Source organism: Cuculus canorus, chromosome 6 (assembly GCF_017976375.1).
Source record: "Cuculus canorus isolate bCucCan1 chromosome 6, bCucCan1.pri, whole genome shotgun sequence".
NCBI lineage: Eukaryota > Metazoa > Chordata > Aves > Cuculiformes > Cuculidae > Cuculus > Cuculus canorus.
This window is the reverse complement of record NC_071406.1, coordinates 34,809,597-34,953,775: the sequence shown is the minus strand read 5'-3', so window position 1 is coordinate 34,953,775 and position 144,179 is coordinate 34,809,597. Positions and strand designations below refer to the sequence as shown.

The 144,179-nt window shown below is 38.2% G+C and overlaps 1 protein-coding gene across 1 annotated transcript; it reads left to right on the top strand.

The window, feature by feature from the left end:
- The first annotated feature begins 26,308 nt into the window (after window positions 1–26,308).
- Window positions 26,309–137,283, top strand: COL5A2 (collagen type V alpha 2 chain). Its single transcript, XM_054069716.1, has 54 exons — window positions 26,309–26,613; window positions 81,079–81,303; window positions 82,777–82,790; window positions 84,076–84,108; window positions 84,749–84,781; window positions 85,431–85,484; window positions 88,515–88,625; window positions 89,623–89,700; window positions 91,745–91,789; window positions 92,352–92,405; window positions 93,027–93,080; window positions 94,423–94,476; window positions 97,110–97,163; window positions 97,855–97,908; window positions 99,071–99,115; window positions 100,353–100,406; window positions 101,268–101,312; window positions 104,955–105,008; window positions 106,719–106,817; window positions 107,263–107,307; window positions 107,409–107,507; window positions 107,746–107,799; window positions 108,861–108,968; window positions 109,331–109,384; window positions 109,732–109,830; window positions 110,532–110,585; window positions 111,044–111,142; window positions 111,251–111,304; window positions 111,411–111,464; window positions 111,918–111,971; window positions 112,529–112,582; window positions 112,903–112,947; window positions 113,409–113,507; window positions 114,403–114,510; window positions 114,634–114,687; window positions 119,798–119,851; window positions 119,978–120,031; window positions 121,064–121,117; window positions 121,949–122,056; window positions 122,164–122,217; window positions 122,406–122,459; window positions 123,333–123,494; window positions 123,614–123,721; window positions 124,688–124,795; window positions 124,949–125,002; window positions 125,323–125,430; window positions 125,528–125,581; window positions 126,909–127,016; window positions 128,184–128,237; window positions 128,941–129,048; window positions 130,521–130,812; window positions 131,452–131,639; window positions 134,301–134,525; window positions 135,432–137,283. The coding sequence occupies exons 1-54, from the start codon at window positions 26,511–26,513 to the stop codon at window positions 135,576–135,578; spliced, it is 4,491 nt and encodes a 1,496-aa protein (XP_053925691.1). The 5' UTR covers window positions 26,309–26,510; the 3' UTR covers window positions 135,579–137,283.
- The last annotated feature ends 6,896 nt before the right edge of the window (window positions 137,284–144,179 follow it).

Sequence of the window (144,179 nt, the reverse complement as noted above, 5' to 3'; positions counted from 1 at the left end):
ACATTCTGTTGAGTCATATCCGGACACTTTCTGAATGGAAATGAACATGAGAAATGTTAGATTTTATGCCAGCAATTGTATGTTTAATGTGAAACATTTGGCCCTAACAGAACTCATTTTCTTGCTTGTGCTGATTTTGCAGAGGGGTAACTCCGCTTATTTCAGTGACATTAGTGGTATTTCATCTTGGAGAGAAAAACTGTGTTCCTAGAGGGTAAAATACAATGTTCCAAATCCAGTAACAATGTGTTTGGGGAAAAACAAGAGTTTCTCATTCTTTACCCTAGATGAAGATATCTGTAATTTCTGCTCTAAGAAATTACGGCTCACTCACCAGCTGTGTGAGGAAGTTGTCTTCTACACACTCCAGGAACCTCCTAGACCCCTGGCGGAGCTTCAGGCAATTCCCCCTTGTCCTGTCCTCAGTCACTTGGGAGAAGAGGCCAGCTCCCTCCTCTCCACAACCTCCTTTCAAGTCGTTGTAGAGAGCAACAAAGTCTCCCCTCAGCCTCCTCTTCCCCAGGCTAAACAACCTCAGCTCTCTCAGACGCTCCTCATAAGACTTGTTCTCCAGCCCCTTCACCAGCTTCGTTGCTCTTCTCTGGACACACTCCAGACTTGTGGGCGTCTAGCTGGGCAAGCAAGTCTCTAACCGCCTCCTCTTGGATCATGGGAGCCTCATTCTGCTCCTCTAACTCCTGGGTTTGTACACAGAGGGAACAACTTTCCTTGCTATTAAAGACTGAGGCAAAGAAGGCATTAAGTACCTCAGCCTTGTCCTTATCCCCTGTCACTGTTGTTCCTTCTGCATCCAATAGGGACTGAATATTCTCCCTAGTCCTTCTTTTCTTGTTGATGTATTTGTAGAAAGATTTTTTATTATCTTTCACAGACTTAGCCAATTTGACTTCTAGTTGGGCCTTAGCCCTCCTGATTTTTTCCCTGCACGATCTCACTTCCTCTCTGTAGTCCACCCAAGACGCCTGCCCCTTCCTCCAAAGCTCATAGACCTTCTTCTTCTTTTTGATAAGTCTCAAGATCTCCCTGCTCAACCAAGCTGGCTTTTTCCCCCGCTGGCTCCTTTTCTGGAACATAGGGAAGGCTTGCTCCTGAGCTGCTAGGATTTCATTTTTTAAGAGCGCCCAGCCCTCATGGGCTCTCTTGCCCTGAAGGACTGTCTCCATGGGACTTTGCCAACCAACCTTCTGAACACTCCAAAGTCTGCCCTCTCGAAGTTTAATGTGACTGTTTTGCTAATTCCCTTCTTTATCCCACCTAGAACTGAAAACCCTATCATCTCATGATCGCTTAGTCCCAGGCGTCCCCCAACTGTCACATCCGCCACAAGACCTTAGAGACTATCCCCAGCCGTTTATAGAAGAGCTCATCAGCTGCTTCTTCTTGGCTGGGTGGTGTGTACCAGACTCCCATCACAATGTCTGCCTTCTTGTGGGCACCTCTGATTTTAACTCACAGGCACTCAGTCCCTTCCTCACCGTAATAGAGCTCTAGGGTATCAAAGCACTCTCTAACATAGAGGGCTACACCACCTCCTCTCCTACCCTTCCTGTCCTGCCTGAAGAGTTTATATCCCCCCATGTCTGCACTCCAGTTATGCGAATCATCCCACCATGTTTCCGTGATGGCAACGACATCGTAGTCACCTTGCCCTACAACAGCTTCCAACTGCCCATGCTGCATGCATTGGTGTAAACGCACTTCAGCAGGGATGGCAAATCTTCAGCCCTCATAAAGGGAATAGAGTCCATTCCCGATTGATTGGTCCTTGGAATAACTAATTCCACAGTGCCAGTTTCGTTCTTACTGTCCCCAGGTATAACCGCCCCCACTTGCTCTGAGGTGATGCACTGGTGGTCCTCTCCAGCACACCATCTCTCAGTTACTGGAGTCCCACTTCCAGGCTCACTCCTGACTAGCCTGGTCTTGTCCTCCTCCCCCTTCACATCTAGTTTAAAGCTCTATTTAAGAGCCTAGCTAGATTTTTAGTAAGGACTTTAGTCCCCCTAGGAGACAAGCATGTCCTATCCCTAGTAAGAAAGCCTGGGGGTTGGTGGGTCACCCCATGATCAAAGAACCCAAAGCTTTTCTTCTCACACCAGGCTCAGAGCCAGGCATTAATCAACTGTTGCTCTTTGACCTCTTGCTTCTCATTCCTAAGCATTGGAATGGAGCTAAACACTACTTGTGCCCCAGAGCCCTCCAATGTTCTCCCTAGAGTCCTAAAGTCTCTCTTGATGGCTTTCAGCTTTCTGTGCTGTAAGTCATCATTGCCTATTTGAAATACTACTAGAGGGTAGTAGTCTGTCTCTTTCACCAAGGAAGGTAGTTTTCTAGCAACATCCTTCACTGATGCCCCTGGTAAAAGCAGTAGACCTCCCTGTGGAGTGGGTCCGGTCTGCAGATGGATCCTTCAGTTCATTTTAGAAGGGAATCCCCTAAGACAATCACTCTCCTCTTATTTACTGAAGATGCTTTTATGGTCTTTGGAGGATGGTGCAGCCTAGGGAATGTTTCTAGGCCGTGGGAGCCATCTTCTTCATACTTTGGGATGGTTTCCACCTGCAGTGCTTCATATTTATTCCTCAAGAGGATCTGGGGGTTTGTTGTCTGGGTAGGGGGAGCAGGTTTCCTGCACCGGACAGGAACTTGCTGCCATTCCCCATCTCTTGTTCTTCCAACCTTACAGTTTGCAGGTGGGAGTTGCTCAGTCGCACTAACTCCAGCAGCCTGCTCATTTTGTGAGAGGGCATTGCTCCAGTGATCTATCTCCCTCTCACATTCCCTGATGGCCCTTAGTCTATTTACCTCCTCCCTCAGCAATGCCACCATGCGAAGTGGACCATGCGACACGAGCACAGCTTCCATAAGTGGAGCCAAGTACCAGAGACGTGAGCTGGTGTGGGAGGGGGGCACTGCCTACAGCCCAGGGTCTGGGGAGCTGCATGGACGCACTGAGGCTCCGTCTGGGTGGCAACATCTATCCTGCTCGCTGCAGCGCCCGGAGCGGTTTTAATCTTCTGCCGGGTTGCTACCATGGTCAATGGTCCTTTATGCCCGGCCTCCGGCCCCTCCCTGCGGCCTCCCCGCTCGAACTGCCGCTCGAACTGCCCCATTACACTAACGTGCCGTGCTCCGGATCGCGGAACTCCCAAGGGAGGGTTTAAATCTCCCGCGGTAGCCGCCGGGACCGCCCCCTCCCGTCAGGCACCGCGCGGGACCGTCCGCTGCCGCGTGTCAGGAGCCGAGCGCCGCCCGCCCCGTTCCCGCTTGGGTTTTCCTAGGCTTTTTCCGGCTCAGGGAAGTGCCCTACTGCCTGAGGTGGCCACCTCACCGTAGTACTCACCATCGTGTCGCGGGATGCTGCCGAAACATCATAAGATGCTTTGCGGCCAACTCAAGTGGGTTGGCTGAGTTTTTATTCCTCACCCCCTCCCAGTTGCTTCTCCATTTAATTGCTGTTTGGTGTCCGTGCCCCTTACCTACTCTTTTCGTTTCAGGCATTGCAGTTGGATTATAAATGTTTGACTAAAAACATTAATAATAGTTAAGTGCCCTCAGTTTGGATGCAATTAAAATATATTTTATCATATATATTTTCTTAACTTGTCTGTAAATATCAGGATGTCTTCAAACTATTCTAGCATATAACTACTAACAATTCGTGCTGCTGTTGTTTAAGGCCTCTGGACTGCTTGCTAGCCTGAAAGTACCTAGTAGGCTATCAGTTGTTTAGGGATTTAGATGGCTGTTTAGGGATTTAGAACTCCAGAAACATGGACAAAGATTTAATTTAAGCGTCTGTAGGGTTTTTTTGGTTTTTTTTTTTTTTTTTTACCCCAAATGGAAGTCTGCGTCTTTGGGGTATTTTCTTTTTTTCTTGATAGAACATTTGGAAATTCTAATTTTTACTTTGCCAATGTAGAAGAAATTAAGCTTTCTATTTGACTAGAAATTTACAGCAGTGGAGGATATTTTCTCTTTGTTTTATTGATCCTTTAAACTAGTTTGTGCCTAAGCTTTAAATGTATATACTGTAGTTTGAAGTAAATTCAAGTCTGTTTTGTGACTGAGCTACTGTATGTAACTTCAACTTCTGAAAGCTAACTGTATGATTTTAAGACATTGTTCTTCTCTAAAGTGAAAACACAGGGCACTGGTATGCAAAAAGGCCAATGCTTATACTTAACCAAGGCCATCCTCAAGCTGGCAGAAAAGGAGCTGCACCTGCAAGGAGGAGCAAATAGGGCAGGTGACCCTAAACAGAGTATTCCATCCCACATATGTCATACTCGGTATAAACCGAGAGATAACAAGGCCTCCCTCTTGTCTGCGTTGGCTGACGTCCAGTGAGGACCTCATTTGTCTGGTTGCTCCTGATCCTGGATTCGTGTGTTCCTGAATCAATTTCCTGAGTCCAGCTCCCTCCTAACCATGGACCCATTCTCTCGTGTCTGCTCTGCAGCATCTGCGGTGACATACAGAAAACACTGCTGTCTACAGAGTCTTAGCATGAAAGGTGTGGCTCGGAAATTCCGAGTTAGCAGGGCACAAGGAGCCCCACTGCATTGTATTTCAGAGCAATATCAACACTTGATTCTCATTCTTGGGGAATCCTACTCCATGTAAATAATATTTCAAAAATTTAAAAATATGACTCCTCAAAAGAACTACACAATGAATTTTAAAACGTGGCATTGTTTTTTTTTCTTAATACTGTGCAGCCTAAAATGTAAACTTAAGTGACTTGCCAAAATGTAGTGAACCCACAGAGCAACCTAAAATAGAACCTTGCTGTTCTGATCCTTGGACTGTGCAAACACAGAGATGCTTGCACTGCAATTGCACCAATAACAGAAGTTTGTATTTTTATCTTAATTTCTTTAATTCCCATTTATTACTACATTTAATGACTTGGATTAAATGTTTATAGCTTGTTCCTGAGAAAAAGTTGCAGGAACTATAAATAGTGCTTTTCACCTTTTGAACTCCAGTGTTCTTGGAATCCTAATGTGATCTATGAGTTACTCATCTGTAATTAAACTAATATGGCCATTCCTAAGTCTGAGAACAGTCATTAAAACTATACCATTGTCTGTCCCGTGTCCCCCCCCCCAACTTTGCTGAAGTAACATGTCAACTCTGCAGACAGTAAGATGCAGAGCTGAAGATCTTTAAAGAACTTTAAAATACTTAGTAAGGAACAAGAAATATGAGTCATTCCTGATATATTTAATTATCTGGTTCTCCTTGTCTTGCAGTGTTTCACATTGCATTAACTGTAAGGTCAAGTTTTTGGCAACCCATCTACCAGTAAGTGTAATAGGCGGTTTATTCTTTCCCTGAAGAGAAAAGACAAACGTCACTCCTAAGGATGAAAGCATGTCCTAAATTACGTGGTTTAAGTCCCATGAATGCTTGTCAACGGCTCCTCTACAGTCAGAGGATCAGCTTGCTCTCTGCTGTGGAAACAAACATTTGATCATTTAGAGTCTCCTGCTAGATGGCACACAGCTGTTTCTTTTTATTATGCATAGCTGCAAATGTGAAAAGACATCTCTTCTACAAGCATAGGTGGGAAGAAATTCCATCAGATGATCAAATTATTCCTCTTCCCAACCCCCCCATATTTTAGACAAAGTTTTCCTTGGAAGCATAGTTTCATGACATAATCAGTCAGTAATGGGTATAAATCATATTCATTTTAAGATCAGAACTCTCAGAGCTGTAGAAGACCCAAACTAGCTTTTCAGGTTTAAAATAAGACAGATCGAAGTGATCGTCTATTTAAGAAAAGATCAATAGTAGTATCAGGGACCAAGAAGGTGATCTATTGAAAATGATGGTAAAATAATACAAATAAAAAGTAAATATAGGTAACAGATATTTAAAATCCATTATGTATTTCTCAAGAAAGAAAATTTACATCTGTTTATACAGAATGATGTCATGTAGCACAACCATAAAGAGGGACAAAAATTCAGTGAAATGATTGTAGAAAATAGCATTGTACAAATGCTGTGTTTTGTATTTACATGATGGGCAGATAGATTTCTCTCCTTGCAAATGCCTTTAATAGAATTCCTTGTTCTGTATGTGCTGTTAGGGTGAGAGGGAGATGCTGTGTATGTCAGGTGTGCTGATGGAAGAGCAACCCATGTTGCATCCTTTTATATCATGGTGGCAGGACAGAATCATTCATCAATGCTTTTAAAGAACAAGGATATGATTGAATTGTATTTTTCTTTCCACGTTACAATACCAAGTATAATGAGGTAAAACTGAGGGCTGCCTGAAAGAGATTTCTTTAATATCAATTAGTCTTGCAGTGACTAAAACCTATTTAAATAGTGGGATACTGAATGTGGAAAGACTTCCAAATCAAACTGCTTGTTTTATATAGTTACTGAACCTGTGTGGGTTCCTTGCCCATCAGAGAGCATCCACAGAAGCTTGGCAATGCAGGAAATAATGCACAAATCATTACTACAAAGTGAGTAAATTCACTATGGAAAGTTAAAAGTTATTTGTCACCAGAGAGGAACAGTAAAAACTGTCAAATAGGGACTGTAGAAGTCAAGTAAAATTTGAACAAGTAGCAAAATTTTCTAACATGATCTGTATGTTCTACTTTGCATTAATGAAGGGTAATTTTGTATTTACCTTTTGGTCTTTTCTGGAAATTAGAAGTATCACTATGAACATGGGAACTATTTTTTTTTTCTTTATAAGAAGCTTTTACTCTCTGTTTTTGTACTGAGTGATACTTCAGGTAACCTGTATAGTTTCATGTATGAAATTTGACTGCTCTCCTACTTTTCTGCCAGCTGTCTACATGCTCCTGGCCCTGTAGCAGCTCTCTGATTCTTAACCGCCTTTGCTAGATGGATCTGGCTCATGGGCTTTTGAATAAGGAGAGGAGCAATAGCACTGCAGAGCTCTGAATCTGCACGTTGCCTACTTGGATTCATGTATGGCAGTTGCTCTTACCCATTGGTGGTGTGGGTACTCCAGGATGCAGTATGCTCCTGTTGGGCTGGGTAGGTATTTCACCATCAGGTGTTCCCACATGGCTTGAGAAAGTGTGTAATGGCAACAAAGATTATTCAAATAGTCTCATTTAATTCAAGACTTCTGATTAAATGCCCTGATTAGCTCCCAGTTACTTGCTCATGTTGTTATGTGAAGCTCATTTCATGTCTGTATCACAGAGTTGTCAGGACTTCAATACAGTCTTTGGTAAGAGCTTCACCACACCACAGCTAAAACACTGGAACATAGAAGGGATTAAATAGTTTACTTTCTGCTTCAACCTTCCCCTGGAGCTGTAATTTGTGGGTGTCCTACACAATTTTTCCCCTATGGACTGATTCACTCCAAGAGGTCAACAGTCTGGTCTAGGGCTATGATCACATTGAAAGTTTGTAGGCATGTGATCATTATATAAAGAGGAGATGACCTTCTCTCCCAGGTGTCTCATGGCCTCTTCCTGCCCCACAGCACAGCTCCATCCTGTGGGCCCTGCCTGTGCCCCTCCCATGCTGCCAGGCCATCCTTCCGTGAATAAATCCCTTTGGCTCCTGCTGCATCCTGCCATTGGAAGAGCTGGGATGGGTGGCCCTGGCAGGAGGGGTTTCTGGGGACCCTGCAGAGCTGTGTTCTGATCTTGACTCTCTTCTTCTCTCCTGCAGCCCTCGAATACATGACAAATGACATCAGCCAATCTGTCTCAGACAGAGCAGCTGATATCCTGTTTGTCCTAAGAACTGAAGAAAGCAATCCAACCTTTCGATACAGGCTGCAGGTGTTACGAGGGTGGCTCGAGAGGATGTGGAGGAGGAGATGACCTTCCCTCCCAGGTGTCTCGTGGCCTCTCCCTGCCCCACAGCACAGCTCCCTCCCATGGGCCCTGCCTGTGCCCCTCCTGTGCTGCCAGGTCATCCTTTCGCTTTGCCTTCCGTCAATAAACAGTCTGGATTCTTCCCTTAGCTGCATGTCTCGTCTTGGTGGAAATGAAAGGGCAGAAAGCTTGAACCGTGGTCCTGCCTGCCTTTTGCCCAGCACATGGACTCACCAAGGACACTTGATGCCACGCTAACCTGATCACCTTCTACAAGAAAACAGCATCTGTTGGCGTGGACAGAGCTGTGGATGTCACTGAGCTGGACTTGAGCAAAGGGTTGAATGCTGCTTCCCAACGCCTTCTCTTGGACGAGCCAGGTGAGGAAGTCAAGGGAAATGCAAAGTTGGGCACGTGGGACAGGATAGCCAAGGAGCCCAGCAGGGGCTGGGGAGCAGCCGTGCCGAAAGGGCCCTGGGGTGCTGGGGGACAACGAGCTGAAGGTGAGTCAGTGGTGCACTGCAGCAGCCACAGGCAAATTGGATCCCAAGATGCATCTGCGGGGACATTACAATTGAGAGCCGAGACAGATGCAGGACCATCCCACTGTAGTTGGCGCTTGCCAGGCAGCACCTGGAGTCCTGGATGAAGTTGTGGTCCCCACAAGCCAAGAATGCCAGCCCCTGCATAAGCCAGTCAGAAATCAAATGTGCCTTTGCGATGTGAGCAAAGGCAGGGGAGCCTTCTGGTCTCTTTAGACGTGGCTGCAAAAGAGCTGCTGCTTTTTCCTCTGCCTGTATTTGATTTCTGCTGGCAGCGGATCTGAATGTTCTTTTTGTGAGTATATGTGGTAACAGGTGAAACGACAGGCATAGCAAAGACATTGCTATTGACTTTAGTTTTGGCCATAATTTTCCCTCTTCAGTATCTTCCTTTCTTGCGTAAAAGCCAACATGAGATTCGGCTATCTGTTTGTCCTTTTTCCCATGCCTGTGTCCAAATAAGCTTGTTTAACTGTAGCGTTTTGGTGTGTAGGGGTGTGGTAAACAGGTATGCCAAGTACCAGTTCACTGCACAGGGCTGAGACTTAGGAAGGGTAAAAAAGATGAGGAGAAAGTTCTGGGCTTGGAAAACTGGTGGTTTTAGTATGCATTGGCTTATCAGCTGTGGGCAGAAAACAATAAATCCTTGCCCATTTTCCAGGTTGTTCAGTAGAGTGTGTGTGTTGAGAGAAGCCAAAATATTTTCATCCTAAACTCAAGGCCCAGGTACCAAAGGGTGAAAATTATAGAATAAAGTAAATAGAGAATAAATATGTTGCATGGAATAAATACTATTGTATGGTATTATAAAGAAAGTTATGGAATTGGCCCAGGTATGCAAATATTTTCAAAAGTAATTTTGGGTACATAAAAATGTACTGTGCTCCAAACGCATTATTGTTTTACCCTCCCACACCTGCTTAACATTCCTGAACTTGGGGGGAAATAGGACCTTTTGTAAAATATGTATTTAAAGGAGTGTGGCCAGGCAGAAAGGTTGTCCATGTAAGTTGTGTTTTCTTCCAACTTTGGCATTTTTTTCACTATCTGGAACTTAGGCAACATAATCTTTATGGCAAGCCACTTTAATGGACTTTGTTTTCTTGAAATACCCATGGAAACCACTTGGTTCAGCAACAACCACTGTGTTGATCTTTGATGTGACAACGTATCTCAGAGTAACATGCTCATCAGGACACAGTGGAAGATTTTTGAAATAAGATTACTTTTACCTTTAAGGGAAAATGATCAAGGCAACAGGTTTGGAATTTGCTTTAAAAAGTATTATTTTTATATTATCTTTTGCATGTCTGAAGATGAAGCACTTTTGAAGTCTCATGTTTAGCCATTATTAATACCTTACATTTTAAACCATATTGCTTTAATCTGGAACCATCTCTTCACTGAATCTTAATAAAACACAGTTTCAAAAATGGAAAGCAGGCTTTAGTTTTTGTTTCTCTCGTGTTTGCTTTTTTCTTTCATTTTCACACCATTTCACTTTGTCTTCTCACCAAGCATATATTGGCTTTATTAAAAACAACAATTCCTTTTCTGGGAAGTAGTAGAGCATGTGTTAAATTTGAGAAATTACATTGGACACCCTTTCAGAAGGTTTCTGTTATTATTTCTGCAAATTACAAAAGGTACCATTATTCCCTCAGAGTTTTCTTGAAGTCAGGAATACCTAGCCAGTGAGTCAGAACCTCTTCATGTTTTGCCTTTTAATAATTTTCCAGTTGCAATGGTTGTCCGAGTTGTTTTTTCTATACCCCACAAATGTAAAAAAAAAATCCAATTAAGTGAGAACAGACTGAAATGTGACTCATCCTACTTGTTTGCTGATGTAATTTTTCTTTCTATAGCCAAAACATGGGAACAGTTATAACCAGTCTAAATGATTCTGTTTCTATTCAACTAAATAAAATGTCATACTCTTCAAAGAAAAAAAAAGTTTTCATAGGAATTACTTTCTTTCAATCCTCCTACTATTAAGTACATTTGAGCACTCCCCAAATCAGTCCTGCACTCCTGCAAGTCACGTGAACCTCTTAGTAGAACTTACAAATTCAGTGGAGAATTTTCAAATGAAGCAGCAGCTTTTCTGCTCCATCAAGAGGGATTCCTAGCAGATGACCGTGCAGCTGTATTAACTTCATTGTTCAGGGAAAAGTGAGACCTTCCTTAGCATGTTACTGGATTGCCAACTTCCCTCTGTATTTTCTGGGGAACTTGGTGAAGAGAGAGAAAAACAAAGGTATTTGTAATGTTGCGTTGCTTAAGAAATGCACTGGAAGTTAAATTTTTTTAAAGTTCTAATTTTTTTGATTCTGAAATGCTTTAGCTCACAATCTCTTTGCTTTCTTTATTGTTTTATAGCCTTGCTGGGAAACCAGGCTTTTAAGTTCTTATGGGAAAAGGGGAGGAGGAGTAGGAAGAGGGAGGAGCAAACAGATTAACATCTGAGGGAGAATTACAAAGCTCAAAGCTGTGAAATAAAAACAGATTTTGGGACACTACTGCGAAAGGAGTCATGCATTTGATTATGAACTACGTAGAGGAGACAATAGGCACTGAATGATGGTCTGAAGGGGAGAGAAAGGCAGAATGCTTGGTTGTCTTGTAGAACATGGGAAACCTCAGGCGTGTCTGCTGCTTGAAGAAGATGAGATGCTGAATTGGGATGATTTATTTCATGTTTTTCACCTCTCCTAACCTGGCCAGAGTTGTATTCCTTGGAATATGCAGTCCTTTGAATGTCCTAAGCTGGGTACTTGCTCTTATCCTTGTAAAGGGAACCAGTCTTTGGAGCAGTAAACCTTGGCTCTGTGTTGGCCCAGCTGCATTCACAAGGGAGGCACAACCCTCCATTCTTTCTTCCTTAGCCCTCCTCCTGCATGCCTCTAAAGGGGAATCTTACTCACATGTGTTCACTTATACATGCCTTTTTCTCACAATCTGGTATCCTCCTTAGCAAGGACATTAACCTGCGTCCTGCTGTTTCCTTGGTCTTTTACCATGCAACCCCATCTGGCATGGAATACACATTGAAGTCATTTGTACAGCATTAGTTGTCGAAATAAAAAACACAGTTTAGGAATCCTCCCTGGCACAGTCATGCAGTTGTGCTTCTGTGCCGCAGCCTGTTCTGGCAGCTGCAGTACTCTTCAGTGTCTGACTAGCCAGAAATCAGGACACATTTCTGCCTCTCTTTTTAGCTGCTGCCTTTGCTGCGAGACACTGGTAGAGCTGGAAAGGAAAGCAGAGGGTGAAAGGGAGCTACACAGTGGAAAACGAGACAAATACAAACTGCAGGTACTCGGTAGCTACACATAATCTCCTTGCTTGCATCTTGTGTTGTTAAACAGAACATCTTGGGATTCAATTTATATATTTTCAGAAATGAGAAATTAGAACAAAGTTCTGAAATTGGATTTTTTATTCAAGTGATGACTTTCAAAATATCATGACGTGATACAACATTACTCACTGGAGAGAAGACAAATGCTGCATGCTATGCATTACAGTTACTAAGCTATCCATACACTCTCATTACCCTGCAGATCCTGTGAGCTGCTCAGTTCATAAAATGGAACACATCTCTCATGCACAGAAATAATTAGCTTTGTCAACGTGTTTCACTGTGACAGAAAATTTAGGCTTAACTTAACGTAACCTGGGTTTTTATTAAGTGGTTTTACCATATTGTTATAATGGTATATGGAAGAAATAACACATATTCAGCACCTATCTACTTTACAAAATTATGTTGTAACTCTCCTTTGGCAAATCCTAAGTACTGCAAGATGAGGCAGGTGGTAAAGGAGTGTGAACAGAAATATTATGGCTGAATACATAACATATGTGCAGTTGGGCAGGGTAGTAGAGCAGGGTGGACTGGCAGGAGATGGACTATTGATTCCCATTTCTCAGCCTTATGGCACGATGTATTGCTGTGTCTGAGGCTATGACCAGTTTCCAGGGCTGCACAGAGGAACTTGTTATATTTCCCCTAGTTCTCTGCTAGGCTTTGTCCTAGCCCTGACCTGCTATGAAAGCCCTACCAGCTTTCACAGCAATTTAAAGTGATGCATTTGAAACCCTAGCAAGAGGTAAAAATGAGTCCTAAGAAACATCTGCCAAACAAGGCATCAATTATGTCCAACCCCTTATGCTGCTGTGCAAGCCCTGCCTGGATTTCATCACTAGGTGCAGACAGGAGAGCAGCTATGCTTGCGCACAGCTCTCCACTTTCGGAGCAAGTGGGAAAGCTCAGAGATTTAGAGGATGAGCCAGTGAATCATCCTTCTTCAAACTGGCTCATGTTAAACTAGCAGCCCAAGTCTTTCACTGTCCCTCTGGCACTGTGTAGAGAACTGGAGGAACTGGGACATTGTGAGCCACAGCTGTTTGCGGCTCCTTATCTCATACTCTGAGCTAAACCTCAACTAACATGTTCCCAACGCCAAAAAAATTGATGTCTGCTGAAACATACTACAGTTTTGTGATTTAAAAATGTAATCTGGCAACAATCATAAAAAGCCATGAAAATGAGCAGTCATTCAAGAAGAGTTGCAGCTCGAAGAGAATGTGTTTGCTCTCAACAAATGTGCATAATGTCTATTAAGTTTAATAAGACTAACACAGGTGCATTGATGGCCTTGGGATTTCAAAAGACTTTGCTTTTTGTTTCAACATGAATGACTAAATTTTCTAAGCCCGGCACAGCTGTTTTTCTTACAAATATATATAAATTTAATTACTTAAGCCCTTCCTGATTTTCACAATAGGAACAAAACTTTGACCAGATGAAGAATTGTGCTGATTTTACCTGATTTGTAAAAGCAAGTTCTGTAATTAGTCCTTACGTTCTGAAGTATACACATAATTGTAATGCCATCACATTTCACAGAAATTCTGCATTAATAAGTTTAAATCTGGAAAAAGTAACTTTACATGATTCCTTTTGTGAGCTCTTGTTTAAAAGTACATTTGCTTTTAAAAGGATACTGTGACAGTACTCCAAAGATATGTAAAGATATTAAATAGAAATTTTGATCTAGATTGTTAAATGACAAATCACCAAAGTGCCTTAGCCTTAAATTTTCTTTGGGGGAAGTAGGTTAACTTTGAGAATATCATAGGCCTGGTATAGATCATGGAAGTTTTCTAAAGAAGCAGGAGAAAATTAAACTCTACTTATGTCTGTCCTTAATAAATACAGATAAATTCACTTTCAAATAAAAATAGGACAAAACATTGAGAGCTCACTGGTCAGGATGAATATTGGGCATCTGCATGTTTAGGGAGGAATATTGTAGACAAGCATGTCGTACAGGATTGAAGCCTTCCAGTAGTCCCTGCATAAATGTGAGTGAACAAAAGACAGAGCTATTTCTGGAATATCCTCATTCTAGATAGAGGAAAATGGTTTCCATGAAGGCTGGAAAATATTAGACATTTAAGTTTCAATAGTACATAGAAGGAAAAATTCTAAATTATGTATCTGTTCTTTCTTTTTTTTTTTCCTGTGTAGTATAACTTAGTGGGGTTTTTTTTTGAGTTTGGATACTTTAGATCCTGTAAAAAGTGCAGGATTCAGCTCTGTTTCTGTTTATGCAGACTACTTCTCTGCCAAAGAAAATATTCATCTGTTTGCCACCCAAAGTACTTCCTTTAGTCTATGCGTGTTTTAAGTTCAGCTTGGTCTTCTGGTGGTCTGTTGTAGCCTGTATGTAAGATACTGGGCTTTTAAAATTCTTTGCTTTACATTTAGCAGCAAACATTCAAATAGCATAACAAGAATATCACAACAACAGTGTATTGTGGTCCAATAACCTCAGTTGGTGGTTTTGGAGAATGTAAAAGCCTCCATCTGCCTTATTGTTGTCCACAGAATCTGTACTACTTTTACTTCACAGTTGACACACAGGTGGTTTGTCTTCAACCATGGTGGAAGTTCTTTTCAAGGATGTGTTTCAGCAGGTCAGTGGGCCAGCTTTTTTCCAGTACTGGTATTGAAGCTGCAGTGCAACAAAAAGTGATTTGTCAGGGGCCTAAAAGTTGTCTTACAAGGTTATAAATAGTGTTCTTAAAAGTCTGTGGCACTGAGGAGAGATTGGGAGTAGCTTATTTTTCCTCCTCTCTCCTCTATATCCAATAGAAGTAAGTTTGTTGATAAGATCAATAAGTTTGTTGATAAGATCCTAAACTTCAAAAAGGCTGAAAAAAAGAAAAATGGGATATTTTAAGTAAATTAAGCAAGGCCTGGAGAAAGTCCAAGCTCTAGGAATAATCAGCTAAATGCTGGTGACTTTTAAATACTTAGCCACATCTTTGAATCAGCATCTACATGAGCCCTACTGACTTGTAGGGCTTGTGACAGTTTTGACAACTATTCCTAAGAGACTACTACAAGACAAGGCTGGGATCAATGTCTGGTTCATGACAGGGACAGGTAAGTGTTTGCTTTCTATTCAGGGGGACATTGTCAAAGGCCTCTTGAATGCAAATAAAGGGGGTCAAGATTTTATATTTAAAGTTTTCCTTTATTCTCAGTAGAACATATCTAAGATTTCATGCCAGTCTCTTATTCTTAGTCTCTTATTCTAAAAATAGTTGCAAGAAGCAGATGAAAAATCTGGAAAATTCTCCCGCTTCACTAAAAAGTGTATTTGAATTGCCACATTTTCTATTGCTAGCTTTACAAGTGTACATGAAATAATAATGGTAGGTATTTGGAGCTTGTATTCCAGTTGCAAAAGATGAGATTTTATTAACACTAAGAAAAAGTATCTGTTCCATCCTGCTTGAAAGTGTTATTCTTGCAAATTAAATTTAGCTTTCCATACGAGAATTATTGCTGTGTAGAATGTTTGAAGTATATGGAAGAAGTTGAAACAGCATTTTCATGCGTGTTTTCTACTCACTATGTCATATGTTTAAAAATAAACATAAAAATAGGCAATAATAATCAAACTTTTAATTTCTGGTTTTCTAAAATCTGTGGAACATTAAGTACTTTCTATTTAAGCCTCTTTTCTTAATAAGTATGTGATTGGGAATGTACTTAAGAGGCAGGACAGTGTGAGGTCACATTAAATAAAAAAAGGCAAATAATCCTCTTGAAAGTAACCTGAAAGATTGTTAGGAATACCATAACCAAAATGATAATGTGATATAAGACGTCTATAACCAATAAGCATGATTACAAGAAACGCACATTATGATTAACCCATACCTATATTTAGTGTTTGCATTTGTGCTTGGTTTAAATGAATGAAGCTTAGTCCAATGAAGTTGGAATATATATGACAATTAGAAGCATAAAGTAGTGGACATGGAAGAAAGTTGGCACAAAAAGCTTTAAAAATATGAATTTCCATTGCACACCTGGTGAGCAGCCTGCAGCACCAGAGCTGTGTACTTGCTGAGCTGTGGGAGGCTCGAGTGGATGGAGGCTGTGGGACACTGTGCTGATGGGTATCTTTCAATGTGATCAGAGGTTTGGTTGAGGAGTCCACGTGGAAAACACATTAGGTGGTGGAAATAGGCACAGTGAACCAGATCTGTGTGTTTTGCCTGTGTCTTCTCTGGGGCTTTGTTGTACATAGCAAAGTCTATCTAGGCTTTGTTCTGTGTAACGATGCTTAGACTTGATTTATGTGCTCAACAGATGTAAATGAGTGTCCTGGGAGATCTGAAGGAGAGTATATGTGATGTGGTATGGTACTTTTAAAGTACTTGCATATAAACACTTTATACAAACCTGTGCTTTCTAACAAGTACTCTAAATCACAAATATCAAACAGCTGTTAACTGAGGGGAAAAGGAGAAGTCCAGTCACCCACTGTGGCTATTCCTTATCTTGAACTATGTTTTAAACCTATCCATTACTGAATCAAAGGGGCTGGAGTTACATGGTGAGGTTGTGTTCATGTGCTGTGGTGCCACCAAGTTTTTTAGCTGCTCTCAGAAATGACCTAGCTAACAGGAGATACAAGGAAATTATACAGGAGATACAAGTAGGGATCTTAGAAAAACAAGTAAGTTATACTGCTGAGGAAATGTAAAACTATCTTTAAGCATTAATAACTATTTTGTAAAACATCTTGGGCTTATCTAAGCTATCATTCTTTAAAAACAGTAAAAGGCTGCTTTCCTCAAATGCCTCATAGAAGCAATCACTTGAACCAAAATAAAATATGCCAGTGAATATGGAGGGTAGGTATTCCTCTTTCTGCCCATTAGCCAGATGAAAACCCACTTAATGATGAGCCACATCTTGGAAAATAAGCCCACCTCATGAAAAGTACTGAAAAAAACTTTTTAAGTTAACACTTTTTTCACAGCAAAAATTAAATGTAGACTTGATGGATTGTTTCTGAGTGAACTATGTTTTCAATTAGCACTTGACCTTTAAAAGCAGTGGGAAATGTGTCCCACACGTTTTCAAATCATAGTGCAATAAAGCTCATAAAAGCTATAAAATATTGGAAAGAAGAAAGCACAAAAAGGAAATGGAAAAGTAAAGGAGGCAGAATGAAACTTTCTCCTTAATAAATCTGTTCTGCATTCTGTATTTGAATCCAGCATAAGTAACCAGGCAACTGTACTGACATTTATCTAATATGGTCCTGGGCTTAGAGTTCCAATAGAGACAGAAACATCCACTGCATTAGAGTTATAGCTTTCTTAGCTAAAACAAGAAAAAAAATTGTCTTGGTGCGAATGTGATGCATGAATTCAAGTCCTAGATCCTTGACTTACATGAATGTTGATTCCTTTTTTCTCTATTGCTTCCTTCTGCTGTTGTTGCACTTCCCCTTTCTTCTGTTAATCATCCATAATTTGATCAAAGTTGACACAGTTTATAACTTGTTTCTTCCAAGATAGAGAAATGGAATGTTCATGTCAAGATGGAAAATACAAAAAATATGACATCTTTTACTTTTTCAGTGGTAGGCTTTTTTATTATTATTGGTTTTGTTTTTTAAAATGCTTCTGAATTGGTTTTCATTCATTCCCTGGTTTGTCATTTTTCAGAACTTATTGTCTGATATAAGTGGATCCTATCTTCCAGAAGAGGACTCACTTTTGAGAGAGAATGTGCTCAGTATTTAAATCACATTTTCCTGCTGTAAGAAAAATAAAGCTGGAAAGAATCTAAAAATAACATATAGAGTATTCCCATCCTTTTAGGCTGGATGAGGCCTATCCACATTATTCCTGGCAGATGTTTTTCTTATAGGCCCCTCATGATGGGAGAAGGGCAACCTGCCTAGCACCATTTCTTGCTCTGGCCCTGTGCAGCTGGTCTGCTGTGTCAGAAGTGCTCCAGATTATGCATGTGCAGAGAAATTCACACTTCATACAAAAGAAATAAAGATGCACATGGAAGAGAAAGGCCAAAGTTGGATTGCTAGGGCTGCTGATGCACTGATGACATGTTTGTTTGTATATTTTTTTATTTATTGGTCTGCACTCACACAAGAAACCCACAAACCAAACCCATGATTCTACATTCTCATTCTTTTGGGTGTTCAAGAGAGATAGAAGTATTATAGTCAAAGATGACCAGGGAGACTTTATTATCTTAAAACCAAGGTTGTATGAAAGTGTGCTTGTGCTGAGCATTTGAACCATAGTTTCCTTTTTGGAAACACCAGGCTGGATGAGACTACTGCTGCTGCTGCTAGCACTTGTCAAAGGGGTGCTATGATCAACGCTCCAAGTAGGGATGTCCAGTTATGTATTACTTTCTTATTTAAATAGTGTGATGAGATTGTTAGAAAGGATTAGAAACATCCATCCCAAGGGAAAAGATGAATTCAGAAGCTGAATTACTGCTGCCAACTTCAACAGGACCAATGTTTCACTGTGGTGTCTACCTTTGATATGATGTTGAGGACACTTGCCCCAAAATTATTAAATGTGTTTCTCCTTTCTTTTTCGGACAAAATATTAATTAAATATCTTAAACAATATATTGTAAGAAGATTATCTTACAAAAAGCTGATCAATAAGATACTTTGAGAAAGCAAAGTTGCTTTTGTCAATGTTGCTTTCCTGATTTTATAGGGTAAGTAAAATCAAATGCTCTTTGACTATCCAGGACAAAATGAGTACGATTAAAAACGGAGGTTTTGTGGTGAATGTAAATTTAATGTATGACAGTATATCAAACACTTCATAAACATCTGCTAAGGTTTTTGTACATGGGGAACAATATCCTGTGTAAATAGATCCCTTCAGTCCTACTTTATAGTGTGTGTAAAGTCACAGGCATTTTGTTTCATATGGATGTAGTAATGAATACAGTTTTTTTGGTGAGGAGGGTGGAATATTCTTTAGCCCAGTGGCCCTTTCCCTCAGTGTTTCCTTCTGAGAAGGGAAATTCTCCTTGGACCCATCTTTGCTTTTGGCTTGCACAGTGCCTCATCTGCTCAAGATACTCCCTTCTGCAGACCACCCAGGGCGGTTCCCCCGTAGCTCCCTAGCTAAGGCCAAGACAGACTGCTGAAAAATTCTCATGTTGAAGCTAACAAATTCCAGTACATTTAGTTACCTTGGGGTTTATCTTACTTGGCACCTTATTCTGTAGAACTTGATCAGTTACTAGATTTCTTTGGAAGATTGTATATATTTTTCTTTCTAAGATTAATTTTAACACACATTTACTGTGAGTAGCATGGTGACTCTAAAGTCTCTCCTGGAGTGTTGATGCTGCTTTAGTCATTCTCAATGCAAATCTGTATCTGCTAATTGCCACACTATGTGTACTTCTTTTTTTTTCAGCATTTTTATTTTGCTAGGAAATAAGAGGTAACATGGGAACAATGTAATATGTAAGATTCCATCCTGAACTTACTCTTGTTATGGTTGGTAAGAATTTTGCTACAGGCTTAAATTCAGATGCTCTGTTCTCTAGGCCTGCCTTGAGTAAATGACTCTTTCAGCTCTGTATATTCCAGAGAATTAACTATATGGCTCAATGCCATATAAAAAAATAAAAAAAATGTAATGACAGGGAAAGAAAACAACTGGTTAGTGTATTTAAAATGCTTTGGTCAAATATTATCCAGTCTTTTTGCAGCTGATGTTCTTCATACCCAAACTGAAACAACTATAGTCAGGAGCGCTATTTTGCTTCTGATAGTTGAGGACATAGTCTTGGGTCATAGAATCATAGAATCATAGAATCATAGAACGGTTTGGGATGGAAGGGAACTTAAAGATCATCCAGTTCCAATCCCCTGCCATGGGCAGGGACACCTCCCACTAGATCGGGCTGCCCAAGGCCCCGTCCAACCTGGCCTTAGCTTACAAATAAATACTAGTGAACTTACATCCATGTGCAAATTTTGATAAAGGTATGGGTAGTAATGGTTTAATTCATCTGAACGGCATCTTCCCATCTTTTCAGTGGGATCATAAATCCTTCCTGCATTTTGTGAGAATAAATTCTGTAATATTTTTGAATAGGTGAAACTTGCATTAATTACATCCATTCAAGTAACAGCAAGAGATAAAAAACTTGAACAGCAATGGATAAAATAAACACATAAGATTTTAATCATGTCCTTAGCTATTACAGTTTAAACTCTAAATGACATATAAGGTATTTTGTTTCTTAAAGACATGATTTGTTGTACTAAGACATGATGAAAATTTCCCAAAAGGCTCATTTTGTGCTTGGGGCTGCACTGAGCATATTAAAGCACAATGCAGTGGTCTGATACCTGAGATAGTAAGATCAAATAGTTTTACACAGAGTCTCAGAACACAGATTTTTAAATAAAGGAATGCTGCTGAAATGAGTATAAACCACTATGGTATTCTTTTAAAATTATGCATAAAGCTTTGAGGTGATGATCAAATAACCTTGAGCTTCCACACAGCCTATAACAATCCTGCTCCTAGAAGAAGGCTGAAAATGAATTTTCAGCCAAATTCCCTGTTTGCAGTCCTCTTGATTTTATCAGTTCCCTGGCTTACAATAAATGACTGGAGATGTGGATCTGCTTGTTAGATGCGTCTTTAATTCTACTTTTGCATGGATCTTGAGTCAATGAAAAAGTACAAAATGAACTATCTTAGGGTCCCAAGGTAAATTAATGTAATATTAAAAAAACCAAACTAGATGCCTATAGTCAATTAGAGTCTATTCAAATTACAGATTAGCATTTGCCCTTGCCATTCAAGTGAGTAGCTTGCTGTGACCCTTTCATGTTTTCACTTAATCAGTTTAAGTTCTTAGGTGGACAAAAACTAGCTTGACAGTGAATTTGTAATAAACAATGAAATAATGTTGCTGGTTTTGCTGTTCTAAGTAAAGAATAAGTATGATTTACAGAGGGACTTCAGGCAAGACTTTCCCTAATTGTTCCTGATTTTTTGCTTAGGCTAATGTTTAGTTTAATTTAGTTGAGGCATTCTGAAGGAAAATCTGCTAGTGCTAATAACCTGACTGGGCTTTCTTGGTTTGGACTTGCCCATAGCAAAAGCAGATTTACAATGACTGATACGATCCAAGACTCTACACGAGTAGATTAAAAGCAAAGTATCATCCTGCTTCCCCAAATCAAGATTAACTGAAATAGCATTATAAAGTTTGAATGTAGCCAAGAAAGACTATTTCCTCCCTCTTCTCCATTAGGACTTAAATGAGTTTATTAAAACTTCCTACCTAAAAGTTGTTGGGAAAATTCTCCTGCAAATAGGCAGTAACATTACTGATGTTGCACTGTTTAAATTTCTAGCTGATATTAGAGTTTTTTTGTGGATTTTTTACGAGGAAGACCAGGAATTTGAGGTGATTGAGTTTGGAATCTAGTCCATTTAAAGACCTAATTTAAAAATAGTATCATGTTCCTCTGTTTATAATCTTGCCATTTTCTGTAGTTTCCTATTGCATTTTCTTATTCTGAATAATGGATTTTTTTGTCCTTTTGCTACCTGAAAAAGATGTATAAAACAAGAATTCTGATTCCTTATGCAGTAAAGGGACTTAAAAGTGCAAAGAGAACACACTTCAAAGGAAAAGAAGTATTTTCCTCTCATATATTATTTCAGTCATGTTCATTTTAATAGTTAATTCTAAAAAATAAGAGTAAAGCCTTTTTATGTGAATATATTCTTGTGAGTTAAAAATGTGGTATGTCAATTTGATACCTCTTTTTTTTTTAGATAGTGTGTGATCAAAGATTTTATACAAGGTGGAAATTTCAAAGAGCACTTACTGTGGATTTAACTGCCTGTATAAGATTTGATAGAAACTCTCACATTGAATTAAGCTCACTTTAGTGAAAGCGCACTGCTTTTGAAAGTCTTGCCTGTTTTTTAATAGATACTTTTTGAATTCAAGTACTGTTTCTTATCAGTTTCCGTGATTTCACTGATTTCATTTTGAAGCTTAAAAGCTAGTCCAGCACCTTATTTGTAGTGGTTAGACTGGTCACTTATATGAAGGCATTTTTTTGTCAGCTTGGTCTCAATTAATTTAAAACAGGAGCAGTGCCCCACTGTGTAGTGTTGTGGTTTGAGTTAAAGTATGATCAGCTTCTGACTCTTAACTCAGTTGCTCTAAGTAACTTCATTTTCTTCAAAAACTAACTGCATGTATTTGAGACAGTATTCTCTAAAGTGATAACACAGGTTATTGCATTAAAACTGTAGTTCTAGTTTCCAACCTGTAAGTCTTTTTCCTCTTATCTCCACTTCCCTGCAGATTGTTGGGGGTGAAGGGATTTCGAAGGCTCAACTGCACAGTTTTAGCTGTTGAATTTGATCAGGTGGGCCTAAACCGTGATACATAGAACAGTGTGAAATATTATTAAGCTCTATTGAAGAGAGACCTTCATTGATACTGGAATTTTAATTACTCATATATATGCACACTCTGAAGCAACCTAAGCTAATAGTTGTGCTTTGTTTTTTTTTTTTTTTCTGGCCCAACTTTGAAAGGTGTAAGTCTGTGAATTGTATTTTAATGTATTTCTGAGTCCTCACAGTCACCTAGTAGCATTCCCTAACTTCATCTATCACTCAAAATGCTCTTTAAATTTTGAGTAACTTTGAACTTCACATATGATTTTTAGATCAGATAACATACAGTCTCTACTTACTGGCTAAAACAGAAGAATGGATATCGACAGACTGGAGTATTAAGACTGGCCTATTAGGGAGTATGTAGTTTTTTGGGGTTTTTTTTGAGTATTATATCTGGCATTTCTAGGAGTGTCCTAGCTCCTAGCTTTGTTCCAAAGCTATCATTTCATGAAGACTTTTTAAAGCATATCATAAACGGGCACATGCTGCTTTTGTATGAAGATTTTGCTCTTGCTTTGTTCTTTCACTTCATTTGATATAAAGATCAAACTTGAAAATGTCTGGTTGCTTTAGTGTGAAGCATGAAGCATTATAAAGTGATCTTTTAATCAGGTCATATCAATTTTTCATCTCCTGGGAGCCAGAGATCAGCCACAAACTGGTAGCTGAGACTGTCCCAGTTTCAAAGAATTTCCTGCTGGTAGGGAGAGGCTGGACGTGTGTCCTGCCTTTCCAGGACATACCTATTGCTCTGTTGAGTTTTAGCTTGCACTCCTGCAGTGGCTTTGCCTTCTAAATTTGGATTCATTACAGTACTGTTAGTTTAAGATATAACAATGAGTATTTTGAAGGTGCATTGGAAGATAATTGGCTCCAGAAGCTGGGGCCCTGAATTCTCCTCCCAAGGAATTTTCATCTTGTGTTAAGTTTTCCTTGGCACAGAAAAGAAATGAGCTCCAAAAAGTCTGTGTCTAGTTTTACTTCTGCTGAATGTATGACCTTAGGCTAGTCTGCTAAATTCCACATTCCTCTGCTCTTACAGAATCCTAAAAACTATGGAAAAAGTGAAAAGTGGTTGGAGAGAAGTTGTTGCATAAATGCAGTATTATTCTATGTGATACTGGTTTCTCCCCTGTTGAGAGGAGGAGGGGTGAAGTGACGCTGAGCATCCTTAGAATTATTTATCTGCCCACTCACAATTGCTTACTTGGACTCTGTTTACAGTGGTGCTAACTAAGGAACTTCTCTCACTCATATCCAATGTGATGCAATCAAATAGTTTAGGTCTAGAAGTGAATTTGTTTAAATGAAGAATGATAGACTTAATAACTAGATATGATGATTGTGATAAAACTGAAAACCTTTTAAAATACATATTCATGACGAAGGGAAGTACTTTTAAGGAGGCATAAGATGATTGATTAAGAAATTTACATCTTTTTCTCTATTATCTGTTTTCATCTGATTTGGTTATGTGGCATAATTTATTGATGACAGCAAGGCAGAAATGGATTTGAAGGGCAACTTTTAGATATTGATAATCTCTCCACTAAATCTCAAATGGCAGAAGGTACCTTTGAAAATCTACGCAGCTCTTCAGGAAAAAGTTCCATTGAAAATGGTAAAAGCAATCCTAATTTTTTTTTTCTCAATGAGCTATCAATGTAAAAAAATGTCACCATAATTCTATGCTGTTCTTCTTGTGTTTGACTCAGAGGCTATAAGAGATAGTAATGGTGACGGTCATTTTTGCTTTCAATACACTAGGAATTTACCAGTCTGTTGGAGACGTAAGAGTTGGGGAAATGAGCATCAGAACTTGGTATCTAATTCTGAGGACAAATTTAGCAACCATAAAGACAAGTTTTCCCAGTATGTGACCATTTCTATGATTCTGTGATAGAGCCAGAATTCCCTGTGGCTTCATTGTAGCTTTCTCCAGGCTACATGAAGGATTTTCAGCTGTGAGTTCTTTAAGCAGTTGTCAACTTTTATAAGAAATTTCACATAAATCCCCTCCAGCTGTAGCATATAGTTCAGAAACACCTACATGTCTATCGTAATAGTTTTTCATCAATGAGCACAAGAAACTTTTCCAAAGTGTCCATATTCTCAGCCTTTCTCCTCTTAAATTATTAATTTTAAAATTTCTGTTCTTAATACTGTGCGTGACAGGTTACCTCGGACTGTGGCAAACCTTATGTAGTGTGGTTCTTTAAATGTGTTATTTTCCTTTGTTAATGTATGTAGTGGTTTTGCATAGTGTAATTTCACGTGACGATTTAGCAGTGGCAGTGGGCTAGGTTATGGCGGTAAGCTTTCTTTTTTTGCTGCTCTCTCATAACTAATGTGTATATAGAACAGTGGAAATCGCAAAGGTCAGATCTAGGTCTAAACTAGATATATCATCTAAAGCACCTGCTGTTTCTAGCCAGCCTCATGAAACATCAGCTTTCCGAGGGAGATTTCCTAGGGTTCTACTGAAGTATGACACCTAAAATATACAACTTTTGATACTAGCAGACCAGTGGAAGTACTCATGAGCCAGTCAAATAGAATTTTGCCTATGACTGAGCAGGTTAATGAATGTTAACTTCCGTTTCTCCATTTCTGAATTCTCAACTGATACTTACCAATTATTATAGTTGCTTTTCAAACTAAAATTGCAGTGGCTTGCACAGCTTCAACATTTGTATTCTTTCTCACAGCTACCGCTTCTGAGCATCAGGGACTGTGGGATACTATGCTCCTGCAGTGAAACCCTGTATAACACGAGTTCAAGACTGTAGTGTCAAGACTGCTTAGTATAAGAGAGAAGGGAATTTTAATTTTGTTCTCTTTCAGCATATCTGTACATTAATCTCCGGTTTTGCTACTGAAGTAGGCATGATGTAGTATTGCAGTGCTATACAGTTTTCTGGGTTACCATTCCTCTTCTGGGCATATAGCTGTTTTGAAGAGACTGAAGACAACTTCACAGGCTTTAGGATTCGGCATCATTGAGAAGTGCTAATTGCGCCATGATAACCAGAATGTTTCCAGCATGCATGCAAAGAAGTTTACTTCTCAGTGCATCCACTTCCATGTGGCAATGTTCTCAAGCTGAAATGGCTGAAGATAGAAAACCTTCCAACAAATGGATCTGCATTTACCTCCAGCAGGTATTGGTGACCCCAATTCTTAGCAAATGAGGGGACTAGTGATGGAGCTCCGCAAACCACAAACACTGTGGGAAGAAAAATGCCTAGCATCCTACCCCCAGATGAAAGCGATCCATGAAAGAGAGAGTTTCTTAGTGTGCACATTACAATTGTAATTAAGGCACATAGTTAAAGACTAAATTCTAGGCTGGGTCTTAGGTAGGTTTCTAGTTTTTAAGGAACAAGGGTGGAGAGCCATGGAGAAAAGCACGTAATCGGATAGCTTGGATTGTCATTCTGGCATTCAAAGCACAGAACATCTAGAGATTTGCAATATTCTTCCCAGTTGGTAGGACAGTAAACATAGAGCACACTAAGCACTTGAGGAAAAATTATCCAGAGCCCCTCTGGGGGGAAAAAGGTGGTTATTTACAGGTTCCTGAAACAGGCTGTATTGATTGCTCTGTAGCCCCTCTCAAGGGACTGAAGTCATATTTGACAATGCAGCTACAGCGAGGCAGAGAGCAGTTATTAAGGCAGAGGAGGAAATCATCCTCCTCTCTGCAAGCTGGAAGGAATCAAGTTCCTAATAAGGGAATCAACTCCAAATGGGGTTATACCTCCAGTCCCGGGAAGTGTGGGTTGGGTGTGTTAAAAGCTTTCTCCTCCTGACAGCTTCTTACAGAACTATGCTTTACTTACTTAATAGATGGTCCTGACACATCACAAAGCACTGCACAGCAGCAGGAAAGTATCCTACAAGTGTACTCCTAAAGCAAAAAGTTCAAGGAAGAGTGAAGCCAGCTCTGATTCGGTTATTTACCATCAATCAGACTGTTGCTTGGCAGGGAGTGGATGATTAGGAGCCTGAACGAGCTGAAAAGGGGCAGGAAGAGAAACGGAGGCAGCATTCTTCCTATTTAAAGCTGCATCCCCTGAAAGGAGCGGTTGCAGACCGGGCTGGAGCTGGTGCTGAAAGGAAGGGCTGGCAGACTTTGTCCTGGAACTGATGCTGAAAGGCAGAAAGACTCATCAGATGGCTTCGTGCTGCTAAAATAACCTTGCACTTCTGCACTTTTTTTTTTTTTTTTTTTTTTTTTTTTTTTGCTGCCCAGGAGGATACATGCCTAATAGCCAGGCATGATGGCAAGCTGGGGACAAACGAGAACTTTTTTCATCCTCGCTGCTTTATTAGGGCGATTTGTAGCCATAAAAGCGCAAGAAGAGGAGGCATATGATGGTGGTGAGTTTCTCTTTCTTCCCCTCCAAAAAAAACCAAAACAAAACATTCCCACTCTTTTTATGCAGTGCGATCTGGATAATAAGTGAATTGAAAGCCTGTGGGGTAGAGGAGTAACAGGTCTTGGAAAATAGGGAGGCAGAGGGAGGCGAGGGGGGCAGGAGCGGCCACTCGGGAGCGCAGGGACCTCGCCGGGCGGGCTGCAACTGCGATTCCTCTTTGTTTTAGGGGAATACCGAAACGTGGGGGTCCCTTTCTTCCTTTTCTTTTCCTCCTCCTTCCTCTCCCGCTCTCTGCCGAGGCGCTGCCCGAGCCACGCAGCCTCCTTCCCCATCAGAGCCGAGCGATTCGCAGCCCGCTTTGCTCCCTGCGACCCCTTCCTCAGCCTGCTTTATATCCTTTATGTCGGTGCCTGCGAGGGAGAGAGCGATGGTTAAGAGAGCCTGTGGGGCTATGCTCTCTCCGGGTGGATGTCGTGCTGCCTGTTGGTTTCCTGAAATGTGAGAAGATGTCGTGGGACAGTCTCGGTCTGTTGTAACCCTCAACAAGCACCCTGGGCTTCTCGTGTGGCTTCTTTTCCAAATACTGCCCAACAAAGGGACCAGAGCGTTGCCACACGGCGCAGCTTGCAGTTATTTTATTGCCCCTTTTCAGGAGTTTAATTTTTCTTGGAACTGAACTTTTCTGGCAGTACGCTGCGTTACACGAGTGAGGAGGAGTCATAGCCTGACGAATAAAACAGCACTATAGTTCTGCAACTTTTGTTCTGTGGAGCAAAATGATTCTCTCCTGCTGATGCCCAGCTGTGCAAGAAGTCCCATAGAGGGGGCACTTTGTATAACCTTGGGAGTGTAGCTCATATGCTTACCATAAAGGAAGACAGATATTAAACGTTTTTTAGATACATATAATTACAAAGAAAACACTTGTAAAAATTCTGACTTCACTTTGTCTAATTAGTAAAAATTATTGCATTTCTTTCTGTGACTTTTTTCTTTCTAAAAATGTGATTATATTTTATGTGAAATTTCTATGGGTTTACGTTATCATAGAATAGTTAGAGTTGGAAGGGACCTTAAAGCCTATCCAGTTCCAACCCCCTGCCATGGGCAGGGAGATCCCACTCAATCAGGCTGCCCAAGGCCCATCCAACCTGGCCTTGAACACCTCCAGGGATGGGGCAGCCACAACTTCCCTGGGCAACTGTGCCAGTGCCTCGCTACCCTCACGGTGAAGAAATTCTTCCTAATGTCTAGTCTAAATTTGCCCCTCTCCAGTTTATACCCATGTTTTAGTTATTACATGTCATTTACGAGTTTGTTGCTATTATAGAAATTATGGGATGAGCCAGTACTGTAACGACCCCTTCTGGGATGTACTTCCCATATGCTGATGGCTGGGGGAACTTGAAGTTGGTGGTAAGTCGGAGAGAAAAATACATTGTAATAAATTAGTGACATCTGTTTACACTTACTTCACTTACTCATCTTCCTGTTTGAGAATGTAATAGCTTTTGTCTACCACACATACGAAAAAGCTGCTTCTCAAATGTTCGTTACAGTAAAAATAAACAAAAAAGCTCCAAAGCTATTTGAATATGTTATGAAGAATGGTGCACAGTGAGGAAAGAGGGTATATCCTGCATGTTGGTCTGTTTGCTTGCATAAACAAGGCAATTCCAGTTTTGATTTACTTCCGGACTAAAGCCCACAAATGCTGCAGAATGGGGAGGTTTTTACCCTTACTTTGTCTTGGATTTAGTACTTGGTTGTGCAGTGGTCTGAGTTCAGTGTACGTTGTATCGTATTGCAGGTGATTTTGTATATACAGCTCCTTCACTTCTCCGCATTTCCGCATTCAGTTCATCAAATGTGTCACTTCAGTGTAGGTACTATGGTAAACAAATATTGGCGGTGTCTGGGGAAGCAAGGAAGGCACTTCGGGAAGTTTAGATTAGGAAACCTATCTCTTGTGGGAGGTGCTCCAAAAAAAAAAAAAAAAGAAAGCTGGAGAGAGAGCTTGTGGTGATAGGATGAGGGGGAACGGGTATAACCTGGAGAGGGGCAGATTTAGACTAGACATTAGGAAGAATTTTTTCACCATGAGAGTGTGAGACACTGGCCCAGGTTGCCAAGGGAAGTTGTGGCTGCCCCATCCCTGGAGGTGTTCAAGGCCAGGTTGGATGGGGCCTTGGGCACCCTGATCTAGTGGGATGTCCCTGCCTGTGGCAGGGAGGTTGGAACTGGATAGGCTTATTCTAATTATTCTATGATTCTATGATCTTGAGAAGGTTTGTAAAACAGTGTTTTACCAGTCATTTTTCATGCCAGTCCTAGAAAAAAAAAAAAAGGGGGGGGGGGATTAAATACAGGTTGTGAACCTCAACCACAGAGGAAGAAAGGAATAGCTTTTCTGGAAGCATGTTACAGAATTTATCAAGATGAATGTGAGGGATATTGATAAGTTGAACATAATGAAACAGGCAAAATGATTTTTTAAATAATTGATAAAAACTGTAATACCTCTTTAAAACAAACCTCTTAATTTTTTGGGGGAAGGCACTTATTGTTTTGTTTTTAAATAATGCCAAGGGGTTTTTTTCCCCTCCTGAAACCATTGCAGATTGATCTGTTTTGCTCAGGAACACTTGGCTGGTAGTGCTGTATAGTACACATACTTAAAATGCATATAAAAATGTGAGAAAACAGACAATTTCAAACCCAATACAATAAAATTGGTCATTTTGAGACTAACTGTTTTAAAGGTGCCTTTTGGAAAGTTATTTAGGAATAAAGTCAGTGCTGCAAAATCCTAGAAGACTGAGAGGTGCTGGTTTTAAGTTCTGTATAGGGGCCCAGACTAGTTCAGAAAAACAGTAGGGCTAAAAGATGCCCAGAAGATGGCTGAAATTATGTGCTGTTTAAGCACTGAATATTTGGAATCCCTGAATTTTTGATGTAGGGACTTCCATGCACTGTGTAATTTTTTCTTTAGGATTTAGGATAGAGGAAACTACTAGCAGAAGCAGTGCATGCTTTTGGGATCCTTTGTCACCCAGTTGTGACTGTAAATGTGATTGCTTCAAAAAAGTTCTTTAGGAAAACTAGAGACATACTTTCAATGGAGAATCTGTAGTAAATGACACGGAGCTGAAATTGTAGGAATTGGTGCCTTCAAGAGGATTTGTCTGTGCAAATTGTACATGGACATGGCAGTGATGATCTATTGCCACCATCTCCTGTATTTTTCACTGCAATCCTATATATCCCTTTAGATTCTTGTAAGTTTCTGCAACACACTCTTGCGGTGTCAGCTCTACCTCACTTGAGATCAGTGTGAGCCCTTGTATTGATTTAAAAGTATCTGTGTTCTTCCACAGCGTGACCAAGCAAAACCAAACACTGGTTGTTGCATTTGAGTTCAAGATACTGTTTACCTTCTTCGAATTATCACAGAATGATGGGGTTGGAAGAGACCTCTGGAGATCATCCAATCCAACACACCTGCTAAAGTAGGTTCACCTACAGCAGATTACACAGGAATGTGCCTTGGAGGGGTTTGAATATCTCTGGAGAAGGAGACTCCACAGCCTCCCTGGGCAGCCTGTTCCAGTGCTCCATCATCCTCACAGTAAAGAGGTCTTTCCTCGTGTTCAGGTGGAACTTCCTGTGTTCCAGCTTGTGCCCATTGCCCCTTGTCTTGTCCCTTGGCACTCTTGAAAAGAATCTGGCCTCATCTTCTTGACATCTGACCCTTAGATATTTATAAGCATTCATAAGATTCCCTCTCAGTCTTTTCTCCTTCAGGCTAAGCAGATCCAGATCCCAGCCTTTCCTCGTAAGAGAAATGCTTTAGTCCCCTCATCATCTTTGTGGCCCTTTGCTAGACTTTCTCCAATAGTGTCTTGAATTCTCAAAGTCTTTTACTTTGTCTGGAAACTATGCAAAGGAGAGAGGAGAATGGACTGGCCTTAACGGAGGCAAAAACACCTGAGCTGGTTGAATGGGGGCTATTAAATATGTCAACTATTCCCTCATCGATATTAGAGACATTAAGGAGAAAAGTGATTACTGCATTGCACAGTCTCATTACTGAGACAGGTGTTGGGAATATGATGATAAGGGAAAGCCTGCTGTATTTATGAGGAAGTAAAAAAGTTATTTAGCATTCATGACAGATGCTTCTTTAGATTTTATGGGTCTTTCACCTTTTGTAAAGAATCCTTAAAGCTCCTAAGGTAAGGAGAGTGATATGAAGGATGAAACAAAATCCATGATGCAAATTCTCAATTTTAGCAAGAATCTTATAATACTTGATTCCTTTTTGTTTCCCCAAGTTCCAGGATCAATTACTTATATGCATACCTCTACTTTCTTAGTGAGAAAGTGTGTATGTGCATGTGTGCATGCTTGCATAGGTATCTATGTTTGTGGGTCTAACCATAGCAAATAACTCAAGTAGAGGTGATTATAACTCTAAACAACCAGAAAATGAGAATTCATTATGTATTAAATAAAAAATTCACAGTTCTTTGGGGACTGACTCATGACTTCTGAATGTTTGCTGTTGACTTCCGTGCCTGTAAAAGTGTGGGAAGAAGACTCTACATAGAAATTTTCACAAAAAAGTCCCCAAGAAGTTTTCTCCTGCTTATGGATTATGGAATACTACACATTAGCTTGGGGTTTTTTTTTTTTTTGTTTTTTTTTTTTTTTTTTTTGTGGTTGAAGAATAATTGTGTGATCTGGCTGTTAGTATGGGCATTTTTTGCCACAATGTGTACAAATATAGATTATTGCCATAGAAGCCAAATGGTCATTTCATGCTCTCATACATGTTTTCGCACACTCACTCTTCATTTCTTGGTGAAGTCCTTTATTGGTGCAATTTGTTTCAGTGAGAGAACATTATACCAGGCTGATTTCTTAACAGCAAATGTTGCAGGATTGGTCCTGTTTAACATATATTAACATAAAAGGAAGCCTTTTACAATTTCTTATCTCTTTAGACCTTTTCAGAAAAAAACCCAAACCAACAATGTCCATGAAATCCCTCAATTTATTATGAATTTGCCTAGGAAAACTCTGCTTAGGAATAACACCTGGTGTTTCAATCTGGGTTAACTGGAAGCTGTATGATTTTTCTGTGTTTAGAATTAGAAGTGATCAACTTGTCACATTACTTGTTTCTTGGTGTTTTGTGAGAAAAGAAATACAGGGAATCTTGTGTATACATGTGGGGAAGAAGAAACTCTGAAGGCAGATCGTGCAACGCTATGATCATTTAAAAAAAAATCAGCAGATGTTCATGGCCTGTGTGCAACTAATTTTCCATGTACAGAGAAGGCAAGGAACTCTGTGCCAAAAAATAATAAGGTAATAATAAAGAATAGTAGGAATTCCATCTGGAGGCATGTGATCTATCCTTATTTCTATGTGGATTGTCTCACCCATGTTTATCTTTGGGACATTTTTCTCTGTAAGGTCCTCATGATGTACAATTTTTTTCCTCAAAAGTTCTTCTTGGAAAGAAAAATCAAAGTATCAATCCAATGGATTCTCAGTTGGGTCTGGGAAGAGAGACTGGTCTTGCACTGTAACTTATTTTATAGACAAAAATTTTTAATCTAATGCACAGCACAAGACCAGGTATCCTTTAGTGTAAAATGAATAACTTAATCTGATTAACTTGCAATTTCAGTTTTCCACAAAGGCTTCTTGGAGTTTGAGCTTTCAAGAGTACGAGGAAAGATTGTACTCTGAACTCTGAAACTGCAACAGGCCCACCTCGTTAAACTGCCTGGTTAAAGCCCTGGTGAGACTGTCACGTGCAGAAGGTTAGGTATAATTTGAGCTGGAACAACTGATGTATTAATTCAAAGCATAATGAGAAAGGAATGAGGAAAATGTGTTTCTTTCAGTGGTATAAAATAAGTGTCCTTTGGCTATTTAAGGGATCGAGTACTTTCAGGTTGGAACAAAAAGGCTTATGAATCATGCAACACTGAAGAAAAGAGGTTTTTTGTTGCTTAGATATTTCATGCAATCAATACATTATGTCTGTACAAATTACACCTTTTCTCCACAGTTTTTGTTACAGATTATGTTCTCTGATTTATGCTTTTCCTGACTTAAATTCTAAGAAATTTGAAGAGTTTGTGCTGTTGCTGAACAATCAGAAAGGATAAAACAGCGATACTGTCTTATCAGAAGTGACACTTGAATTGTTTAATAAATTCTTGTTTAATAAATTGATTTATGGTTATGAAAACAATAGCATGCTGGAAGCTTTGGATGCTGATAAGCTCTTGATGTAGTGATTAAAATATCTAAACTGTTACTTACAATTATCTTTTCTTAGTAAGGAATGTACATTTTTCATAGCCTGCTGTGCTATCTTTTATTCTTGTAGAGAGAAACAATTTCATTATTCCACTATCCCACCCGAGTTTGCTGCAGAAAGGTCATGTGTTATATAAGCATGTAAGAGGGCCAGCGGTGGGATGCTCTCTGTACAGGGAACCTATATTCATGCAGGCCCTTGAGATTCTGTTCTTATTAGCTGCTGAAGACAGGTCTTGTCTTTAGAAAGTTGGTCTAAGGTTGTTCCTTGGCCATGCTGCTGCCGGTTTAAACTTGGAGTTTTGGTGAATTTGTATTTTTCTGCTGCTTGTGTAAATGGTACAGTTGGGACAACTATATAATGGAGTTGTGTCATGCTGAAAAATTTCCACAGTATTTTGTCCTCACTAGTTTTCATTTATAGCCTTTGGACTATGTAACAGTTGCATGGGAGGACTAAAGAATTAATTTGAATCTCGGTGCCCTTGTTTGTTGGATAATGCAGCTGAATAGAAACACAAGCAGTGACTCTGATACTGCTGGCAGGAATTCAGAGTTTTGGACATGAACTCATTTAGAGTAGGAACAGAAGAGTAAACTGTCTCACTGAGGCCTGTTCCCTGCTGTGCAGTAGATCTCTGGCTGAGAAGGTCTGTACAGTATCCTCTCCAAATACTCTTTGGTCATGAAATGCTTGCCAGCAAGCTTCAGCAAGCTGACCATCTGAAGTGAAGGATTAAAGGCACAATGACAGTGTAGTGCAGGAAGAGATTACAGGAGAGAAAAGGTATCATTATGAGCCTTTCCTGCTCCTGTTGCTCCAAGATTAATATTGCGTGTTAAAATGGCAATGAAAATACAGTCTAAAAGCCAGGAAAAAACTGTTCATCATTTGCAGAGAATCTGTCACCTGTCCTGGGATAGCTGTATTACTAGTATTACTACAGGTAACTTCTGAGGTTACGCTGAGAGTTTTGTTTAAAGTAATTCTCACCCTGCCAGAGATCATTGATATCCCTGCAGGCAAAGAGAAAAATATTAAAAGAAGAAATTAAAGCAGAAACAGTGAACAGAAGCTTTTCTTGCTTGATTGCCTCTTTTCTACTCAGATTTTTGTAAATATTTTCTTTACAGGATTTTAACAAATCTTTTCATGTAATGAAAGTGTGATGTAATACTGTAGTGATTGCTGTCCTGTGATAATTATTTCTCTCTCATTTTCTGTCTATTTTAAAGTAGTACTTTCCCTTAAAGCAGTGCCTTAATTTTTCAAATTACTGAACCTCACGTATTCAGTGGCTGGGTAACAGCATCTTGTGGTACACTGCTGAGATAAATAATTGAAATCTCCCTGGCCAGAGGAACTTCCTTTAGACTAGGATGTATGATTAGTTGTATTAAGTGTAGGGACAATGTAGCCATCTTTAAGCCATCAGTGCAATTTTCAGGAAATCAAGTTGCTCTGAATTATGAATATTCTTATAATATTATTATTGTTATTATGGGTTAGAGTTATTATTACAAATAATGTGTTCAATAAACATGTATTTCTTTGGCTTTCTCATTTGCATTAATGATGAGCCTCCTGGTAGGAAAGAATCTGTTGAGTAGCTGGATCATGTCACTTTTTTCTGTAAGACTCCTGGAGGTTTCCTGGAACTCCTCTTCCTGCCAGAAAATGTGAATACACTTTAATCTCGTTTATCGTCACATGTATCCTGTTCCCAGTAGTAGTGATGCTTTCCACAAGAAGTTAAGGTCAAGAAAGTAGAGTGTCCTCCATGGTAGCTATGACCAGCTCCATAGAAACCTGCTGACGAAATCAACTGAAATGGGGATTAAAAACTGACAGCTGCAGCTATCAAAGGATTTGTGGTTCTGGGTTTATCCTGGCCTAATGTTGCCTATCAGCACGGATGCTTATACCGATCTGTTTGAAAATTTCTTAAGCTGTTATGTATTATCTCTACAAGGAAAAGTAATTTATTGTAGTTCTAGAAAATTTGTCAATTATTCATCAGGAAGTTTAAAAACTATTAAACTTCAGGTATTTGGAGATATGAGCACATCCTTCCAAAATATTTGAGAGGCCAAACTTGCAGTAGGTACTGCAGCACATCTGTGTCCCTTAAGGGAGAATTTTATCATCATTCAGTGTGTATACCATTGACTTACAACTACATGGCTGTTGTTATCGAGGAAAGATGTTGCAGTATTTCCCCTCCTGCCTCTGGATAACTTTGAAGGGTTCTTGCTTGATGGCTGTATTCTATGTTGACATAAAAGTATTTGACTGCTAGTAAAGTATTTGATTCAGTCTTATGAAATCTTAAAGTTAGCATTGGCTAGAATGTTGCAATTTTGACGGCAAAAATTATATAAAGGTACCTGATTAATGTATCTATTGTGAGTGGAATCTCATGGTTTCACAGTCTTCTGTAACTTCTGGATCAGGAAAGAAACAAGATGTTAATGAAATCCACAGATGATAATGAGGAATGAAATACTTGATATATGTGAAAAAATATGGGTAAGAAACAGAGGAAGAGAATTATCTTACAAAAGTGTAGGCTGGAGTGATAACAACAGAGGTTGCGTTGTGCTTTGTGATAAGAGGAGGTTAAAACTAAGGATGCTATTCTTTGTCACATAGTAGGATTTGGTGAAGAAAAATATAGTTCTCATGGTCCATTAGGCAGAAAAGCATGAGGAAAAGGGCAAAGAGGCTTTTGTTCATCCTTCAGTGGTCAAGTCTAGTGTTGGCCTAAATGCTAATTTATGGGGGGGGGAAGGTGATGGTAAAATGGGAATATAGGGGACCTAGACTTGAATAAGATAAATATTCTGAAGACTCAATCCCTTTTACTCAAGATTTGTGCTGTGTGCACACCTGTCAGACTCAATAATCCTCAGTGTGACCAAAGCTCTGAGAAAGGAAGACCATGAGAAGCAAAAGAGGCAGGAACTTCTAGAGAGGCACTGGGTCAGAGATGAGCCTCCTACTTCTAAAGGAGCCCTTGGCTCTGAGCAACTGTGGTGTTTTTGCCCTATTGTGACTTCAGGCTGTGGAAAAGGGGCAGAAATAGTTTACATAGATAGAAACTAGTGTCTCTTTTCCTCTGTAGTAACTTTCCATTGAAGGAGTGTCTTCTTTTATTATAAGAAAAAAAAAAACCCAAAATAACACACTTTAATGCATGCATCGAAAATCTGTTGGTTTCTAAAAGAAAAGGCGATAAGGTTTGTGGCTTTATGATACAGTTAAAGAAACTCTAATGTTGAAGGGTGTATTTTCTTCAGCTCATGAACAATGTTCAAGAGGTTTTCACTTGGTACGTATCGGCCTTGACAGTGTCTGTTTCAAAGCCTCACAGGCCTAAAGAATGTTTTTGACAATGGGCTTACAAGACAGAGTACTTGCATTATGCATACTTTGTATCATGACACACAGCATCCAATTTGTTAGCCATCCTGTATTTAATAAAACTGAACCTTTTAAAAACCACTTGAAAAACCACTTGTCCGAGTAGTGAAGTGGTATACATGTGGCAACAACTTCTGAAGACACAGTTAAGACTTTTGCAGACCTTGCGTTCAAATCATAGCACTTTGATGTTCTCGTTACAGGCAGATCATACAAGAGTGTCCCAGTTTTACATCTGAAGTCTCATTTTGTCCATTAAATGCTTTTTTTCCCCCCCCCAAGGAATCTTAGTTAAAAATAATATATTTCAATTTCAGATTTCACACACTACAGAAAGAACACAATTCTGAATGTAAAGTATTGCTCCATATTTGTTTTAAATATCTGTAATTTAGAACTCTCAAATCAGAAACGTTTTGGTCTGTAAAACTGCAAGGATACATGCTTAAGTATACATACTTAAATTTTATTATACATAATTAAATTTTTAAAAGCAATTCATACATTTGTAACTGCATTTTAAAATTTAGAGACTTGTAATATACAGTGTGTTAGATATATGTAGAACATTTTTTTGGTATATATTTGTGTATCAAATGTGATGCCTTAAGACATCAGACATTCCCACTGTATGGTAACAACATTGCAAGTTAGATGAATTTTGCTGTTGAAAGCAATGGAGGATGATTTCCAGATGTTTAAATGCTTGCTTTGGCAAGAGTCGGAAAGTACTGGAACATGTATTGGCCACAAAGGAAGGTAAGCGACGTCAAGCCTGGTGACAAGCAAAGCAGAACATGGAAAATGGAGCCATGTGGGGAAGGAAGAGCCAACATGACAGTATGGCTGCCGTGGCAGCCCTGGATATTGGAGTTACACTAATGAATGGCAGAGTGCCAGAAGTCTACTTCAAAAATTAGGACTGAGGTTAGACAAATTGTCCTTTACCTCTTTTTAATATTTTTTTTCTGTTTGAAATATTTGCTATGGTGATAGAAAATTTTGTCTAAACCTCGACACTGAGGCTGGGTAGTTTGGGCACGCTTTGATTTCATGTTGTTACTGTAAAGTGCAGGACCTTGCTATGACCTCGCTATGAATTTGTGCAGTGCTAAGCACAAAAGCAGCCTTGATCTCAGATGAAGCCTTAAGGTACTGTTGTAACATACATACTGAATCATTGTGCTAATAATAAATTTCTTGAATTGCACAGATTCTCATGTTGAATAGCTGACTAGTTTCAGAAGTGAAATCTTGCTCCTCAGCAAAGAAATCTCTGGATAGTGAAATATATAAAATCTTCCTTCCTGTAAGGTTTCAGAAAACCAAACCTCTCTGTGGGTCTGGCCACCCTTTTAGTGGACAGACCAAAACTCTGCAGCTTTACCACATTGTATCAAAACATTCAGATTTCTTGAGGGGTTTTGTGGGGGCAGGGTGGGGTGCTGTTGAGAGAATTAAATCCTAATCTCTTCAGGCTGTGCACATTTGCCCTTATGAAGAATGCTGGCGCCAACCAGTGAATTACACTGCTTAATTTTTTAGTAGCGGTATCTTTCTAATGGTTTTAAAATTGAGGATGCGGAGCACTTAGTTGTGTGGGGCTTTTTCTACACTCCTCCTCCCTCCCCCCAGTTTTTTTTTCCTCCAGCTGTTCTCGCTGTTCTCTGTTTCTTTGAGCCTTCCATGGTTTCCTAGGAAACCTCTGCAGGACGAAATTTATCTATTTTACAGGCACTGTGCAAGATAGGCAGTTTGTGGTTTTCTTAGAATGTAATGAACATGCTAAGCAAATATTTGGTTATGTAAACCTTCTATTCAGAAGAGTACTTTACAACACATGAATAGCCTTATTTCTTGTAATGAGATGACTTTTATACCTGGTTTCTTTGCCTCTTAGTGAAGGAAAAATTTACTTATTTCAAGTTTTTATTTAAAAGAGAGCAAAAACATCAGGATCTATCCATCTGAAGTAAGAATTAATTAGGAAAAATGATGTAGCAGTCAGTTACTTGTAATAAACGAGTGTTTATCTTAGAAATCTTTTATGCAGAAAATTAAGTGCCCAGAGAGTTTATTTTCATATAAGCAGTGTTTTTAAAATCTGTTATCACTGGAGTGTTAGAGCAATGCAAACTTTTTGTAATAATCTCCCAGGTTAAGGAGTCCTGAGTTTTGATATCTTTTTGCACAAATTTTACCTTAAGGTTTCTTCCAGTTTTAAGTAAACAGCAGCACGCAAACACAGCCCAGTTTCTGAATTTGGGGGTGTGGGGTGTGGGGTGTGGAAGGGAATATCTATGGATTTTGTTCAAGTTAGCTCTGTGCTCAAATCTGGCACAGAAAAGGTCCTTGCATCATCTCAGTACAGAAGAATAAGCAAGGTTTTCAGGATTCTAATGATAGGCAAACTCCTTGTAAATTTTATGTGAAGCTACAAAATATTCAGTAAAGACTTAAGTTTGGGGCAGAACTAAGCGTGTTGATAGTAACTTGACATTTGGCATGTGTAACATCCTGATCTGTAGCTTCTGTAGAGAAAATGCTTCAGGAGCCCTAGGCTGGAGCAATAGCAGTAGCAGAGAATGTGACTGTGTCTGGGAAGGGAAGGTTCTTACAGTCCTGTTTTCTAACAGGACACAGCTGTGGCTTAGTATAACTCCTATAAATGTCAGTGATTGGTGACTCAGTGCCATGAGAAGAAACTTTCTGGTATAATAGTTTCCTGCCTTTCTCTTACTGGGACAGGAATCACAACTGAGTAATTCATGACACGCATACAATTTCAAAATACCAGGGAAGAGAGCAAGATCCTGCTGTGCTTCTTCATGTCTGCATCAAACATCACTGCTTTCAAAGTGCAAATTACTTCATTGGTGTTACTTGGCGGGTAGAGTTCTCCTAAAGGAGTAAAACATTTTCTTATGCTGCTTCTTTTTTTTTTCCAAAAGTCTGCTTCTCCCATTTAAACTGTGGAAAAAAATGGGTCTGAAAATAATCTAAAAATATTACAGCTTTAGAGATAAAGTTGGTCTGTGGGCTGAAAGATGACAAGTTGAAGTGAAAGACAATACTGTTGAATAGTGTTGTTATCCAGACTTACTAGCCACTGATACTCAAAGTAGCGGGGACAGTCTTAGGATCCAGGAGTGTGTAACTTCATTAAGTAGTTATTTAAGGGCTTTGCTCTTGGAGAGACCTATTAGACACTGTGCAGCAGTTATTGTAAAGAATTACAGTGTAAGCATAGACTGTCTTGAGCCCACTTATAAAGACCGTTGTCCAGTTTGTCCTTGTGTTTCCGCTCGCACACAAGAAAAAAGATATGGTTTTAATGGATCCCTATTACCTCGAACATGATCATATAAAACTGAATATGGTTAGGATTAATGGAGTGCTTGATCTTCTGACTTTCAGTTGTTTACTTTGAAGGTGAGTTTGGAGCTGGTTTGGCAAAAGGGTACACTTCTACTAAAACTAGTTCCTAATGATTGCTAGAACTTCCAGTTTATACTTCTGGTCATAAAAAACCTCCAACAAATATAAGAATGTTTTCTCCTCCATCTGAAAAAAAATTTTCCATCTTATTCTTGTGTGTGTCTGCATGTTCTTTGTTTGGTTTTTTTTTAATAATATTTTCCCTTGTAGACCTTAAGGACTAAAATTCCTCCTTGAAGTCTGCAAGACTTAGAACATTTTAAGTCATTTGTTTATAGAATGTAATGCTGTTTGCAATGAAATGTAAATACCAGGACTATGATGCTCCTGCTTTTGCAGATAGCATTGACTTATAACTGTTTATTAAAATGGCAGAGTGATCTTTAGGATATTTTGTCACAGTCAGGCAAGAGAAATAACTTATTATGAGCCCTTTTGGAATCTAATACGTAAAGTTTGAGGTTAGATTTTGCTTAGACTTGGTTCTCTTACTACTTGTTTTGGTAGCAAGGAGGTGAGGGTTGTTTTGCAAGGGGGGTGGCAGCGTAGGTTTTCTTGGAAGTTTGGTTGAGATTGGTTTGTTTTTTTCTTTTCTTAGATATCCTGTATAAGTAAGATGGGGATTTGGCAAACGCAGGAGAAGCTTCTCTTGCCCTTTCATGTGTCTCGTGAAAGCAATGTTTCTAGTACTGCGAGCCTTGCTCTGAGAAGGCTGCTAGCCTTGTTCTGAGAAGGCAACAATAAATGGTATCACACAGCTCTAGTTAATGCAAGTTTGATAAAGAAATTGCTTATAATTCTACCTGACAATAGCCTCTATCACACTGAAAAACTTAAATCTTTAGTTTAATTCGGAATAGCAACGTCAGTTTTTCAGGAATATAAATATTAAGCAACTGGTGTGTAACCTGTAGGTCATTACAGATGCTATACAACTACAGCAATTACATTAATATTTTTAGTGCAATTCAGCACAATCCCTTAGGTATCTGAAATGTTTCTTTCAAGTCTTAATAAACATATCCCCTCAGGGTTCCTCAGGCTGATGTTCTAGTTGACACTAGTCTTCTTGGTTTTTTTTTTTTTTTTTTCTCCTTCCTATCCTGTGGGAAAAATATAGGAGGCTGCTACCAGACTGCTCTGGTTTTGGAAGTGGAATTGTCTTCACATGAAGTGTCTGAAGGGCAATGTTTTTCTTTCAGTCCAACTAAATGTGTAATGAGTTTTCCACTGCCTGTGTTAATCCACTCACCACTGTAATATGAAGAGTCTGATAATACTTGCAAGATTTGGGGTTTTGTAGCCCATGAAACTTCCGGTGTGTCTTACATGGTTATGCTCAAGTCATGTGTTGCACCAGTGCTTTAGACAGTGGTAACTTGGAGAAACTTTCACAGAGGAAATGTGACTAGTATGTACACTAATGTGTAGTGTTTTTTCTGGGCATGAACATCCCTTATCTAGTAAAAAGAAGGGTTTGGTGAAGCCTTGGACTTGCAGAAATGTATTTTACTCAGGATGCATTAGAATATTAAGAAGAACAGAACGGAGGCTAGGAAAAAAACAATGTATTACAGTTCTCTTTGTTACAAACTGACTGCTTTTTTGCTTAAGGAATGTTCTCAGAGTCATCGTGCATTGGAATTATCTATTTTTTTTATAACATGGATATTCCAGCAATTTCCTGAAACTAATGAGTTTTTGGTTGTGAAGCAAAATTTTCCACTCAGTTTAAGGTGTTATCTATGTTCATAAGAAATTAATCTTAAAAAAGATAATACCAGGACCTGAGGTGCTTGAGGTCTGCTTCAAAGGGAATAAGTTTCTAAAGCAAGTTTTGGAGCCTACGTGAAGTAGTCTAGCTCCTGTGCAATGCACCTGTTACAAGTTCTTCTTATCTGTGTATCCTGGCACTAAAATTTCAAGGGAGTGATAACGTTTCTGTTCTTCAAGCACTGATAGTTTTAAAACAGGAAACAGAAAGTTGAAGAGAAATTTTTCTCAAGATCTGTTAAAATGCCTCATTAATCATACTTTAAAATTCCTGTACTAGGTGGACTTTGGAATGGATTTTATTTCTGGATTATTTTGAAAGTATCATATTGCTATATCATAGTAAAATGGCATTGCCTTCTGAAACAGTCTGCATACCAATATGTTATGCCTGAGTTCTTCTTGTGTTAAACATGTTGCACTGCTCACAGGTAGAGGAATGGAAATACAGTCATGAGACACATATTTCTAGCTGCCTGCTGATTCTGCATATTCCCTTTGGATACTGATGGGTAACACTCAGTAGGGAAGGCCCTTTTCATGTATACAGTGACTGCCTTCTGGATAAGTTTCACAGTGAGCTCTAGACACCTGTTTTAAGTCAGTGATGTTTAACCATATTGCTCAGTTGCAGGAGGATGTCTCGCAAAAGACTGTTTTGTAGTTTTTATGCTTTTTTTCTATGCTTTACTGTTTGGAAGAAAATACTTCTCTTAGCAATGAGGTATTTTTTATGGATGGTATTCTGTTCTTCTGTTGTTTATTGCCAGATGTGAACCTGGAATTTAATGCCCTTGAGATATTCTGAAGTGTAATTATGTTCTGAATGAAGCAATCACAGGCTTTGTACCTTACCAGCTGGCTCTTATGCTTCTGTGCATTATCACTGGGCTCCTCAGGGTCTATTCTTTTTGGAGAGAGCTTGCCAATAATGAATAAGGCCTGTTTTCCGTATTGACCTCAAACTGTACATCATTATGTAAATCTAGCCAAATCAAACCATAACAATGAGGTACACATAGAAAATATAGTTCATAGAGGGATTTTATAGATCTTACAGCCCAGTTAAGTTGAAATTACATGGCTGTTTATGGTAAATGTGTGGTTAGTTATGCCCTCTGCTGCTCCTTCCCTCAATTCTGCACCAGAGAAGACATCTGTATCAGCACTGCTGTGAGGTTGACTGCTTCCATATTTTGGCTACAAATAATAATAATGAACAATAGAAATGGCTTTATGTTATTCTTTACCATAACAATAATCTTTGTTTCCTAACTACAGGAACTTTAACACAAAATGAGTTTTTTTTCTTCGATATTTTAGTTCAATCAATCAAGAAGTTCATGGCTCTGTACTTATAAACATCTCCTGTCTGCTTGAGGGTCAATTGCAAGCCTGCTACTCAGCCCTCAGTTCAGGGTAGGGCGTTGGAAAGTTTCAGAAGATGCAGTTTCTCTCCAAAGTATGGGTAGGATGATCGAGGAAACTTTGCTGTATCAATGTGACATTTACCTAGGGCAGTGGAGCAGGATTTGGACTTGCATTTGACAGGATAGCCCTGCTGCTGAGCTGCCCCATTTTTAGGGCAAGAAACAGGTTTTGGGCAGGGATTCACTTTTATTTATCTAAGACATTGAATTTCTTCTTTTCACATGCCAGTTTTTCTTGGTCTGAGCAAGACGAACAGTGACCATTGTGTTCCTGCTCCTTCCTCGAACCCTGCCTGGCCTCAGCTCCATTTCTGGAGGTCACCTTCCAATACTGGTTCAAACTGGGAATTCCCGAGTTCTTAATTTCTCATTTACTCCAAAATTCTTTCCATTGTAGGTGAATTACTTTGACTGTAAAAAGGGAGTTGTGGGGTTTTTTTTTTTTGCATTTAGTATATACCAATTCCCATCTGTGAAACTAACAATTATAAAACCAATGATTGATTGATGGCCCTAATTAAGATTCTGAGTTGATTTGTGCATTGGAAAAGTTGAATAAACATGTCCATTTTTCTTATTATCCTTGATAGATTTAGTGGAAGTAAGCCAAGTGATTAGTTTCAAACATTGGAATTTTATAGTCACAACTAAGCCGTTTGTCAATAGGAAACAAATACGTTTGATTCTTGTACGACTTGGCACTGAACTAGTAACTTCGGATATTTTACATGTAGTGGAAATACTTTTCATGCAGCAGGCGTTGAAATAGCTTGAAATCTGCTGCACACACCTGTGCAGCTCTTGGGAGTTTCACATGTTATATTTATATTTCCACTGGTCTGCAGTACGTAATGTAAGTTCAGAGCTTGGGAATAGTCTTAGGAAAATTGCTTGGAAATCAAATTCTCTTTTATCTGAAGAGGTTGTCTGGAGTTAGTGCTGAGACCCAGGAGCAATTACTGATCCAAGCATGGTATTCAGGCTGCCTCTGTGTGTAACCAGCTGGTCTGTTCTTCCAGGCTGGGACCTTTAAATGCTAAGCAGGTCTTGGTTATTTCTGAAATAGGCACAGAAACAGTGAAATAAAGCAAACCACCGTTTATTTACTTCAGCTTTCATGAAGGAGGCCTATCCCAGGCTCTAGGCAACCCGCCATCAATTATCCACATAATTCATAACAATAAAAGCAAAAAAGCAGCAAACCATACCCTTGTTTGCCAACTGCCTTAGCTTAGGGGAAATGAAATCATCCAGTCCCTTGCATTCCCTTAGGCCCTGCAACTTGGCCTCTCTCAAACATTTGTTCCAGAAACAAGCTGTGTCTCTGTTGGAGTTAAAAATGTATATGTTAATATATTCCAACAGATCATGAAATTTCCTAGCTTAGAAAGCTGACTGTGCCAAGTTCCTCTTCTATAGACTGTAATTTCCTTTCTAAAGAGAGAAGCAGCATCTGGACCTACTCAGTCCCCAACACAGTATTCCTCTTCCACGTCAGCAAGCTGGAGTTCCAGTGCAACTGGCCAGGGTCAGCTGTGGACTGCCTGGAATCTTCTTATTAAACAATCCTAGAGTTTTGGATCTGGACCAGTCCCCCAGAACTAAACACTTTGGGACATTTGAAAAGCCCTGTTTCTACACCAGAACTTTCTTGCAGAAGGTCATTGATGCTCGCTACAGACATTTCCCTGTGTGCTCTGAGTCCCAGACCTCAATCACAAAACAGTCTCCTAGCACAGCTAGGATTAAAACTCCAATTAATAGAGGAGTGTGCTTTTGTTCATCTAAGTAATGAACAAGGGAATAGGCTACATTTAACTTTCTGAGGTCAGGATCAAACTGGTGGTTTAGGATTAGCTTGGTTTACTTAGAAAAATGTATTTAAAATTATGTTCTCAGCCCCTGTCCCTTGGTAGAATTTTTCCAGTAAATAAACTTCTCTTAAAGGCTGTATTTTAATTGTGGTAATATAAAATTATAATGTAGTTGGGATGGTTGGTAGATTATTAGTTTGAGGAGAGAGAATGGTGTGATATCCCCTTTCAATCCTGATTCTTGTCTCCCTGATCCCTTCTAGATGGCTATTCTTCTGACTTTAAGAGAAAATATAATATTATTCTTGGCAGCAGATTATCCTGAGGATTGTTGGCTACTGATGTGCTATAGTAGATGGAGATATAAAAATGAGGCTCTTGCTGCACATTAATCAGGGAGACTGGAAAAAGGTGCTTCCAGTGGAAAGGAGTTGTCTTCTGACATTATTGCCTTAAAAAAACCCAACCCCTCCATCTCTCTGTCCCCTTAAAAAACCATACACCGAACACGGTTTTCAGTGTTTGAAGCAAACTTCCACCCAGCACTTTTCTGAAAGGCTTAATTAAGCTGTAGTGAATCCTTTGGATTTGTTTTTCAATACTGAATAATTTTGCACTATATTTTTCTTTTGTTTTCAATGTTACACTTGGGTAACAAATGCATGAAAAATGTAGTCAGTTCAGATCATTTGACATACTGTCATGACATTTCTGTTTGGAAGAGGCAAATCTTGGAACAGATCTTCAATGGTGTAAATTACAATTGTTCCATTACTTCAGTGGAATAACTTATGTAAGACGAAGGTCTGCAACATTATCCAGAGACCGAGTGTGCCACGTGTTGCCCCTCTCCCCCCATTGTCTGTAAAATCCTAATGCATATTTTGACAGTGGGAGGGTTTCTAGTGTTGTGGTGCTGATCTGTTTGTTGATGTGTGTAGCTAATGCTAATCATAGTCAGCAATTGTGCAATGAAAATATTTTCCTTACTAACGCTTACCTTGCATGTAAAGCACATCCATAAATTTGGAAATTTGGAGGATAGGAGAACAAATAAAAATGTATCAGTTCATTGGTTGCTGCTTTTTGGGACCTCCTCCACACACCCCTAAATGTCTGAATTAAGGCTTGGATAAGGGCCCCATTCAGTTGCTGGGATGTTGTTACTGAGCAGTTCCACAGTTCTTTAAATCTTAATTGGAGAACGTGAAAGAGACCTTTTCTCCCCTACTGAGTGAGAAGCTGTACCCAGTTTTGACCTCATATGAGTGGTCTTTGGTCTTTTGATGCTATTTCAGATATCATGTAATCTATACATGAAAATGACTGGATTTAGAGCCCTGTCATTATGTCAGAGATAAAGACTATGGGCAATGAAACGGGCAAGTGTCAGTGTATTAATTCCCAATGTGTAGCAAATTACTCTAGTATTTCCACTGATGCCACTATAAACGTCTTGAGAGAGGACCAGATCTTATTGTCTGATCCCTCAGGAGTTGGGCAAGTCCTTGTCACATCTCCAAGTGTTGCTATAAAATAGATTCAGATGATAATAAGAAAGCTAATAATAATGCCACCTAAAAGTAGCCATAGGAGGCTGCTGTGTCAACCATGTAATTTTTTACCAGATTTTATGTTGGGTGGAAAAGGAGTTGATGAGATTAACATCCAGATAAGCTAATATTATTTATTTGAACTTTCAGATCATGTAATCTCCTGGAAGAATAGAAATTCCCTGATTGCTATGTAACACTTCTTAATAGAGAAGGGTGGGGGCAACTATAAAGCAGGTATAAAAATAATCTGTGTATGCATATGTGGGACAAGAGTAAAAAAAAATGTTTATTACATTGATAAATGGTGGTTAGGGCTTATCAGTTAAGAAGATAAGCATGGTATTTGTGAATGTTAGCATAGCGAGATGTTAGTTCTTTCTTTCCCAGCTTTTATGGGAATATTTAGGAACAATATATGCTTTAAAAATTCTTTCTCTTGTGGTCAAATTGCTGTATTTCCAAACAAAAGGCAGAAAATAGTATAACATGAATTTAACTTGTTTTGAAAAATTAAGCTTTTAATTTCAATAAACTTTATTTAGTAGAAAAACTGTACTTGGACATCAGGCTTTTTACCATTGGGAAATTTCTTAACTGAATGCCATGTCTAAGTTTTCCCAAAGCAATGAGGTAAACAACGCTCGACTTTGCCACAAACTCTGTAACTGCTGTTTCCCAAAGGCAAGAAGATCTGTGTCCTTGCTAGATTACTACCATGGATGTTTCTAGCATAGTTGACTTGATTTGAAATTTATGTAGATGGGAGAAAATGGAGACAGGGCCAAAGAATTCACAAAACATGAAACTGGAGTGGAGGAAGAATCAAGTCCCATCTTGGGAGGAGATATTTGTTGTTTTGCTGGTTGCTTACTTTGCAGGATCATGGGACAGTAAGAAGAGGGAGGGGGAGAGAAAAAAAAACAAACCAAAACCACAAAGAAAAAGAGAATTATTCGTTCTTTCAGCCTTGCAATAAATTAGCATGCATTTCTGCTAAAGCTTGGGGCTGGTGGTTTGTTTTTAAGATCTTAAATTTCTGTGCTCTCTAGCATTCTATAGAATTCACTTAAAGCTAAGTGATGTTCTTGAATGTAAGTTGTTGTTCAATATTATGCATTAGTTAATAATACACCTTGTGTTCCAGAACAAAAATAACCAAAGTAATGTACATAAACAAAGTGAATTAATGGCTTGACCTACTTTTGCAGTTAATGGATTATCATAATGAGATATGGTTGGGTTTTATTTCCTCTAAATAATTCTGTTTGGATTTGTTTTTTTTTCCCTAGTTGATAAACATAACTGAAAAATGCTAAAGTAGTTTGGGAAAATGGAGGTAAGTAGTGTGATACTGATGTCAGCTTTATAAAATTCCATTTTAACAAGCTTTTTCATTAGTTGCATTAGACTTGGACACCTGTGCAATCAAAATATTTTGTAACCAGTTTGGAAAGGCAGGAAACAATGTCAATCATTGTGGTCTGTGGTTATTTGTATAACTATGGATTAAAGTGGTCTAGTATGTTTGATATATTGAAGCTGAGGAGACATCTATTTGATAATACGTAATAGCTTGGCATCACATTAGTTTCCATAATTGCATTTTCATGTATTGTGCTGCTGCGTTTTCTTTTCTGGTGAACCAGATATCACACTATCAGTTACGTGAGGAAATGGGACTGTTGCGCCGTGATAGTGACTATCTCTGTTGTGGGTGTAATAGTGGCAAGTCCATTTCAAAAAAAGAAAAAGTTAACTTTCATGTTCTGCATGTTTATGAATGAATTCAATGTACAAAGTTTCATTTATTTTCTTTTTTTATTGTTATAACTCGGATGCTAGAAGTTTAAGAACTCAGAATTTTTAATAAAGATTAAGGAGCGTAGCTCTTCATTTGAAAACATTTCTGAATTTGCGTGCGTTTCACTGTGGTGTAAGGAAAAAGACTGCAGGTTCTGGCTTGTATGGCTGGAGAGTCAAGGTAAATGCCTAATTAAAAAAAAAAAAAACAAAAAACCAGTTTTGATTTCCCACTTTAAGTGACCTTCTTTGGTTGCAATCAAGGCAGTCTAAGTAACTGTGTGTGTAGCAGTTGATTCGCTTTTAATGACTGCTGACAAAGCTTTAATGTGGAGAAATCACAGTTACCTTAGAGATGTGGTGGGGCTAATGATAATTAGACAAAAGTTTATAGAGTAGGAGAAATAAAAGAAAGTTACTATGTGATTTCCACCTAGACTTAAACTAAGGATCTTTGAGGCAACAAGAAGTCGTTCATTCAACTGGAACAAACATGCCAAAGGGTGAAATGTCCTTGCAAAAGAACTGCTTTGAACAAAAGACAATGTACCAAAAACATGAACAACTTTATTTGGACTTGATAACAGCATTGCCAGCTCATGAGAAGAAATTGGACTGAAGTAGTGTATTTGCTTAGCCATTGTCTTCTGGCAGTCTCAGCTGTAGTTTGAGTGTGACAAAATATGACATGCAGTGTGCTACAGAAACTTTTGGGTATGAAGAGTGTGTATTGGTTACTTTCTAGTAAAACTGAAAAAAAACGCAGATACTTGTGGAGTGTCTCAGAAAAGAATAGTTGGATTTTTTTCCAGTGGATGAAAGGTAGGTGACTGGATGCATTCTTTCAGTACATTTAACTTGCTGCTGTTTCTTCTTGCAGTATATCTAATCTTTTTATAGTCTGTCACTAATTTTTAGGATTTTTTTTTTTTTTAAATTTTAGTAAAAGTGACTTGAAGTCAGATTTGTGCGAAACGTAAACTGGAATGACAGTGGATGACTATGAAATGGACAGATGAATTGTTGAGTTCAAGTCCCATGTTAATGTATCATAACACTAAAATGAGTATTGCTATCAAGAAGCAAGTAATATGAGCAAAGATTCCAGTTTGATATTGAAAATACTTTCCAATTTTATAAAAGCTATTAGTTTACATGAATTGGGTGTTAAAGAGAATCTATCAAAAAAAAGAAGTGATTTTATCTTTCCAACCTAGTGCAGACTAAAGTCAAATTAGCAAAGTGACCTCTGGTTGGTCAGCTGAAAAAAAGGAGGAGGAATTTACTTGGTGAGAAGCTGTCCTCAAAGTACCTAAAGATGAACAGAGCTACTATTTTAGAGAGGTAAAGATTTCAGTGTTCTAAATTGAGAGACTTTTAGGCCTGAATTTGAAAGGAACAATTTATTTGCCCTTTTTACTTCAGGTTGAGTGGTAGTTGTACATCATTTCATTAGAAAACAACAATAAGAGAAATCTTTCCAGCTGAACAGCTAGAAACAAGAGACAAAGTTCAAATATTACACATTCCTCAACTGTAAAATAGGAACAAAGTAATGTTATATAACCTAGGGTTTTTGAAGCTTCAAAGCACTTAATATCCTTTCATTGAATTAATTGCCTTTAAAATGTTAAACGTATGTTAAATGTCATCTTAAAATATTTCATGGTATGATAGTAAAAGATCCCTTAAATTATGAATATCACAAAATTTCTTGCAGAATATTAATCATAACTCTAAAAGCATAGCACACAAATTCAAATTTAGAATACTTTAGAATATATACATAATATATGTATGATATAGAATTCATGTAATACAAAGGTAAGCTTCTTAATCTCTTTAGGAAGAGATTGTGCAGCAAACTTAGCAGTGCTTGTCTTCTCTGGATTCAGACAATGAACAGAATAAGAAATGAACAGAAAAAAAATCAAAAATGGTATCTGAATATTATTGGTATTGGTAAATTTTAGGCATTTTATCTGCAAATTATGTCCCCCATTCCATTGTGTGATGCTACATCAGGGGTCTTAAGTACTTCAAAACTAGCCTAACAAACTCTTTTCATTGTCCTGAAGGCACTACATAACAGCAAAATATTTCCAACTTCTTTACAATGCGCAGCAAATGGCTTATGTTAATCATGCAAACTAAATACCTGGTAAATGATTTTACGTTCATAATACAACAAAAGACAAAGCATGGCTTAAGGCTCTAAATAATTTTACAGCTAGAAGATTACCTAATAATTCAATTTGAATTCAGACATCAGGTTTTTGCAAAGCCAGACATGTGCAAGCTGAAACTGGTGTTGAGTTAAACCAAAACACAAGTTATTCTACAAGTATTAAGAAACTCCCAGCCCTGTGCAGAGATTATTTGAAAGTAGCGTGAAGCTTGCAAACTGCTGCCAACTGTGATCCTGAGTATAAGAGCATGACTGAACCTGCTAGTGAAACTGTGTGACAGCCTGTTGGATGCAGACAAGCATTTGCACTCCTTAGAAAAGACTTTTGCTCCAAGTTAAACAGAACCCTAAATATTGTAAATAAATTGAGGGTCGATAAATACAGCCAGAAGTGAAATCCTGCCACTATTACCTTAGTCAGTGTGGTTATGCAAGCAGTACATGTTTATCTGTTTATAGTTGTTTTATCTCACTTTAATTATTTTGACTTCCTTAACTGTTCAGTAATTTGTAATAAATGGAAAATAAGTTTAATTCTGACTAGCTTGTTGTTTTGTGGATGCAGATAACAAATATGAGCTGGCAAGCTGGGGCAATTTAATAAATGAGTATGTAAAATTAAATGGGGCTGTTACCTACTTTAGATATGATGGAACTGTGGTCACTGAGATAAACTGATGTATGGACTCAGTCATAGAAATACTGAATTGGTTTATCAGTCATCACAACAGACTTATTTTCATTCCATCCAGCAAAATATTCCAGGGTATGGTTTACTTCAGGGTCATACTGGTATGCAATGCTGGATCTGGAACATAACAGTGGCCTAAGTGTACACATCTAGTGCCATTTGAGAAGCTGTAACAGATCCTGCTTTGCTTTCAGCTGCAGGTCTGGTTTGCCCCTGTATGTCTGGTGTTGTATCTGCCAGCCTTATGCAAAGTTCGCACATTTTGGCATCTAAAATATCTCTAGAAGGCAACTGAAGCGACTGAATCAAGACCAATATACTGATGAAAGTGTCGCTGTGCTAAGTTTTTCTCCTGTTCTGTCTATATATGGCCGTGTGGCTTTCTTGCACTTGAAGTAATATTCAGACTTTATTTTTGTCATCTGCAGTCCTGCAATTGTTTGTTGGAAGGTAAATCACAGACTCATTTAAGTTAGTAATGCACTTACTGCAGTATTTTGAATCTTATATAATGCTAAGAAATTCCTTGACTAAAGTATGTTATCTGAAATTTTGAGTGTAAAGAAATAATTAGAAAATTAGACAACTAATAACAATGGTGCAACTACAGAATAAACTTGATAAGGACATTAATATCTGCATGTGCTAAATCAATATTAAGAGGAAGATAGTGACCCAACAGCAGATTGTATAACATATCATGAGATATGCAGCCCACAACAAGGCAGCAGTTTCTGAGAGTGAAGTCAGTCCTTGAAGGAACTTAGGGATGTATCAGTCCAAAGGAGCAGGTAAAAGAACTCCAAGTTACAATGTAGATGTCTAAGAACAGCACAGGAAGAAGCCAGGGTGGGAAGAGGAATGAAGGCTCAGGAATCCAGACTTCAGCTGTACCGGAATGTATATCAAGCAGAAAGTAAAATCAACAGATTTCCTTTTATATAAATTAGCGGACCTGACATGTCAGGATTTCAATTTGAGGAAAATTGACTGTGAGTAGTGCAGACCTGCCAGAACCTGACAGGAAATATGCATCTGGTGGCAGGCCAAGACTTATCATTGAACTTTTTTTGTTCTCATGGCCTGGATAGGATTTTACAGCAAAATACTTGAGCTCAGTTTTATTTATAGTTGAATTGTTTTCTACAAGCTGGCAAGGTAAAGTAAGTTCAAACTGCTTGATAACATATGAAGGAGGACACTCCTTTTTTGTGTTTGGATCAGGGAATCTGATGATGCTAGGTACTCCTGCAGTAGAGTAAATGTGTATTTTTTAGCTGTGGGATGCTTTTGTGTTGTTTTGTGTAAGCATGTAGATGTTTTGTGAGAGGTGGAGGTAGGAACAAAGGCAGGATTTAGAAAATGTTTACATGCTTTAGATGCATATAATGCTCATGTCAGGCCTTTTTTTGAAACTGGTGAAAAACATATGCAATTAATTAAAGCTTGGTTACTAATAAAGCATTTTGAAATGGAAAACTAGAACTAAACAAAAAGAAGGAACACTAATGCCGATAATAGTAAATGTGATTAATGTCATGAAACTGAAATACATTTAATGTTGTGTTGCTCATGAAGATCTCATTCAATTTTATGAAGTTAGCTCTTACAAGTATAAAACATGACTAGATAGGACACTTGTTGCCAGAGAACTGCTATTAAGCCTGTATTTTATATGTAGAAGACTGTAACTTCTCAAAAACAATAGTTTAAATGCATCCAAAAACTTAGGAGGATGTTTTCTGTTTATGTGCAAGGGAGGTGAGCAGACTGACTTGTAAACACATGTGCAGTTATTGCAGTTGCCGCACACTTCTCTGTGCAAAATCTCCATTTAAATATTTAACCTTCTCTCAGCTCCATGGTTTATACCTATTCAGTTCTTTTTGAACCACTGAGTCTGCATTCCCAAAGGGATATATGTACAGCTTTACAGAGGAAAAAATTCAAGACCCTATGAAAAACTGTTCTTCAAAGAAGGCCTTGTTTACATGTACTGAAAACAGCACAGTACTCAAATCTGTGAGGATTTAGCTGTACTGATTGTGTTTGAAGTAGGAAGCTATAAGAGCTTGTGCAATATTCACTTGCTTTCTATTATTGTGGGGTTCATTGGTTTTTGGTTTTTTTTTTTTTAAGATTTAGAGGGACATTTAAATTTTACCAGGTACTTTGTGTGAAATGCTTGCAGCAAGGCTGTGGCAGCTGTCATTTCTGCAGACTGTGAAACCCTGTCACTGAAGTAGTCATCCTATATTCACTTGACTCACAAATGACATGTCATTGCAGTAATTTCACCACTCCTTTCAGCAAGTGAAACTCAGTACTGGAGTCTTGGATATCTGGCATTTTCTCCCCTGCAATCTATGGAGGGAGGCTGGATCTACTGAGGCAGGGTATGCAGCCCCATCATGCCTTTTGCAGATGCGAGTGTCGTGTTCTCTGTGGCTCAGACCTTGCTGGAAGATGGGCTCCAGCCACTGCAGCCTTAAAAGCTGTAGTAAAGTAAGTGAAGACTTAACGTGAAGTAAGGAAGGGTCAAGGTATAGAGAGTAAAAAAGCTTCTCGCACTGGGAAGGCTCATAAGAAGGCATGGAGGAGGAATTCTGAGTTTTACAAATTTTACGTCATGTTTCGTTCTTCTACTGCACACTGCTACCGCTGTGATGGCATCAGGCCAGTGCAATTACTCTTCTTCATGCCTTATAGCACATGCAGTCAGTGCTAGTGCACAAGTTCTGGGCATGAAGTGTAATTTACTACAGTAATAAGGTATAGAATATATTGGTTACAGTTTGCCTCATGCATTTTTTTTTTCCTTGTACAAAATGTGTCAATGTGTTGGGCTGCAGTGGTGGGAATCTAAGAAAGGTCTCTTTCACAGAAGGTCAGAACAATAAACCAAAGCAGAATCTTCCTGAATGTTAGGAAATGAGGAAATAACAGAGTTAAGGACACAGTTCTAACAAGGGACAACATATAATTCAGGAACGCCTTGATAGATTATTTCAAATTTAGAAGAACTTTTCTATAAACTAGCCTGAAAGTTTTAAAACTGAGATGACTTTTCTTTTTAGACTTCAAATTTGGATTAAACCTCATTGGATTTACAGCAAAAGGAAAATCTATGCTTGTCTATGAACACTTGAACTCCTATCTTTTCTTAATTTCTAGATTTTTAGATTGATGTTCTTCTCTTACTCAGACTTTAGCATAAAAAGAAGTTCTACAACAGGATATTCATGAATAAACCTGTGTATAGTGGTAGCTGGGCTATTTTTATAGATGTCCTTTGTCTATTTAGCTTCAGCTGCTTAAATATGCAGTGCTTTAATGGTTAGCAGGTGTATTGATAGTTAAATAATTAAGCACCAATTACATAATAAACACCAAAGGTTCTTCTGGATTATTATCAGCCACCAAACTGTGAGCTTGAATATTCTAAATGAATCTAGGGACAGTTTGAATAATATGAAATGAAATCAATGTGGAAACTTATTTTGTGCCAAAGTGAACAAAAATGTAGCTTTGTCCTCAGTGACAAGAAGATGAGTTTTTACCACTAGATAATTAATATACATTTACTGGTGCCAGTGTAGAAAATTAGCCTGGATTTTACTGTAAAGTAACTGAGTGCTACTACAGTGATGGTTGGTCTTGTCTCCATTGGGATTTTACAGTACGTTTTCTAATGCTAGCTTTCCTGCTGTAAAAAAATAGCTGAACAAAAAACCCCTCCAAACAAAACCGCAAAAATAACTCTCCTGCTCCAAATCAAAGAAAGAAAGAATATAAATTAGTATTCATTTATATATAGGGTGTGTGTGTATATATATATATATATATAAAGAGAGAGAGAGAAAATTAGAATATCATCTCATACTACTTTTCTGACAACCACAATTATACCAGGTAAGGAGCATGAATAGAGTAGGGCTAGTTTGCAACCTTGCAGCCTAGTTTGAGGGGGAGAGAGTGGCAGATCTTGTGGTGATTCTTTCATTTCTGAAAGGGCAATAGAGAATTTTAGGAGGTGGTGAAGGAATATTTTAGGGAATGAATGGGACTGAAATTCAAGTGACAGGAGAATGTGCTGAGATTTGTTAAGAAAGGGTATGCAGTCCTGAATATATACTTCGAAAAGAATTACTGGAACAGAAATGTGTCAGTGTTTCCTATCCAAAAGCTTATAAAAACAAGAGGCATGATAAAAAAATAATTAAAATAATGATACGTTTAGTTGTGTTTAGCTTTTTAGTCTTCTACCCTACTTTTTCTTATTTTTAACTTTGTTTTTATTTTAAAGCTTTCTTCTACAAGCTTTGGGCTAGAATTATCTTTCTTTTCATGACGTCTTAAATCCTCATAAATTGTATGACCCAGAATCTATAGTTGTCAAAAAAATGCCATGCATCTTCAGACCAATCATGAAATTATGGAAATATATAGGGAATGTATTACCCTATCTATTACTCCTTGGTATTGACAGATGCGATTGTTTGGATCATATGTAAGGTAGAAATAGGTAGAATTATACTTCATATTAACATACCATTTAATAATGGAAAACAATTATGATTAAAATAAATATGATTAATAATAAACATATTGGGGAAGATATTTTATTATTATAATTATTTTATTTTATTATTATAATTAGATAAGGCTGTGAACGTTAGACGAGTCAATGTATAGTCAATTATTAACTCCATGTAAATTAAATTTTAATTTTAAGTGAAGATTTTAAAACTTTTGCCTTTTATTTGTTATGTACACACTTTTTTGTTGTTTTGCATTACACAGGATATTTACATACTCAAAATATGGATTTAGAATAGCTACTGGGTGTATTTGATATTCCTAGAAAGATAAAACCATACTAAAATGTATACATATTCAATGTATGTAAATAGTATACATACTAAATGTGAAGACAACAAGATGTAAACATTTTCTAAATGCCTTTTTGTACCATTGTTCTTTGAAATTTCCAAGTCTATTTGGTTATGCTGTTTCTGTAAGAAAAGGTGATATTCACCCAAATTCAGAGGTAAATGACAGCTAAGACATAAGGTTCAAGTGTTTTAGAATTACTGGTCTGAAAAAACACCCTCTAAAAAAGGTAGTTGGTACTGCATTACACCTTAATTGTGTTTCGTACTTTTTCTAAATTAATACTAGGAAACTATTCTCAGATCTGTGGCTTCTATTTCTGAAGTAAGCTTGTCTGCTGTTGTAAACTATGCTTATAGATCAGGTGTAAGATCCCTTCCTACAAGCTATTTTTCACTTATGCACCCAGACTACTTTAGGTAAAACAATTTGTCTGCCTTTTCTTTTTTGGTAACGTGGTGATTTCTGAAAGGGCTTGGAACACTGTTTGGTGGAACAGAGATAAGGAATATGAGAACTTGTCCTTCTGCTAATGCAGATAGGAAGGGATAAGTGTTGGAATGACGATTTCTGATAGTATTTTATAAAATACGCCATCCTTTATGTGAACTGTGCCTGTAGGTGAATAGGGGATTGGTACTGATTTGTCTCAGTGGGCTATGAAGTTTTCAGCTCGTGGACTGATTATTGTAGCAGGTGATGTTGGGCTTCTTGGACGCTGCTCTGGTTCACTAATTTTAAATAATGTGTCTTCACAGGAAAAAACTTTGTAGTGTTTTTTAAAACAGTGTAAGGACACACGGTTATTTGAACTGTGTGAATCCATCTGATGATTTATTATTATTACTACTTATATACTGATTTGTGCTTTAGTGCAAGCTAGGTGCAAATTTTAAGTTTTTTGTTCCTAGCTCCAACTGTAGTACGTTTTATTGTTATAAGCTGAAAGAAGGGGTGGGTACTGATATCAACTTTTGTTGTGCTATTTCATCTCCAGTAGAATTAATTCTAGTACAGAAAAATGTTCTTCAGAAAGACCCAGACTATTTGCAAGGGACCCTTTCTGAGAATTTTTCCACCTTATGGAAGTTCTGCCAGCAGGAACTTGTCCAGTTCTGTGTCAGTATGTGCCATTTGTGTCTATAGACTTGCAGGCGTTTTGCGTATGGTCTAAAATGATTAGTGACACTGGAAGGATCAGTGTAAAGATCAATTCCTAAACATTTTTAAATTGAAAACCTAAAGTAGCTGAAATTTAATAAGCAGTAAATTGAGGGGTTTGGAAGCATTGCTTTACTGAAATGAGAAGACTCCATATGTGCCTATTTTAATTTTCCAAACATGCTGCATGATGCACATGCAAAACAGAGTATACTTGATTACAGGCTCTTTGGAGCTCTCTACCTCAGAAACAGCTGGCAGGCTCTTTGTGCTCCAGCATGGGTTTCTAGACATATCTGGCATTTCCGTGCATTTTCCTGAAGTGCACATTTAATTTGTTTTATAAATTAGGTGTCAGTTAACGCCTTGTTTGCTTATGAAAATGGTGTCCTCTCACCACATGTTTGGTAGTGCTTAGGAGCCATAAACTCTGTTTCCCATAAGCTCCACTTTGGTGATATATTTGAGATTGAAAAAGAACAGTGCTAAGCAAGCATCTGAAGTATTGCTGAGCTGAATGATGAGTCTCTGCTGGATTATGCTTTTGTCTTGTGATAAATGCCACCGTTTCAGGTGCCATAGCCTAGATCAGGACTTTTTCTTTGTTTTGCCTAATTTTGGGGTAATAACATGAAATAGCAAGAAAGAAAATGCATGAGCGGTAATTTTGTGAGTGTAAATGGGAAGGAAAATGAACTCTGGCCAAGGACTGAAAATTGATCTCATCAAGCTTTGTACTAACCTGGGCCTTCAGGCTGATTTTTTTTCTATTCCTCATTTTTTGGTTTTAATCTTTCTTGGGATTTGGGAGACATTTTTAAAAAAATTGAATAGGTTTCTGAACTTTGGAAGACTGAAACTATTTCCATATGAAATAGCCTTTCTGGCTATGTCTCAGTTCCCATATTTAAGTACTGGAAAATGTGCTTTTGTTCTTTTGTACTGTGGTGGGATGTAATCAATTATAAAAAACCCATGAAATATAGATTTTATTTCTTTCTCCTATGCTTGAGTTTGTAACTATCACTTTCAGGATTTTTTCCTTATCAATCTCTCATTATATTTATCTAATTTTCCAGATATAAAGTTTATCTAGGCTACAAAATATGTGGGAACTGCAGGGCTGCAGTAACTGCAGGGAAGGAAACCCAGAGAGATTTGGTAAGAGCAGCTAAGCCCTACGATAATGTTTTTTTCATCATTTTTTAATATGTGGACCTTTAATGTTGGGGCTGCAGAGCTCTAGAGCAATATAAATCTACCAACAACCTATTTATTTTCATCCGGCTTTCTTTAAACTGAAGGCAGAGGTGCATGTCCTGACTGCACTCCAGTTCCACGTTGGGGGAAAAACAAAGGCCAATTTCCATAATCCTTGTTTGCCTGTTTCTGTTTGTGCCCCGTTTTTTATCAGGAAGAAACAGTGGGGAATGTTTGCAAAAGGGGGTTCTGATCCTCTCAGGTCTGGGCTCAGATTTGGAAAATTGGAACACCTGGAGCAGCCAGGGCACACTGCTGCATCTGCCTTTTATGCACTTCATATGTGGCTGTAGTTATCTTAATGGGCTCTTTTTTTTTTTGTTAACCCAGAGACCACAGGTTCAAAAACACTTCACTGATCTGAGCTAGGGGTGCTGTTTTGAAAGAATTGCCAACTTTTCTGCTGAATAAACCAGGAGAAAGGCTGCAATCTGTTCATCATTCAAAGGGATTTATATACATAGGAAGACAAATATTGGAGGAAACTGGATAAAACTATACTATAAAACTATTAAAATCTACATTTGGGCAGGGTGCTTAGTCTTCTGTGTGGAATATGTTTTTGCTAGTACTTTGTATCCTCACAAGGTGTTCATTGCTGAGCTCTTGTGAGATGCTTGGTTAAATACGGATAGCTCAAGGGAACACCATACATTGAGCATCAGACCCTTATACTTCTTGCCTTGTTGCGAAAGTGCAACCAAGTAGTTGCCTGTTTCAAATGTGTGAGTGGATACCTCCTGGCATGATGGTTCAAAATATGTTTGATTCTTATAAAAGGAAGCTACTTGGCTGAGAAAACTGACACTGAGGCACAACAGAAATTAAGACTTTTAAAAGATATTTGCCATTCGTACTCATATAGAGATACTCTGTGATTACTGTGCAATTTAGTAATGTTACCATGAGTAGCTCTGTATTATTTCTATGCTCTGTACATTAACATTCATTACATGGAATACATTTGGAAATATATTTAAGGAGCTGTGTAAATAATTTTGGTTTAAAAATCTTCCTATTGATTTATATGTAATTTATTGTATGTGTTTAATATGCAACGTTACCGATATGCAATTCATTTATTTGCTTATCACTTGTAATTCTATATAGATGATTTTGTAAATTCAAGTTTAATAGACATAGTTATAACGTCTGTAAAGATTACAGTGGAAAACTGATTGGAAAGGGATTTGCACGATTAAATCAAGAAATGTTTTGAGTATTTCTAGAAATTGGTAGCCACAATAGCAACACCATCCAAACATAAGGAAAAAAGTCTTTTTCAATAATCTCTCCAGCCTCTTTCTTGAAGGGAAGTTTCCAGTCTGCTATACGATCTTCACAATGTATCCAAGACTTTTTCCCTTGTGTAGTAGTCTCAAATATGTTTTATCCTTGTGACATACATACAGCTGGTTTCACACAGCTAAATGAATTACTTCTGTCTTTAATGCCTCTTTGCATTGCTGCACTTTGATAAATAAAAGTAAGATAGGATAGAAGCATGAGTAACAGCAATATTGTCTACCTCTAACAAAAATATTTTGATGCCTAATTTCAAATAAGCTTGAATTTTTTTAAAATGTAAACCCACTATCCTAAGCTGATACTGGCCTGCTATTTTGTTACTATGTTCACTTATTTAACTAGTGAGAATATATACTAAATGTGTGCTTAGTTTTTTGAACATGGTATACTTGCAGACTGGACTGTTAGAGCGACAAAAAGAAATTCCATGCAAATAAATCCATCAGAAATTCACAATGAATAAAATCTCAGGCTGACTGTATGTTTTCCATTTGTTATATATACTATCCAGCATAGAGCAGGATATTATAAAATAATGTATTACATAAGTCATAAGCTGAAACTTTATGGGGTATTTTAATTCATGGAAATTAAAAATGAAACTAGTATTTCAGACTGCAGCTTACGTTCCTTGAAATCACAAACTCTTGAACACGTGAAGAAACTGAATCCTCACCTGAGGACAATTGGAATAGCAATGTTAGTCGTAACGTAGTGGTGAACTGCTACTCTAAGTTCCTAGAAGAGATCTTGCAGCTTTTTATACCCTATCCACATTCATATCTTTCATTAGACCATTAAATAATGTACTATGTCAGTAGTTTAGATTTCTGAGTGTTTGTCCGACCAACAGAAGTTATTATTTCGGGTTATGAAAATTCTGCTGTAAGCTCAGATCTGTATTTTTAGGATTTCTTTGTAAATTGGGATGATAGTTGGTTTAGTTTAAAATAGGAAAAGAGGAAATGTCATGTTACTTTATGCAGTTTGCCATGTGTAAAGTACTAAAATTACTTTTAAAAAGCATTTGAGATAACTGATAATAACAGGTAATAATAGATTCTGAGCAGTGCAAATGTTAAGCTCCTGTGTGCATCTCATTCAGCTGCTCCAGGCTGCAAAACCGCTCAGCAATGGAAAGGAGTGCTATAGCATCGCACCTTCAGTTCCCTGTGGTAGGATTGTCACTGGTCCCTGGCGGCTTACCAGAGTCCTGGGGATGAAATGACAGAATCTGTAGCCTGGTTGTGATGAACAGCTAGTGCCAGAGGGGGATAGTTAGTAGTAGCAGGAGCTATATCTACTTACCATTTGCAAGATAAAACTTAAAAGGCAGTGCTGCTAGTAAGCCATAAATAGAATAGGCTGGAAGATAGATTTCTGCAGCATTGTTTTGATTTTTGATCTAAGAGTTTGTGAGTTGTTCTGGCGAGTGATGATTTGGTTTGTTGTCTTTAGATATCTTTGCATGTATTCCTTATGCTTTCTGACAGACATGAAGATTGGAAATAAATTGAAATAAACCATTTAAAACATGCTATATTCTATAGTCAGTGGAAATGTGGAGAATGCGTGTAAAATCTAAGTAATCATCACTTGTTTACAGTAAAAAAATGGAGATAGATGCTGCTTCCTTTTTAACCCTAATTTATGGAGTACTTCTGAGGAAGGATTCTTCTAATCCAGAAGTTGCTTATGTCTCCGGGTAAGCACTTTTCTGTGTCATGTTTCAAGTTACTTCAAACGATAACAGGTAAGTGTTGCTCACTGTAGTGAACTTACTTTTTACTCTAAATATTTTGGTAATTGGAGGAGAGTAGTTCTACGTGTATATATTACGCTTAGTGATGAGGTAACTGAAGCAATCTAAAACTATAAGCAGAGTAAGGAAAATTGAGGGTAAAAACTATAATTAACAATAGTTCAGTTTTGTAACTATCAGCTCCTGGCAATGTGTCTTTACAAGGAACTCTCTTTTTTAAAAAGAGAAAATCAAAGACTGAACAGCAATAATGGTCTGCCAAGACATCCTTTCATGTATGTTGATAAGAACAGCTGATGTAGAAGCAGGAAATGGATCATGTGCTAGAGCTTTAGATTACAAAACTTTACAAGATCATTGGTGCTCTTTGGTAGAGAGCCATGATATTTTTTAAACTATAATTACTCCTCTGTCTGTTTTGAGGAAGCCCATGAGAAGCTGCAGTACAAGTGGGTGGATCTGGCAGGAAACTACCATGTAGAGACTAGAAAACTGAACTCCTGTGATATAGATATAAAAAGTGGCACAAAAACTCTTCTGTCTCTTGAGACTGGCAGACTTTCTGTGAGGATGGACATGTGAAAGCGTTTATTGGAGGTATTGAGCAGATGTTTACTAGTCATTTACTGACAGAAAACAAAACAATAGGTATGTAGTGGCTTTTAAACCATTGGAGGATTGGGAGCCAAAAATACATCTATTGCAGATATATTGAAGTAAAATCATGATGTAAATTCAGCTACTCTTATCTTAAACAAACACAATTGTAGTATTTTAAACAAAGCATAGTTACTTCTTAGAAATACTTTGTTATAAGATTCAGTTTTAGGTTTAAATCTTTCAAAACAGATCTTCATGAAGCCTGAGAGACTCCTTGAAGAATAAAGAATTAAACGAGATTTTAGGGTTTGGTTTGGAAATGGACTAATCTGTTATTTCAGCATGGGCAACAGTAGAGCATTTTAGAGAACAATGTGTGGTTTTGTTTTTGTATTGGAAAAGTCATTAATTACCTGTACCTTGTTGTCAAGTTTCTTTCAGACTGCTTTGTGAGATCTGAAGTTTCTGATGGTTCTTATTAACCACGGGACAATCATAGAATCACCAGGCTGGAAAATTCCTCTTGGATCATTGAGTCCAACCATTCGTATCTGCCACTAAACCATGTCCCTGAGCACCTTGTCTACCCATCTTTTAAACACCTCTAGGGATGGTGACTCCACCCCCTCCCTGGGCAGCCTCTATCAGTGCCTGATGACCCTTTCTGTGAAAATGTTTTTCCTGGTGTCCAGGCTGAACCTCCCTGGTGCAGCTTGAGGCCATCCCCCCTTGTCCTGTCCTGTCACTTGGGAGAAGAGGCCAGCACCTTCCTCTCTACAACCTCTTTTCTGGTAGTTGTAGAGAGCAATAACGTCTCCCCTCAGCCTCCTCTTCTCCAGGCTAAACAACCCCAGCTCTCTCAGCTGCTCCTTGTAAGACTTGTTCTCCAGCCCCTTCACCAGCTCTGTTGCTCTTCTCTGGATGCGCTTCAAAGCCTCAACATCCTTCTTGTAGTGAGAGGCACAGGACTGAACCAATATTTTGGTTTCCAGATTGTTTGAAAATAGATTTCTGTATAGCTTTCTGTCTCATAGTTTCATTAGTTCATGCTTTTGGGGTGAAAATATCCTGCAAAGCGTATGGCGACAGTCTAATAAACGTAACTTTTCTTGAAAATAACCATCTTGCATATAAGAAAGCTTTTACAAAAGCATCTGCAAATAAGCATCTGTAGTAGGAAAAAAGATGTGTAATCAGTTTAATTTAGTCAATAAATACTAATTAATTCATAAAGATTAGTGAGCTAACTCTACAAACTGCTCCATTGGTGCAGACACTCAGGCAGTTCCCAGAGTGACTACTGGCTTTGACAGCTCCTGATGACTCACTGAGATGCAGGAGCTCAGTATTCTGCTGGCGCTCAGTGTCCTTGTGGCCTTGTTGTAGGATCTGTGCTTGGACTGCCCCTAGGCTCAAAAGTCACCTGTGAGTACAGTGCAGGCATGTTTGAAGCTGTCCGTGGAGAAACTCTATCTGTCTGGGCAGGCAGAATCTGCAGTCCTTAAAATACCATCCTCTGCTGCTCTTTATTGACTCATCAGGAGACAGGAATTTATTGTTTAGGACTCCTTTGCTAGTCACTGTGAATTAGAATCAAGTTGTGCCCCACAGTGTCTGGTGTGTTAAGAAATACATAGAAATCATAAGTTATGAAAATGAATGGGAGTACCGTTGATTGCTATATTTTTGATGTCCTGTAACATTCCCAAATCTTACCTCAATTTTCAATCTTGGAGGATGTTTTCTCACAGCCCACTGTGATTTAGTGAAGTTTTGCTTCCCTCTGTTATTATCTGAGGTGCTGAGTTAAAATAATTTCCCCCTTTTGCAGAGACTGGAAAGTTCCCACGTGTTGAAAGGATCTTTATAACATAGATGTTTTAAGGCTGAATCTCATGCTATTTGAATGACTGCTTAACATCAAACACTGCATATATAGTAAGTTCAGGACAAAGCAGGAGTTTTAGAAAGCAAACCTGGGATAAAGCTTGCTTGGTAATAAATAGATAGGGCATACACACTAAATGCAAAACATTGGGAGAGTCTTTGTTTATTTACCCTTTTTAATCTAAATGGTTGGTCTGTCTGAAGAGGGAATGTCACCACTATGAAGAAGGCAGTATGATGTTCATCTGCAAGCAATGGATTTCCTATTAAAATAATAATGAAGAAAAGGTTACATTAACTGAAACATGGTTTTAATCAGATCTTGAAACTTAATTACAAAATGCTGTATAGTCCTTGTGGAGAACATGGTTTCTGTGGATATTTCTGATAGTATACCAGGCTGACATATAACAACTCGAAGTTTTTAATTCATGTGGCAGGTTGCATAGTAGAAACAATATATGCCAGTGTCTAACAATGATTTTACAGGGTAATAATTTCAATTTTATCATTTGTAGCCACCTCCATTAAATAGTATCTTTTTATGTTTAGAGATTGTGTATTTTCTTGATGACCAAACGAATGAGTAGAGGTGTTTCTGGGTTTTGTATTCAAACCTGAAGAGTACTGAGATTTTTAACTAGTTTCAACGGCCAGATACTCAGCAGCTATAGAAGATTATTTTTTTAGAATTTACTTTTCTTATTTATTTATTATTATTCCTTTATTAATGCCATAACTGTATCTCAATTGGTGCTTACCTTTCTGATTAATTGGAAAGATTCTATGAAGTACAACAGGGAATCTCTGATCTATGTGCTTTTTTAAGTTGTTATATTTGAATTATTTAGTGTAAACTACCTTACTCTGCTTAGTATCAAGAGTATAAATGACCCTGAAACAACAGAGCTGTTTATATTCTTCAAGTCTTGATATCCAAGGAATACCTCAAAGTGTGATTTGCTTAGGAACACAATTTCTGGCTTTGTGTGTTAAAATGCTGCAGCCAAACACCTGGAACCATGCTATATGGGTCAGTCTTGAAACTGTATAACTTATATTATTCTTCTAATACATTGATAGGATATTTTGCACCCCCAAATCTTGTTGATACAGTTTTATTGAATCACTGTCTTCCGAAAAATAACTAGAAAGTTAAAAAAACACGAAGATATACTTTGTAGTATCCAAGAAATAGTCTCTCTTTTGGCATATTATATTTTTAGTATTGTCAGACTTCTCCTGGTGTTGAAGAAGGTCATGTTTTCACCTCATATACTTGCTCCTGGTAGAAGAAAATTGAATCACTTTCAAAATCACTTTGAATCACTTTGAAAAAGAAAAACTGCAAAATATACCCTATAGTAGTTTTAAATCACCGGATTTCTGAATTGATGAGTATTGTATTAAAATCAGATCATAGCGATTTCTGTGTCATACAGCAGTTTATCAGCTTTGTACAGTGAGGTGCATCTCATCTTTGAAGTAAACTTCTCCCCGTCTGTCCTATCAACCTATGCCCCAAAGTAAACACAAATTTATAGCAGTTTCTTTTGTTCATGCTTACTAGTATAGAACTGTACCCTGCCAAAATGCTACAGAGCTAAATCCTCAGCATGATTACTCATTTACTCAAACCCAAACCAACAGTCTTCAAATTTCTAATTTCTAGTCAATGTGAAGTGAATTGTAGAAGTGTACAAAGGAGAATGTGATCCAAGTTTAATGAAGTTTAAAAATGGTTTTGTGATTCTTAAATTAGAAGGGTCAAAACTCTAATGTTAAATTCTGGGTTAGGTCCAGAACTGAATGATAAAAGAAACGTTTTTATATTTACTTCTTACATAGGCTCTTAAAAAAATAAACACCCCGTTCATTTTCAGTAAATAGTTAGTGTACATGCATTAAATTATCCTAGATAATCATACAATCATAGAATAGTTTGGGTCCATAGAACAGAAGGGACCTTAAAGATCATTTGTTTCAACCTTCCTGGGATAGGCAGGGACATCTGTTGTAGATCAGGCTGCCCAAGGTCCCATACAACCTGGCCTTGAACACCTCCAGGGATGAGGCAGCTGCAACTTCCCTGGGCAACATGTTCCAGTGTCTCACTGCTTTCACGGTGAAGAAATTCCTCCTATGTCTAGTCTAAATCTGCCCCTCTCCAGTTTATACCCATTGCCCCTAGTCCTATCAATACAAGGCTTTGTAAAAATTCCCTCTCCCGCTTTCTTGTAGGCCCCCTTTGGTACTGGAAGGTCACTATAAGGTCTCCTCAGAGCCTTTTCTGCTCCAGGCTGAACAATTCCAACTCTCTCAGCCTGTCCTCATATGGAGGGTGCTCCAGCTATCTGATCACCTTTGTAGCCCCACTCTGGACCCGTTCCAATGGTCCTTCTTATGCTGAGGATTCCTGAACTGGGCACAATACTCCAGATGAGGTCTCACAAGAGAAGAATAGAGGGGCAGAATCACCTCCCTCGCCGTGCTGGCCATGCTCCTTTTGATGCAGCCCAGGACATAGTTGGCCTTCTGGGCTCTGAGTGCACATTGCCAGCTCATGCCAAGCTTCTCATCAACCAGCATCCCCAAGTCCTTCTCTGCTGGGCTACCCTCAATCATGTCATCCCCCATCCTGTATTGAAACTGTGGATTGCCCTGACCCAGGTGGAGGACCTTAACAATGAAATGCTTTTGGGAAGGGCAAGGCTGAACTACTGTTTTCTGAATTGTATCTGAATGGTTTGTTAATCTGGGGTTTGTTTCAGCAGTAATGAAATCTGTGATGGCTCATCCATTAGACAAAGATTTTACTTTTTTTTAAGGACCTAACCTTTTCTATCTATCACAAATGCCTGTTTTATCTGTGTTATTTTGAGTTTCTAACAGGTCCAATCCTTGCTTTATAACTACTAATAAAAATATAGATTATATATGCATATTTGTGCAGATGTGTCACAGTATTACAGAGATGTATATCTATTACAGAGATGATGTGGATTATGATTCTACATCACTGACGTCCTTGCAGTTGTGCCATGAGCATCCACAGAAGCAGACTGAGATATGACCTTACTTAGTGACTTGTTTCTGGTAGAGATCAGTGAACTGCTGGGATGCTATCACTTTCTCTGTCAGTCTGCCCCTGCAAACACCTCCCTTATCTCTTTTCCAGTCTTAGCTCTTTCCCCCATTTTTTTCCAGGTTACTCCTGGGATTATATCTTGTTATTTGATGCAGAAATGTTGCCTGCTAGCTTGAAAACTGCTGAAAACAGGGAGACCTTTTATGAAATGCCAACACATCTTTATCTATAGCATAGCTGTGTAAACCATCTGTTTCTAATGAGGTGGTTATTATCTTGTCAAGCTTATCACTATGAAGATGTTTTACTCTCTTCTTCAATTTCTGTAATATACGGGATTGCAGTTGCCGACATGACAAGAATGAACTTTATGAAGGACAGTTTTCTATTTTGATACCTTGCACTTAATGTGTTGGTTTATGCACATTTCATTACCAGAGACAAAAATCTGTTTATGTTCTCCCAGTTTGTAAGTTTTGGTGGTTCTTCAGGGATACAATACAGAGGACCACACTTAGACACTCATCTCATACTGCAGTTCTTAAAATTACTCCATAACTATTTGTTTAAAAAATGGTGTAGCAGGTGAGTGTGCTGAAGAGGTATTGTAAACCATAGAAGAGTCTGTCAGTGATGTTGATCCATTAACTTCAGTGCAACTGCCTCTGTTCACACGAAATAAGGGTGAGGTTCTGTATAATTAATCTGTGAAAATTTACCTGTGTTTTTTCTGTTGCTCATGTAATGCAATTCTGTCTGTTGTCTTTGTTGTGTATAATAGATTCATGACAACAGATAGATATTAAGAGACTGTAAGCCTTAGAGGGTTTTGCTTTAAGATTTGAATAAGGCCCAGGTGAATGAAAGTGAAGAAGAATTAATTCATACTGTGTTGCCAACTTGGTGCTGAAAGTATTAAAAAAGTCTTGTGAGTGGTCTAGAAGTATAAAATAAATTTGATTTATTGCATGCATCTAGTGTACTTTGCAGTGTTACTGGAAGTCTGAACTCTCACGTGAATTTTTTAAAACAATCAGGCAGTAAAGCACTCTACCAAGGAGATGTACATTGCTGTGTTAGCAGTTCACTTTTAGACCGCTCTTTTCTTTAAGGCAGAAGCTGCTTTATACTTAACAGTTAGAAAGCAGCTCTTGATATTGGCCGTTCATTGAGTATTTGGAAGGTCTGGGTGTAGCACACATGCATGACAATACAGCCTGACGTGAAATACAGAGCTTGATGTCACTGCACGTATGATACAGAATCTGGCTTGTTCAAGTCTTGCCACTGTGTATGTGAAATTAAGTCGTGTGGCTCATTTATTATAGGTCCACTCTTGGACACTATCCCTGAGGGCGCTCTGTCTGTCTTAAAAAAGCATTAGTGCATCTTTCATATCTGAAGTAATCAATCCTTATTTCCTGTAGTACCTTTTATTTTAGATAAATTGTATCATGTTAAGCCATTAATGAATTTGATTCCAGGTGTCAGCCTACTAACCTGGTAGGATTAATGATATTTTTAAAATAGTATAATGACGACATATTTGTCCTTATTTGCACTGAGGGATTGTTGGGAGTAGCCACTAGCACAAACTACTGGTAGAGCAGTTAGCGTGAAGAATTTCTTGACTAGTATGAAGAAAATTAGCAATAGGACACTGTGTTCTGGAAATTATCACAAACTTCTGGTGTACTTTATGGATAGATGCCAGCAATTTCTAATCCTCTGGAAGGTTTCTTAGAACAGAATGGTAGATACCTATTTAAACAAAACAGATGCTGATGGAAGGACTGAAAGTCAAAATCTTTAGCCAGCATAAACTGGAGAAGATCCAGTTTACTGACAGCTACTGAGTTTTCAGAACTGTGGCTGTTTGAATCAGCTGAGAATACAACACTATGCTTCCAGACTTTTTCTTCAAGTGTAAGAAATATGAATACCTTTGGCAATGCTTTTGCTAATTGTAATGAAGTATAAAATCCCAAATTTGTTTACTGAATTTCAGAGAACTGGTAGAATAAAATATATTAATTTGTTTTACATAGACATTCTGATCTTATTTAACAAAGAAATGGGAGCAGTAACTTGGGCAACAAAGCCACCTCTTAAACAACTAGAACATAAATATTCTACAGGCTTTAAGAACCAAGATAATGATCTCACTCCTGCCCTCTTGATCATAATGATCATTAGAATTTACCACTTTACTGTTGTTACCAAGAGCACGTTCCAATATATTTAGTCCTTTGCTGAACTGAATTCCTATTTCTAAATTGATGGTAACAAAATAGTAAATGTTTGTCTATTCCTACATTGTTGAATGCCATTTTTTTTCTTCTGAATAGAATGAGATACTGTGGATTACTTCTTGGTATGGATTTACTAGTGCTTACAACATTTTATTAAGCATTTCTTGAATGGAAACGTAATTTTAAGGTATCTTCTTGATGTAATGCTCAAAGATATGTAACATGGTGAAGTTTTTTACTTAGGGAAAGAAAACAGTTTCAGAGGAGAAATTTTGGGTTTGGAGGAAGAAGATCAAGTGGAAGGGCTTTGAAATTATGTAGGAGTTAAAAAAGATAGATAGCAAAGATGTGCTTTGAGAAAAAGGTGTGCTTGAAGAGCTCAGGTGAGCTTGTGGCAAGCTGGAGTTTATCTGAAGCAAGTAAAACATTATTTGAGCTTCTCCAGGGAGTCATGTGAGAATTATAGAAGAAAGCTGGTGAATAGACTTGTGTCGTGTTTGTATACGAAGCTGCTACTTCAGTCGTGGAATAGTGTATAAATGCAAAACCTGCAATAATTCCCTGTCCAAGTAGAGCCTAGAAGGCTTTAAAGACTTTATGAAAAGTCCTAAATTGTAAGACTATAAAGTATATGGGCTGTTCTTATTTGTTTCTCGTATTGTTGTCTTAAATACTATGGGGAATATTTGATTGGTGGTGCATTTCATGGACCATAAATAGACACTTCTAACAATCTACTGCATCGGAGAGAAAAAAGCTGTTCCTAAAGGTGTTTATAAGGAGCTGACTTGATGCTCCTGACTTGATGAAATTACAGTGCCTCTAAATGTAACACAATAATGCTCTGCACGGGATTAAATCCCACAAATGTTAATGGATGTCTTTTGATGCCAGTAGCCCTTGTCTGCAAGGGCTTATAGTTTAATAGCACAGAAATCTAAATAATAATACAAAAAAGCAGTCCTTTATTTTCAGCCACTTATGTACTACTCTCATATAGTTTTGGAGAAAGGTAAATTAGGACACATATTCTCCACTGTTAAACTAAGAAGTCAAAGGTGATGTGCAGGATTCCATACTTCCAGTTGTTAATTTCCATTTCAAAGCCCAAGTCGGTTTTGGTCACATAAGCGCTCAATTGCAAGTCATGGTTCCTTATGTTGTTTATAAACATTTCTGAGTCTAATGAAAGACTGAGTATTTACACTAGCTATGGGGCATCGTCACACTAGAGTGCCCACATACCCTGAATTGTTTCCTTATTTAAAAAAGACAATCTTGATTTAAAAAAATCAAGATTTTTTAATTAATTTTAAAAAGTTATCTTGACAGTACTGTCTAAGTTGTATCCCTTACGCATAAATGCTTTTCTCATTCCCAAACAGATTTTCATTCTGTTACACCAGGGAAAATAAACAGCACTTCTGTATTTCATGCATTTCTATGCACCTGATGGCATCTCCTATTGCTGCTGTGAGAGCTAACCGCTGCAAAAAAATATCAGTATTCATAGAGCTTTGCTTTTGGAAAAAAATATTCTTGTAACTTGGATGCTGCCTTCTCAGGCTTTTAAAGGGTCATATCAAAGAAACGATAGCAGGATAAAATTAAAAAGATCTGAAAATGATAAAGGAGTTTTGAAAGGAAGAACTAAGGGAAATAGAAAGTAGATTAAGTTCAAAGCAAACAGTAGCTGGAGGTGGTGACATCTGGTTTGTTTTAAACTATGCACCCCAACTTGAATTTTAAGTCATTCAAAAGTTTTTTAGTGTGGACAGTTTGCCTGACAAAAGTTCATAATGCTTCATCCCCGAAGTATGGAAGGATATCCAACGAATAAGGGCAGGAGAGCCTGCAGGAAAGCCTTTCATTTCCTCTGTCCCAGAAACCATAATCCTGCATGAGAACAAAGTGAGGGATGGTATGTATCTTTTTAAAGAAGATCGATCAATGTTATGCATCTAAATGACAGAGTGGATAGAATTTCTTCTTTGCTGACTCTTTTTGTGTGCTCACTGTCTTTTTGTAATGCTCATTTTTAATATGTCTGGAGCAAGAAGTGGGACAGTACAAAAGCCAAGTTAAAAATGAAAATGAAATAAAAATATTTAACTTTATTCAAATCCAGAATGCAGCAACAGAGAGTCTCCAGATATGCAAAGATATATGTAACTCTTCTTTCACATTGGATTTTTATTTAATGCCTTGTTAATGTTACCATTTCCCACTGTATCATAAAGGCAAAGTAAGAAATTGTGTATTGGTTAAACTTCCTTCTTAAATTTAACAAAGTTATGCAACACTGAAAACAGAGTAAGGAATATTCTTCTCCTGGCCTAGTTCTATTCTTTTTCTAGTAGGAATTAAATGAAAATATGTTGGTCTGCAAATGTAAGCATCTACATGAAGACATCTTCGGAGTTACAGTGTACAACCACCAGGCTGTGCCAGAGAGGAAGCCACTTATAAAGCTCTGGGTTCTCCCTAGCCAGTCACTATGAATTGAGGCAGCTTTGAAGAGATCTCATGTGTCAGTAATGATGAAAAGGATAGAAGCATGTCAAGTCAATGAAAACATTTTTCCTCAGCTTGATTTCTACATCTTTGTTTGTTTCTCTGTTCGTTATAAAGATCTCTCCAGCAAACCTCAATGTTTTCTTGACTAAAACAGGTAAGTTCAAACATCCTGATAATGTTAGAAAGAATTTTCAAATGGTTGGATCTAATAAAAGCACCTTCATTGGCATGTCAGTAATTCAATGCTTTCCAACAACAAAAAAAAAAAAAAAAAAAAAGAGAAAAAAAAAGTAGAAAAATTCCTGGCCAGTGCTCATTGTCTTTATATTCAGTCTCAATGATTTTCTCATTCCTGACCCAGGTGGTCTCTGTTCACTTGTTACTTACTGACATTGTCATTTTTAAGCAAGGAAAGAGGGAAACTGCTTATTGCTTCTATATCCGTAAGGAATAAATAAGTTTATCTTTTGTAGAAATTAAACTCTTGTCTTATGTGTGAAATGCACCTAAATAACTGTCCTTTCTTCACACAAATGTATGTGTTTGATTTTAGATTACACTTAAAACTAGGCTTCTCCTTTGTAACCTTCATTCCTGATGCTGTGCAGAAAAGAGCTAGGATGCCCTGAGGGCTAGTAAAGCCTGTTCCATGTCATCTTAAAACCAGAAGTTGCTGACTGAGCTGTCTGAAATGTGGTAAAGGTAATAGTAGCAGAAAAGAAACAGAGGCTTTGTTCCTGGATTTCTTGCAGAATTTCTTGCTTACCAATCATCTTTTTTAATTTCTCCGAGTCCCAGAGTTTCAGCAAATGAATAGCTTCACTGTACAAACCGCATATTATGAATGTAGCTTTCCAGCAATACCTTCCTACTCCACCCAAACACTGGGTAGTTTTCACTTCAGTTTGAAAAGCTGAGCCTGTTGGAATGCAAGGATTTTTAATTATGGAATTGAATTTGCTCACTAATTACAAATCTTTCTTTTTAGTTGAAAAAGAGGGTGATATTAGCCAACAAGGAAGGATACATTTAGGGATTATGAGAGTCCACTTTGCAAACCACAGTGTAGAAACTCTTTGTGGAAAAAGCAATGCGTAATGTTAGGTTTCTACTGAGCTTTGATGTGTATAGCTCCAAAGAATGAGGATGTTTGGGCAGAAGCAAGTGTGTTTCTCTTAGATGCAATAAGAATATCCAAACACATTTTGTCTGACTTCAAATGAGCTAAATCTTACAAAAAAAGGAAGGCAAACCAGTTTCTTTTGCATTGCATGGTTATTTTATAATTTAGACTTTGAATATTATAGTGTGTGTGAAACCAGAACAGCTGAGCTTGTAAGAGTTTGGATAGATGGTGCAGAGATGAGAAGATCAGGCTGTAGTTAGTTGGTATATATTTAATGAATTTGCCCTTTGCCATTGAATTGGTTAATTCTGATTGTCTTCTACAATGGAAGAATGGTGGATGCTGTTTAGTTTAGCAAGGCTTTTGCTGCCATGTCCCATAGCGTCTATAGGCAAATTGGGGAATTATATAGTGCCATCTTCAGTATGGGACTGACAAATAGTAAATAAAAAACCTGATGGGGCTTTTGAGTTCAACGAGTAATAGTTGGCGGTTCAAAGCCCAGCTGGTGGTTAGATAATGGTGACATTCCTCACTGGTCAGTGTTGGGACTATCAAGAAATGCTTGTTTCAGAACCTGACTGTCACAATGCAGTCTTACCTTGCAGAGTTTGTTGCTTGAGCAGTTTGTTTCTGGCTGGCTGGAGAACCAAGGTGGCTTCCTGTGAATTGCCAGTAGATTTACTACGAGAATCCAAATGTACTGTAAGTGGAAACTGTCTCACTGATACAGGCAAAAGAAGCAGCTGAGAGTATTTCTTTCACAGCCAAAATGCAGTGGAGATTTTGGCAAAATGCAGGAGTGGATTTTGGAAAGACCAAAACCAAACGTTCATGGATTCCAGAAGAGCAAGTCAATGTAGGTAGTAGGAGAATATTGCATTTTCATTGTGATCTTGCTATTTTAGGTTTAGCTTTAAATGCATTAGGCACAGCTTCTTATGTCCTGAATATTTGCTTTAAGATAGTAGCAGCAGGTTGGACAGAATTCTGTCGGGGCATGGTTGCTTCCTGAATAAAGCCTCTTATATATTTTTGGGAAATGGGCTAATGGCAATTTTAATTCTGTTTTAATTTTAAAGATCATGCCTACATTGCCATGCTTGTAAATGTTTAGCAGTGCTGAGCCCTGGTTGCTTCTGCTGACTGACATGCTCTTGCAGCATGTTCTCTTTGTAAGCTCCCCACTAAAATAATCTGCTCTTTCTGTGGCACCAGCCTATCTTTATGCAAATGAAAGTGATTCCACTTAAAAATGTCATCCTGGAATCAAGAATGTTCTCCAACACTTTACTTAGAAAACTGTTGCCTCAAGCCTCTTTTGAAATAATAAAAGTTAATAATTGGCAATTATAAACACGCTATACAAGTGCCTGTATGATAAATATTGGATAGTGCTATGGGATCAGTGCATAAATGCTTTTTACTGGAAGGCATCTCAATATATTCTGCCTTTGTATCCACTGTGTATTGAAACTTGTAATAAAGCCATTGTTCTTGATTACTCTGTGGTGGAAATTAACTTTATCCACAAAAAGACAGGCAAAACTGCTGTTTGCACTGATGGTGGCATAAATACATGAACCTCTGAGTTTGGGACATAAAGACTACCAACCCAAATATAGGGTAGTATTGTTTCCATCCAGATAAGAAAACAGTGGAGAAATAATTGTGTACTTTGGATGTTAATTTAAAATTCATTCAGAAGAGTCTAGCTGTATCTTAAGCATAGTTTTTCCTTTTCATTCTTCCCTGTTCAGCCAAATCTGGAATCCCAATGCTGAGTGGAAAACAAAATTATTTATTTTGGAAGAAACAAAAGCCAGTTGTCAGAACACACTCAGAGAGCCCTTTACCTGGGAAACTAGCTCTTTTCCTGAGTCAAGGAAGGGACTTTAAAAATTATCCGGTTCCATCCCCCTGCAATGGGACGGACACCTCCCACTAGATCAGGCTGCTCAAGGCACCATCCAGCCAGGCCTTGAAAGCTTCTAGGGCTGGGGCAGCAATGACTTCCCTGGGCAACCTCTGCCAGTGCCTCACCACCCTCATTGTGAAGAAATTCCTCCTTATGTCTGGTCTAAATCTGCCCCTCTCCAATTTAAATACATTCTCCCTAGTCCTATCACTACAAGCCTCTGTAAAAAAGTCCCTCCCCCGCTTTCTTGTAGCCCCTTCAGGTACTGGAAGGTCACTACAAGGTCTCCTCGGAATCTTCTCTTCTACAGGCTCAACAACTCCAACTCTCTCAGCCTGTCCTCATATGGGAGGTGCTCCAGCCCTCTGATCATCTTTGTAGCCCCCCTCTGGACCCATTCCAACAGTTCCATATCCTTCTTATGTTAAGAATTCCAGAACTGGACACAATACTCCAGGTGGGGTCTCACAAGAGAGGAATAGAGGGGCAGAATCACCTCCCTCTCTCTGCTGGCCACGCTTCTTTTGATGCAGCCCAGGACATGGTTGGTCTTCTGGGCTGCGAGCACACATTGCCGGCTCATGTCAAGCTAAATTTCAGGAAAGCAGAATTCCAGCACTTTAAGGAGTTAGTCAGTAGGACCCCCTGGAATATGGTCTTCAGGGACAAGGGAGCAAAGCAGAGCTGGCAAATATTTAAGGATGCTTTCCATAAAGCACAAGAGTGCTTAGCCCCCAGATGCAGGAAACCAGGCAGACAAGGGAATAGACCAGCGTGGCTGAGTTGGGACCTGCTGGGCAAACTCAATTACAAGAGGGAACTGCACAGGCAGTGCAAGCAGGGATAGGGAACCTGGGAAATATATAGGGACGCTGCCTGGTTGTGTAGAGATGGGGTCAGAAAGGCCAAGGCACAGCTGGAGCTGAACTTGGCAAGGGAAGAGAAGACTAACAAGAAGGGCTTTTACAGGTACATCAATCAGAAAAGAAAAGTTAAAGAGAACATACCCCCACTGACAGATGAAAATGGTAACCTCGTATCAACAGGTTGAGGTACTCAATAACTTTTTCAGTCTTCACTGACAGCTGTTCTCCTCACCCTTCCTGGGTCATGGGACAACAAGATGGTGACCAGGGGGGTAAAGCCCCTCCCACTGTAGAGAAGGATCACGTGCGTGACCACCTGAGGAACCTGAGCATATATAAGTCAGTGGGACCTGATGAGATGCATCCCAGAATCCTCAGGGAATTGGCTGATGTGGTTACCAAGCCACTCTCCATAATATTTGAAAAGTCCTGGCAATCAGGAGAAGTCCCTGGTGACTGGAAGAAGGGTAACATTGTCCCCGTTTTTAAAAAGGGTAGAAAATATGACCCTGGGAACTACTGACCTCTAAGCCTCAACTTTGTGCCTGGGAAGACCATGGAACAGATCCTCCTAGAAGACATGCTAAAGCAGTAGGAGGACAGGGAGGTGGTTAGTGTCAGCCAGCATGGTTTCACCAGGGGCAGGCCTTGCCTGACCCACCTAGTGACTTTATATGATGGGGTAACCATAGCAGTGGACACGGGAAAGCCAACAGATATGTTCTATCTGGACTTCTGTAAAGCCTTTGACATGCGTTATGATTAGCACAGCACAATAATTTGGATAATACTTTTTCTTGCCACTCAAAAAAACGTAACAAAAGATAAACAAAACAGACAGCCTTCAGCTGGCATAAAACAACACAGAGCTACAGACTGTGAGAAAGTCATCTTATTTTAGACCAATGAATCTCAATCAACGAATCTCTCAATTCAGGTATTCTTTTATTCAGTCCTATAATTAAGAATCTTCTGCATGATACTCTTGATGAATCTGTGTGTGTCATTCATTGCTTATTCTTTTGCCTGTGCAGGGAAACTTAAACTAAATTTGAACACCAATTGAACATTCATCTTCTGTAACACTTAGTGAATTAACAATGTGCTACAGGCCTTGTTAGTGTTCAGTGTTTCCAAAAGAATGCCAAGTTATTTGGATTTAAGTGTTTGGATTGCTATTCACTTTGGCAATCAAATGTTTAAGTGAACTGTGAATCAGTTCAGTCTGTTATTGGTAGGGGATTCCAGGTTCATCCTCATGTATGTAACAGTAAATTACTTACGTAAACTGTGTGTGTTAATGATTGCTAACAATAATTGTTTCTGTGCAACAAATATGAAATAAGCTTTGTATTGATAAGCACTCCTGAAAAGCATCTGATTTTCAAAATAATTGATGTTTACATTATGATTAGCACAGCACAATAATTTGGATAATACTTTTTCTTGCCACTCAAAAAAACTTAACAAAAGATAAACAAAGCAGACAGCCTGATTCTTATTGGAGTAAGTAAGAGGTTTTTCTCATCAATTTAATGGGAACTGGATCAAGCCCTACATTATTGTTGTAACAGGCTGACAGTTAAAGATGATTAACACCAAGCTCCCTTTCTCTTCTCTCTTGGCAGTCTGTACACATGCACAGTATGTAGGGCATTGAGAGATCTGTTCCCTTCCATCATATACCTGCCGTCTCTTCAGCTGAAGTGATGGTGGTTGATTACTTCTATATTATCTTGTCTATAAGCAGAGACAGGGAACAGAAGAGTGTAGTTTGGGATTTTGTGGAAGTTTGTGCAGTTTCTACCTGGTTCCATACCCAGGCCTTGCTTCCCTTAAAGTGCAAGATGCAAACTAGAAGGCAATGAAAGCAATAAGACTACAAAAATGTGGAGTAACTTTAGACAGCAAACCAAGAGCAGTGTATTTTCAGCTGTTTTCAAGATTATGTATATGTGGTGATGCAATATAGTGTCTTTTAAAACACTTGTTCTATTGTTGGCTTGTGAAATTAACCTTGAGTAAAGGAAAACAAGTTCAGCATAAAATGCTCAAAGCAGGGTGTGCCTTGGATATCTTTACTATGCATAAAATTCTTCGACACTTGCTCGTGATACTGGATGGGCTCTGACAGCCATCTAGTGGCTGGGATGGGGCCCGCTCCGATAATTATTACAATTTCAGTGCTGACACAAAACTGGGCCTGGGTGTGTCAGTTTGTGGTCCGATTTTTACTTCCAGACTGTTGATATGTAGTGTCCAGGTATGATGATATAGTAAAGCAGCCATCACTGTTTGACTTCTGATCAAATATCTCTTTATAGGCAAATCTGATACTTCAACACATCAATATACAGCAGAAAAATAATTGCATTGTACTCGCTATGCTTTTCATTGAAATCCTCTTTCACAGAGGTCATTTGTGGAAACTCATGAATGAGTAAGTCTTTAATTTATCATAGGGTATTTATTCTACCTTTCCTCTTATATTTGCAGATTACTTTGAAATTAATTATCACTTACTTCAATGGATTTGCAACCAAATGGACTAGCCAGGGCAAGGATTTCCAAAGCTACTTCTCAAGCCATTTGTTACTTTGTTACAACTGCAGAGGCAGAGACAACAGGTGACATAATGAGTTTGTGACTTAGTCTTGGTGATTAAAAAAAAGCTTACAGATTTCCAAACCTGGGGATTGGTAGAACAGTTTGCTTTGCTGCTTGTTCCTGCTCTGTGCATAGATGGATAACATGCCTGCAGTTCAGTCAAAAGGTGCTTGTGTGGGTGAGTTGGCCTTGAAATAGCTGCTCTTTATAGGTTACTCTCTCAGTGTAATGCAGTCACATCAGAAACAAAAAGTACCAAACAGAGCCAAAAGGTTTAAAATTAAAAATGTGTTTTCTGGAAGTATTTTGAGGTAGCTTTTTTTGTTTGGGTTGTTGCATTGTTATCAGCACACCTGCAATCTGATAGGAAAACAGACTTCTTAATACAGTTCCAGAAGTTGGTATGTACATTTTTGCTCCTGCCCTTGTCTGCCTCTTTCTCAGCTGCTGAGCGGAACTTAGGCAGAAGCTAGTCAAATTCTGCCTCAGCTCTGGGTTGCCAAAGCAGTTGCTATGTGGGTTTTTTTTTGAGTTATGACAGAATGCTGACTTTGGTCTTGATAACTTAGAAGTTTCATTTATGTGAACTGCTGCTCTTCGGAACAGCACAATGAGTTCTGTGGATGATACATTAAGGAAGATGTAGATCATATGCCAGACATCTGGGGGGAAAAGGCTAAGTATGTCAGACAACCACGTTATGTCATGCACACATGGGAGAAGCTAGAAGAGTGCTTTCCAAACTACAGTCTGCAGTTAGGAAAGCTATTCTTGCAGTGTCATAAATGGGCACACTCGGTTGATATCTTTACTTCACACTAAAACCATTTCCTCCTGAGCTCCTGCAACACCCCTTCATGTCTTTTTGTCAGTTGGTGTGATAAATTGATTGAAGAGAGGATTTGACTTGGTATAAATTTGATTTCAGTTTGTTTTTGAAAGCTGAAGAAGTTAGTGATGGCAGGCAACAGTTAATGACACATCTGCTCTGCTTCTCTGAGTTTTCACACTGACAGAATAACTGGACTTGATTTAAAGCATGAAGCTGAAATCCCAAATCTGTTCCTATTTATTACTTTGTGATTTCTGTTTACATCTGTTTTAAATTAGAACAGAAATGCATAGAACTTGAAAATTTCCTTGTGCTTAGAGCTGTTAATTTTTATGCTAGTAACAGGCTTTTTTAAAAAAAACGGTGGTCATGATCTTTGACTAATGGGATGTGTCCTGTATATATGTAAAATTGCCCCTGTTCCCAGCCTTCCAGTCTTTTGTCAGTTAAAAATTAGGTTCATTTGGGAATTTTCACATAATAGTTTTAACTGGATTGCCCTGTAAGAAAAGCTTTTCTGACAGCAAGGTTTCTGTGGTCAGAGGGAACTCCCACCTGGATAAGATTAATCTTCTCTACAGCATCCCAGGGATCATCATTTTGGTCTGTGTGTGACGGCTTCATGTGTACTACTCAGAGGTCATCTTGACACTGGAGTTCTTGGTTTGCCGGTTTGTGGCCCATTGTCTAGGGACAGCCTGGGTTGACAGTTCATTGCTTTTGTGGGCACTTGTGTTCCTTTAGAGAATGAAATACTCATCCATAGGACCATTCATTTTTTTTTTTGTTTTGTTTTGTTGTTTTTCTGGTGGAACATCCTGTAAAATGTTGGATAACCAAATAAAATTTTCCACTTTACTTGATTTTTGAATTCTTTATTAGACATATTTTATTTTTAGAGGAAGATAGTGAGATAGATTCGTGATTTAAGAATAAAAATCAGATATTTGTATTATTTTTCTACAGAATAGGAAAACCCCGAAGTTTTAGGTTTAGGCATGGATAGAACAGTACCTAAATAGACAGTTATGTCCCCTTAGATGGTGCCATCAGTCAAACGGGGGAGTTTTCGAAATTTCTAGGTTATAAATTCAACCTAGATAGGTTGTTCTGCCTTGGTAGATAGGTTCAAGAGCAAAAACTATAATGAATTAATTTCTAAGTAATTACTAAGAAATTTATTTTAAATTGGAATTCAAGACAAAGAAAGAAAAGTAATAGTATCAAGACAAGTAAGAGATTAAATCTGCTGTAAACGGAGTGTATTTGGTTAAAAATTACGTATGCAACTTCAATAAAATAGAATGGCTTCCCTTCAACTGTGTGAATGTGTACATAGATGGAACATGCGCATATAATTGGTCAACACTGTTCTGGTATTCAACGCTGTTCTGGTATGAATGGCCACATACTATAGTCTTTCATATACAGTTCGAGTGACCAGCTGGACTATAAGAACTGAGTGGAATGAGTATTTTGATTAGACTCTCTTCACTCAGTGGAGACACTGCTGCAAGTACCCTTGCAATGGAAACCATTGTTGTCACTGGACAGTGACTGACTCTCGTGTTTGCGATATTTGATTCTCTATTTTGGTATTACCTTTCACCAAGACCTCGATAAATAAGTTGTTACCCCTCTGAGCAGAATGACATCCAGGGACTTGTGAGGCACTGTTCATTTCATACTGCGTGTTTGTGCACCCTATGCTGATTCTGTTTTACTGATCAACAGATAAGGTGGTAAAATAAGACACATTTAAGATGACTGATATTTAAAAGTCCTTAATATCAACTTCAGCTATGCTGGTGCACTGTTTCCTTTGTGTATGTGATTCTGCTTCTTATCTACAGATTTGCTCTTTCCTTGTGCAGACTTTCTCTGCATTTGATTTCACAGTTGGAAAATGTGTCATATATTCTCTCACCTATCCCAGGAGAAGATGTTGAAGAAATAGCCTGCACCCAGAATGGCCAGATGTACCTGAACAGGGATATTTGGAAGCCCTCACCATGCCAGATTTGCGTCTGTGACAACGGAGCTATTCTTTGTGATGAAATCCAGTGTCAAGATGTGCTGGAGTGTGAGAACCCGCAGGTGCCACCTGGAGAGTGCTGTCCTGTGTGTCCCCACACAACACGGGAATTTGACACCACCATTGGTAAGATTGCTTTCCATTTTGCTTTTGTGAAAGAAGAGGTGGCCCAGAGAACTAGGAACCTCATGATACTGAAATTTCTAATAGCATTTCCATGTTAAAAGTATAAATATGAGGTGAATAGGTGCTTGGCAGTTATCTTCCATCTTGGGTTGCACCTAAGCTGGTCCTTGAAACAATTTTCTTCCAACAATGGATCTGTTATCAGTCCAAGAGCCTTCATAACTAAAAGGCTGAGCTGAATTTCATCTTCATATTGCAAGGAGATTGAACTCTGGCTTCTTTTTGTGGAACATCTGGAACTGAAAGATAAATACATGTGTAATTAACATATTAAGAGAAATATAAATAATAAATTTTCTGTTATATAAATATATGTAATTAAAGCACATGCTTTAATAAAATGATCAATTTTAAAACCCCTTCAATAGATGAATAAATGTAAACAGTAAAATCTAAACAGTATAAAGTATTTCCCCAAAGTAGAAACATGGACCTGTGATCCTTTTGTGAGACGTAAGAAAAAAATATCATTAAGTATTATTAATTCCCTAGTCGCATACTTCCTGTGGTATACCTTAAAGATAATATCTTTTCCAGTGCATTTCTTCTTCCTGGAGAGAATTAGATTAAGCAATTCCCCTCAATTTTCATAAAAGATTATCTCTTAACTTGCAATTAATGCTGACTAACACTGTGTATTGCATTATTGGAACTACATTCTACATGTAATAACTAAAGCAATTTCTTCAGGAGATATAATTGCTTTTGATCAGCTTAGTACTGAACAAAGTAGTGATAAAGAACATGTAGTAGGGACTTGTGAAATTAAGCAATGGAGCAAGATTGGGCAGGCATTAATAAATGCAGTGCATTCTGCTGTTTTGGGAGGCATTAGGCCAATGCTGACAAGATACACTCAGTAAATATAAAAGCAGTATGGATAGATTCCAGTGTTCCTTACTGTTATTCAAAATATTAATAAAATATTTCTCTGTGGATATGAGTGTGACTATATGACTCTGAAATCAGGCATATGATATTGCAAGTGCTTTTCAAACAAGATGAGGTTAAAAATCCCTTAGTCACCTCTGTCTTTTTAAAAATACTGTGTAGTAAGTTGTGAATCTTTCAACATTTCTTGAATTGAAGTCAGTAATAAAGCTTCCTTTCACTTCACTGTCAATCATTAGACTAGCTTCTGACAGTTGCCCATAAGACATTCTGCTTTCCTAAAGTGCTTTTCCTTATCCTGTGCAATGCTGAAAAAGGCTGAAAAAGGCTGAAAATCAGGGGACACCATCGCAAACCATTCCCTGTGAACTTCCCCAGCTCCCAGTAGGCAATGTGCCATTTTCTGTGCATCCAGGATCTGGGATGGCTCTACCTGCAACACCATCACTCAACTGTTACCATGTTCTGTCTCTCAGAGTAAAACCATTAATTTCCTCTCTTGTCTTTTGTCCTTTTTAACAGGTAGAGGAAGAAAGGTAAGATTTCCTTTATATTTATTTAATGCAGTACAACTGTTAAAATAATCTCTTGCATCTTCTTGGAGTTTTTCACAGAAAAGAAATATAAACTCTGTTAAAAACACTTAATTCCTTTGTCTTGGTGTTTATCAGTAGCTAGGGAGATTGCAGCCCATGTGGAAAAAAAAGCTGGGACACAGGCAAAAATTCTAGTCTTACTATAGAGAATTCCCTGGCTGAAAATCCTTGCTGTCTACATCAAAGGAATTCCAGTTTGAGTAGTTTGATTGTTTAATCTCTAGCACTGCTACAAAATGAGGGGAGGGATGACTAGGTCATTAGAAGCCAAGCTATTAAAACTTGGAGCTTCCTTTTTTGCTGAGACTTAGCTGTCCAGTGTGCAATAGGTAGCATGGGGACAACGCGTTCTTACAAAGAGCCACAGTTCTGTGGGCAGCATCTCTTATAGTAAACAATTAAATAAAAAGAATGTCTATTCTTACAAAACAAATTTAAATACATCTAATAAATGAGCTTCTTAGATAGTAAGCAGCTATAAGAAATGAAATAATTTTTAGGTGACCAAGAATATGCACTTACCAAAACTAGGTAGCTCTCTTATGCAGAGGTAGTTAATGGAGATCAGTGGACTAACCAGATAATTATTACTTGATAAACAAGGCACGAAATTTTTTATCTTTACAAAGTCCACTTTTTTTTCCTAAATAAAATAGTTACCACCAATAACTCATTTATTTTATGTAATGTGTAATGATTGTCAATACATTTATCTCAAATAAAAGTCAATTGGCAAATGGCGCACCCCTCACTCCAGAGTAATTTGATAACATTTTGGATGCTGTCCCTACACTGCAGGTGTATGTGCAGGTTTTTTATGTCCGTAGATTTAATGATATCAATCTTAATTTAATGCCTTGCAGAAAGGGAATCTGAATGCTGCTCTGGGCAGCATTTCGTATGAATCACTCGAGAGCAGAATTACACACATTTTTTAGGACTTAAATATCATGGTAATTTTTTAGTTTGGTTTTTCTTTCAGACAGTATATAAAGCAATTAAAAAATCCATTAATTTATAGCCTTCACTTAGTCAGTGTCGACGGTGATTAAAAATAGTATAGATTAGCCATCACAGGTGTTTTAATTTAGTCTTAGTTGTATCCTTAAGGAAGTCTAATATTTGTCACTGGGTATTAAAGGGATGGTATTGGTGAAACTGGTACTTTTAAATGTACTTTTACATATTTTCTGCCATCTGATGGTTTTGTATGTTTTTCCTATAGGGACAAAAAGGAGAACCTGGAATAGTGCCACCTGTAAGTTTATTTTTCTCTTAATTTATCAGCACATCCTGGAATTGTACATCTTAGTGCTTTAAAGCAAAATTGCAGTAATTAAGGAAATAAACCAAAAATGTACAGCCTTTGAAATTGAAAGGAATGCAATTAATTATGCTGTTTCATGTATGTGACATTAGAAATTTTTGTCAATTGCGTTTTGGGAAAAAATCTTTTTGAGTTAAATCTATCATAGTGTTTGTTTTTAAAATTAGGATTTTGTGGAGGTATAATGTTAAGTTAGTATTTGGAAGGTGTAGAGACACTAGAGAACTGGTGAAATAAACTATCACTTTCTGTATTTATTATCCCTTTCTAGCATGAAAACAAACACAAGCATTGATAAGTTGAGACTAAATAATTGTAATTCACTTATTTATTTCATCCTTTTTAGAACAACAATGATACTTACAAGATTTTGCTCATATTGCTTATACTCTAAAATGGAAAGACATAACCAGTGGAATTTATTTATTTATTTCAAAAAAGACTTAACTTTCCTGGTACTTTAATTTTCTCTCTTGCTATTTATTTTCAATAACTAATTTTCTGTAGGGTAGTTAGGACAAGTATAGCCATAATTCTGTGTGCTAACTTTAATTTATATTGCCTTCTTTAGGTTTCGGGAATACGAGGCCGCCCAGGGCCAGCCGTGAGTATTTTTAGATCTTCTGTTTCTCTGATGTGATAGCATTTTCCACTTTCTGCCTTTTCTGTTTTGCATTGTGAGGATGATGTGAAGGAGGACTCCTTCACATACCTGTGGTCCATACTGTCTGCAAAGCTACTGTATTTGAGTAGGCAACAAAACTATGGGAGTTTTTACTAGTATCAGGTCAGCCTATGCCCCAAGTGAATGGATGTGTGTACATGCACGAGGGTACCTTTGTGCAAGGTAGATGCTGGGGAATGCTTTTCTAGCAGGAATCTAGCAAGAGTAAAAGGTGATGTAGCCCTGGCTGCGGCTTAATGGAGTTTAGTTCTGGACTAACAGGAAATGGGTCTCAAACCTGTAGATCTCTGCATTAAGAGCCTCCAGCATTCAGAAAACCTGAATTCAGTAACGCATGGAACACATCAGAGATTAAACCATTTTGTAGTTCTCTGTATCATGTTTTTTCATCCCTTCAGGCAATGTACAATGAGGAGAGATATTGAATATTTGGTGATTGTAGCTGTTTTCTTTTTAATTATATGAAAAATAGCACCACACACGAATTTTCAACTAAACATTCCATTTTATATTTTCAGAGCTTTATTAATAATTACTGAGTTTAAAAGGTACTTAATACTTCTTTTAGGGACCTCCAGGCTCACAAGGACCACGAGGAGAACGAGGACCAAAGGGTAGACCTGTAAGTTATTTAATATCTCAGAAATCAAGTACTGGACCACCATCAAAAGGTTAGATGGCTTTGAACTGTGACTCTAGATTCTGTCTTCTGGAGTTATCAGAACTTTCTTCCTATTTTCTGGCAATCTGGTAACAAACAGAAAAACATTTATGCCTCACCATTCTCTGGGTAAGTTGAAATCTGAATGTTTTTAAATTGTTGACAGAGGTTTAGCAGTATTTCTACTGAAAGCCATGCTTTCTCAACAAACTTTCCCAAAGCAGTGTCTGAGAGTACGGCTTTCTTTAGGATTTAAGAAAAAAAAAAAAAAAGAACACAGATGGAACATCACATTTGCTGTTTAAGAACTTGTTGACTTTTTGCCGGTTACTACTGTGCATTGGAAGGTATGTGAACTGTGTCTCAGGGTATTTCAGAAAAGGCAAAAACTCAGGAATTTAGCAGGAGCTAATATGTGACTACATATGTTGGTATGCTGGTGAATAATATAATCAAGATTGCTCAGTGGAAATAAAGACTTCATAAGGGAATTTTGGTGTCTGCATGTAGAGAACCACAGAAAGGCCAGAAGGGAGTGCTGAAAATGCCAGAGTTGACATGTTCCTGTTGAAAAAGCTTGGTTAAAGAGCAGAAGCCGCTAAAAGCAGATTTTAGAGTTGTATCATTGTAATTTCTATGAGGATATTTTCCTGTCCCTCAGGAGACAGTAAGCCAATGCTGTGTTTAGGCGTAGGACTAAAACTGACTCCTTTATGTGGTTCCTCCAGTACATGCATGTTGTCCTTAGATGGTAATGATACTTCCCCTAAAGCAGTGGAGTTAAGTGTGCAGCCTCTTTGAGATGGGTGCCAAGCCACTGCTGCTCTCTGGATTACCGTAAGGCATTTGTGTGTAGAATGAGTATCAAGATGTTTAAACAAATTCTGGGAGTAATTGTGAAATCTCGTTATGCACAGAGAAATCCTGCCTGGGTTTGTAGAGATGCCTGAAGTGGTTTCCTGATGTGTATTATCAATGAGACTCTAAATGATTTCTGATTATGTGTCATGCATCTCTTGTATGTCTCTACAGAGTTGTGGCTAGAATCACCTGAAATATCAAAAGGCTATAAATAGTTTTGCCTTCCTTTGACATGGGTTATTACACTGCTTTCAAGGAATATCAAGGGATTAGAAATCAGTCAGCTACTTTGAAAATGTTACATCAAAGGCTCTGGTGAGCTGTGTGTATGTCAGTGTAGCTCTGAAACCAAGGAGTGCTGCTTCAGCAGAGAGATTGTCAAGCATTGGAAAAGGCTTCCCAGGGAAGTGGTTAAATCATCATCCCTGGAGGTGTTTAAAAAGCATATAAATATGGTGCTTAGGGACATGGTTTAGTGGTGGAGCTGGCAGAGCTAGGTTAAAGGTTGGACTTGATGATCTTTTCCAGGTCTTTTCTGAATTAAGTGATTCAACGATTCTATGAAAACTGCTGTTAGCTCACAGCTGCAGTTCATGTTATGAAAACCTCTGTACATTGATTGCATTTTGTTTAAAATACCTCATGGAACAGGTAGCCTTTTCCAAACACCCTTTATAGAATTAGTCTGTGTCATTCTTTCTTTGGATTTGGTTTTTTTTTTTTTTTTTGTTTGTTTGTTTTGTTCTTTAAATAGGCTCCTTCTAACTACTGAGCAGAAGGAATGCAGCTTTGCTATGGATCTCTGCTTCACTGAAAAACAGAACCCTTCAATGTAAAGTGAATTCAGGAGTATTAGCATGTTTTTTCATTCACATTCTTTGTTCATGTAAAAATGAAGGAGAAACAGATAGGGAATGACATATTTGCATTTGCAAAATGCATCTTAGGAAGGGGAGTTTTGGAGCCTTATATAATTTCAGATGTTTACAAATGGCGTTGGAAAGATGAAAAATAGGCTCCAACGTATTGATGTCTTTTCAGTATAGATTTACTCTCAGTTGTAATTGCAGTAGCAGTTAAAATGAAAGTGTTCTGCTATGATCTGCGTTTCCTTTAGTTCCATTGCAGGCAAAACCCGTTTTGGAGCAGCATTGATGGGCCAGAAGTCGATTCTGTGTTTAAATAGTGCCGTCTCGTGGTCCATCGGAGAGTAAAGAAAATGAAAGGACTTTGAAAAATAAGTCTATTTATAAAATAAATAAATGTATACTCAAGATCTGATTGCCACCACCACCCACACACACATTGGTTATATATCACTGATAAGGTGCCAGCTACAAATACAAACATGCTTTTCAAGGACTTTTTGAGTTTCAGAGTTGGAGGTTGCAGCATTGCTCTTGAAGCAGATTGATTTCTCGTGACTAAAAGTAGGTGCTTTTCCTAAAGGAAACAAAAAAGGAGACATTTTTTCTGTATCAGAATTTATTGAGGTGTTGGATTGAATGTTGAAAATCAGTAGTCATTGCATAGAAACTTCTTAATTCTTTATAGGCAACTATTTTGTTTGTTTGTCTTTTTCCTAATGCTTAGATTTGTTTTCTTTTTATTTTGAGATCAGAGGAAAGAAGATGATTTGTTCTTTTCCTCCTTTGGATAGGATGCACTTTGAGATTTGGCAGTCTGTACTTCTGTTAATAATAGAAATATTAAATAATAAATTTTTCTCCTGGTTCCATCCAACATGCACAAATCTTATCATTTGTTTCAGAATACCCTCTGTTCACAACTCGTTCCATGAGTAGGGGTGTGTGTGTGTACACATGTGCATAGCCAAGTAGTTTTTCAGGAAGAGTATACTCTATTATGGAATGACAGGAAGCCTGAGTTTCTAAAAGAGCCTGTGAGAGAAATTACTGCAGCTAACTTGTGTGTGATCCGTGACTAATTTTACCCAGCACTTCTGACCTGAAGATGGGAACGGGTCATGAGGGGTATTGATCTTGATGTTTGTTTGAAGATCTTTCTGTAGGAATACAGATTTATAAAAAATGAGGTAGTTGTTTGCCAGTTACAATGATTTTAAAGAATACCTTTCCACAGTGCTGGCATTTCTGATTTTCTCTCAAGGGTCCTCGTGGTCCTCCAGGGATTGATGGTGAACCTGGTATCCCTGGCCAGCCTGGTGACCCCGGTCCTCCAGGACATCCTACCCACCCAGGACCGGATGGACTAAGCCGGGTAAGTTTTACACTTGCTTTAGTAGAAAGTAAAGTGAGTGTTGGTCCAGATCCATGTGAGACAAAGAGTGACTTCTGAATGTGGAATGCTCTCTCCACAGTTCCTATATCACAGTCATGAGGTACAGCAGATGGTAGCATTGCAAGTTCTGCCAAAACTTGGGGCAAGTTGAACATGAGAAACCTCAAAAAGGACGTAACTTTTGCATTTGGTTTCAGCATCTAAAAAAGCGAAGGTGCCCAAATCTAAACCTGCAGCAGGGTTTTGTTCTTTCCATCTTACTCTAACCCTGGGCAACTATTGTACCAGATTAGGAATATAGGAAATAAAAAAATAAGATTAATTATAAATAACAGAATAACTAATGAGAAAAATTGAAATATGGTGAAGTATTCTTTTTCCTGGAATTGTTCAAACAGCCACTGAGAATATTTAGTAAGGAACTGTTCGTGAAAAGCAGTGCTAACCAGCTATCGATACAGACAAGGTGTTCTGCAAGATTTTTTCCTTTTTTCCTCCAACAAATTTTATGGAACACAACATTTCCATTTACTGTAAGATATTTCTGAACCTGAAGCACAGTTAGTGAAAACAACAACAACAACAAAAAAGGCTTAGAATATGTGAAGGAATATTGAGAGTGAAATTAAGGTGTGGTTTAAATTTGAAGGTGGTGAAAAAAATCCAGTTCATTTCACAGGAGGATTTCCTGGGTTTAGGTCATTTTCCCATTTGTTTAATTTTAAAGTGGAGGTAGAGTCAGACTAGTAATCAGACAATATAATTTGACTAGTCTTTGAAGACTTAAACCACCTCAAATTTACAAGAAAGACAACTGAAGAATGACAAATAAAATCATTAAAAAATGACCGAAACAAGAATTTTGGTTTTAGTCCTGCAAAGACCATGTAAATGATTAAGATGCAGTTACATGTATTTTTGCCTTATGAACCATCAAAATGACTGGCAGCTAAAATAATCCACCTTATTTTTTCAGCCATTTTCAGCTCAGATGGCAGGACTGGATGAGAAATCTGGACTTGGTAGTCAGATGGGACTGATGCCTGGTGCAGTGGTAAGTCCAGATTAGCCCTGTGTACTGTATTATTAGGGTGAAAGTGGAGTGCATATGCAAAAATGCAAAGGGGAATTAATTCTCTTCAAGTTTCTATGCCTCTAGAACTATGCCTATGTACACTATATTTTAGCGCAGTTTTGCACAGTACCTATAAAAAAGTGAAAAAATTATCTTCTGTTAAAATTTAAGTTTTTCTCTCCATATCTAGCTTTGTTGTCTTCCTTCCCTCCTTCTGAAATGTGGGAACTAATGAGAGTAATGTACAGGAAAAAATTCCTGATTTTCTCATAATGACTCACTACAGAGGAACTGAAAAGTGTCAGCTGTAACACAAAGCATAGTAACCAAATATGTAACTTTGAAGGCTTCTTTTCACATTGTGACATCAGAGATAGTTCTTTTTGATAGTAATTTAAAAGATCATATCTGAAATCAGCTGTTAACTGGTAGCTGTGCTTTATTTTTAAGACAGACATTCTATTTCTTCAGTGGGTCCAGTTTTGTCATTGGCATCTGTAACTGTTTCCATATGCCCTGTACTTTTGGTGTGCTGGGGACTTAATGGTAACACTTATGGTAACTTAGTGGTAATTTTTTTTTTTTTTTAACCATCTGTGGAAGCTGTTTCACCATCCTGAGCTGTCTCTGCTAGAACTCTTGGGGCTCTTTGAATATTATCCCTCTTCACTACATGTATTTATCGCATTATGATATCTTGAAGATACTGCTAGCCTCTTAGTTACTGTTTTAACATTAATTCTTAAAGAAACCATCCTTTAGTGATTTTACTGTCCGTGAGTTGGGCTACCTGGATCTTGTCCCTCCAAGTCTCCAGTTAGTAACATTTAAACTCAGTTTCAATACAACTTGAAAGGTTCTAAAGGTAATCTGCTATTTTGCCTTAGAATGAACTTTTGCAGTGATTTCTTCAAAGAAGAATGAATGTGAATTTACTGTGTGTACATATAATGATTTGTTCTCCAAGTCTGTCCTTACTTTGTTGCCCTCCACCATTTTTCTTAATCCTTTTACTCAATTTGTCTAGAGGCATTGCATCTCTTGTCCTGCCTCATGTATATATATACCTCAAGTATGATTTGTTTCAATATTATTATCTCTTTTAAGGTATTTTTCAATATCTTGGTCTCTCTAAGACCATACACAAAGTCCACTAAAGTCAGTTGGTACTCACTATCTTTGGATTGATTCCTTGTAAACAGAATAACTGGCAGTCATTCAGCCGACCCATTGTTCTTTGCTTTGTTTGTAAATTGATTAGGATTTTAAAATGGCCTATTACTAACCTTTCTACATTTTCTTTGTAAAAATCAATTAATTCTGTGTAGAAGGCATACATCTTGAGCCTTTGTCAAAATGCAAGTCTGCTCTAGACATTTTTGTATTGCTAAAAGCAAGAGAATTCCTTTCACACAAGCTTATCGTTACTTCACGGTATGAACTACAATTAAGCATGAGTCTTTTCCTGAAAATCACATGAGACTTTTTAAGGGTAAATCTGAATTTTCTGTAACAAACCACAACTGTCTGGAAGCTGTTTTGGTGGTTTGTGTGATTCATAAAAATTTTTTTGCCTGTTGCCATTTACTGCTCATAGCCTGAGAACAGCAGCGTGTATCTATTTTGTCATTGATTCCATTATGTGATTAATCTGAGTAATGAGATTTCCTTCAAGGGAAGACTAGTCCCTCCCAGCTCTACTTTGTTATTACATTTTTTCAGTGGCTCTATGCAGGCAACCTGGTTATTCTGACTGGTTCCAGAGACTGTGAAGTTCCAGAGAGCAAGCAAACACATATTTTCAACTGCTAATGAATTTACACTTTTTGTGTTTGAAGATTTCCATTCTGTGTACTTTTTTGCATGTCATAACATCAGTCTCCTGAGTAAAAGCCTTTCAGAGGGTTTGACCATAGAAATACTACCTTGGAGGTCCTTATCAGGTTATTTTGCTGTCTTCTTAGGATTAATGTTACTTGGGAAAGGGTATTTTCCAGTTTGTAACAAACTATATTTTCAATAGGGTCCAGTGGGTCCAAGAGGTCCTCAAGGTCTCCAAGGAAAGCAAGTAAGTACTTCACAAAACGGGATTTGAGAGAATTGGACAGAGATGAAGGCAAAGCACATAGTGACTGGTGTATGTGTGTGGGGGGTGTTGGGGTGCGTGTGTGTGAGTGCGCACCTCTGAGGCAATGTCCATCTTCAATGATGAGTGGATGAATTCATCTTCCTAGAGGTGAATCTGAACATGCTGCTCTAAAGAGGTCTGCTCCAGATATACTCTATACACATAAATTAACTCAAAAAGAACAATTAACTAGACTTTTATCAAAATTTTAATCCAACAAACATTTTTTAATGAGGAATCAGAAATTAAAATGAGTGTTCTGGTTTCAGTATTGCATGGTATAAAGTTTGGAGTGGTATTTGTGTATGGCACACAGCTTAACTATAGCTTGAACTATTTTGGTATCCGACTTTCACTCATTTTGGAAAGTGAGATGGTTCTGAGTTAGATCCAGACTGTCCCATGGGCTATGATTTTCCTGTTCATGGATTTTAATTTACATCCTTTACATATTTTTACTTTTTTGAAATTTGTAACTGTATTCATCCTTGCTGAACTTTAGGGTGGTGCTGGCCCCACAGGCCCACCTGGTGAACCTGGGGAGCCAGGACCTATGGTAAGACCAATAAATACAAACATTTCTACTATAAAATTGCAAATAATATGTTATACCTCCTTACATCAGAACAGATCTTTTTGTGTGTGTTGTCTCAGCTGAAGGTATTAAGTAATTTCAATCAAGAGTTGTGGTCTTCAAAGCATGTTGTCCTGAAACAGTGAATTGGAATTGTTTTGAATATGCATAATAATGATTATAATGTAAACAGTTATTATCACTTTTCCAGCACAGACTTGAGGTTGAATAAGCACTGGTAAAACCCATACCTGGTAGTGTAACTTACATGAAGGATGATGAGAATAGTTAATTTTTGAAGGCAATAAAATGATTCGAAAGTAAAAGTAAGAACCATACATTTGGAACAATAGCAGCTGTGATTTCTGATGTTTGTTTGTTTGTTTTCTCCTAAAGAATTCATCTTATATTTTTATTTAACATAATGCAGGTTTTTTGGGGGTAGGGTGGCTAGAAAGTGCACCACAAAATTGAGAAAGTGTGCTTAGGCATAAAATAATCTCTTTTCTACATCTGTTTTTATAAAACTAGACTTGAAATAGAGAAAATAGATATTTTAATGATGGTTAAATTGACTTCTCAAGAAATATATGTATTTCTTAGGGTCCAGTTGGTTCTCGTGGACCAGAAGGACCTCCAGGAAAACCTGGTGAAGATGTAAGTTGTTATTCTTTGTATCTTGTTTTATTTTTAATAAAACAAATATTGGCATCTTTGAGACAGTTGACTAACCAGCAGATGTGCCTGTTGTAACTACTTTTATCTATTTACTTTTCTTTACTTTACTTCTCATTAAGTGCAGTGTTATAACAATAAAACCTAGCACCCATTTTCAAATCCCTCCTTTCTTTTCCCTATATGTCACCACCATACCTAAGGTTTAAGCATTGTCTCCTTATTATTTGTTGTGTCAGCCTGTTCTTCAACTGAGACATCTTTCTTGAAATCAAACATATTAATATTCCATAGTTAGGACACGGTAATTCAAGGCATCTCCTCTCTTTGGAATTGTATGATGAGTTAGAGGAAGGATCTGTAACAATAAAATCCACCTGTATCTGGACAAGAAAACTTTAATTTTTTTTTACTTCTTAATAATTTATTATATTAATAACTGATTTCAGGACTCTATCTATGTATGTACACATATATATGATGTATGTATTGTGCATGTTGTGTAAGTATATATGTACTGCACATCGCTAGCTAAGAATTTACTGGTAGGTGTATACTACTTCTTTGCATAGCTACTAAATCCATCTGAATTGCAATTTACAACTTGGAAATAAGTTGAAAACTGCAGATGCCAGATGTTTTAGTATAAAAATTGCCATAGCTGATGTGACAGCTTCTTTCTCATTAAACTGTGTAAAGAGTTACAAGAATCTTTGGAAATGGTTAACTCGCAGTACAGTGAAACTGAATCTTGATACTGCTGTAAGAAATTCATACATTTCTAATGGGTCTTTTAATTGCGTTTGTGAAGAGCTTTACTTTCTCTCTGTCCAGAAACTGTTTTTCTGAAGCCGTTCCTATTCCTGCAGCTCAGAGTCCCGTATGTGTTTGAACTGATTGATGCCTATAAAGGAGCAATTTGTTGTGACTCTGGAGGACTTTGAATAATCTTCAAAATATGCTTATTTGTTTCTACCATCTTTTCTATCCCATTATATCACACAGATATAGTCACCAGCCTAGAGTCTGACACTCTGGAGTAGGGATGAGGAAAGGGTGCCTCACTAATTCACATGAAAACTATGTTGCAGCGCCATCTTGTGATGCTGAGGTGCATTTTGGACTCAGTCTTCAGTTTCCCCAATTATTCGTTAAAACCTTTTTGGAAGTTAATGTATCAAATGCACATGGTTAGTTATGTATGCAGTTGATTTATCAGTGAAACTGTTACAGTAAGGAGAAGATTTGTTTGAATGGAAGAGTGATAAGTTATCACATTTCCTATTTTCATGTTGTTTTTTGTTTGCGTTTTTTTTTTCCTTAGGGGGAACCTGGTAGACCAGGACAAACCGGTGAGCCTGGATTTCCAGGATCTCCAGTAAGAACATGATTATTTACATTTCAGCAAAACAATCATATTTATGTCATCGTTATCTCTTTTAATAATGAGTGGAAAGCTCTGCTATTCAATTTCTGCAGTACTTGTTTTAGCTTACTCTGATGATTCAGAACAGTGTGACAGCTGAGAACCAAATGGGTAATTCAAAAGTCCTTGAGTTAATCCTGAGAGTAATTTCGCAGGTGCACGTTTCAACTGTTTCATAGGTGGAATATGCATAAAACAGATGACAGTACATACATTTCCCAGTATTTCACATGGTTGTTCACAATACAATACAATACAAGCCAGAAGTGCTCAGTACAGATGATAAAGTATAAATGATTGAGTTGGGGTGGCACTGTTTACCTTTAAAACACTGAGTCTGAGGGCAGGAGGAGAAGGGATTGTATCATATGCATATAACTTATTTTAATGTATTTGTTCAGTATGTGTGTGCGATGCAGTGGTTTCTAAATAATATGTACTTGTACTGCAGAGGATACTTGTCACAGTTCACTCTAGAAATAAAAGAAAACAGGTATATCTGATGATAAAATTATCTCATATCATTTGAGCGAATATTAGGAATTCTACCTTTATTAGTCAAGTTTCTGTACCTTGAGGAGAGCTGTAGTGTGATTGAAAAAGGGACAGATAAATCACAGAACTGAAGGCATCTGATACACATAATATCTTTTAGTTCCTGCCTGGCAATTTTTTTAGCAACTGGAAGTATGACCTCTTGGAGAGAGAAATGTGTTTTTTAACAGAGCAGTTTTGTTTCCTAAGTTTTCCTCCCAAGTTTTATGAATCAAAGACAATGTTTTATAAGGCAAATGTGAAGTATTGTTCTGTTCAAATCAAGCTGTTTTTCTCAATACAATATCTTTTAGATAACTTGGTAATGGAAGAAAAAATTACTGCAGCTACACACACAGACAAAATATCTTTGCTGCAATTGCATAGCACTGTAGAGAACACCACTGAATACTTTGAAAGTTGATTAGCGATGTATGTGATTTACCTCCTTGCCATGTAAATTATCCCACATGTATGCTTTATCATTTGATTACCTTGGTTGTATACAGCTGATATGCATATATCACTGAGCACAATCAAAATAAATAGTTTTATGGGTTATATTCAGTCCAAACAAGCATACAATTTTGAATTTACGTGCAAGACCTTGTGTGAAAATAGAGATGTTCCTTCACCGAGAAACTCACTGAGTGTAAATAATTTCAAGCACTCTAATATATTTATTTTGGAAATTTCATATCTTTATAAAGTAATTTTCCCTTTAGGATTCCATAAACATTGAAGTAATTTCCCACTGAACTTTATGATCAAACATCTATATAATTGACTATGGGAAGACAGAGACCTTTCTTTTGTTCCTGGGTGCTAACAAGAAAAAGCTTTCTTGTATGTGAAGCTCTCTCTACAGCTGAGAGCTCAGATGTTGTTTTTCAGTCCCTTGAATAGCAGTGTAGTTTCATGATGCTTCACTTTCTATACTATATTTTTGCTATACTGAAAGTTATGAACTGTAATCTTTTTCAGAACTCTTCTTCTGGGGTGCCATAAAGGAAGAAATGATACTTTAAAACAGTTTGCTGAATTGCTGTTATGTTATAGAGCATGAAAGTGTTAATGTGATTTCCATTATAAATTCACATGACTGATATTCTAACAGGAGGCTCCCTTCCATTACTTAGTCTTTCCTGAAAGAGAAAAATTGGGAAACTTGGTAGGAAACTAAGTGCAAGGCAACTTTGTTTTAACTGTCAAATGTATTTTAATAGCAACTGTTTACCATGCTACTTGACTGATATATTGTGAATGAACAAGTACAGTTTGCAGTTTAGTCTAAGATTCTCTTTCATTTTAAATGATAACTCTGATTTTTGATATCTGTTTAATTAAGATTTCTTCATATTAAGCTTTAAAACTTCATCTACTGCTAGTCATTACTTATATCCGTTTGATCATGGACCGATATAAACAATAAAGTTTTCAGTATAAATGAAAATTCACATAATGCTGAGATTGTCTAACTTCGTAGAATCATAGAATAGTTTGAGCTGGGAGGGACCTTAAAGATCATCTAGTTCCAACTCCCTTCACATGGGCAGGGACCAGTCCCACTAGATCAGGCTGCCCAAGGTGCCATCTAACCTGGCCTTGAACACCTCCAGGGGTGGGGCAGCCACAACTTCCCTGGGCAACCTGTGCCAGTGCTTCATCACTCCATAGTGAAGAATTTCCTCTTTATGTCTAGTCTAAATCTGCCCCTCTCCAGTTTATGGCCATTGCCCCTAGTCCTATCACTACAAGACTATTCAAAAAGACCCTCCCCAGCTTTCTTTTAGCCCTCTTCTGGTACTGGAAGCTGCTCTAAGGTCTCCCCAGAGCCTTCTTTTCTCTAGGCTGAACAACCCCAACTCCCTCAGCCTGTCAACATCATAGCATGTTATGCTGTTATCTGTGACCTGCTGAAATGCTATGGCTCACTATATCATGTCACTAAGATGAAGGAGTTTTAGGAGTATTCTTCCCTGTTACAGCATTATTGCTAGGTTTATCTGCAGAAATAAGGATTTTATTTGTTTTTTCTTTTTCATCCTTAGGGGCCTCGAGGCTTTCCTGGTGCTCCTGGTCTCCCGGGTCTCAAGGGTCACAGGGTAAGAAACAAGATTTTCCCTCTTCTTATACAGTTTCCAGGCAGTTTCAGTATAGTCAACTTCTTCTGTATTAGTGGCGAGTATGACTACACTCTTAGTCCTGCCAATTGCAACACTGGCATTTTGTGAGAAAAGAGGGCCTTGCAGAAATTTAATGCTATTCCCCTTTAAGCTGACCCTCTGTATTATATTCTCTAGTGTCTTCCTCACTCTGTTTTCAAATGATCTGGGAATCTGGAATGAGCTTGTGTAAGCACTGCCAAGTTTCAGGAGGCACAAACCTGACAGTTCTCTCACTTTGTTGGCAAGTCTTGCATTAGGGTGGGGAACTTAAGAGGTGGATGTTTACAACATGGACTGATTACATATTACCAAGTTTTCTGGCCAGATTTTTACTTCAGGGAGGAATAAATAGGTTTCCTATGGCTCTGAGCCTCCTCCTTGCTGTTTGAGGATTTTTTTTATAAATGTTCTTGTTTTAAAAAGGAAACAAAATCTAAGAAAACGTACCTTGTACAAATGATTTCCATTTAGGAAATGTTTAAAAACTTTATTCCATCTGTGTTAGATTTTTTTTTTCCCTTACTTGCTCTTGCCACCTCATATTTATCACTTTAATATTGAGTAGAAATGCTCTATATGTATGTACATATATAAATATGGTTTCTCCTTATTTTTATAATTGTTACAGGGACTGAAAGGCCTTGAAGGTCCAAAAGGTGAAATTGGAGCAGCTGGAGCAAAGGTATTTTCATGACCCGAAGAACTAAATATTTAAGCATGTTTTCTATAATGCCAAAATAGTGGAAGATAACAGATCTTTCAAATGCCACCTTGTAACTTCTCCTGTTGGTGCTAATTGTATGGAGTGGAGAGGCTGCATGGAATTGTCCATTTTTACTGTGTTTGATCCATACAAACTGTTACATAATGACATTTCTGGGCTTTATACAGAGAGAGATTCAGTAGTATCACTAGGTGAATTGACTGGTCTGTCTGTGACATCTATGCAATACTGAAGATGAAAAAGTTGGTTAAGAGTCTGCACATTTTACGGTTTTCCAATTGGCCAGTTTGTGTTTCTTGTTGGCCTTATGTAACCAAGCTGAGAGAGGAAAACCAGTTCTCTAACCTTTTTTTTTTTTTTTTTAATAAAATAATGCAAAGCATAACTAAAACCTGACTTTCTTCGTTTGGATTACCACACTAGAGATCGGCTTAAAAGAAATGGGCATTGGATAGGAAAGAGAATATATTTTATCAACTGATCATTTTTCACCTAAGAATTTTATTCTTTTAGAATTTTTGACCTTACTGATACTGCAGCACTCTTACAACTTTAGTTCAAAGCAGTGCTAACACAGGACAGCCAGATGGAGACAATCCTTTGGGGTGGATTAAAAGTTATTTTAAAAGAGCATAGAATGTTTTTTTTCGGGCTTTCCCAGATTTGATCATTGCTGATGCTGAAACACTTGGCCTAATGTAGGTGGCAGTCACAGTTGGGATAGAACTATTCCTTTTCATTAAAAATGTAGTAAATGAAGGAAATCTTCAAAATCTAAATTTAAATATGAAATCAGCAGTTAAGGAGACTTTGAGTAAGAAAAGATTTCTTTCCTGAGATTGCCTACCACTTTCTGTGGAGGTGACAACTTGATAAAAACAGTGCAGTGGGTGATGTGGGCTGCTAGCTAGAACAGGTAAGAGTTAAATCTGCTTCACTGGGAATATGCAAGTATGGCATTTCCTATCAACATGGAGAACAGTGCTCTTGATGGAGACAGATGACTGTGCAAATCTGCCACTTAGGTCTGATGTAAATGTGGAGAACGGGGAGGAAACCTGTAACTCCATTTTCCTCTAACCCAGTTCCTCTAACTGTGTCATTTTATTTCTATTTCTAGGGAGAGTCTGGACCAACAGGTGCCATGGGTTCATCAGGTCCTCTAGTGAGTGTCATATACATCGCATATTACAAAAGTGGCTTTAAGATTGTACATGCTATTGCCAGTAGGACTTCTAAGGTTTTGAAAGCTATACTTTGTGTTGCACAGCTGAACTTTCTCTTAATTAAGGCTCTGTTTTCTATTATACTCTTTTGTTTTCTGCTACACTAACAGTACATTTGGTCCACTATAAGCTGTGGTTCTTTGCAATTCACAGCCATAGATAATAACAATAAATCAGAAGGCTCATCTGAAACCTGAATGTAGGTTTTCCAATTGTCTACCTACTCATGTAAGTGTAGGGTGACTAAATTTTTTTTTACATATTGATGTAGTGATATGTATATGTATTTTACATATATGTAGTGATTTAAATATGAGAATAACGGGTTTAGGTTGCTCTAAGACAGAAATAGAGTAATTTATGTCAGAAATGCACTAAGTAAGAAAATGATGGATAGAGTATTTTGGAAGTTATGGTGAGGATAAGCATGTGTAGCATGGAAGTGAAACAGAAAGTTTGTCAAGAGTAGCTTTCATTCAGATGTGTTTTCAGACAACTGAATACTTGAGAGCAGAATAACATGCCAAAAGTCTCAGCAGTGCTTCTGGAAGTAAAGCACCTTTCTGGTAACAGATAATGACATCTCTCTGCAAGGCACTATCTCGTGTCATGCAGAACGTAATATCCTTGAAGTGGAACCTAGTTTGTGAATAAGACATAATAAATGAGATCGCATTATTGACCCTGTTGAGCCTATCCAGAGTTTATCCTGATGTGTTTAAAACTCGAAATACTGTTGTAACAGGAAGAGAAATTACAATCTATTAAATTTCCACCGGGCAAGACTGTAAGCTGCTACATTTCTCCTGCCATAGGACAAGATCTACTACACCTGCAGCAGGAAAAAAAACCCAAAGTGGTTCTGCAACTGTTTTAGCATCATCTATCCTTATCAGGCTTGTAATCTCAGTGAACTTAATTGTGTTCTTGTTAAAAGCAAATAAAGAACACTGAGCAGAAAAACACTGAAGAGTGATGCAGTGCAAAACTTATTTGAAGCAAAAAAAAAAAAGTCAAATATGTTTTCTAAAAAAAGTAAAAAGCAAAGAAAAAAGGTGGGGAGTGGTATCTGTTCTTTCCACTGTGGGGGGGGAAAATCAAGTGAACTATTATCTCCTTTTTGTTATTCTGCCATGATAAGCTCCTACATAATGTACTTTTTGTTCTCTCTTCAAGGGACCTAGAGGAATGCCAGGAGAAAGAGGTCGAATCGGACCACAAGGTGCCCCAGTAAGTAGCATCTTCCTTCTCTCTACTTGTAAATCTTTGCTTGTTTTACTTAAATTTAATCCCTGAGCCTGAAGAGTGTTTATTCATGTGACTGCCTGTCACTTCTGTGGCAAGTTCTGCTGTAGCTTGAGAAAGTTGGAGCTGAGCAGTGTTTTGTGGGGTGAGAACTTCACTGTGAATTTTGAAAGTGAAAAACAGTTTTAAAAGGAGAATGCTAGCTGTATGGTAACGTCTCATACTGGAAACTGCCTGTGAGGCTCAATAGCATCACAACACTTTTTTTCTGAAACAGAAATGTTGTCTTTATTTCTGTGAAATTTCTCTTGAGAAGCTATTTTCACCAGAAATAACTGACCTAGTAATAACACCTATTGCTTTGTCTGGAAAAAATTTTAAAATGCATGTTTAGACTTTCAATTTAAATTAAGTCTTATAACTTAATTACAGATTATAAAGCTGTCGTCTTAAAAAATATTTTGCTTTCCAGCAAAAAGAGGGATTATCCTTGACATGAGGTTGTATTTGAGTAGAAATTCTGTTGCTTTACATACTGTGTCAAGCATTGATTTTTTCTGGCATTTCTCCTCATGACTTTCATGCACTCTGTTTATGTTATGTGCTCCATACAATGACATTCTTAAGAATATTGGCCTTTCTGAAAATGGAGAAATACATTAACTTCAAGGTGAGCATAATGTCTTCCTGAAGTTTTCCATACTGATGTTTGGAAGGCTCTACAATCCAGCATTTCTTTGATTGAGTTAGTCTGTATGACTGTTATCAAAAATGCTAACCGTAAATAAATATAAAAATTAGTTAGAATTCTTATAAATAATCTGTTTTGTCTGTTTTCTTACGTAGGGTGGACGTGGCCAGCATGGTATGCCTGGGAAGCCAGGGCCTATGGTAAGTTTCTATGTTAATCACTTACTTTTTTCACCTTATATTTCCCATTTGCCTTTTGACACCATCAAAAGACGCACAAAAATAATTGTTGCCAGTTGCTGGTAACATTTAAGTGCACTGGGAATTATCCCTAAATGATTCTACTCATTTTAACTTTAGAAATGATAGTTTGCTTCTTCTGAAGGTTTCGATTTGCAGAGGAGTGGCATCTTCCCTGGAGAGGCGATACTTTGCTGCTTTTATGAAGTGGCATCCATATTGTAGGGAGATTAAGCTTCTTAAAGGTACACACCGTAATTTAAACCATTTTATAATTGCATATTATCTTTCTCCACATACAAAGTTGGCAAATGAGATTGTACACATTCTCAGCTAGGAGAAATGCCACTCACTGATAGCAGAACTTGCTACCTGCAAATGATCCATTACAAAATGTGTAAAAGAGAGGCTTTTAACTATGGACAGTCTGAAGAACCAGAAGCCTATGTGTGAATGTCTGCAAAACTAAGAAAACCTGGAATGGATGACTGTAGAAGTTCTCACGATTGCAACGGGGTAAAGAGGACTGCAGTGGTTTAAGCTGTGGATGTTGGTGTATCAAAGGATCATGGTTTCAATCCTACAGTCCAATCTCACAGTCCGTTTGCAAAAGTTATTTGAACGAATAAGTATTAGAAAGCTGGGGGGATTATTCACATACATGCAGTTAATTGTGTGTTGCTTTTGCATAAGAAAGCTTATCATGATTTAATATGATTAATGCAAGGCCAGCTTCCACTCAAAACTATGATATTCTGTTTTGTTTGCTTTTTTTGAGAGTATTAATTCTAGGATGTGGTTGACAGTGTTGATGTAACCAACCTGAACTTTTACCTCTGTGTGACTTTCAACTTAAAAAACCCTACAAAACCTAACCACCCTAAAACCAACAAAACAAAAAACCCCTTCAAATCTCCAAAATACACCCGCCTGCAATTACAATTTCATTCCATGCATACTCTTTATTTAATAGTGATATCTGTCCTAAGAAAAATTTACCTGTGTCTTCTTAATGAACAGACTGCTTTATTAAAAACTGCAATAAGAACTAATTAACTATAATAAAAGCTCAAAAATGAGTGTTAAAGTGTTGCAAAATGCAATTATTTACTGTATAATGAAAAAAGGATGACTTGTCAGAAGAAACTTTCAAACAATTAAGAGATATTTCTGTAATGAAAATAAACTATAAGGTTAAAAAAAGCTGGCTCCTGAGCTATGAAATTCTACATGAAGCTTGAAATTTTTCTTTGGCATAAAATATGAGCCTAGCTTCACTGGCGTTTATAATATGTTGGCTAACATTTTTTGTAAAATCTCATCTAGTGTCACAAGAGAGATACTGATACTTAATGCATATGTTTCTCATTGGAAGATATGTTAATGAAATGCAGTTATTTGGGTCAGTGCAGTGGAACATGTTCTGGAACTCTTCCTGCAACAAGAGAGAGATTTGGCAGACATGTATTTGTAATCCAATGGATTGGAACATAGATTTTCCAAAATATACTTAGTGAGATGTTATATCAGTTCTGTAGAAATCCAATGCAAGGTCATGGCAGGAACGTTGTCTGTAAGTAATGCTCAGTGGAACAGACTGTTCTTATTAAGTTTGTTAGTAGAAATTTATTACATAGAACATTTTTATCACAGTATACATCATATTTTACAAAATGAGAGAAAATCAGGAAAAGATAAGGTGGAATAATCTGGGGACAGCAATGCAGTGAATATAACCACTGTGTGCCACTATCCAAAGAGCTTATAATAAGAGTAGAAACATCTTCTGTTGAATGTCTTGTTCAGCACAAGAGGCTTTATGAAAATGGAAACAATTAACAAATGTTCTCCAAAGCCCTTAATTGGAAGTCTTTCTGTTTAGCAAAACAAGGTTTGTGTCATACCGTACATGTGTGTTGAAATGTATACATTTGAAGTCTCATTTGCCCTGCTGTTTACCAGCAGAGAAGTACTAGTAGGGTTTGTGGTTATTGGAGGCCATCTTGGGCTTAGCGACCATGAAATGATAGAGTTCTCAATTCTTTGGTGAAGGAAGGAGAAGGGGTTAGCAAAACCACTGTCATGAACTTCTTGAGGGCAGACTTTGTCTTGTTTAGGACACTAGTTGAGAGAGACCCTTGGGAGGAAGTCCTGAAAGGCAAAAGGATGCAGGAAAGCTGGATATACTTCAAGAAGGAAGTCTTCTAGATGCAGGAGCAGGCTGTGCCCATCTGCTGTAAGACAAACTGGTAGGGAAGATGACTGGCCCGGCTGAACAGTCAGCTTTGGCTAGGAGTTGGGGGAAAAAAAAAGACGTGTTTATCACTTTTGGAAGAAGAGGTACTGGGATCTCATTAGGTCATGCAGAGAAAAAATTAGAAAATCCCAACTAGAACTCAGTCTGGCCACTGTTGTAAGAAATAACAGAAAATGTTTTTACAAATACATTAACAAGAATTTCCATCCTTTATTGGATGCAGGGTGGAGGAAGCATTGCCACCAAGGGTGAAGAAAAGGCTGAGGTACTTAATGCCTTCTTTGCCTCAGTCTTAAATAATCAGATCAGTTATCCCCAGGGTATTCAGCTCCCTGAGCTGGAAGACAGGGTTGGAGTGCAGAAAAAACCTGCCATAATCCCAGAGGAAGTAGTCCACCTGCTACCTCACAAGGACACTCACAAGTCTATGGGGCTGGATGGGATCCACCCACAAGAGTATTGAGGGAGTTGGCAGGGAAGTTTGCCAAGCCACTCTCCATCTTTTATCAGCAGTCCTGGTCAACAGGGGAGGTCCGAGATGATTGGAGGCTTGCCAATGTGGCACCCATCTACAGGAAGGGCTGGGAAGAAGATCTGTGAAACCACAGACCTGTCAGCCTGACCTTGGTGCTGGGAAAGATTATGGAGTGGTTCATCTTGAGTGCACTCACCATGCAAGTGCAGGACAACCAGGGGACCAGGCCTGGCCAGCATGGCTTAATAAAAAGCAGGCCCTGCTTGACCAAGTTGGTCTCCTCTTATGACCAGGCAACTCACAAGGGAAAGGCTGTGGATGAATTCTATCTGCACTCCAGTAAAGCCTTTGGTAATGTCTCCCACAGCATTGGCTTGAATTTCTCTTTTTTTTTCTAGATTACTGTTTTAGGTTTGTAGGAAATGAAACTCTCCTTCACTACCTGCTGTACGACAAATTGTGATCACTTAACAAATTTCTGGTCTTTTCATTACTGTACCACAGTAATAGATATAAAAAGAGGATATAATGTTTTGTGAAAAACTAAAATTGAAAAATGATTGCTATAATAATTGTCAACTGTGTACATTGCAACATGTGCATTGATAGCTGAATCAAGAGCTGTAACTTTGCTGAAGTCAGTAAGTACATTACTAAAATAAATACTACATCACAATTCCATAATTGTATATTATGGAATGTACGTATATTAATTAGAGAAATGATATTTAATGTTTTGAATTTGTTATGAAGAAATGTTTTATGACGAAAAAATACATTTTATTCCAGAAATGTATTTACCCAGTGACTAGATACTAACCTGTTTGATCTAAACTGCAGTATTATAGCTTTGTGTGTCTGTCTTTTATAGGGCCCACTTGGCATAACAGGTTCTCCAGGTTTTCCAGGTTCTCCTGGTGTGAAGGTAAAAAACAAAATAAAAATATTTTTTTTAATATGTCTAACAACACAGTATTAAAAATGTGTGCTAGACTATGCAGAGTTCAGACTGACATGTATATGGGTCCCTAGGAGTTGCTGTGAAATCAGTCCTAGTCAAGCACCTTGAGAAAGAAGACAGAAATCAGAAGCGAAATGGAGCATTTACAGTGCACCATAGTTAGGATACTTTCTTTGCTTTTGGTTTTGCTTGAGCTAAGTGGTCATTACAAGATGACTGTCAGGCTGTGCCTCAGGAATCTTGTCCAGTGTATTCAAAGAATAACAAGATACATTATTACAAGTTAATTTGTGAGGGCTAGTCCGAGACAGTGTGAAAGCAGTACCTTGTAGTGCTGAAACTTCCAGTTTCAGCTGAAAATACTTTTTGAGACGTACTAGACTGGTAAGGAAAATGCCTGAACTCCAACTGAGATGTACTGCAGTTCCTCACAATAGATTAAATGATGATTACCACCTTTGGTGGCTCTGTGTGGTTGAGCTGAAATGGAAAACTTTTCCTGGGCTGCAGTACTGTCTTTGTCAGAGTTTCTTCTTTTGTTTTTCTGGAAAGTGCTCAATTTTTTTTTTGCTATACTTGAGAATGTGTAAGGATAGAAAAGACAACTCATGCAGCTTCCTTGTGCTTCTTATACTTGCCCTCCACCCAGTTGCTCCTCTTTGTTCCTTTACACTCCCTAAACATGATAGGAAAAAAATATCCAGGAAGAAAATCTCAATTAGTGAAGTAGCCAAGTTCAGCAGATGTTTTGTGTTGCTGTGAAGCTGGCAACATTCACAAAACAGTTTTTTGGAAACAAGTCTTAGTAAAAGCATGAAGATAATGTATACAACTAAATGATAGAGCTTTTAGTGTATGTCATAAAATGTTTTGGTATGCTTAAGTGCTTGGAAGTATCTGGAGAAGTTAACGTGCTGAACCAATTAAAGCTTTTGAATATGGGAGCTGCCTTCAAGTTTCATGATCAGGTGATGTAAAATTGGAATAGCTGCTTTGAACCCATAAGAGCTAAGCAGACTATACAATGAAGATGTGGACTTCAGTTGTGAAGATGTGATATCAACAGCCATCAGTTCCAAAAGACAAATTATCTATATAAACATAAAATTCGAAGGAGATCCCTGGAAGATTTTTTTTCTTGGAGTATCCAGTCCAGTCTTAGAAAGATTTTATATTTAATATGGTAATGCAATAGTGAGTTAATCTGTACTGTGCAAAAAAAAAAGCCCAGATGTGGTACAATTTTTAAATCTTAAGCCTTAGCTGTTCATGAATCTGAAAAAAAAAAAAAAAAAAAGGTTTTTGACAAAAAAAAATTTTGTCAAATTGTCAAATTACAGATACACACTGGGATTTTAGAGAAAGATGTTTAAAATATTCAATATGATTTGGGCCACTGTATATACTGCTGCTTCTCCGCAGAAAGTTTCCTTGGTCTGGTAAATGTTGAGGCAAAATTCTTTTTGTACTTACAAAGTTTACATTCATATAGTAGTAGAATCAGAATTAGGTAAGAAAAAAATATATTTTAAGGTTAATGAACTGTTTCAAATCCTGAATTGTTTTTCTCTTATCAACTCAGTATTCCTCCTTAGTTACTTTGTAACTTAGTAACTTAGTTACTACTTTTTAGATCAAACTAGTCTTCAGTTGTTTTCTCATGTGAAATCTTAGGGTGAAGCAGGTCCAACAGGTCCTCGTGGTCCTGAAGGTCCTCAAGGACAAAGAGGTGAAACAGGTCCACAGGGCCCAGCAGGATCACAAGGTCTTCCTGTAAGTACATTGTGTTTAATGTTCCTCAGTGCTCAGCTTGTGCGTGTTGCCTGCTTATAGTGAATTTTAATACCCCACTTGGTAGACACTGAGTTTTACTTAAATGACTTTTTTCCCAGGAAAGAAAAGGTGCTTATTTTGTTGAAAAGAACTTTTCAATATTTAATTAAAACAACTTTGAAAACTGTAAGTTCCACAGCTTGATACATTCTCAATCCTAGAAGGTACTTTAAAGCTTAAGCTTAAACATAACAACTTAAAGATTAAAAATCACATTGATTTGCATGCTTTGTTACCCATATTAGCATTTGACCAAGCAAATCATGTGTTGCTGCATTTATTTAATAGCCTTTACTGTCTGGTCTTGTAAAGTGGATAAAATAGCTATCTTTTTCTGCTTTTGGTATCAATAAAATAAATTTTAATGATTGGTAATTACCTTTAGGGTACTGAAGGGACAGATGGTTCCCCTGGTGCTAAGGGCCCTACTGTAAGTAATTATATCACCTGTTGAAGAAATTGTGTAAGTGAATTTATTTCCTTATTTTTATTATGTTTCCTTACTGTACTTGCTGTTGTTTCTGTTTGTAGGGATCTCCAGGCACTGGAGGCCCCCCTGGTTTGTCAGGTCCACCCGGTTCTCCAGGACCACAAGGCAGTACTGGTCCACCTGGTATTCGAGGCCAGACGGTAATGTTGTCTAAGAAGGAAGAATGTGTATATAAATTTTGTGAAAAAGTAACAATTGTCTCCTCAAATTGTCTTACTTAAGTTTTTGTCTTGATAGCATCATAAAAAGCAAGCATGCTAAGGGGACGACTTGTAGCTAAACTAGGAAATGTTTTCCTGTTTCATAGTGTAATGCAGAATGGTCAATGATTTATGCAAAGTTTAACATTATAGGTGTTATTCATGTGTTTGTTTTCAGGGAGACCCTGGTGTCCCAGGTTTCAAGGGAGAAGCAGGACCCAAAGGTGAACCTGTAAGTCTCCGTACACTTTGTAAGATGAAAAGCAATCACAAAGGCTTGCATGAGTATTTTGAATAGATCCTTACTTTTCAAGACATTTCTGATGGTCATAATCACAAGAGTAATTACTGTGAAAGACAAAGCACAGTGAACCTGGCTAAAATGTGCTAACAATAAATTGCAAAGCGGGTCCTTTGATGTTATAAATGACCTACGCAATGTAGGCCTTATCGGACTCAAGGACAGAAAAACCCATTAAGTGTACCTACTGACAATTCTGTAACAAACAAAATAAGTGTGTTCCAATTTCTTCATCTCAAATGAGAGGGATCTATGTGATTATGAATATTTAATCACAGTAAGAAAGACTCTTTTCTTTTCCACTTACATTTAATGCTTATGAACTTTTATATATATTAATTCTATTTTATTTATACATTGAAATAGTAGAAATACATTCAAGGTATGAATAGCTGTTAAACCCACAACTAGTATGTGTGACTGACTATTTGAGAATGTGGTTAATGCCATGCTGTGACCATATGAATTTTGGAAGACTGGAAGATTTTGGATGTGATTCTGCAGCGTTAGAGTCAGTTTGACTTGTCAATGATCTTCAGTTTTTCTTACTTGCGAAATGATCTTGTAATGACTGACCAAAATGTACAGATGAACTAATGTCTTCCTACCACTTACTCTCTCCTCCTTTGAGAATTTTGACTACAGTCTCACTGAATTTTTTATCCTTTGCATCTTGTCCAATTGATAATAATAAATACAAATTATGGTGTCTGAGCAAATAGGTGATTGTAAGAAGCACTGCACAGCCAAACTGCAAAATTACAGTTTATCCATAATGCACTTCTTACTGAAATACTAGCTTATAACTATTGTAGAGAAAAGCTGGTGCTGAAAAGCTGCATTTTTTAACTGCTTTGAAGCCTAACTATTTTTGGTTTTCCTTATTTGGAAAAAAAATTTCAAAGTTTAGACAAGAGTCTGTTTTAATATACTTGAGGAGTGGTGAGATTAACTGATTTTTTTTTTAAAAAAAAACATTTTATTTTCACTAGGGCCCACAAGGTCCACAGGGTCCCATTGGCCCTGTAGGTGAAGAAGGGAAAAGAGGTCCTCGAGGTGATCCAGGGTCAGTAGGTCCACCAGGTCCTGTTGGAGAGAGGGTAAGAAATCTAAAGGAATAATATGTCTTGAGAGATGCCCTGCTAAACTGAAAAATATCTTACCATAACCACAAATTTTCTTACAACTTTGTTGTAGGTGTAGTCAAACTTTATTTTCCTAAGAGTAGTTAATGCTGTACATTATTTTTTACATTGGATATTTTCATCTATGGATTCAGTTCACAGGATAGTATGGTAGGAGAAATGATCTGCCTGGTTTTGGCTTAAGCATGTACAAATAGTCATCTAAAAGTACTGAAGTAAGAAAATAATCTGATCCTCAAACCATAAATCTAGTACTTTATTTGCAATAAGTTATTTAAATATTAAGATAATCACCTTGGTTTTATGTTTTTTCCTAGGGTGCTCCCGGTAACCGTGGTTTTCCAGGTTCTGATGGTTTGCCTGGACCAAAGGTAAATGAAATTCAAGTGCCCTTCTTTTATTGGGTCTTTCTTTAAATTTTCATACATATATATATAAACTGTTTCATTAAAAAATGTCTGCTTCTGAGCAAATAGGAAGATCCTCAAAAGCACTGAAAGCAGGATCAAAAGGAATTGACAAATGCCAAAAAGGGGTCTGAGACTAAAACTTTTTGGGGAAAAGTCACTTTTAAGTAATAATTTTAGGGAAGAAAAAAAGTAATAATAATACTCTGTTTGCAAGAATAGTTTTTTAACAGAAGATGCTTGTTTTATTTAACCTTCTCATACTGTCACTGTTTTGCATGTTAACTAGTAGCTCATTGGTGTCTTTCTAGGGTGCCCAAGGAGAGCGTGGTCCAGCAGGTTCTTCTGGTCCTAAAGGAGGTCAGGGGGATCCTGGGCGTCCTGGTGAACCTGGCCTCCCAGGTGCAAGGGTAAGGACCTACACTATAAACCACAGCATTTTTAATTTTCAAAAGGCAACAATGAACTTTGCAGAATTAAGAAGCTGTTATACAAAGACAGACTTGTTTTGGTGGAGCCATTTAAAAGTTAAAGGCCAAAATACCTGTCTCTGTTCCTGCTGATGTTGAGAAGCACAGATTCCACTTGTCTTCAATAAGGGAGAAATAGTCCTGATTGAGACCGGCTAATGCAACTTAAGAAAGTTTGCTTGTAAAGAACATAGATGCTACAGACAATACAAACTGAAGGTCAGACCATTAAAACTTAAGATTAATAACTTACATAGTTGAATGGTAAGTGTCATCTAGAGATTTTTTTTCAGGAAAAGTATTTGGGGAGGATTTAGACTATCACAAGATGAGAGAAAGAGAACAGCAATGTTGCTGGGTAATACTGGCAGAAATGAAAATGAGCCTTTGGGAAGCTCATGAGTTGTAAAAGCAGGAAAAAGAAGAACAGCAAAAGGGAATATCAAATACAGAGGGGGATAAAACCATAGAGTGAAAATGGGGATGAGGACCTTTCAAAAAGAGAAGATATCCTTGTGTAAAGAATATCTTAGGGTTTGTTCCATGGCAATAATTGAGCATATATTTTGCATTTATTTACATTTCTCTGTTGTTCTAGAGTTCTACGCACCACTTAACATCCATATCTTTCACACTTTTAGGGTTTGACAGGAAATCCAGGTGTTCAAGGCCCTGAAGGAAAACTTGGCCCCTTGGTAAGCAGCACAAATAATAGTCCTTTCAGTAAGGAAACTGTAATTCAAAGGTCCCAGCTAATTGAAATTACTTTTATTAACTTGATTTTTCTTAATTTAACTTATCTTTTCAGTGTTCACATTAGATTCCCAGCTCCAAAATTAACGCCCATAATGTTCTTTTAGTTTCGTTGTGTAGCAGTGTCCATTGCTTAGCAGCTGCTGCAATATTTTTAAACCGTTTTGAAGTAAATATCTTTTTTAAAAAAAATCTCTTTAAGGAGACAATAAAATATATGTACTTAATGACTCAGTGATGATAATTCCATTGTATTTGGTTAAATGAAGCAGCAAGGCTAAAGCTATATCTGCTTTAAAGACATTTTGACTGATAATCATAGCACCAAACCAAGTTCATGTTATTTTTTTAATATACAAACGCTTTCCAGTTTAATGTGGAAAATGCTTTTTCTCTGTAGGGTGCTCCTGGAGAAGATGGACGTCCGGGTCCAGCAGGTTCAATAGGAATCAGAGGTCAGCCAGGCAGCATGGGCCTTCCAGGGCCAAAGGGTAGTAGTGTGAGTATGGCAGCTGGTACCCAAGATCGTTTAACTTTAAATATTTGCATATATTTTAATGGATGAAAACAGTTTCTAAAAATAGCCATTTTTACCTCTGCAAATTAGGGTGATCCTGGAAAAGCTGGAGAAGCAGGCAATGCAGGTGTCCCAGGACAGAGAGTGAGTGTGACTCTTATTTGCATTTTGTTATTTGATTACACAAAATTATGTTTTCTGTTATATCTGTGTACTATACAAGACTTCTTCCTATATTATTCTAATTTAGGGAGCCCCCGGTAAAGATGGTGAAGTTGGTCCTTCAGGTCCTGTTGGCCCACCAGTAAGTCACCTTTTAGCACCCTGTCTGCCAGCCTGTCACTCCATCCATTCATTACACTTTCTGCTTCTGTTTTTATCTATCTTCATGTCAGTTTTTTATTCCAAACAAAAAAATTAAAGAAAAAAAATTCCTAGAGAAGTGGGAAGCTTTGTATAAAATAAATATATGTGGTAGTAATCTAATTCCTTTTACTGACCAAGAACCAAAATTTTCTCATAGTTAATTTGCCTACCTTCCTTGGTTTCAGCAGAACTGAGCACAGAATTTTGGGAAGGGGGATCTTAAAGAAATAAGAAATCTTAATACATATTTTAGATAGGGTATATCTTGGCCTAGGGTAAGTAAAAATTTATAATAAATACACAATTAAAAATATACATATTGAAAGAGAAAAAAAATTGTGGAGCCTGCCTGTATTCCTGTACTGTATACTTATTACTTTCTTTTGTGTAGGGTCTTGCAGGAGAAAGAGGAGAACAGGGCCCACCAGGTCCTACAGGGTTTCAGGTATGTTAATTCATATTTTTTTTAAGAAAAAAAAGTGAGAAGCCATGTCTTTATGAACAAAATTCATATTGGCAAAATTCAATCAAGTGATGTTTAACAAAACACAGCTTCAGAATTAAAGCAACGATGCACAGAGTAATAAGTGATACTCACATATCACATACTCTGTTCCCTAAACTGAACTGGCAAAGGCTTACATACCAGCTCTGTATTCCTTGAGAAAACCTTTGTTGGTTTTTGGTTTTGATTTGGAGATTTTCTGAAGGTGTTCCAATTGTGTATCAAAAGAATTGTTTTGATAATGAAGTATTAATTAAGTCAACCTCCATTTATAGAGAAGTTTATTTTTAGGGCTGATATGCACATGAGCTACAAATGTTAAAGATCTGCCATCTCAGAGGAGGAAAAACATTTTGGTGAAACTTTTTATGTAACTATTTTGCTTGAGGATCTCTGAAGGCATACTCTTGTGCTGAATATAATGCTACATTAAATTTAAATGTGAATTTATATAACTTTCTGTCATGTTAGTGACCATTTTATTTACTTTTTTATAGGGTTTGCCTGGGCCACCAGGTCCTCCAGGTGAGGGAGGAAAGCCAGGTGATCAGGTAATTTTTGTGTAATTTACCAAAAATTTACTTCATAAAATAGTTTTACCTTTTCTTCTTTTTGTAATTTAATTCCCACTCTGCTTCTAAATATGTACTGAATGTAGTCTGCAAGCTGTCAGAGAGGTGCATTTTGAATAAAATAATTGCTGGAATCTGAACACCATCTTAGAATAAGTTGGACTCTATCTTCTCTTGTCATAGACAGATAACATTCAGAATTAGACATCTACATTCACGGTACTTTTGAAATGAAAATGTTTATTTCTAATTTCCATAACTATAAGGCTATGAATAATGCTGACTTCTATCCTCCTTAGGGTGTTCCTGGAGATCCTGGAGCTGTTGGTCCGTTAGGTCCTAGAGTAAGTATTTTTCTTTCAGAGTTTGAACATTTGTAACAGTTGAAAAGGCTGAAAGTCAATATATAATATGTACTTTGACAGCTAAAGTGAAATGGATGTTTGACCTTTTTTTTTAATCAATAAATTGGTTGTAAACATGGATACATTTTAAGATAGTTTCTGTAAAACCTACCACTTTTAATGGTTTCGTAGCTCAAGAAGCAGTATTGAGGATTGGCTGCTAAGTGATTTGGTTTACAGCTGTGAAATGACAACTTCTAGTTTGCTGAGCAAAACCACTAATTTCCTCTGCCTTTAACAATAAAAGCATAAAGCTGTTTCTCGATTGATCAGTTCTCATAAAACTTGTTCACAGGCTCTTTATTCAAACTGCGATGTGCTGCACTTCGGATGTAGCTGGGATTTTGTCTACAAGAACTGTAACCTGGCTTCTAAATAAGTAATAATTTTCCATTTTGTAGGGAGAACGTGGCAATCCAGGGGAAAGGGGAGAACCAGGTGCATCAGGACTCCAGGGTGAAAAGGGTATGGCTGGAGGTCATGGTCCTGATGGTCCAAAGGTAAGCTGCAGTGATATAATGTTTAATTCCTCTCATTTGCATGAATATGAGAGATATATTTTTGATTATAAACAGGATATCTTTTCATGGAAGGTATCTCGTTTACATAAGAGTTCTAGAAGGACAGAAGTTGTTCCAGTATTACAATATCAATAACTTGCAAGATAATAAAATATTGAGAAATTACATTTTGTATTAATTTATATGTCTGAAGTTTAAAGTGGGGTTTGTGTTTCTCCATAGAACAGGGCAAAGCCATTTCTGAACTGCAGAAAACCCTCTGGCAATGGCTCAGTTTTAAGAACTATGTCAGTTTACACAAAGAGACTTAGCAGAGTTGAGTGCTTAAATGAAAATACTGACAACTGCGTGATTTTCTGTCACCTGTGATTGATACAATTGGGCCTAGGAAGGCCACCCCAGGTAGGGAGTGCCTTTAGTAATGCAAGACCTGTAATGGATGTGAGCCACGAGAAGCAAAGCATAAACAAACGTATAATATAATATAATATAATATAATATAATATAATATAATATAATATAATATAACCTGGGCAACTTCTACCTGTAGCTAGTTTGTGTAATAGACCCATGTGGCATCAAGGTCAAGTTAGAAAGACATTCAAGCTTCTTATTCTGCCTGTTCTCATCCCTAGTATGCACTGAGTAAACACTAATGTATTTGGAAGGCTACAGTGTTACAACTGAACTTCCTGAGTAACAAGATGGGAAAAGAAAAGTATTTGGACATAAATAAATTTATATTATGTCCAAATTTGAGAGAAAATTGTTACTTAAAACCATACCCCAGAGATTTCAACACAAGCACAGCATGTTCTACAACCTAGAGATAACGATATTTCTCAGACAATAACTCGTTCTTTATTTATTTCAGGGAAGCCCAGGCCCTAGTGGGACACCTGGTGATCCAGGACCACCAGGTCTTCAGGGTATGCCTGGAGAAAGAGGGATTGCTGGAACGCCTGGCCCCAAGGGTGACAGAGTAAGTCTGGTTACTTCTGTTGTGCTGAGTAGAACCACCTGTTTCTTAATACCATAGTCATTCCAGGGTATGAACTATTCAACAGTCAGTGTCTTAAAAGAGATTTCTGGGTATTTTCCATAGGGCGGCATAGGAGAGAAAGGTGCTGAAGGTACAGCTGGAAACGATGGGGCAAGAGTAAGTAAATCTATCGCTCTTTTTACACCTGCTCTCCACACACCAGATGGTTTATTGTACTAGAGGTACTCAGCTCATAGAGTGAAACACTACTCGACAGTTATTCTCATTCTTGCTACCCTTCAAATTTGGTCTTCAAGTTTTTAAAGACTGCTGTGCTCAATGTTGCGGTATGTCTGTCTTTTGTATAATCATCAATGGGACTTAAGATGTCAGTGTAAAGCATTCCCAGAAGTAACATGTTTATTTGGAATTCAGCTAAGCTGGCTATAGTAAAAATATGGAAAAAAAAGGAACAAGAAGAGATCAACAGCCAAAAAGTAAACCTACCAGTTCTGACTCTTGGACTAAGGCAAGTGCCTCTTTATTGTTTGGATTGAATTGCCCACAGTCTGTCGTGAGTTTCACAGGCAGAGATTCCTGTAAATGTATGGAGCCTAATATGGACAGTAAGTTGCTGATACTTCTGGAAATCTTCGAACTTCCTGTGTGTAAATAACAAGACTGATCTACTCCCATGCAGTAAATTCAATATGTTCCAGACCAACTGTCCAGTTATCCCAAATGTCCTGGGTTTGCTACTTATGCAATGACAGTTTTTCCTTCCCAGAAGCTGTTGCAGTTAGATTTATAGAACACCCATCTGAGATTCTTGGGTTTTGAACCAGTTGAACTATGAACTACTAGGCATATGAGATGCATAGGAAAGATGAGGATTCTGACTGGACTAAATTTCCATTTAGAGAAGTTGAGTTTTGGAGAAACCCTACCATGCATAAACACTAATTCACAATTAGCAGGTCTGAGCTGGAATTTCGTTGTAAGTCATATTGTATCCAAAGATACAGAGTATTTCTTATTCGTTTTAAGGTGCTATAGCTTAATGAACAGATAAAATAATGATGAACTAAGTGTACATCGCTCTTCTAAAGCTAGGAATCTGCAGATATCTCTGCTACCAATCACTATAGTATTGATGGTCATGCAGTATCCTGTGTAAATGCTGTCTTTTTTGTATTTCTTTTCACTTTGAACTAAGTTACAGTGCAGATTTTGGGGGAGAGGGAATTTTGTTACAGATAAACTTGATACAAGTTTGTGGTACTCTGCTTCTAGTGAAAGAATCATAGAATCACTAGGTTGGAAGGGACCCACTGAGTCATCGAGTCCAACCATTCCTAATACTCCCTAAACCATGCCCCTCAGCACCTTGTCCATCCGTCCCTTAAACGCTTCCAGGGAAGATGACTCAACCACCTCCCTGGGCAGCCTATTGCAGTGCCCAATGACCCTTTCCGTGAAAATTTTTTTCCTGATGTCCAACCTGAACCTCCCCTGGTGCAGCTTGAGGCTATTCCCCCTTGTCCTGTCCCCTGTCACTTGGGAGAAGACGCCAACTCCCTCCTCTCCACAACCTCCTTTCAGGTAGTTCTAGAGAGCAATAAGGTCTCCCCTCAGCCTCCTCTTCTCCAGGCTAAACACCCCCAGCTCTCCCAGCCGCTCCTGACAAGACTTGTTCTCCAGCCCCCTCACCAGCTTCGTTGCTCTTCTCTGGACACGCTCCAGAGCCTCAACATCCTTCTTGTGGTGAGGGGCCCAGAACTGAACACAGTACTCAAGGTGCGGTCTCACCAGTGCCGAGTACAGAGGGAGAATAACTTCCCTGGACCTGCTGGTCACACCGTTTCTGATGCAAGCTAAGATGCCATTGGCCTTCTTGGCCACCTGGGCACACTGCTGGCTCATGTTCAGTCGGCTGTCAACCTACTCCGCCAGGTCCTTCTCCTCCAGGCCGTTTTCTAGCCAGACTTCTCCTAGTCTGTAGCACTGCATAGGGTTGTTATGCCCCAAGTGCAGGACCCGGCATTTGGCCTTGTTAAACCTCATGCCATTGGTCTCAGCCCAGCGGTCCAGCCTGTTCAGATCCGTTTGCAGAGCCTCCCTACACTTGATCAGATCCATGCTTCCACTCAGCTTAACGTCATCTGCAAACTTGCTAAGGGTGCACTCAATGCCTTCATCCAGGTCATTGATAGACATTGAACAGGACTGGACCCAGTACTATGCCCTGAGGCTTGTGACTGGCCTCCAGCTGGAGTTAACTCCATTGACCACCACTCTCTGGGCCCGGCCATCCAACCAGTTTTCAACCCAGGAGAGTGTGCGCCTGTCCAGGCCAGAGGCTGACAGTTGCTGAAGCAGAATGCTGTGAGAAACTGTCTCAAAGGCTTTACTGAAGTCCAAGAAGACTACATCCACAGCCTTTCCCCCATCCAGTAGTCGAGTGATTTTGTCATAGAAGGTGATCAGGTTAGTTTGGCAAGACCTGCCTTTCATGAACCCGTGTTGACTGGGCCTGATCACCCTGTTCTCCTCCATGGTCTTCAGGATAGCACTCAACATTACCTGTTCCATGAACATTACCTGTTTTCCGGAACATGGGGACGGCTTGCTCTTGAGCTGCTAGGATTTCATTTTTTAAGAGCGCCCAGCACTCGTGAGCTCCCTTGCCCTTAAGGACTGTCTCCCATGGGACTTTGCCAACCAACCTTCTGAACACTCCGAAGTCTGCACTCTGGAAGTTTAATGTGACTGTTTTGCTAATCCCTTTCTTCATCTCACCTAGAACTGAAAACCCTATCATCTCATGATCGCTTTGTCACAGGCATCTTCCAACCGTCACATCTCCCACAAGGCTTTCTCTGTTCACAAACAGCAGGTCCAGGAGGGCACCCTCCCTTGTCGGCTCACTCACCAGTTGTGTGAGGAAGTTGTCTTCCATGCACTCCAGGAACGTCCTATACTGCTTCCTTTCTGCTGTATTGTACTTCCAGCAGTTATCAAGAAGATTGGAGTCTTCCACAAGGACAAGAGGTAGCGATCTAGAGACTATCCCCAGCTGTTTATAGAAGAGCTCAGCAGCTGCTTCTTCTTGGCTGGGTGGTCTGTAACAGACTCCCATCACAATATCTGCCTTCTTGTGGGCTCCTCTGATTTTAACCCACAGGCAGCCAGTCCCTTCCTCACCATAATCCAGCTCAAGGGTATCAAAGCACTCTCTAACACAGAGGGCTATACCACCTCCTCTCCTACCCTTCCCATCCCACCTGAAGAGTTTATACCCCCCCATGGCTGCACTCCAGTTATATGAGTCATCCCACCACGTTTCCGTGATGGCAATGACATCGTAGTCACCTTGTCCTACAACAGCTTCCAGCTCCTCCTTCTTATTGCCCATGCTGCGTGCATTGGTGTAAATGCACTTCAGCTGGGCTGGCAAAACCTTCAGCCCTCATAAAGGGAATAGAGTTCATTCCTGATTGACTGGTCCTTGGAATAACTAAGTCCACAGTGCCAGTTTCATTCTTGCTGTCTCCAGATATAATCGCCCCCACTTGCTCTGAGGTGATGTACTGGCGGTCCTCTCCAGCACACCATCTCTCAGTTACTGGAGTCCCACTTCCAGGCTCACTCCCAACTAGCTTGGTCTCATCCCCCTCCCCCTTCACATCTAGTTTAAAGCTCTATTTAAGAGCCTAGCTAGATTTTTAGTAAGGACTTTAGTCCCCCCTAGGAGACAAGCATATCCCATTCCAAGTAAGAAAGCCTGGGGGCTGGTGGGTCACCCCATGATCAAAGAACCCAAAGCTTTTCTCCTCACACCAGGCTCAGAGCCAGGCATTAATCAACTGTTGCTCTTTGACCTACTGCTTCTCATTCCTTAGCATTGGAATGGAGCTAAACACTACTTGTGCCCCAGAGCCTTTCAACATTCTCCCTAGAGTTTTAAAGTCTCTCTTGATGGCTTTCAGCTTTCTGTGCTGTAAGTTATCATTGCCTATTTGAAATACTACTAGAGGGTAGTAGTCTGTCTCTTTTACCAAGGAAGGTAGTTTTCTAGTAACATCCTTCACTGATGCCCCCCGGTAAGCAGCAGACCTCCCTGTGGAGTGGGTCCCATCTGCACATGTGCACATGTGTCCCTCTGTTCCTTTTAGAAGGGAATCCCCTAAGACAATCACTCCTCTTCTTGTTTATTGAGGATGTATTTATGGTCTTCAGAGGATGGCACAGCCTAGGGAATGCTTCTAGGCTGTGGGAGCCATCTTCTTCATCCTTAAGGATGGTTTCCACCTGCAGTGCTTCATATTTATTCCTCAAGGGGATCTGGGGGTTTATTGTCTGGGTGGGGGGAGCAGGTTTCCTGCGCCAGGTAGGAACTTGCTGTCATTCCCCATCTCTTGTTCCCCCAACCTTACAGTTGCAGGTTGGAGTTGCTCAGTCGCACTAACTCCAGCAGCCTGCTCATTTTGTGAGAGGGCACTGCTCCAGTGTTCTATCTCCCTCTCACATTCGCTGATAGTCCTTAGTCTATTCACCTCCTCCCTCAGCTCTGCCACCATGTGAAGTAGTTCCTCCACGCGAGCACAGCTTCCACAAGTGGAGCCAGTGCCAGAGGCATGAGCTGGGAGGGGGGCACTGCCTATAGCCCAGGGTCTGGGTAGCTGCATGGGCCCACTGAGACTCTGTCTGGGTGAAAGAGAATTGTAATTGGAATATCTCAATATTCAAGAAGGTAATATGACTGTCAGTGCAGGATCATTATGTGCAGTTCATGGGTATAGATGGAGAGATTGGAACCTCTTTGCCTAACTGCACTATGAAGAAGAAAATGGCACTAGAGGAGTTTTCAGGATATAAATTAATCTTCAGAAGTAATGATAGGCACATTGAAACTAATTTAAGCAATGAAATACTAGCATAAAACAAATAGAGAGCTTCTGTGCAAGTGGAGAAAAAAAGGCAACATTTCCTCCTGACAGAGCAAAATAAATCCAGGCTTTTTTTCCCCCGTTGACTTTATTCATAAATGCTGCATAAAATAGATGAAGTTACTGAAGAAAGAGAGAATAATGTGGTATTTTGGTCACTGGAAGAGGAAATGGAAGTAAATTTTAGGTAAAAAATACCCAATAAGATTTCAGAGATGAAGGAAAAGAATTTGAAGAATGAGAAAGCATATGGAATTAGTAATATATGAGAAGTTTTAAGCTAACTGTTTTTAAGCATCACTGTTTTAACTTCCTTCTCTTCTTAATTTGTTCAAAAGGGTCTCCCTGGTCCAATAGGCCCAATGGGTCCAGCAGGTCCCACTGGTGAAAAGGTAAGCAGATTTTTACACTTTTTGCACCATTACTTATTAAGTTTCTTAATATTGTCGTATTTTATTAGTGGCTTTGCTACTTGTCTGGTAAGTTCCTTGGGAAATAACCATCAATTTTATTTTAAGGGTGAACCAGGTCCTCGAGGTCTAGTTGGTCCTCCTGGCTCCCGTGGGAACCCTGTGAGTAAACATGTTTGGGTTTTGCCTGGTATAAGTTAACAATATTTAACACTCATTCAAACTCAAGTTTTTGTCTCATTTACTGATATATTTTCCTCTTTTTTTCTTCTACTTTCTTTGTAGTCAAAATCTGTTCTTCTGTCTTGACGCTTGCAAAACTATTGGAAGATTTTCTCTGTCCTACTCTTGTTTCAGGCCAATCTTTACAAAGAGTTGCCCTCTTTTACATCACTCCTGAAAGTGTGACACCACTTTTAATTGTCTAAATCTCTTTAAAAGTACGTTCGTACCAGATACTACTGTACACATACAAATACTTAGATGGACAAAGCAAAGAAGTATGTCTTAGTTTTTATCTAATCGCAACAACTCTTGTCATCTTTGGTCTGTTTGTGATTTTAAGGATTGACCTTGATTAAAGAGTTAGAGGCTCAGTCATTCTAGATCCTTCATACTGCTAGGAATTGATTATTTTTCTGTCATAAGTCAGAACAACTTCATTTTCAGTGTAAATTGGAATAACTTCCACCCCTCTGGGGAGTGCTGGAGCTTGGCAGACACCAGTTCCTTCTTTTCCAAACAAATGTTGTGTGGAAAGTTCAGTTGAAGCAGTTCATAGCCTCTTCTGACCTTGTAGAAAAATACATCTTTGAAATATTCTTCTTTTCCCCGGCCTATCTGATTGGAATGGTAAGTTACATAAAGTGTGAACACTTAATTAATCCTGCTATCACAGATAGTGGTTGAGAGTGGAATTTCTCCTGTTGTGGTTTTAGTGCTTGCACACGTCTTCCATCTCTAAATTCTGAAAGTTTACATATAATCTTGAACATGTGGTAGATTGTAACATTGTAGTTAATATCATTTATTTTGTGATTAAAAGATCATTTGATTCTGATTATTAGAGCAAAAGTATAATCACACTTATGACAGTGAATAGTTAACATCCTTTCTTGTATAATTAACTGCAAATTTTACTGGCTATAGCAAGACTTTTATGTTAAATACAGTTATTCTATATTTTTTGACCAGGGTTCCCGAGGAGAAAATGGCCCAACTGGTGCTGTTGGTTTTGCTGGTCCTCCGGTATGTGTTTTGTAACACAAATGAGTTTCCTTTAGTCATGCTTTGACATACTTGGTTTCTTTTGTTATGAATAATACTGCAGTGTTCTGGAACATGGCTCATATTTTTATTGCAAGAAAAGCTCTTTCTTTTTCCCATCACTGTACCAAACAGAGAAAAGGTCCAATCAATATCCTAGAGACTTGAAAAGTGATTTTGTTGATAAAATTATGATATTGTTCCCCAGATTTCATATTTTCATGAATATGCTATATTAATCCTTTGAGATTAAAATGAGGCAAGTTATAAGGTGTGTTCCATTGAAGGTGGCAAAAATTTGTTCTATGGGTATTAAAGGCTGGAACGAATTGATGGACCAAATGGAAGGTTTGTGAGCCTTCTGTTGAATACTCCAAGCTGTCCTACCACCCAAATATTGTGTTTCAGACATTTCACAGAGTCAGGCACCTGTTTCCCTTGGTGCGGAAAAAAAAAAAAAGAATAGAAAAGACAGTGTTTGTTCAGTCCCATTTGCTTTTAGGTACATAATAGCTGCTGAGGAAAATAGAAAACCTAAAGGAAAATAAAATGTGAGTTAGATAAGAAAATAATTTAAATGGAAATTCTGACTTAACAGACTTCCGAAAATCCCATCTATGACCTTCTGAAGACTGTGCTGAACTATTACAGTTCTCTTGAAACAAACCATTGAGCAAATGCACTTTTTTCTGGTCTGATTTGTCCTCTTGCTATTTTTTGCATTCTAGAAATTCCCTACAAAATTAGTTTGTTAGACTGGAAAGATTTGGCTTACTCTAACCTGACGTCTCTTCTAAATATTATGTTTTATAGGGTCCTGATGGTCAGCCAGGTGTGAAAGGTGAACCTGGAGAACCTGGACAGAAAGGAGATGCTGGATCTCCAGGACCGCAGGGTCTTGCTGGGTCTCCTGGTCCACCAGTAAGTACAAATAACATTGTCAAAGAACCAGTGGCATAGGCTGTTCTTGCTTATTTAAAATGACCTGGGTGTTTACTAGTACATCTTTCATTCTCCTTTCCTCTTAGGGTCCTTCAGGTGTTCCTGGTCTGAAAGGTGGTAGAGGAACTCAGGGTCCACCTGTAAGTAGATTTTATTTTTGTGAGCTGTCTGTAGATAATCTCATACTGAAATGTTAATATTGTTCCTAATCTCAGCCTGTTTTTCACAGTCTGTAATTATAATACTTGCTCACTAATTCAGCTGAGAACATTTGAGGTAACCAGTACTCTATTTCCTTCAATAAATTTGGCATTAAAATGTTTTTTAGGGTGCTACTGGATTCCCAGGATCTGCTGGAAGAGTTGGGCCTCCCGGACCTACTGTAAGTCAATTGTCATATCTCTAATAGGTGTAGTTTATAAACTTGCCATTGAAAACCTGATGTTCATGATATTGGAGAGGATAACTTGTTAAAACTGACTTCTGTGACTGTGTGCATACATCAAACCCCATTAAATAAAACTCATTATTCTTGGGTTTGATCCAGTGTCAGTGTATATAAATGAGTACAAGACTTTTCACTGAATTAAGTAGGCTCTCAGCTGCTCAAGCTGCTTTTGTGACTTAATTGCTTACAGAAACAAAACACCACCACCCACTGTTTTCCTGTACATTTTACTTTTTTGTCTCTTCTGTGGTGACTGCAGTTAGCATTTTGAAAAAGGAAGAGGTGTCTGCCAGGTTATGTTATCAGTGGAGTTACTTATAAGATCTGTTAAAATAAATTAAAAACAAACCCACAAAATCTCACACCTCTAAACACTTTCAGAAGCACTGACAAAAAAAAAATTAGCTGTGGATCAACAAGTGAGGATTCAACTCCACACAGAGAACTGTGACACTCTCTTTATAAGCCTTTTAATGTTTTTATGAGAAAACTAACCTGCAGTCATTGTCAGTTTATCAAACAGTGAAGTTTGTGGAAAGTATAATATAAATGTGATGTCTGAAAAAAAAGACAGAAACAAATACTGTCATTTAAAAGAGGGAGTTTGTAATTGCAAAATGGGGCAGAGTGGAGCTTGAACGTAGTTTGATGAGATGTTTATTTCATCTCCTTTATTGGACCATGTGGTCACACATTGGGCCTTCCTTAGAGTATTCATATTTATAGTTAATCAAAACAGAATCTGTAGAATTTAATTGCCTTAGTCAGAAAAGGATCCATTGTGACAGGGTGTTTTGATTTTCTTAGGGAGCTCCAGGCCCTGCTGGACCTATTGGTGAGCCAGGAAAAGAAGGTCCCCCAGGTCTTCGTGGTGATCCTGGTTCTCATGGCCGTGTGGGAGATCGAGGGCCAGCCGGACCTCCTGGTGGTCCTGGAGACAAGGGTGATGCAGGGGAAGATGGGCAGCCGGTCAGTCCTGGTTGATGTTACTAATTCTCCCCAGAACAGCTCTACACTAGTTTCATTGTTACTTATACTTACTGTTACATAAAAGATAATCATGTTGTTTTATTCTTTGTGGATTTTAGGGCCCCGATGGCCCCCCTGGTCCAGCAGGAACTACTGGTCAAAGAGGTATTGTTGGTATGCCAGGACAGCGAGGGGAAAGAGGCATGCCAGGGCTGCCGGGTCCAGCAGTAAGTAATTGTCAAGCCAATATGCCACCAGCTTGGGCATTCTCATCATCTTTGTGGTGTAGAGAGCATAGCATCCGATAGCATGAGGAGAAAGTTGGAAAACTCCAATTGCAGGAGTAAATATAGAGTGAACAGTAAATAACTATTTCATGCAAATACATGAGGTGGGAGATTTTTTCCAGCTGAAGAAATGAATGGAAGATCTGAACCCGAATCAAGAGTAAATCCATAATAGCATTAAGAATTCTGGCTAAAATGTTCCTATTCAACTTAAAACAATCCCAGACTTCTCATTTAGGTGCCCAAAGGTCACTTGAATGTGAGTAAGTACTCTGTAACTGCTGTTTCATTAACTGTGAACTACAATTTTCAGAATTGCTGTTTGTGATCTCTTTGCTTCTATATAAGACTTATTTTATTGGAAAGCCTAATGGTCCAGGAGATCAAGTCATTCAATACAGTATTAGTAGAAGGGGTAGTATGGAGGATCTTTACCACTGGATCCATAAAGTCAATTTACAGTTGGAGTTGGCCAGTAATCGTTCAAGGATTTGCTGTTGTTGAGAGAGGAAAGAAAAAAGCACATTACTTATTTCAAACTGCATTACATTTTTTCCAGAGGCAAAAAGACCTTACGTGTTGCAGATAATGTCATCATACATGTTGATGTATCAAAGGACTGTGTATTGGAGAGTTGCTTCTACATAGACTAATGTCAAGTGGAGCTTCTAGTCAATAAAAGCCTATTTGAAATGACCTAACATAATTAAACTGAATAAAAACAGGCAGTATATTAAATCTATATTAAAAATCTATCAGAATGCTCTCCTTACTTAGCAGGTTTTGGAAGTTACAAGTGGTGGTGGTGCTTCAAAGCAGATTAATGAGTAGTGTTTTACAGGCAGTAGAGTTTTTATGCTTTCTTTATTTTGTGACTAAAATTTTGATATATCTCATCTTTCTTAGGGTACACCAGGAAAACAAGGTCCCACAGGGCCACCTGGTGATAAAGGTCCACCAGGACCTATTGGCCAGTCAGGTGCCACTGGACCTGTAGGTGAAGCTGGCCCAGAAGTAAGTATTAGAGCCTTGTAACATGCAAACAAAAAGAGACATTCTAGTGGTTATTCTCCTTGATTTGAAGTTAGAGATGGAGAACAACTTTCTAGTTCTTCTAGAAATGCAAGAGTACTAATCAGTAGCCTTATTTTTATTTTATAACTCTAGGGACCTGCTGGTAATGATGGTACTCCTGGACGGGATGGAGCTGTTGGAGAACGCGTAAGAATATATTGTTTTCTTAAGTCACCTCTGGAAATCTCTATTTTATGATTAACTTGTATATTTTCTCTTCATTCAGTTAACTTTAATGAAGAACTTGTTCTGAAAGCATATCACAGCTTTGAATAGTTAATCCCTCTCTCACCTGAGGAAACCTGGCTAAGAATACTTGCCTCCACACACTCAGACTTTAGTTCTTACAGAAGGAATATCTTTGTTAAGTGTAATTGCTAGAAAATAGATTAACAATGCTAGCGTCCTGTTGCTTTGGTCTAGTCCAGTCTTCTTTAGATAAATAATGTTGAATACATGTTTTGCAGGGTGATCGTGGTGAACCAGGCCCTGCAGGCTTACCAGGTTCCCCAGGGGGTCCAGGAACTCAAGGTCCTGTTGGCCCTCCAGGAGATGCAGGTCAAAGAGGTGAAACAGTAAGTAAGACTTCTAAAAAAAAAAAAGTTTATCAAAAAACTATTGTGTATGCTCTTGTGCACTGCTTCACATATCTTCTGTCTGCAATCTTTGTAGGGTTCTCGAGGTCCAATGGGTCCCCCAGGTCGTGCAGGAAAAAGGGGTTTGCCTGTAAGTTCTCTGTGGTCACTGTGGTTTTACCTGAGATACTTTTTGCAGGAAAATATATGAGAAACTAAGCCCAACTTAAAAGGCTGAACAGGACTTCCGTTTTTAGTGTTCTGACTGCAGGTGGATGCAGGTAGACTTCTGAGTTGCAAAGCTGTACTGATCTATTTGAATACATTAGTATTTCTACACTTTCTTTAAAAATACTTCACAGAGAAAAAACAAATGCTTTGGAAGCTTTGTTACTTGGAGTGTGTTGTTGTCTGGATGATAGTAGGACCTGATCTAGCACATGGCTGGAGGCTGCATTTGACAATTCAAATATGGGGAAACAAAATGAAAGTTGAACAAAACCCCAGATGTTTAGATAAAAATGAGAGAAATATAACAAAATCACCTGTCCCCATGAAACTGCCTTAACTCAGCTCATGAGTTGCTGACTTTGGTCCAAATGGAAAAACAAATAAAACCCATCTTTTTGTGTTACATAACTCCTCTGTTGTCCAAGCTTGGAACAAAAAATTAATTGCAAACTTGGGAAATACAAAAGAATGTTGTCCTATCCCTAAGCAGATGTCATATGAGAAACAGGAAAAGTTAATTACTGAGTAGTTAGCGATAATGATGGCATTGATAAGCTATTTGGAATCTGATATTGAGAAATCTAGCATGCAGTTTGGGCTGAGAAATATAGAATTGAAAGCAGTCTCCATTTTTTCAAACGAGTCTTGAAGTTGTATGAAAACTGTGAAACTGTCAAAACTACCAAGAACAAAATAGTGATGATTTTTGAACCAAGCTATTTGTACTTGGGACCCCAAACTTCTTGTCTGTAATTAGGGAATGTAAATTCAGTTGGACTTTTAACATAGTGAAAACATGAAAGGAGCTGTGAGAAGTAAAGATGCAAAATGGAGGATTTCGTACTGAAAATATGTTTTTACATTATGAGTCTATGAAAGATCCACAATGTTTCAATCTCATCTACGAGCATTATTTGACATATCCAGTAAGGCAAAGAAATTTCTCAGTCTTAAGAATTTTGTTATGTAAATTTTAGTATCACTATTACAAGGGTTTTTGACTGTGTTGTGAAGCTAAATAGACTGAATTTACCACAACTTTAATTAAGCATAACACAGATCTTTCTGTAATTATTTACTTATTCTTTGGTAAAAATAAAGATACTTGGGGCTGCCCCAGCATCACCTTCTTTCTAGGTTTAGAACTGATGTTTGAATGTGTTGTCTAAAAGTAAATGAAGGGGTTTTGAGGTTGGGGGTGATTGAGTTCAGTTTGACATTTTACATTTCATCACTGATATTTACAGGGTCCCCAAGGACCTCGTGGTGACAAAGGTGACAATGGAGATAGAGGTGATAGGGGCCAGAAAGGACACAGGGGTTTCACTGGGCTGCAAGGTCTTCCTGGTCCACCTGTAAGTTGCTCTGGTTTTACTGTGATTTTATTTCCTTGATAGTTAACTATGTTTCTGATGCATTATTTATTTAAAATGGAAAAAAAGCTAATGTTTTAGTTTTGTAATATATGCGTTCTCCTACACTTGTTGCATTTGTGCCAGTCCTGTAGTGACTGATCAACTGACAGTCTGTGACCTGTCAGCACAAGATGGTAATAAAAGGTGATAGTTTCAAATAAGCACATTAGAGCATGAAATGCTTTTTGCCAGAGTTTGAACGTTTTACGGTCAAAGAATCAATTACAAAATACCACAAGGACTGTGATAGAATTTCTCACTAGTATTTGCAAGAACTTCATGATTTCAGTTGCAATGGAATGAAACTGCCATGGAAGACTTAATTCTTCTGCATTTGTTCACCGATCCTATGTAAGAGTGGGAAGTTTCACCATGCAGAAAGAGTCAACAAAAAATACCCCAACACCCAAAGCATCTTTACACTTCTCAATAGCTCTGTCAGTTACTCCTGTTGAGCCAAATGATTCTAATGTCATGAAAGTAAGGCTTTTATGCAGAAACAGCTTTATATATAGCCAAGCACCAATAAATTCTATTAATCTAAATTTTAATCACAGTTATTACTCTGTCTTCATGACAAAAGAGAGCAGTAGAATGAAAATGTGTTGTAAGAGAATCATAGAATCCCTAAGTTGGAAAAGACCTCTTAGATCATCGAGTCCAACCATTCCTATCTGCCACTAAAACATGTCCCCGAGCACCTCATCTATTTGTCTTTCAAACACTTAAAGGGATGGTGACTCAACCCCCTCCTTGGGCAGCCTCTGCCAGTGCCCGATGACCCTTCCTGAGAAAAATTTCTTCCTGATGTCCAGTCTGAACCTCCCCTGGCGTAGCTTGAGGCCATTCCCCCTTGTCCTATCCCCTGTCACTTGGGAGAAGAGACCAGCATCCTCCTCTCTACAACCTCCTTTCAGGTAGTTGTAGAGAGCAATAAGGTCTCCTCTCAGTCTCCTTGAGGCTAAACTAGAGCAAAAAGTACTACCTGCTGTTCACGTATATTACAATCCTGTTCATACAGAATTTTGTATATCACATACTATTTCTTTAAAACTGGAAGGAATATGCTTTGAGTGTCATAATGATATGGTAATTTCTTCTGTTTAGGGTCCTATTGGTGAACAGGGCAGTCCTGGCATTCCAGGCCCATTTGGTCCTAGGGTGAGTATAATGTTTCAGGCGTAAAGCTTTTCTTGCTTGTCTGTTGTTGTCACCCTTGTACCCATCCTCCAGCAATCAGATTACTATTTCTGTTTCACTTTTATTTCACCGGCTTTTATTGACTTCAGCATCAAATAGTGATTACTGTCTTTTGCTTAGGGGCATTACCTTGCTTAATACAGTAAACCTTGGACATAACTGTAGTTTAGAACTAGATGAAAAGGTCAATTCAGAGTAACTAGAGGGCTACAGGTCTCTCTTTAAAGACAGTTTTGCAGCAGCTAATGTAAAGCCCCATATGGGGCAGCTCTGACACTTGCTACTTTGCCTTTCATACCCCCGTGTATGTCATTCACCCAAAAGTAGAGGAGAAATAGAACTCCCCTGGATGTTCCCAAATGGCAGGGTAAGTCTGAGTCTGTACACATGTGAGCGTACAGGAGCTACCCCAGTCTGTGTAGCGCCTGGATTTGAAGCCATGTAAACGGTTCACGAAGAAATATACAGATGATCCAAACTATATTGGCTGAGGTGATTGAGAAGAGCAGCATTGAAGCAGAAGAAAAGGGTAGTCTTTTAAAGTCTGGTAATAGACAGAAATAATTGGATGGCTTCCTGAAAACATAATGTTCGTGAAGGGCTGTTTTGTATAACTTTGTATTGGATGCTAAAATACATTCCTTCTTTCTTTTGTATTTTCTAGGGTCCTCCAGGTCCAGTTGGTCCTTCTGGCAAAGATGGAAGTCCTGGTCCACTTGGGCCAATTGGGCCTCCTGGTGTTAGAGGGAGTGTGGGAGAAGCTGGACCAGAGGTAAATTGATAGAAATATGGATGGAAAACTTTACCTTCAAATTTTTTGAAGGTTTTTTACAGACCATTGCATCACTTTCTCAGACATTCATGAGCTGAAGACAAATGGTAAGATTTGTTTCTCCAACAAATTGCCAGCGCAACTGTACATTAAGAGGGCCCATTTCTTACTCATTTTCATCTTCTGAAACTATGACAATCCTGATCTCATCCACCTGTGCTGTCCTTGGTATTTTCACTTCTGCTGAGGCACCAAGACTTGAATGAACGGTCTGTGGTAGAGCCTTCATCTGTGTAATGAGAATCAAGGATTACCACCTACTTGTAACTTAAGTTTTGCTTCCCATGGTTGCTTGCTGCAACTACAAATTAGAACCACAAAGCAAGAAATAAAAGTTAAGATCTAATTTATCAAATGCAACATGTTTGGGTGTGTGCTCTATAAATAGCAAACATTTGAAGCACTGACTGTGAATTCTGAAGTAATTACTATCAAGGGAAATGCTACATTCTGATATAGCATCTGATGCACCAGAGCACTGAACTTTGAATGAAGGTAGCTTACAGACTTTCTACTGCTCAAGAAGAGCTGGCAGAGCCTGCTGGTGGAGATCTAACTATTAACAGATACATTCTGTCTCAAGACTCATTTTAATTCCCTTAGTGTCACAGTTCAGGTTGACAGAAGGACTTTACAACACCATCATTCAGGAAAACACGTTTAGTCAGGGAAACACCTGCTGTGCCAAGTAATGTATGCCAAGATGATGTAGAATCTGTCTCATGTACCCGTGACCAGAAAGCTTGGCACTGTACAGGATAAATGTGAAGATATTTCTAGTTCCAAATTTTCTGTCCAGGCTTTACTAATTGAAAATGTGCCTGAGGCAACTCAGGGGATGCAGGAATTTTTGATTGCTCTAATAATCACTTACAGCTGTTGGGAATTTTAAGAAATAAGTTTATTCGGCGGGGATTTGAACAAGGAGGGGCAGATGGCTTAAAAAAATGGAATGAGGAGGCCATCCCTTCATGACTTATTCCAGCTGTTAAGTCTGAAATCAGGAGTAAGAAAAACTTGAGCAAGGTATTGAGACAGGCAGAGAGAGCATGAAGCAGAGAGAATGCCTCACATGCACATCTCATCTCTTAGCCCTGTTCTTCTAAATGTGAATTGTTTATTAATACATCTGAATTTTCCCTGTATGCTAGGGTGACTAGCTGTGAAGTTTTGCCTTTTTAGTCACTAGCTTTGCTATCATTTTGTATATTATTTCATGGAGTCACAATCACGGAATAGTTTAGATTGGAAAAGAACTTTAAGATAATCAAGTCCAACTGTAAACTTAATACTGCCAAGTTCACCACCAAACCATATCTCTAAGCACCACATTTTATTTATTAGGAAATAATTTTATTTAGTATTTACTCTGCTGTGCCTCTCTTAACTTTTTTTTTTTTTTTTAACTTTAGGGTCCACCAGGTGAACCTGGCCCTCCTGGCCCTCCAGGACCTCCAGGCCATCTGACTGCTGCCATTGGTGACATCATGGGACACTACGATGATGCTATGGCAGATCCACTACCAGAGTTTACTGAAGATGAAGCAGCCCCAGATGACCGTAATAAAACAGACCCAGGAGTTCATGCCACACTAAAGTCACTGAGCAGCCAGATTGAGACTATGCGCAGCCCAGATGGTTCAAAGAAACACCCAGCACGGACTTGTGATGACCTGAAGCTATGCCACCCCTCCAAAAAGAGTGGTGTGTATAAATACACTATCTCCTGTATGTGCCATATGATCCGGTCTTATTTCCAGTAGATATTTGGTCATTGGAGAAGTTGGGTAATACAGATTTTGATGGTCTAAAACGACATTCACAGTAGGAGCCTGAAAACAACTTCTTGCCCACGAAATATATGTTCTAGCGCATCCCATATTTATTTATTCAGTATTTATTCAGATCTATTTTAAAATCTGTACTATTTTATATTTCTATGGAACATTAGTTCTGGAAGTGTTTTCAGCAGGGAATATCACTTTCATGAGGACAGAACTAGGTTGGTTACACCAGTTGTGAATGTTTGCTTACTTGCTATTAGCTCAAAATATCTCCTGTGGGCTGATAACGTGCTTTCCACTTGTTGTTTTAAACAACTTTAACCTTAAACAGCTTTAAAGTCTGCATCCCTCAGTTGTGATATCCTGATCAACTTGTATCTTGGAATAACCTTGTAACGTATACCTGATGCACACATCAAAACATGCATCACATTATGTGAAATACATGCCCCCTTTTCTTTGTGTTTTTTTTACTGTCATGACATACTTCTGCTTCTCTCTCCTTGGTTATTTCACGACTCTTAATACTGTAATGGAATCAATTTTATGTTCTTTGTAGGTGAATATTGGATTGATCCTAACCAGGGATGTGTTGAAGACGCTATAAAAGTATATTGCAACATGGAAACTGGAGAGACCTGTATTTCTGCGAACCCATCCACTATACCTCGTAAAACATGGTGGGCCAGCAGGTCATCTGACATAAAGCCCATATGGTATGGACTTGATATGAACAGGGGATCACAGGTAACTAAATATATTTAATGACAAGAATCAACTTTATGAAACTTGTTTCCTTCTGGTTCAGAATTTTGTTTGCTGTTCTGAGCAGATTCTGCTACAGTCAGAACATAGAATCACCAAATCGTTGAGGTTGGAAAAAATCTTTAACAGTGAGTCCAACTCTTAATCTAACACTGCCAAGTCCACCACTAAGCCACATCCCTAAGCACGATATCTACACATCTTTTAAATACCTCCAGGGATGGTGACTCAACCACTTCCCTGGACAGCCTGTTCCAATGCTTGTCAAGCCTTTTGGTGTAGTAATTTTTCCTAATATCCAGTCTAAATCTCCCCTGGTGCAACTTGAGTCCATTTTCTCTTGTCCTGTGACCTGTTACTTGGGAGAGGAGACCAACACCCAACTCACCACAACCTCCTTTTAGATTACAGAAACACAGTGATTCAGGTATAGAGCAATAAGGTCTCCCCACTGCAGACTAAACAGTGCCAGTTCCCTCAGCCACTTCTCAGAAGACTTTTGCTCCAAACCCTTTACCAGCTCAATTGCCCTTCTTTGGACACAGTGTAGCACCTCAATGTCTTTTGTGGTGAGAGGCCCCAAACTGAACACAGTATTCAAGTTGAATACTTGAATACTTGCAGACTTACACATAGGCTTTTTTGTAAGTGAGATACTCTTTGGAGGAAGAAATCATCTTAGGAATACTATAAAAGAATACTACACTTTTGAAAAAACTGTCAGGTTTAATAACTAACAGTACGATCTGTGCAATAGTCATATGCACAACTTACAGATTCTAAATAATAAATATATCTGTGATTGCTAAATAAAGATAACACATTTTGTAAAAAATGACAGTGTCAGTGTGTAAGGTTTTCTCTTTTCTTCACCAGTTTCAGAGAGATGTGTACTTTTTTGTGCAATGATTCACAAAGGATGAATAAAACAAAACCTGCACAGGTTGGGAAAGTATCAGATGTCTCAGAATTTTTAGTATTTTTATTAATGCCTTTGTATTTTATGGAAACGGTGGCACATTGTAAAATATTTTTCAAACTTCTGTGTAAGTTGTAAGTCATAGAATCATAGAATAGTTTGGGTTGAAAGGGACCTTAAAAATCATCTAGCTCCACCCCCCCAGACATCCCACTAAATTTGGCTGCCCAAGGCCCGATCCAACCTGGCCTTGGTTACCGACAGGGATGGGGCATCCACAACTTCCCTTGGCAACCTGTGCCAGTGTCTCACCACTCTCATGGTGAAGAAATTCTTCCTTATGTCAAGCCTAAATCTGCCCCTCTCCAGTTTAAATACATTCCCCCTTGTCCTATCACCACTAGCCTTTATGAATAGCCTCTCTCCAGCTTTCTTGTAGCCCCTTTGAGGTACTGGAAGGCTGTTATAAGGTCTCCTCGGAGCCTTCTCTTCTCCAGGCTGAACAACCCCAACTCTCAGCCTGTCCTCGTATGGGAGGTGCACCAGCCCGATGATCATCTTTGTAGCTCTCCTCTGGACCCGTTCCAACAGTTCCATATCTTTCTTATGTTAAGGATTCCAGAACTGAGCACAATACTCCAGATGAGATCTCACAAAAGAGGAATAGAGGGGCAGAATCACCTCCCTTGCCCTGCTGGCCACGCTTCTTTTGATGCAGCCCAGGATATGGTTGGCCTTCTGGGCTTTGAGTGCACACTGCCTGCTCATGTTGAGCTTCTTATCAGCCAGAACCCCCAAGTCCTTCTCTGCTGCGCTGCTCTCAGTCACGTCATTCCCCATCATGTACTGAAATTGAGGATTGCCCTGACCCAGGTGTAGAACCTTGCACTTGGCCTTGTTGAACCTCATGAGGTTCTCATGGGCCCACTTCTCCAGCCTGTCTAGGTCCCTGGATGACATCCCATCCTTCCGGTGTGGCAACTACACCACTCAGCTTGGTGTCATCTGCAGACTTGCTGAGGGTGCCCTCAATCTCACTGTCAATATCATTGATGAAGATATTAAACAGCACCGGTCCCAGTACAGACCCCTGAGGGATACCACTCATCACAGATCTCCATCTGGACTTTGAGCCATTGACCACTACTCTTTGAATACAACCATCCAACCAGTTTCTTATCCACTGAATGGTCCACCCATAAAAAAAAAAAAGGCCATATGCAAATTTATTTTATTTTTATATGATGAAATTTTGACTATGATGCTTCTAAACACAATACAAAGCCCTATAGAAAACAGTTTGCTAAAGCTGCAGTATAGCAGGTACACTATAAAAGGGTTTTCTGTGCTTTACTTTTCATATCTAGTTTGAGGCTGTTATGACACCATATTTAATATATAAGCTTTAGCTCCTACTGAATCACTTTTTTGAATGAGACAGAATTCATTCCAAAACTTAGCATGTCTCTGGAGAATCAACTGACTTTCAGTTGTTCAGCTGCAGAGCTTTATGGCCAAAATTCTCCAAAATTATCCCTGTTATAGAATGTCTACATTTCTTTGTCCTCAGCTGGCAGCAAATTACAAAAGAAAGCATTCTTGGATTTTATGTAACAGAGTTCCTGCTAGCCATGTCTGAAAAGGGTTATGATAACGACAGATGTACATGAACTCTTAATAAAATTTAATGCCCTATGTGTTGATCTGTTTCTTTACCTTCACAGTTTGTATATGGGGATACAGCTGTAACTCAGATGACATTCCTGCGTCTCCTATCAAAGGAAGCTTCCCAGAATATCACTTACCTTTGTAAAAACAGTGTTGGATACATGGATGACCAGACAAAGAACCTGAAAAAGGCTATAATTCTGAAAGGGGCCAATGACCTGGAGATCAAAGCGGAAGGAAACAGTCGATTCAGATACACTGTTCTGCATGACAGCTGTTCTGTAAGTTTAGGAGGGCTGTCATTTGTTATGGAAAAAAAGGACTTTTGTCTTCTAATGGTTCCAGTTCTTCCTTGATTTAGAAAAAAAAAGCAATAGAATGGGATAATTGAAAATGCTGCAGGATTTCACCATGAATTGTAGAAGTAACTGATCAAGTAGGTATTTTACTACAATTCTAGCTTCAAATCATAGAAACCCTACATTATTTAGAGGATATTTACAAATTATTACTTATTAGTGAGCATACTGAGATATATATTTTGCCATTGTGCATTTTCCAGTATTTGTGTACCTGTGTGGACTCGTACAACGACGTCAAATAGCTTCAAGCATTTGTCTGTGAGATGATTAAGATTATCAAAGCAATACCCTAGAGGAAACTCATTGGTACTATGACTGACTGAGTTGGAATGGAAAATATTCCACCTTCAAATTCCTAGTGGGCATAAAACCCAGCAAGCAGTAAATTTTTTTTATGTTCATTAACATACTCAGCCAAGTCCAAGATACTGGCAAAATATTTTAAAAATTAGTTTTGCACTTGAAATAAATTGGAGTACTCTTTATGCTTTAAGGTAAAATAGTCCAAGAATATCAGTGCAGGCATGTATTAACACAAAGAATTTCATAGCATAAATTAAAATCAGTCCAGCTCAAGGGGGAAATCCTGCTGTGTTGATCTGATGGTTCTGTTCATCCTGTAAAAGCAAGGTGTATACATTTTAAAACAACCAAGCTGCAGTTCAGGCAGGGGTATGTTTCTCAGGGAAGATATAATGAAAAAATATCGAATGGTTGAATCCCCAGCTAGAATTCAGTCTGTTCCTGATGTGAGCTCTGGCTTCAGTTTTGTTTGTTGCTTTTTTTTTTTTTTTTTCCTAAATTTTATTTTCTTCTTTTCTGCAGAAACGTCATGGGAACGTGGGCAAGACCATCTTTGAGTACAGGACGCAGAATGTGGCACGCCTACCTATCATCGATATTGCACCGGTGGACATTGGCAGTACAGACCAGGAATTTGGAGTTGAAATTGGTCCAGTTTGCTTTGTGTAAGAGGAAGGAGGGAAATTAACACAATATCCAGCAACAGCAGCAATTAAACACATGAACTTAGACTGATTGAAGTTAATCCTGAGACTCTTGAAGTAATGGCTGATATTGGATCAGCATTGTACATATGGTTCTTTTTAAATGCCCAGCCTCCTTTTGAATATTTATTTTACTTAAAAACCTTCCATTTTAAACAATTGAAACCAACATTTTATTGCAATAGTACAATTTTAAGAGAATCGATGAACACCTTTTAAAAGTAATATTAAACATTTTCCTTGCTTTTGTTTAAAGATATTTTGAAATTTACAGGTATTCAAACCAGGCATTTGTAATGTGGACAATGTAAAGCTCTAAGGATTATTTCTTTTGCTTGGTTGCATACTGAATAACAGAAAAACAAAGCGCTTTTGTGAACCGTTTGCTATATTTTGATGATACCTACCCCCTTAACCCCAGTTTCTCTTCCTGTGGTTGCCAGTATGATAGCCATTAACAGAACTATGTGTCTTAATTTGGAAATGTCTTTCCTGCACTTTTCTATGTAATAGCCTGCTCAGAGTATTCCATAGCCATAAATAATTTATGAAGCAAAATTACTACTGGACTAAATGTAAGTTTTCAGTAGGGGTGTCCCATATCTTAAATTTTGAGACCAGACTTCACTACTCACAATGTATCTGTGTAATTCTATTAAATTGTCCTTAATCTTCAAAATATATCTTAAACCCAATACTGGTTGATTTTCTGATACTTGCCAATCTAAGAAGCCATTACATATCCCATTATACAGATGTCTTATATGTGGTGCCAATTTATATATGTTGCAAATCATTCACATGTACACCAGACCAATTTCTATTAAAAAAAGAGAAAGTTTAAAATTCATTGTTTTTAGATGACATCCAGACATGCATCTCCAGTAATTTGTCTTATTGACCTTGAGTTGTCAAGGCAAGAAAGTTCCATCATTTCTTAGCATGAGCTACCTCACCTCTGGAAGTTGGGATGCATTTAATATTCCTATTTTTATTTTAGATATTAAAAGGTGCTATGCTTCTGTTGTTATTTTGAGAAAGGAGATAGGCAGGGCGAAACCAACAAAAAAGTAATGGTGCTAAATGACTCTGTAGAAGACTGATGAAATAAAGATACTTGTCAATGTCATTTTCAGAGCTTAGCTGTTAGGCTTTATGATGTTTGAGAGAACAATGTTACAGCGCATTTATTTGTTGGTCATATAGTATATGAAATATTTTGTGCCACTAACATGCTTTATTTTGTAAAGTATGTGGGTACAAACTTACTTAGTTCTTTTGTTTCTTTATTGCGTCTGTGCTCTCCACATTTTTTACTTTTTCCTTTTAAAAAAAAAATAAACAGTTGGGGCCATCCCTAAAGAAAGTCATGCACATAGCTTTATTCATGTATCTTTGCAAAACATTTAATTAAATACATGCTTCTTGCTATGTAAGTGGTTTCCTTTTTGTAGAATTCCTTCATCTGTGTCCTGTATCAGTTAATTTCTAGGAAATTAAAAATAGAAGTATTTAACTTTTGTTTTGTTACTATTTGAATAACTCGTTTGTAATGCATTCTCTGGAACTATTTTACATGTAGGAATATAAAGGTATTTTGAATAATGCCTTCTGTTCCAGTTTTTATAAGACACTTGTCAATTTGAATGAAGTAATTGCCAGCAGCCCTATCAAAGCTACATAACTAGTATTGTTTCAGACTGCAGAGAAAGAAAATTTTTATTCAAGAATGAATAAAACATGACTTAGCCAATTCCTAAGTGATGGCTGATGGAAAACAGTTTCTGGACAAGGCATAAAGTTGAATTGTAGAAGGAAGGCAAGAATTTACACTTGTTTTCACCTTCCGAAAGGGTAGGAGCTTTGCAGTTTTCTGGATTGTCCATATGCATGTCCATACTGGGTAGGTAGGGACAGGACATGGGAGTTGACAGGTTCACACTGATGTTACCTATTTGCTTATATTACCCACAGAGGAACTCTGATTTCTTTTTTACTAGCATAAAATAATTTCTATAAAGAGTTAGTTTATCATATGGAATCCTTGAGAGGTTTTAGATAATGTTAATTTCCTTGGGTAATCTGAAATATAATGTCTCACTCCAACATATGCAGGATATGAGGATACCTCCATGTGAAGCATGCAGTATTTCCCTGAGCACTGAAAAAAGAGCTTTAACTAGAACACACTCTAAAGTAATAATCTGTAAAAATATTGCTGGAGAATCACTGAAGCAAAGTCTCACTTGAAATGTGAGGTCTCAGGAAACATGAGTTCTCAGGAAACTGAGAAGACTTTGCAATGCAAGTAGCTGGACATGGTTTTTTTTCTTCTCTTGACTGTGCTGATAGCACACAGACATATTACATCGTTACATCTTATTCCCAGTTTAAATTTTCCTCAAAGTATTATAGAGTATTTTTAAGCAGACAAAAAGGACAATTTCACTGCTTTAAACTGCCCTACTTCTTATCCGAGCAATGTGACATAGCCACAGCAAAGACAGCTTTAATTTCATGAACCTAGAACAAATGAGCTGACAATTTGCAAAAGGTTTATTAATTATAAAGTAGAATTAAGTAAACACTACCTAATTTGATTTTAATCAATTCATCTGGATTAGTAATGTTTGTTCTGAGGGTGCTGTTATGTCCATGCTACTGAACTCTGGACATGAAATACCAGACTTTGTATGTAACTTTACAGCAGATCACAAACTTAGGACCAAGCAGAGCTTCTCCAAGGGGCCTCATCAGTGGAATGGGAGCCTATCCTTTCTAGTATCTCACCAAGAACAGGAAAAGTAGCCAAGTATGAAAAGCAACAGCTTTGGTCTATAGGGCTACGAGGTTTTTTTAATGCAAATTTTCACCTTCACAGTTTAGATTTTGTACAGCTGCACAGTAGAATATATTTCAGATTTCTTTTCTCAAGCAATGTTTTCTAACACTGAGCACTTTTTACAGTGTACTTTACTTCTAGCTTTCTTTCAAGTTAAAATTTTGAAAGAATACATTCTTGCTGAGGGAAGATAAAAATGTGAAAGATATTTCAGATACACTCAGTGGGCCTTGGAGGCTATGATAAATGTTCCCAGAAGTTAGTAAGCTATTTATGTGTAAGCACAATGAACAAAGAATTGAGATTGAGCAGTGAAAAAAGAGCTTTAACTAGAAAACATTCCAAGGTAATAATCTGTAAAAACATCACTGGAGAATTGCTGGAGCAAAGTCTCATTTGGAGTGTGAAGTCCCAGGAAATATGAACAGTTTTTGCTGAACATTAACTAGTTTTAGTGATCTTTTACCTTTATATATTATATATATTATATATTATATATATTATATATACAATATTATATATATTATATGATATATATATTATATATATCATATATATAATATAGTATATATAATATATTTGTTTTATTTTACAAGTAGTTCAGTAATGCCTTATTCAAGACTTTTTCTCTTATTTGTGCTTGACATTTTATCTTTATTTATTTTGAGTAGAAAGAGATGCAGAAGACAGAATTGATCAGCGCTACAGTTTATTGGATACATCACTTAACATGAGCAAAGGTTTAACTGGGCAGTGTTAACATGGCTTTGCATACTGTATAGTGAAGCAATATTGTAAAAGGGAAAAAAAGGTTCTTGCTCCTTTTGTGTTTCCTAGAGGAGCCCAGCTCTACATGTACACGTCAAATGTCTTACTGCATCAGAGCCTTCTTGCAGAGAGCTCTTTATATGGAGCAGCTCTGGGATGCTTAATATGTAAGGCAAATAAGGAATTGATAATCTACATCCTCCCTGAGTAAGAAGGTTTTTTTAGTCAGTTCTGGATTTATGCACCTCAGTTTTAGAATGACTGTGGAGAGTTTACATTTGTGCTGAATGTTTGCTCTTTCAAAATGCTGGTGGAGCGACTTAAGATGTGTCTCCTCCACCCACCTTCTATACAGAGAGTTCCTGTTCTCTTCTGATTTGGTACTCTACTGAGTGGATATTCCGTTGTCTCTGGATGCATGAGAACATAAGTCTCATGGCCTCTCCCTCCCAAACTCTTTGCTTGCCTATTAGCTTCCTTGTTGCCATCATAAACACTCACCTCTAAGTTTTTAATACTAAAAAGGTCCTATAGAGTACCAGGAGTACTACATGCCATAGAAGGATGCGTCAAGCAACACAGAAGTGTAAGAATGAATGTGGCACAGTATTATAGCTAGAAAGACCACAACCGAAGTATAGAAACTGAGCAATTAAACAGAGGAGAACAAGGAACATATCTTTTTCCCCTAGGGGAGTCTAGGCAAATGAAGTCTAAAAGTGGGTTAAAAGCAAAAAGCATTATTTTTCTTATTATTCTAGGGTAAGCACCCACTATGTTTCTTTTGTCTCCTGTAGCTTCCTGCGATTGATCAAAGTAGTTATTGGACTGGTAAAAGCTCTCATAATCTATGCATTTTAAAATGTATTTATTTTCAGGAAATGAAGAGTATATTCGAAGGTTTAATACTCGCTAGGCAGATGAGTGAGGATATTTATGAAAAGAACAGGACTCCATGAAGATAGAGTAGAACAACTGCAAAAGGAAAAGCATAACTAAAAGTAAATGATGAAATGGTAATGGAAGAAAAGAAAGATTTCCTGCAAGTGGGCAAATAGTCTTCAGAAAACAAGGTCTGCATGATAGTATTAGACAATTTACTTGCTAGTAGTTTTGAGATTTTTTTGAAGTATATGATTTCAAGCATGACCTAAGAATTTCAAGTAGACCTAATAATATCCATAAAAAAACCTTCTTGAGCAAAATTGCTAGGTGGGTACCAGAGAGTTAGATTAAGTTTCTTAAAAGGTAGAACATTTTCAGCTGGCCCATTTTACCTGCTGTCATGTTATTCAGAAATTTATCTCCAGTTAAAATCAGACATAATACTTGTTTTCAAACAGGGCTTGTGAGAACCATAATGATGAATTATTCGTAAGAATCTCAGGCACAAGAGGGAAACTAGGTACAAAAGACCAACTTTCTTGTGAAGTTGCTGCTCATTCCTCTCAGGTAATTATTGACCGACTGGTATCTTTAGGAATAATAAGAGAACTGAACTGCTTTTTCCACACATCAAAGAAGAACAAACACTGTAGAGTCAATGGACAGTTGAGGAGGACTTGAGCAGAGTAATGCAAAGTTTAAAACAGAAATGCTTTATAGATCTACACAACACAAGAGAAAATTAGGGCAGACTGATTGCTAATATATCTATTGTACTAAAAGTGATGTGTGTTTTCTGATCTGTTGGGAGAAGGTCTAGGAAAATATTAAGGTGTCAGTCAACACTAGTTTTAGCTGAATGCTGGAAGCACCCACTTTTTCTCTCCATCCCCCCATGCTAATTTCTTGCACAGTTTTATTTCCATGTTGTTAGAGTAAGAAATCTTGTTTCTATGGCCTTAGGGTTTCTCTAAGTAATATTTCATAATTATTATGGTCTGTTGTGTTCTCAATATCGGAGAATGGTATGCTATCAGATGTTTCTATTGCAAAATTAGTTCCTCAATTGAGGTACTACTTATCCAGTGTCCAGAAAAGACTGCAGTCTTATCTAGGAATGTTTGTGCAGGCAAAAAAACTACTCAAGTTCATGTCTGGCAAAGCATCATAGTACTGCTTTTTTGCCTTAGTCAACTGAGTGAAAAAAATCTGATACAAACCAAACCAATTAAAGCAAAAGAACATTAGTACAATTCTAGAAACTACAGCAGAATATTTTTACATGTTTGGTACGGAGCAGTATTCTCTGCAACAATGAAGCACAACATTGACAGAGGATTGTGACAATTGTATGAGCCATCATTTTAATTTAGGAGCCTCTGCCATTTAAGTACTTGCTTTGTTATTCTACACAAAAATTGCAGTAAGAAAAAAGCATCTTCTGCTGCCATATCAAGGCAGCCATTTGCTGACAGGAATCTTGCTCTCTGCTTTGCAGACATTACCAAACTAAAAGGAGGAATGAGTAGATATTTTCAGGTACTGTAGAGTTACTATAACAAAGATATTAAAGCTGGAGTGTGAGTTATGATAGGAACTTTCACAAAACCCCACTGAAACTGGAACATTTCCTAGAGTGATCTTTTAACGGCTACCTTCTCAGTGGATGCGGGTATGGATCCAGTAAGAAAACTTAAGTTTTGACCCTTAATACAGAGATGCCCATGGCTAAGGGTTTACTGAAAGAAGGCCATGCAGTTTATATCATGAACCTCTTCTGGCAGAGAGAAATTTTGCATAAGCATGGCTTTGCTGGGGACAACTTATGGCAAAAAAATAAAAGATGGTGAACAATGACTGCCTAGGAAGGAGATGTCATCAGCAGGAGTGGCTGATGTAGCAGGAAAGCAGCAGTGTGGGTCACAATGTGAGCTTCCCAAAGACATCATTTATACTCAAGTGATGGCGGGACAAAGAACAGGTGGGAAGACAAGACCACCAGGGTCTTGCTCTGGTGGGTCTTGTTCTTCCTGAAGCCGCAAACCCTTAGTGTAGGATGAATTACATCTCAGCTCCTCCCCGTAAACAGATAGGGAAAAAAAGTAGAAAACATCTCTTCATCTCCCAAATCCTGAAACCTCCTGCAAAATATCTTTTTCTGCTAGTACTTTAAATCTAGGTTTCTACAGAATTTCCTTAAGAGCACAACAAGACCATCAAGGACCTTTGATTACAAGCACATGTTGAATTAAAATGTTAAATTACAATAAAAATATTTTATGCATTACTTTAGCTTAAGGTTTGTGCAACAGATACCTCATTACTTGCATTTCCAGGAGAGAGGCACTTGGTTTAAAAATCAGAGCCTCCCAGACCTGACTTCTTTCCTGGTTAAAGAAATGGCTATGACTTTTCAAAGAGCCATTAAGGCTTCAGTCTTGTTTGAAATGAATTATCTGTAATAAATATATTCTAATTTGGTGACTACAATGAAGCTTTGTTACTGTCATAAATAGCAATCAGCCCTCCAAAATAACACATTTTCCAGCTTATATAACTAATATGTAGCTGACAAAGAATTACTAAAGATAACAGGACAGTTATATTATGGTGGAGTGTGGGTTGGGAAGATATTTAGACTTCATGAATTCAAAATTCTTATAGACAGCTCTTCCTCCAAGTTACTGCCTGCAAATAGAGGTATAAGGCTACTTAGCTGATGCCACAGCAAAGTAAGGGTTACAAATTATGCTGCTGCTTATTTAAATGTCTAATGTCTTTGTTTTCAGAGGGAAAGTTGTTGATAAAAGCTAACTTACAGAAAAGTCCTAGTAGCTATTCAAATACAGAAACCATCACAAGCTCCTTATAAGCAATTGTTTGCCCTAGCCTGCAGCTGCTTTCATAAAAATTTTATTCCAATCCAAGCCAAAAGGCTTTCTATCATGTATTAATATTATTAAGTACATGTAATTCTCATCTTCCATAAACAGTAGCTGTTTTCACCACAAAATGAGATTTCCTGCAAAACCTGGTATTTTTTATGAATAGTTAGCACTATTCTTTTATGTTGTGTGTCATGCCTGTGTTGATAACGCATTTGTGCTTTTAAAATCTCCACAGACTCTGACTGTTATGGTTGTGTGTGGGCCTATCCAAATTCTGTGATGCCAGAGCAGGACAGTGTCTTGGCTCACACACAAATCTGGTGAGCTCTCTTAAAGAGCAGCGTCTCTCCCTAGTTTTCCAGCTTGGTCCAATCCAGAAAGTATTCTCAGAGGATGCGTGATCCATAATCATCAGTGAGAACCTTTAGAAGTCTGATTTTTCATTCTCACTAATTTTTGGTTTCTGACCTTGTTGTAGAGGGTCCTAGGCTATGGAGCAACACATGGTGGTGCAGTAATGATCTGGGTGCAGGCCCTGCACTTTTCTTCAAAGGAAAGACTGAGTACATCTATCAGCATCTATCCCTGGGAGGGGTTTCACAACTCATAGCCTGGTGTGTGGCTAATTTCCATCTTCTGGCCAGAAGCTCAGACAGTACCATCAAACTAGTGCAGTAATCACATTTCCTTGAATTTTTGCTCAGGTCTGGGGCTGACTCAGTTATGTGGCTCTAATGGCCTTAAAAATCATCAAGGTGTTTATGTTGTTGGCTTCATCAAACTGCTAGTGCCACTAGCCTGCCCTGGAGGGGACCATTAAGCCATTTCTTTAAGCTGCTATCTAAAAGGATAGTAGCCTCTAACTTCCTGTTTATTTAGAATGAGAGGGGTTTTTGACCAGAGGGAAGATTAAGCACATATTTTCTCCAAACTGATATGCCTTGGTACATGGATGCTATTTAGATCATATCTGTCATGATGATAGTCAAAGAGGCTCACCATACTTGAAAGAAGGAGCCACTGGATGGAAAGCAGTGGAAGAAGAAAGAAAATTTCATAGGATGAATGTTAACATGAATTGCATCCCTTAGGATTATCACATTTTCCTTCAAAAAATAATCTTAGAAAAACAATTGCAAGCAGTACCAGAGTTGTGTACCATCTTATTAATTCATTTGAAGAA

Bases quoted from the DNA above. Each gene is read 5' to 3' on its own strand.
- COL5A2 (XM_054069716.1), top strand. From the start codon at position 26,511: ATGATGGCAAGCTGGGGACAAACGAGAACTTTTTTCATCCTCGCTGCT. The intron at 85,485-88,514 runs GTAAGTTATTTA...TTTTCTCTCAAG, and splicing joins GAGGACCAAAGGGTAGACCT to GGTCCTCGTGGTCCTCCAGG. The intron at 114,688-119,797 runs GTAAGTAAATCT...TTTGTTCAAAAG, and splicing joins CTGGAAACGATGGGGCAAGA to GGTCTCCCTGGTCCAATAGG.